Source organism: Orbicella franksi, chromosome 2 (genome assembly GCF_964199315.1).
Source record: "Orbicella franksi chromosome 2, jaOrbFran1.1, whole genome shotgun sequence".
In the NCBI taxonomy this organism is placed as follows: domain Eukaryota; kingdom Metazoa; phylum Cnidaria; class Anthozoa; order Scleractinia; family Merulinidae; genus Orbicella; species Orbicella franksi.
This window is the reverse complement of record NC_138146.1, coordinates 987,109-1,129,497: the sequence shown is the minus strand read 5'-3', so window position 1 is coordinate 1,129,497 and position 142,389 is coordinate 987,109. Positions and strand designations below refer to the sequence as shown.

Here is a 142,389-nt window from a genome sequence, read left to right as displayed (position 1 = left end):
GAACGGGAAGGTGGAGTCTGGGACGTGATACCATGAACTTCGTCCTGTGTTGAATAAACCAAGAGCTTATTAATGTTAGCACAAAGGTCCAAAGGATCGTCTTGGTTCTGATTGGACAATATCTGATGCATCCGTAACTCTTCGGGAACCTTCAGGAAGCGTTCCGACGATTTGCGGAAACCGACGATTGTTTCCGAGTGGCTCGATAACCTTCGGTTTCGTTCGAAATCTCAACTCTGGTTATTGAGAATCTTACCTTTCTAAAAGCTGCATGGCAAATGGTGGAATAACCAAAACAGGTAACGGAAGAAGGATTCGTGTCAGAGTTGTTTCAAACACGGCCTGTGAGTAAAAATGCACAAAGAAAGGTTTACAATTTGAACGTCACCACTTTATTCATGAAATAAACCACTTCTAACGTTTAGCTTTCCTGCTTTGTATGTACGCCACTCTTCCGACTAATTCTACGAAATTTTGTGAAATTCCAATAATTTACACCGGGATATGAGCTCTAGCTCCACCCGAGGGGAAAAAAAATTGGCCCCCAAATTACAAACTATTAAATGACTGTTGAACTGGTTCGGCACTACACATCGTAATGCTTTAAAAGAGTTGTAATTTTTGTTTTACTATGCACCTTAAATTTTCCATACACAAAAAAGTCTTCCAAAACCCAAATAAAGCCTAAACATTTCTGAAAGACAAAACGAGAAGTTTCTCTTAAATAGAAAGCGCCTAATAAATCCTGTATTCACCAAACTTGTTCGATCAATATGGCTGGATATTGGCCTCGTTCATTTTGTGTGTGTGTTTATGGAACTCGACTCCGTCTTTGTCCATAGACACACCATAAAAGATCTTGGCCAATATCTAGCCATATTGACCTCACGCCCATATATATGTACCTTTCGAGCTGCTATTTTTGAAGTTCCCACAACATTTCCCTCTTTGTCTTTCACTTCAATTCCCGTAAATAGCTCGTGGTTCCTCATCAGGACCACGTTACAGATGTTCGCAGTTGCTGGAAGACGAGAAGAAAATTTTGTTTCTTGAAGTCTGTTTGTTAATTGGCTTATGTTTGATAAAAAACGGACTGCAACGTGCATGATTTTTGCATGGCGTGACTTTTCCGCTTTTCAGCGATTTTACTTTTCATAAACGCGGGAAATAGAGCGGTTTTCTAGCCAATCACGGCGCGCACAGACAGTGCAACGAATCAATCAGAATTCAAAGCAGACAGCAACATCAAGCGCGCAGCAGGAAGGCGCGCGAAAACCATGTCGCCATGCTTTGATTTTTTCTTAACTGATATCTGATTGATTTCATAAAAGCATGTTATTTTACTTTCCTCTAATTACACATGTATTCAGCACAAGAATGCTTGCCCAGTTAGCGAATTAAGGCAGAGGTAATGTTGGAAAACTAAAGGCTGGTGTTAATTTTACCTGTAGCAGGATAGGCCACTAATCGTTGAAGTAAGGCTTTGATTGAAGAATTGGAAATCTTTGCTCTTTTAACCAGTGTAGTCAATCCTAGCTTTAGGAAAAGAACATTCAAAAGTAAATGCCAATACGGGGCTGATTGGATATCAGTCTTGTGTAAGAGGAGGAAAAGTGTAACATTTTTTTTTCTTATCATTTTGACCCATACCATGTGTTTTGGACTCAACTAAATTCCGACCTTCGGGAAAGTGCGAGAAAGGTTTTGGGAAAAACTTGAACCGTAACAGCGAATTTTTCCCGTTTCCTCTTGGACTGGAAGGTTGTCTATATATTTTCAGCTAAGATAGAAAACGACTGAAAGCAAATTGGCCTCATCAAGGTAATCAAGCGAGTCAAATGACAAGTCATTTTACAAAATACGTCATTCTAAGCAAAAAAACTTTTTTCAATGTAAATTCTGACAACTACATACTGCAAATCAAGATAATCTCTTAGTTGATGTTTTTCTTCATTCTCGTTACCTCTTTGCTTGACAATGTATCGACATGGTAAGGAAAAAGTTAATGTTGAACCAACTTGTGAATAAGAGAGCTAATTATCAGAGCTTACAGCAATTGTGACCGCACTTGTAACAGCCCCAAAGTAGCTCAACACGAATCTGCTGGTTGGTGTTGGCTGAAGATGAAACAAAGATGAATATGAATCAAAAGGTCACAAAACACTCCAATCTTATCTGGGCGGAGAAGAGAAAGGGAAAAACACTACATTTAACTTGTGAGTTCTTCAGGTGGCTGGCAACAGTTTCCAGCACTTTTCGAACATTTAAGGTGGCTCTGAGCTCCCTCCATAGAAAAATTGCATCTTTCCATGCTTATCACAATTCGCTGACAAAAAGTGGGGGTCACGGAGCGTATAAGCACTTAAGGCTAAAATTAAGGGAGTTTTCAACAGGTTGTACTGTTATGATTGGGCATTTACGTGATGCCAATATTGTAGCTGCATCACTTGATAAACAGTGCCAGTATTGATTTGTCAATTAAACTACAGCTGTTGGAAAAGTGACGGAAACTGTTGTCAGCCACCTTAAACGTAACGCCCGTTAAGTTTCGTGAAGGTATATAAAACAAATCGTATTTTCTTCTCAACAACTGATTAATTTGCGTCAATGTAAAATTTATAAGATATTAAAAATATTCTAACCTTGCTTGCATTTCTATTGGAGTAGTTCACTGCGGCATTGTGACTTTGGTTCATCCACTGTAACATCGAAAGTAGAAAGTTTGCTAGCTCCAGGAGGTCTTAAGCTTGCTAACTCCAAGAGTTTTTTGGCGGGAAAATATGATAATATATCATCTTCCAAAGATTTCTCTTACTGCATATGTAGATTCCGGTACATCATTACCTTTGCTGTTTGTTCTATTTTCAACTTTGATCGGGTTCATTAATTTTTTTAGAAAGAAAACAAAAGACATGCATCAGGTTACAGATTAAACGACAAATTAAGGCCATTTTATTAATCTACGAATTAAGACAAAATCTTCAAAGTTAACCTTTCCCATGCAAAGCCTTATTACAGTCATTTAACATACGGACTGTTCACGACGTGTGTTGGGGCTGCCAAAACAAACATACCTGCCAAAATATTACAGTCCTCAAAGATGGTGCTGGTAACAGCATTCCTACAACCTGAAAAAAATATACCCCAAAACAAAGTCAGTTGAAAACATTTCTGAAAGAAAATAAATGGTTCTCTTATATATTAATAGCGTCGCGCGCAATTGACGTCACGTAAATATAAGGCCGGGTGTGACTCAGATATTAAACAAACCATTCCACGCGCTACTTCTTTGAGAACGACGTTTGGAACAACGGCGCTCGTGAGCAATTCAGCGTAATTCAGCGTAATATTCATCGATTAATTTCACAAGTCTATAGCCTCTTTGGGTCAAACTTTTGGAGAAAACCACATGTACCTTGGAATAAAATACAGTTTGAAGGAGGGCAGAAGGAGGCTGTTTGTGAATGCGTTCTGTGGCACTGGAAAAAAATGTCAGTGTACCCGACATTCAAGTGAGTCAGTCACACGACAGCCAGAAAGCTAGGAAAGATATACCATGAAAGAATACCATAAATCCAATCCGATTCTTCGTTTTGTCGTTAAGAAACTGGCTTGCTCTGTACTACACATTGCTGCACCGGATATAAGGGGTGGTGAATGGTTCTTCAAAAACCATCGGCCTCACCACCGTGCAATTCTTGTCTGAGTCATCTGGGGTCCATTGGTGATGCAATCTATTTCTACCAATAATTATTGTGCACGACACTATTAAATCTAAACTAATCCGTGTCCACTTCTGAAAAATTTCTCATTGCTACATATGAAACTAACTTATTCATGATAAAACGGGGGACTGTAAAAGCTGTAAGAATTTCCCTTATCGCCATCCTTAAGGTGATTCCCTAGTAAAAGAACCCGCCATAGTTTTCCGATGAAACTTGGTATGCTGTTGTTACAGGACAAGGAGATATTAAAAACGTAGTAAAAAGAGGGGGTCACCGTGCTTGTTTTCACGCCACAATGCTGACAAATACCGTCATTTAGGTGACTTTTGGTAATCTCCGTACCCAACAAATAAGCTCGATTATTTTTCAATGCAGCGTGTCATAACACACAGACTTTCACTTTCTTTGACTGTTTATTCATCTACGTCCCAGAAAAATGTCTTCAAATACCCTGCATTTTTTTATCCTTTAAAGGAAACATGATATGGACATGCGCTGTTGGGCCCGTTATGTCTCCCTCTGTAGTATTTATTTCATTTGCCAAAAAAGTAGCCATAGATTTCTGCTAAATTTTTTCTCCGTTATTGAGGATATTGTTCTCATTGAAATTGTGAAATAAAATGTGGGGGTCACCGTGCTCGTTTAAGAGAAAAGGGGCATTTATTTCGCTATCGAGCTTAGTTTGAGGGAAATTTCTTACGTTTTATACGCGCACTAGCTAATGGGCGAAATTTGTGCGCAGTAGGGATGCGCAGTGCAATGCTAAAGGATCACCTTAAAGTAAAATTTATATTGTTACCAACAACTTAACTAAAGGATGTAAACATTAAAACTTGCCGTTACTGTTCCAAAAGGTACATATCCTGCAGAGACAGAGATGAGAAAATTGCTTGTCATAATTTTTTTACTATAAAAATGTATGAATGATAAAGTAACAATGTTAAATTGATCAATTTTTTTGAAAAAAAAACAAAACAAACAAACCTGACATTCTAAATGGCATCAAGACTTTCTTTCCAGTATCTGGATGTATAATGGCCTGGAAATAGAACAGGAAGTAACACACAGTGAGGCACTCAGGACCTTTTCCTGCACCTATTTTTTTTATTAACATCATACCAATGGATCTAAAATATTAATCTCAAAGAGGCCACCAGATCAACTTCTGTCACCTCCAAGGAAAATGCAATCTTGATTCAAAAAAAAGGACACAGTAGTTTGTGTACAGTACCCCACTTGTCACAACATCTGTTCCTGTATCTTTGGCCACAAGAAAACTCCATTAAAAAAGACAGTCAAGAAATTATTTAAATTTTCTAATGGCTAAAGGCTGAATAAGAGTCACCTCCTTTACTTTTCTTGCCTCCCACAGCTTCATGTTATATATTCAGAAGAAAACAAAACAAAACATTAATAAAATTGTACTTGTTATGATCACTTAAAAAAAATAACAGACTACAGATTAAAGCAAAATATACAAAAAAGAAAAGAATGCCTGTTTGTCCATCTTCTGCACGATATCTTTTCACCGACTCAGGGAAGTACAACAGGTTGTAATGTATGGATAACGAACAGAATCAAAATTGTGAAGCAATGATCAATGAAAGTACTGATTATCTACCGAATAGAAGTTTTAAAATGAGATTATGAGAAGGTAGCTCCTCTTTCCAACTCCTCCTCTGGGGATGACACGAAGAAGGCTAACATTTTGTTTCCTGGCCTTACTAGACTTACTAGATTATAGCCTGAGAGTGTCTCTCTCAGACATTTGTTTGTTGTTTAGATGCAATTGTTAATTAAAACACCTTATGTACTCTGCATGGATCTTTGCACTTAGGTCTTAACACCAACAATTCTGCACACAGACCTTGCTTTCCAATTGGATGATGAACAAATCAAATTCATGAACAGGTTGTGTAGGACGAGACTTTATTTACCCTCTGGTCTGTAGTTCCTTGTGGTAATGTGCCATTTTCAAATTGCTGTAATAGCTTTATGGATTCTTGAAACTTTTTCTGCAATTAAAATAAAATTAAAAGAAACATCTTGCAGACAATATGCTTAGAGCTCAAACCGACAGTTTTCAGGTCAAATGATCATGTATGAGGCAAATATGAATTAAAAGGGAGAAAATGAGTAAAAAGATAATTGCTTTCATCCAAAGTTTGGAGTGCTGATAAGGAGACTCACAATGATAAAAAGTTATATGGCTACCTATCTCGAGGGTAGGGAATATGATGCTCTGAGAATATTTGACATAGTAAACTGCCAAGAGAGTGGGAAATTTGACCAAGAAATTGCCCCAGTGCGATATGGGTGCTTTTAGATTTAACTAATGTAATTATGTCTTGGAAGCATAAAAAAAAAACAGGTACTACCTGATCAAACATACAACCCTGGGGGAGGTACTTTCGGAATTTCTTTTTTTTTTTTTCTTTTTTTTTTGTTATTTTTATTTTTATTGGAAGAAATCTCTGGGTGGGGATGTGCCGCTGAGACCCTGGAACCCTTAGCCTATACCAGAGCTAGTTTAGCTGAATTTTGCCAACCTATACTAGAGTAAACTCCCCAAATCCCCCCATCTATCGACACTGTTGAGGCTGATTTGCGTAAATTTAAACTTGCCGATTTGACTTTTTTATATTTTTGAGTGGCAATTCCTGGTTTCCTTACTCTAGATAAAATCTTCATCCAACTGGTCAGTTTTGTGAAAAATGATACCCTATTCTAGACCCAAGCGCTCTGATTTATATACCCTATCCTAGAGTAAACTGCTTGAAAACCGTACCCTTCACAGCAGCACATACCTATATAGCCCATATATGGCAGTGTCCCCCCGGGTATATAACCTTATATTTGCTTCAATGTGAAGGTTTGAACTATACCTGGGGAGTGTAGTTAATCCCTTATATGGGCTATATAGGTATGCGGTAGCGGATCTAGAGGAGGGGCCCGGGGGGCCCAGGTTCCCCCTTATTTTGGGTAAAAAAAAAGAAGAAATCACAGAAGAAAGAGCAAGCAAAACAAAACCGGGCACCCCTCTTAGCTCAAGGACTGGATCTGCCACTGGTATGTGCAGTCCTAAAGGGTACGGTTTTTCAGCCGTTTTGGTCATAAATAGGGGATTGATTTTGGCCATAATTTTTTGTTCATAAATAAGATATGGCTTTTGCATCCTAGTCTTGAATTGGGTAAGCTTTTTAGAAGAAGCTGCTTTTTCATCATTATCGATAAGACCATCAACAAAATCCCTTCATAAATTATGTTTAGAGCAACTGTGCCAGCCGCAATGTTCATAAATAAGGTATCAAACTTTTGGACAGGTCATAAATAGGGCAGGGAAAATGGCCGATTTTGGTCATAAATAGGGTAAGGGTTTTGGAAAGCGGGGAGCGGGCAACACACCCCCACCCAATTTTTCTGGGAGAACCACGCCCCCCCTCCGCCCCCTCCACCCCCGGGGGAACTATACTTTCGACAAACCAGAAATAATGAGATCGGCTTACCTCTCCAACAAACAAAGTTCTAGGGTCTGTCACATCAAGGCAACGTTTATATCTACCAAGATATGTTGTCTTAGAGAAGAAGGGACAAAAACGATAAGCTAAAGTTCTAAAATTCAAACTGAGAAACAAAGCAAAGTATCTGCAAAGTATGATCTACAAAGATTGCGCAATGGCATCGATATCTTTAACGCTTTAGAAAACCTTTCTCGAAATAATTACCTAGCGTAGAAAAAGACGATGGTTACCTGATCAAATCGCGATTCACTGAGTGAAAACTTCGGATAGCCAAGAGATGGAACGGTGTCCGCCATTTTGAGAGTCAGCTGGCTAAAAGCTCGCAGGCTCGTTCTGTTTACTTATGCGTGGTAAAATGTCGGACTTCTGGACTTGAAAACCCGGACTATCAGATTCTTTTGGGTTTACTCAATTTTGCAAGTTTCTTTTGGACTAGAAAAATCCCAGTGACACATTTAGGGTGTACAAGTAAAGAACCAAAAAAGACAGCGAAAAATGGCCTTTATAGAAGGCCCAAATACCCTGTCTTTCTAATATTTTGTCAGGGTTCATTTTAAAAACGCTAGTTTCGCTCCCTTCAATAAAAATGTTCGCTTGTATGTGTTTATTTACATCAGACTTGGTTTGAAGCTTTGAGTGTGTTTTTAGTGGGAGAAGAAATAATGGCGAACTTTATTTCTGTCTTGACACAACCTGTCGAATAAATGAAGTTCCTCTGTATACATTGATTTGCGACGTGCAGTCTTGTTTCAGAGTTCTTCTGGTCCGTGAAAAGTGGTAACAAATACTAGAAGTTTTCAGTATAAACTCTTGTGAATATCCTCTCCCGCAGTTGTCCCTCTTTCGCTCAGTCCTTCAAGCGTAACCGTAAATAAACCTCAAGAAAAAAAGTGTATTTTTCTGGTGGTTTTCTTTCGCGTCTCGCACGACGGGGAAATAAAAAATGCACAAATCGTAGTATAACTCAACGTAACTTTCGCCTAAAAACTTTTGTTAGTAGTAAGGTTTTTATTTTCTTCAACATTATTCATACTTAAGTTCGCTCACTGTATTTTTTTCCGTAAAAAAAATGTGTTTTAAAATTTATTTCAAATGTTACGAACGACTAGCTCATAGTCTCGTGCTAGTCTGAATTCCTGGTCTTTCCTCTGTCTGTAAGTGCCGAGAAGACAGCTTAGCATTCGAGCTAACAAGCGACGATCTTTTAAATTAAACTAGGGCACAATTTGCGCAGTTGCTGGATCACGAGGTTTCAGTCGGCCATTCCTGTTGCCGCACCCCACCCGGCCTCAGTAGGGTGTGGCGTACTAAATTCAAGCCGCTGCCGGCGCCGGGGACTTGTTGGCCAGAGGAAATGTTGGCCAGTCTGCTTTCGTGTCCGTACGCACGACCTCTCTGAAAAAAAAGTGGAGTGAGGCATACATTTGGAAAGCACGTGCCTGGCCTTAAGAAAAAAGATTTGGGTGAGATAAAGACCTACCGGCGAGACGTGTGATAATTGAGCAATTTTCTGGGCATAACAGCATTAACTGCCCAGTCTAAATTATTTAACACGTACTTAGAACCGTTCTGCCATTTCCGCTTGTCCTAATCAACGTTTTCAGACAGTAATTTGCCCACTTTTCGCGTTGATGTACAATGTTTAAAAACACAACTTCGTGACCCATATTAAATTGAAGTCAAAAATGTTTTTGCAGTCAAATTAAAATGATCCCATTTAAAGAAGCTTTTTTTCTCAGTAGCTTCGAGGACATCATTTTTCATTGAAGTCACAAGTACCTTTTTGATATTGTACTTGCAACTCCAGGAAACTGTCAATCTGAAGATCTTTGACAGTATTTTGGCAATGTACGAAGCCGACCAAGGTCAGTGAAATACCTACACGAATTCGAATAAAATATATATTGTTGCCGCAGAACATTGTGTCGTGTAGTGTTTGACAGTTTCCGTGTAAAAAGAAAACAAATCGTTCTTCCTAGAAAATCGTTTCTTAGATTAATATCACATAACTGAAGTTAGATAACATAACTGAAAGGAAACCGACTTCGCTATATCGTATAAATAAAAGGGAGGTCTAGGTTAAGATTAGAAATCAGCAAAGAAATTGAGAGAGTTGTCATCTTTTTTTCGACTTGAGTGGTCTGATGACTGTGTGGGAAGCGTGCCATCGTGATTCGTTGACTCTGAACAACTTATCAGGCTAAGTGTAATATTTTTCGAATCAAATCAATGGTTATGAAGAACAAGTAGGCCCTGCTCACACAACGCGTGCAGTCAAACAGTTTAAAATTAGCGCTGAAACTGCAAAGTTCAAACTTCACATACACGTAAAACCAATTTCCAACACAAACATTTCGAAATTCACAATCTCCACTGATTTTTACTGGATTTGACATTGGCCTAGAGTTCAATAGCTATTGTTTACTGTAATCGAGTAATTCGCACGTTCTATGCTTCACGTGAGTCGAATTTTAGACCATATCAAAACCTGTCACAGCCGAAATATCAGTGAGGTTATATAATCTGTCTGCGCTTCGATAACAAAAACCTGAAACCTTTCTAATGCGCCTCTGCGTTAGAATATTCAGTAAACCCCTTATCCAAAAGTTATAAGGTATCGTTAAGAACCAAACGCTAAAGACCTTGAAGTCCATTGAAACGGTGTATTTTTTCCCCTTGGTTGAGTGGTCCACGGCCCTGTATAATGAATATCAGTGTTATGATAATTTCCACACCTCAAAATGTAGAACAGACGGATAAATATTTCCACCTCCTAAAAGGTCCTAAAAGGTGAGTAAAATGCTCGGTGGAGGCATTTGGAGACCAGGGTCCTCCACTCTTTAAGGGAAAAGCCTCGTGACCAGTGAAGTAATGTCTCTCCTTCAGCAGAGTTTTGTAGTTTGATTTTCACTGCCTATGAACAGACTTCTTCCCTCCATGCTTTGCTTCGATGTCTTAATTACTGACTGATTTTACGCATATCTTGATCTCTCACAACTGATGAGGAAGGCCGATCACGAGTATTCTGTTGTGGGCTCACATCTACGTTTAAATTGATTCAAATCACAAAGAAGTGTAATGCGCTCGAGAGAACTAACGTCCTAGTGCAGAAAATAAAACCATTGGCTACAACAACTGTGTTTTAGAGATAGTACGAGGCTGACGAAGCACCCTAGGATATATCTCCCCAGATATTTGTGGTCCGACCTCAACATGGTTCCGTATAACTACCCAACTATGCATTGCTCGCCAAACTAATCTGTATCCTGATATACCGGCGCGGATGGGAGAATTTTACGATCCTTTAGGTGGTAGCAAACGAGGAAATCTCTGAACTGATATATTACCGAGAAACAGGGAAAACAGTTCGACTCATTTGGATTCTGACCCTCTGGGAGAAGTCTATCCTTAATTTGTATGTACCCTTATTTCCCGCATTTCTCTTACGTGGCACATCGCTACCGGCGTTGGAAGCGCTTGGCTAGTGTGGTCGAAAGGGGCAGTGCTTTTCGGGGTATTAAATACTGTACATTTAATACAAATGGTAATGACACCACAAGGCTTTCATTGTGTGAACGAATTGCTAATTAAAAATTTCCGGTGTTGAGTTGGCAGAGTCAATCCGCATTTCCGTTAATGAAACTCACGATTACAGGGTTAGAGAATGAAACAAAATCATACCCTTTCCATGAATATCGCACGATTTATATATTCTGCAATGAATATAGCGTGCCGCTAATTTTATCAGTGTTCGTTGATTGGCATTCGGCTGAAAACAAAATAATTGCAAAAAGTCGGTGCATGATTTTAAAGGAACCTTAATTGTCTCTGCGTGCACGCAACATTATACAACTGACAACCGCTAGTTTTCTGTGTTGTGCTTTGACTAGGATAGAAAAAGATTTAGCAGAGATTAGGACGAAAACTGCAGTTGTTTCCATATGCAAATTAGAAAGAAAGTAAGCGCTCCGCACCCTGGATTTTTTCACGTTGATCTCTGAAAGTAGATGATATTGATTCCGCAGTCATGTTTGTAAACAGTAATTTAAAAGAACCATTAATTTTGGTTCTTAGCACAATATGCTGATCTTTTAAGAGAGAACAGAACCGGGAAAGTAAAAGCCCTACACCAATATAGACTAGAGGGAAATTTTTGTATAAATGTTAATTTATACATATTGCGATGCGAGAGGTAAATTTCCCTTCTTTATAGTTCGCTTCGTTTGGTCTGTACATCTTTGTAGATGTATCACTTTACAGCTGTAACCTGATGAAATCCACGAACACTTTTATTTACTCTAGCAGATCTCGAAATTTGTCCAGTCCTGCTAGACACTTTCTGCTGAGTTGTCAATATTTCAATCAAGGATTTTAAATTTAGCCACTTTCAAAACAGTTTGCCAAAGCACTGAAACGAGGTCAAAACGTCAGAAGTGGAAATAAACACGGCACAGCTTATACAAAGAAGTAAATGAGCCCTTTCAGTACGTACAAGCTCGAAACGATAAGTTCTGTTCACGGACTTTTACAATCTTAAATGTTTTAGCTGAAGACGGCTGAACATTAGGTTTGCTTTTATCCCCAATTTGGAAACACATTGAGCGGACATCGAAAATGGCCTCTCAAACTGCCATATGTTTGATCTGTTCAATGTAACATCAGAAGTATTCATAACAATGTTCCTTATGAGGGATTTCTCACTGTCTCCAGAAAACTACGTCGACTGCTTTGTAACATTCTAATTTTTTAAGATATACGCCCGATGAGTGGCGTATTTTTGCATGATCGGAGTGACGGGTAAAGAAAAAGGTATTTGTCGCGAGAGGGGAACAGACAGAAAGAAACGACAACTTGGTGACCAAAAAGGATCAGAAAACAAAATCAGGAAATATATTTGAAAACGAAATCCAACCCTTTTGCAGTCGCCCCGGGAGACCAACCTCTAGAAATGCTACCACATGAATTTTTAAATGCAGCCTCCCTGGATAACAGGCCAAGGTGAATTAAATGCCCAATGTAAAAGGTCAATAAAATGTTCCAATCACGCCTCACATTTCTACATAAATATATGGCATACATTTTAACTAAAAAAAGGCATTGCGTGAAAAGATCGAACTTGTCACACACTGGTGAGTTCTTTTCAATAAACACCTAGACAGGTCATAGGCTTAAATAGCTCAACCAATACAAAGACAAAAATAGCGGAAAACAATAGCTCCTTGAAATATCCCGCTGATTGTGAATGGCCATGCTAGACTACCTAAACAAGAACTCCGTCTATCGGACAAAAAACATTTTGAACGCGCAAAAACATACGCTCAAGCAAGGTCTTTACGCCGAAGCATTACAACCAGCCGCTTTCGAAACACGTACAGACCTCTAACATTGACAGGCTAGTCAAAACTATTGTTGTCGACTGACAAGAATATGATATTACTGAAGTTGTCACAACTTAAGTGCAAGCGTTGACAGCAAGTGACATGGTCGACGCGTAGTTTCATTGCAAGGGGTTTTCTCCGAGTCGCCATGACGACATGTGCTGCAATTAAAGCATTGCATTGATGCTTTTAGATTTTTCGCAAGTCCGGCACGAAAGCATTCACTTAAGCTAACTGAGAGATGCTTAGTTCCTTAATGCAAAGGCTTTTTTCTAATAACTTCCTGATATAATTTTGTTGTTATTTCTGATTATTGCGTTATGAGAGGGATGTCTTATCCATTACATTTCCGATGTACAAAATTCGTAATATAAAACACAAACAGACCTCACATTAGGAATATATATATAATTACATCAAACAAAACGTAAAGTCTGTTTATTTGGCAGGATTGCTTTATGAATTTTCACTTCAAATGAACATCAAAAAGAAAAAAAAAACAACATTTACAACGTTTATAGAGGAAGAAAGGCTGTTTTTACTAAGCAACAGTTCAAATATTGATTTCAAATAGCGTCGGATCTTTTGACAATCTTGCAAAGAAATTCGTTTATAACCGTTTTACCGGTAAATCGCGCCAAAAGAGATTTTGTGGCTATCCCAAGGGAGCGATAAATGAAAATTAAAACTGGCACTGTGCGTGCCACCTTCGCCTATGGAAATGTTCTTCTGTCCATCACTGCTTTTATTTGCGTAATTGAGCTCTCGAAAGATCTCACGTTCATCAGACTGAGTGGGCGAAGATTTGGGCAAGTTCCTGCCTGTCCAAACAAGCCCCGGATAAACGTAAATTCGAAAGACGTGTTCTTATTGTCTAGTCTCTGCCATTCCCCTCGGAATTGATGTCACCGTTGGATTTCAGAGGCACAACGGCCTTTCACCGCTTTGACACATTTATAAAATATTCCTTCTGTCCAAAACATAATATAGCGCGAATGGCCGTTTTAATGCGTTTGTGCCGTCAAAAACTTAACATGTTGTACAAAAGGACGATCAATTAAGTATTTTCTTTGCTAAATAAAACTTTTGTACACCTTTGCGAAAAAGCCGTCGACTACTATGTTAGCTTTCGAGTTGCCAAAGCTCTTCCCACGTGGAACACCAAAGCAACCATGTGAATTTACACGTTATGTTTCGTCTCATTTGATTGGTTCTCTGCGTTCCTTCCAGTCCCTCGTGATTTTTTCTATTGTCTTTTAACCAATCAAAATGTTCAGATTGGCGTGTGATTTCCATGACGTTTGGGCGCGTGACACATATCTTGTTTTCGTTTTGATAATATTTACCATCCGCGTACAGCACATGCAGATAAAAATTTGTCTCGTGAATTTCGTTTTTGGCTCGCGAAATATTCACTTAGAGAAAAGCCATGAATATCGAACAGCTTCTAGAAGCTGCTAAAATCATCGAAGAAAGGGATGAAGGTAAGTTTTGCTTGTTTCCCTGCGAAAAATCCGTAGCACATGTCGTTCTCACGCCCCGCTAATATCCTCTTTCCGCCCCAAACTACAGCGAAGAAGCAGAGTCAGGCGTCTGTCAAACGCGATAGAAAGCCAACGAAACGTTCACCGAGCTACAGGTAAGCGATTCATGTTGTTTTTGCTGTACGTTTCACGTTAAAAGTGCTATTTTACTGCCTTCTGCCACGTTGCATGCGTTGTGGTGAAAGTTTGTGCTCGAGATTATGGCGCCCAGTGTTTTGTTCTATGTACCTTGTGTACACAGCAGATGTGAAGTACTTTAACGGCCTTTTCAATCTTTGGGAGCATCATGAGTTCGCTGGAAGGCGTGTTGGCGTGTGAACACCAACGTGAAATGGACAAGAACTGTCAGTTGCCGGTCCATAACGCGCCTGAAATTGATTTGCTGAAATAAGCATCTTCGTTCCCTTTGCGCGGACCTTCGTTATGCTCCCCGGGTATTCCCCGAGACCTGACGGCGTGGGCTATATTTATAAAGTTCGTTTCGGTACAGAACCTCTATGTTGACAATGTTTCGTACCTGTAAAGCCTTCCTCAATGTCCGTCAAGTGTGGCTTTGGATTTTCGTGAGGAATACCACTCGCGGCTTTGCTTTCTGTGCTTTGAAGCTTCATGTATGTTTTATAAACACAAGAGTCGCCCTCACAGAATTCTGTGCCCTTGTCCAGTTTATATGTAGTCAAGGCATATATGTCGCGTATTCTAGTGATATCCTGGTAGGTTGTGCTATATAAGGCATTTTTTAGATAGGTCGCTGACTAACGACAAGCTTTTTTTGTTTCTGTTTATGCACCTTTTTACTTTCTATACATCCTACTGTCAACTCTACCAGCCGTACGACACATAACCAGTTGGAGAAAAACCGGTAAGTACACAAGACCAACCACTTAACCTAGAATAAGCTTTAACCAGCAAGTAGTTTAATTCGCAAGGCAAAAAGATTTTCAATGCGAAGTATTAATTTTTTTTTTAGTTGTGTTGTTCGGTTGGAGGTTTCCGTTCAACAAATGTTCCTCTATTTTGCCACGTGGCCCACCAAAACAACAGAATGCACGTGCGAAACGCATACCAAGTTAAATACGTACGCACGCGTCAAACGTTTTGGTTTTTCACGAAAAGAAAATGCGATCTTGCATTCGTCTTGTGAAAACATAAAAATTAAACTTGGATCTCATATACATATACATAGCTGGGTAATTGTTTTGGTTTTACTGCAGATGTCTCGCCTTGATTTAGGCGCCAAAAATTTCGCCACTGGTTTTCCGTGAATGGTTATGGTAAAAGCAATTATTTTTCCTGGTACCTGTCCCAAAAATTTTCCGCTTCTTTCGTCAGCTAAACATGACAAGGTAGAAAAACGCAATTTGTCTATTTCTGGAGTTGAGATTGGTGCGGAAATAGAATATTTACTTCTCCGCTTGGAGTAATCCTTTTCAAACTGTGGAAAGCGTGCTAGTCTATTTTTCCTGTATTATAAATCACGCCATCTCAGAGATGGCGGAAAAATTTTGCCAGTTTCGTCTATAGACAAGCTTTCGTGGGCGGATTGAGTTTCAAAACACCAGGAAACCATTGTTTTTACCCGACTAGCAGGTTTCATTAGGTTGATGATAAAATATTATGGTTTTAAATGCATTTCCATCGTTGTGTTTCCTTCGTTTTAGGCGAGCTCATCTTAGGGATTGTTTGGAACTACTTAAAGAATTGGTTCCTTCACCGCCAGAGCATCAGAAAGCGACTACTCTAGCGTTGCTTCAGAGCGCCCAACAATATATTCAGGTAAACATTACGCTTCTTTTTTTCTTATTCTTCATAACGACTGGAACACTCGCCCTACAAATTCAAGAAATTGCAACTTTAGATATATTTGGATACCTTAAGGGCCCAGAAATTGCAACAATGGTTTCTAAAAGTGATCCCTAAACAAGCCATTTGGGGAAGCTATATGGCTTTGCCAAATGCAAATCTGTAGTGTTTTTAGCACATGAATCAAAAAGTGTTGAAGCAGATGTTTTAGTTTTTTTCTTTTGAAAGGGGAAAGCTACAAAGCTATTATGGTTGACAAAAATAAATTTGAGGTTGTTTCCTTTGTTACAAGTTTCTCACGAGCTTTTTCCATTTTGTTTAAATGTTAAGGGATTTTTGGCATCAAGAAGTGTAAATTTTTGTTGACTTGTGTTTATGAGATGGGCATATTTTATGTGAGCTTTATGGGACAATTTTTTATGCAAATGATAATTGAATATTTCCCTTTGAATTCTCTGTTAATTTCCATGGCAAATAATTAAAAAAAAAGCTTTGAAACAGGGGAAAATGTATATTAGTTTGTTTGCGATCCCATAACTAGAAGTCTTAGATTATTTTCACGGAATACAGATTGAAATTAATTTTTTTATTTGAAACATTTTGAATCATTAATTCAGCTTTCACAAAAATGTTAATAATTACTTTAACATGTCATGTTCTCTTTTGATTAGTTACTTGTAGCAAGCTTGTGTATGTATTTATGAAAACTAGTAAAGTTCCTCTAGTTAGAGTAGGCCGTGCATCTCATTATATACAACAATGTTGCATGGTGGTTGTTAGGTTGTATAATATTGACCTCGAAGTAAATAAAGTCCATTGTTAACTAAGGGAATCATCTGGCAGAATGTGCACAGAGTCCAGGTTTAATTCATTTGTTAGCAAATGCTGTCAAATCTTGTGTCTTATCCTTGCATAAGAAATTGTTTTAATAACAAACATGCCACTTTGGTTGCAAGTTTAAATTATTTGAGTTAATATTGTGTTAGTTTCCTTCCGAGAGGTCTAGATGTTTGATGCACAATTTTTTAAGGGTGGGATCTCATCATGAAGGTGTGAAATCCTGCTGGTTATATTGATAGCTTCACTGTTTGCATCTTGAGGTTTGAGGTTGCTAATTTGTGAAAAATTACAGCTGCAAAGCTCTCTGAATTGTAATTAATCTTGGTATTGAAATGCTGATGAGGCCAGCTGAAAACTACAGGATGTGTGAAGAAAACACTTTTTTTTAAAAGCATGCATCCTTTGAAACAAAGCAAACTAGTGAACAGTGAAGAACAATGTATTAGTGTATTTCCTTTCAAATGGTGATTCAAACTTCTGATTTATAGAAATGTCCATAGAAATGTTTGTTAAATACGCCAGTGGTCACTGTTGTTGGTTGACAGAAAATAATTTGCATAACGCTAAGTACATAAAGCTCTTTGATGATGTCAAACATGGTTTCTTTCAGTGGAGTTCTGTGAAACGTTCTGTTTGCTTTGTTTTGCATGTGATCAAACAATCTTGTCATTCTGTAGTTAGTATGACTTTGACTAATCATGAAATCCCATGTGGGTTTTTCATGAATCTGACAGCTTGGGGAAAACTCATTTCCCTGCCAAATTTTTATAAATTTCCTATCACGGTGGTTTGCTATTAGTGGGAAATCCTGTAATTTGTTCTTTAATGATGTTACTAAAATGACTGTTGTTTGTCAACGAAGGGGATAAATACTAAATTAAAACAACTTAAGATCTTGCAAGCACCAAAGTTCAACACTGCTCTCTTTTTCTGGATTTTAAACTTGCAGTCAGCTTTTGGGTGATCTTTCAGGCAATTATTTTGATTAACAAAAAGGAAATGTGAGGTTTCAAATTCATTAGAATTTTGTTTTATTTTAATGAGAATGTCCTGTAGCTGATGAAAGACATTATCTTTTCATACAATATACTGAAATTATGGAGTTTAAAAGTGGACTTTAATCCTTGTTTAAGGATACTTTTTATTCAAAACAAGTTCCACTCGAGACAAAATCTTCTTTGTGTGTCTGCACTTTAAGCAGCTTTCAAAATGCCCACTCATTTCAAAAAGAAACTACATACCTGGAATGCGTTTACAAGTGTGTGTAAAATTGCATTCAATATTGAACAATAGCTTTTGACTTGCACTTTGTACTCAAAGACCTCATGTGACAGATTTTATTTTAGTGTGCCAGTTCTGCTCTTGAGAGTTAGGAGTAAACAGAGCTAGATAAACTGAACATGTTGAAGCCACTTAGGATCTTTACATTCTTAATTCAAGTGTTGTTTTGAACAGGGCAAAGGTCAAAAACAGCCACCATATCAAAACCTTCCTGTGTTATATTAGATTAAGTGTGAAAGTCATTTGTTTTAACTTAAGGAAGACGTTTGTTTACCCCCTCCCTTTTAAAGCCCCCTCCCTATTTTCTGTTACAAACAAACATCAAATAACAGACTGCATTAGAAGAGTGTGGTTTTAGCGTATGATTTTGGGAAATATTTATATGCAATATTTCCAAGCGTTGGGGTGGAGAGGGGGGTTGGGGGAAGAATTTACTGAAAAGAAATAATCGTTAGGTTTCACGGTCAGCAAAATAAAATATTGAGGCGCCCCCCCTCCACGCCAAAAAAAGTCGTTATAATTGGGGACTTGGCCTTCAGTAAATATGTAATAAATAAATTTTATATAAATTAATAAACATATTAAATAAATATTAAACAAATGCAGGTATATATCGTTTTCACTGTCACACATCAAAAAAATAAATCGAAAACTATTCAGTGGGTAAAGACAAGAAATTTTGATCTTACTGGAAATGAATGAAGAAGACACGTCTCCAAGTTTTAGGTCTGTATGTTTTCCCAAACCGCAGATATCTGTTGAAATGTTTCGCAGAAATTTACAGAGCTCGGTATGGAAACGCCATGTTGGTGTACATCTGTGGTGCACAATATGGTGGCCGGAAAATAGTGTAAACATCTGGAACTTACTTACTCTCTAGGCGACTGATTATCTGCACTGAACAAACAAGCATTTACATAAGCACTTTTCCTAATGCTCTAACTTCTAGAAAAGCTAAAAATCATGAGATAGGTATATTTTTTTCGACAAATGCGATCGTACTGCACCAATGTGTCACGCTCTGCCATAACTCTTAAATTCAAAATACGTTGTTTTCCAAACAAAGCACACTGTTGAGCTGTGAAGTTGTAAACTGATATAAATTTACCCCCTCTTATGCCTGATTTTAGGAAATGATGACATCACGTGAAAACAATCTATACATATATAAATACATTTTAAAAATAATTATTAAAAGATGGAGAAATATTAATTAGTGCACATGCAGTATGACGCATGCCAAGCAAGAGATCTGTATATCAAATGGGCATTAATTTAATAAAGGTGATTTAAATAAAATAAAACATTAGAAATTTACAGTTTTAAGTTACAAAATACGGTATATATGTATAATACTTGTCCAAATTGTGTGAATCACTAAATATTATTTTTTGTTAGTGATACTTATTTTGTATCTGCTGTGCACATTTTGGAATTTCAAGGTGAAAAATTTGCTGTTGCCACAAAGGAAAGTTTTAATTAGTTTGACTACTGTTTGAAAACAGGTCAGGCAAAGTTTAAGTGACCAGAAGTAACTGGAGGTGTGAAATCATGTTTTTGATATTTTTTCTTAATTAAAAATATTGTTTTTACGTGGAGTGGTAATAAATACCATGTTCTCTGTTAAGATATACAGTACCCTTTCACTCTCTGAAGCTAAAAGTGTAATATTAATTTGAAAAAACAATAATTTTCTCGTCCTTAATAACTTTATTGGCACAGCATGTAATTATTTAATATTAATTAATTTCTGAGAACTTGCATTGGCAACTCTCATTTGCACAATATCCCGTAGCAGATGATTTCTTTATGTTATGTGTGGTGAATCTTCAAAATGTTGGTTGTGGTCTTCGTGAGTATGTTTCTAGTAAACCTTTTACTGGTTGGTGATTGATTTTTCTAGATACTCTGCAATGAAATATTGTGTTTTGGGTGTCCTTTCTGAAACATGCAGCTATAATCTGACCACAAAGCTCTGAGAACCAGCAGCTTTTGGCATCTTGTTAGAAAGAGAAAATACATATCGTGAAACCAATCAACAAAACGTGATTAACATTTTTAATATTGGGAATGTTGATAAAACAAATCCAGAAGCTTTTGTTATGCCAGGACCAAATCCATCTCTGATATATTCTTTAATAACGAGCAGCCAATTGGAGTGAAATTTGAATTGTTTACTGTTGAAGAGTCTAGTCCATCCAGAAGGCCTATTGTGATCTAATTTCTTCAAGCAAGACCTCTTTTTACGCTGTTATTTTTTGTAACTAAATGTATGTTGATAAACTTGGTGAAACTGGTAAGACTTCTGTACCATTTTTCCAACACCAAATTTGAGAACAAGGTAACAAGAATAAAACTTAACTGCCATCTTTCTATTTATTTGCACCATGCTGTGATTTGTAATAAAATTTATTGCAGTGGGTTTTTTTTTTCTAAGTGATGAAGCTCTTGAGTTGAATTCAGTTTTTATTTTTGTATTTTTGTCTTTGAATGAAAACAACAAATTTTTAGTATCTTTTCTGAGACCAAAAGGTCTGTGTTCTTTGATACGACCTAGCAAATTACATGTATGGATCACAAATTGACTTTTTTTCCGTTGAAAATAAAAATAAAGAGGAACTTGGAAAGTCATTTCCTCGAGATTTGGGTTTTTATTATTAGGTAATTGTATTGCTGACAAAAAACAATTAATGGGTGTTAGAATGACTTCAAAATCCAGGGGACATATGCTCAACCCAGTGATGGGGAGAATTTAAGCATTGCATGTCACATCTGTTATTAATAATTTTTCTTTTATTTTGAAGTTTACAGTTAGTGCTTTTGAAAGTGATCTTGATATAAGCCTAGAGTTACATGTATGCAGTGGAAGGAAGCCTCCAAAACTCTTTTTTTTTTTGTGTTTGAAGGAGTTATTCTGTTTTCAGGACTACATACTTGTCTAGTGTATTTATTTTCAAAATCAAGCACATATTATTTGTACTTGCGAACAGCATATGTATTTTCTCATTTCAATTCTTGCAATAGGTCTACCTTTCCTGCATTCCACTTCAGTGCGTGCAAGCAATAGTATCATAGCAAGGTTGGGGTGGACATTTTCACAAATTTGCTTTATTTTTGTCCACCCCAAACCCGAGACCACTGTTTTTTGGAATGCAGGAAAGGTCTATTCTCCAGCAGACCCTTTAAGGTTATCTAGCTTAGTCTTGGACTATATACTGCTATGAAGATTACCACAAACTACAGTAATGTTGTAATTTTACAATCCAATTCTTTCTAGAATTATTATTTTAGAGTGTATGAGGAACAGTGAAAAAGAAAGATGTAATTTGAAATGTTTGTGTGCTTTCCTTAGGTGTTGAAAGTTTCAGAAAAAGAAGCTCTAGACACAAAGAAAAGACTTAATCAGGAGAGGTATGCCCTTCAGAGAAGACTTGCCCTTCTTCAAGGTCGCAGTGACAAGACTATGATTGGCATAAAGAGGCCACGTCACTCAGAAGGCGAGTCCTCAACTAGCAGTGAGGAAATTGACGTAGAAAACGATGAAGAAACTGGTTATGCCAGTAGTGAGTCAGACGATCGCTTTAGCACTGGTAGCTCTGCTGGCAGTGATGGGGGGTTAACAGCAAACTCGAGGAGAGTTAAATAATTTTATAATTCTGTGCATGAATTCAGTGATTGCATTGTTTCATGTCAACTTATCTGTTATGTTAACTGGTGCCAGATCCCCTAAATCTACTATTAAGCGGTTTTGCAGTCTTGTTGGGAAATTTGGTTTGGGGGGGGGGGGGGGGGTGCACAAATAAATTATGTACTAGTTTTGGTCAGATCATCAAATATTACAGATGGAATGCTTATGGGTGATGTTGTGACTTCTTGCTTTCTGTGCAAGACATAACATAATCTGAGCATTTTATGATCCAGTCCTACTGGTACAATAAGTGAATTATTGCACTTGTATAGATTAATTATCTTACCTTTCCTGAGTCTGTTATATCATTGAACAAAACAGTTTCCTAGGTACTAAATAAAGTAACCTATGGAGAAGTCATCCCATTACATTTTGGCAGAAAACATTTTCCTGTGTACAAACATTTCCTCTGGAGATTTCATTTTCAATATTTGTATCAAAGACTTTCGTCTACATCAACTGGTAACGTGCTCAGATGTCCTGAGGGAATTCGCTTATACTAATGTATCAACTTTAGCTGATTATGTCTGTTCACCAAACCATCTCATTTCTAAAGATGGGATGTCAAACATTTAAGCAGAGAATAATTTATGGTTTAGCAGTTGTAAATAGGGAAATTATAAATTACAATAGATCTCATCCATCCATGCAGAGAAAAATATAAATATGGCACTGTCGAATGATTTTAAAAATCAAATGTAATGTGCGGTTCCAGAAAATATCCATACTTCCCCACAGAAGGGATTGTAATTTCCTGGAGGTGGGGGGCTCTCTGAGACCAAAAAATTTAAAGAAATGTATGAAACTTAACTTAAATTTCCAGAGGGGTGGGGAGGAGTTAGAAAAAATCCCTTCCGTTGGGGGAGGTATGGATATTTTCTGGAACTACACAATGTGTACACAATGTGCACAGATATGTCAAATCCATGTAGCAGTAATGAGTAACATTTTATGGCTTAGCATGAAATTGGTGGATGCTTTAAGCTCTAGCTAGCCAGCAAGTTGTTCTGCAATTTTCATCGTACAAATCCCATTAATGGGACAGTATCAACGAGTCCTTTCTTCAGTGTCTATGTGAAGTCAAAATTATCGTTACCATACCAGCTCAGTAGTCTTATAAAGTTGGGTTAAAATTCTTTCTTTTCCTTTATGCAGTGCAATGACAAACTGATTGTTTAAAATCAGTTAAGCAGCAAATCCTAGGATGGTAAAAACTTGATCAATGTCTAGAAACTCAAATATGATATCTAGAACTGATACTAAAAAAATGGGCCAATCAGTTTTTGGTGTTCTTCAGAGAGCTAAAACAACATTTTAGTGTTTTTCAGACTTTTTCATTACCACAAATTCAAGAAATGTTTTGCGTGCTTTGTGAAACACTCAATGCCAATTCACTAGAAGATTTTTGGAATACACATCCTTGTTGTCTTAGCAAATACTTTCTGTCGTAAAACCTTTCTTGAAACTTGTGAATAATCTTTGGCCTTCAGACACAGCTGACACTTAAAAAAAATCCTAACCTTTCCTGTAGATAAATTGTAAATTCTAACAATCCAATGTAAATTCTTCCGGTTCATCACCAAATATTACATACTTAATTATTATCACTATTTATGATGTGGGATCTTAGAGGAGTTAACTGGCACGTCCACTATGCCTGGATCTCTTATCCAATCACTTCTCCTCTGTGTAATTATAAGCTTGGATGGTGGTTCTTGTATTTTTAATGTGATCTGTAAATAATGTGTATTTTTGAACAAACAAAAAAGTGTAACTAAAATGACATTTTTATAAATTATTATTAATGCCAGAGTTTCAAGGAATAGTAAAACATGTTTTGAACATCTTCATCTTTGACTTTTTGTCTCTGAGGTTGGGGTTTGTGAGTAAGAAAGGGGGGGGGGGGGGTAAAAGAGTTAAATCCCACTAGCCTTTGGTTGCAAATAGGCCATTTCCGAGTTTCCTTTTGCCACTGTGGTAAAATGAGTCTGTGCAAAACCATTCATACAAGAATGTGTTCCCCTTATGGGTTCATTTTCATGCACGACCTGATCATATGAAATGTTTTGCATGAGGACTCGTTTTGAAACAGAGTCATGAGGAAACTCAGAAATCCAATCAAGGAGCAGATAAAAAAAAATGCGGAAAGAAGGGCAAACAAAAAAACAAAATTGGTGAGAGTGCAACCTAATACAATACAACAACACTAACATCTTGCAAAACCACTCAGAGGATGGCTGGTTACTATTTAGTGCTCTAAAATTTTGAATAAGAACCATAATGAACTCCAGGCTCAAATAAACTTCAAAAATCTAGTAAATGCTTGATTCCCAAAGCTGTGTTTAAAACAAAATGCCTGGCCAGGGGTGGTTAATAGAGGGAAATACGGAATTTTGATTTGCTCGATGGAATCTACCCAAGATTATGGAAATTGGATGTCATTTTTTCTTTACCATGCAAACATGAAACTAATCTTGTACCCAGATCTCACTCTGTTTGATGCTTGGGCATGGAAGATCTGGGTTATAGATTTATGTGAAACTTCACCCCAATATTGGGTCAGTAACTGCAGGGAGGTTGGTAACTGGGACTAGTCAGGTTGTGACAAACCAAAACAGGTACTATCTTTTTCATTTCTATTTGTAAAGTTCAAAAGAAGTGTCCACCTTGTCAACCTGTTTTGATGTCACAGCCTAACTAGTCCCAGGCCCCCATGGTTTCTGACCTATTTTATGTTAAAAGGAGAAGGTCCCTCCAAAAAACATACTTTTTTGTCAATGCTAATAAAAACCTTTCATTAAGTTTAGCCACTCACTGAAGTTTCAGCCTCTAAAGTGCAGGTTTTCCTTATGAAATGCATCTCCGAAGAAGCCCAAAATTCGAACATCGTTGCTGCCATTTTGAACAGTATTCAGAAGCCAGGTCATGGTTTTGTGACATCATTTTGTCCAAGAGATTTTGTCCAAATAGCTTCCAAGAGCCTTAAACTACCACTCTGGGTTATGGCTGCTCTTGAGCCATATTATTTTGAGCCAAACTCCAAAATGATATCATTGAAGATAATGAAGTGAATAAAAGTAGATTTTGCCGACCTGGTGAAGGATGCCAAGTCAGTTGCAGGTTTTTCTCCTTCCTGCCAATTTCGAGTCGGACGGAATGACGTCACATAAACACAGCCTGGCTGCCAAGACAGTTTCAAAATAGTGGCCTCCAAAGTCGCTTTTTTTGAGACAAATTCATTCAGGATAGCGAGCACTTCAGAGGCTGAAACTTCGGTGAGTAGAATAGCTGAATGTTTACTTGCTATAGGCAAAGACAAAAAAAGTAAGCTTTTTTGGTGTGACTTTCTCTATTAACGATATCCAATTTTTTGATCTCATTAAGATTCCATCAAGCAAATAAAAACAAGTTGTGTGTACACTTCAAAAAATTCCAAGAAAAATATGGAGGCTGTGCCCCAGCCACACCTCCTTCCTAAATTCAAGGAAAAGACAAGGAGGGTGTGGTACACAAGAGTTTCTTTTATCTCGCTCCAACTAACTCTTGACCATACTGCTCTTTCCATTTCTGTTCCCTGAGAAAATATATAGATTTAGAGAAGCCTAAAAGGGGAACTCCTGGTCATGCCGGGCTGTTCAAAGCCTGATAAAGCTAACCCAGGATAAGTGAGAATTTCGATTTCAGTTTTTTTCAATTTGATGGTGAGATTTTCTGTTTATATTGTTTGGCCTTGTGAGTTTCAATAATCTTGAACTACACAAAGCAGAAGCAGTAAAAAACATTTTTATAAATGAAAAATTTATACTTTGGTTAACTTTTAATCCTGGGTTGGCATTAACTGGCTCAGTTCAGAACCACCCCGCTCTGATTACAGTAAGTTAGCCTGGTTTGAGCCCACGATCCAATCGAAAAAGCCAGTACTTGATCGGCTGTTAACTTCAAGGAAACATGTGACCTCATTGAGCTCAAAACTTGAGCCGACAATATGCTCACTAGATACTGGTCAGCGGATACCTCGTTTTGACAGGTGTCAATAATTGACATAAAATGGATGTCCAATATTGAAGGTGTACGCTGTAAACCACAGTGGCACGTCCTATTAGCTGGACTATGGCCACCATGCTGTGCGACATCGCCGTCGTCGTCATGCATACACACCCACAAGCAATACCGCTAACCATTTTTCCATAAGAAAAACAATTCACAGGTTTCCACATGTATGAGTATGGAGCTCAACGTGGTGGAAGGCTCCCCTATAATTACTATTTGTAGCTGAGAGAAAAAAAAACAGCTGTAGGCGGTGTAACTTTGGTGGTAACCCACCTTTCAGTGGCTTGAAGAAACAGACAACCAAAACTGCAAAAACTAGTTTCAACATTAATGAACTTTATTTGTGAACAAGTGAAACATTCGTTCTCTTTTGAGTAACTGAAAATTGCAGGTGAAATAAATTATACTAAATGCCACTTAAATACAATCTTCCAAAAATAAAGATGCATACATCAGGCATTCTGTTGTGCCAGGACATGTATTTTAAAGACCCTAACTGTCATTATTATCATGGCAACACAAATCCAATTTACAATGTTAATAGTAGTCTTGGACTAAAAATATAGTTGTGTATTTCATGGAAGAGTCACTGCTTCACAGTTTACATGATATCACCCAAAACTGTAGGTTTTTCACCATTAGGCACAATTTTGAAACTGACTGGAGGAAACTTAAATTACGGTAAATTGAAAAGAGATTAACTTTCCTGTCAACAAGGTCATTTGTATTAAGACAAATACTATTGAGTATTTAATTTAATTAGAGGGCATGGATTTGATCTGCATCTGTATTATTACAAAAAAATGTTATTAACAATAACAATTATTTATATTTTGATATAATAATGTATGTATGACCTCAAAGAGAAAGGAATTGAAAGTTTACACAGCCTCAAGATATTGTTCTCTCATTTGACTGAAGTAGCTCTCGGAAGTTCAACACAACATTTTTGTATGTCTAGCAGAATTAGAATCTCTCTGGGTAAACGTTCAGTTAAACATGTCAGAGGGTCATACAGGGGTATTCTTGTGATGCGTGATTAGCTGATTTTATTTTCTGTGAAATATGAATTTAGGAAATTATTCTTCGTGACTCGTAACCTGAAGGTTTTGTGTGACCTGTGAAGAACCAGAATTATTAATGGATATTCGTGATTTTAACGTTCTATTCTATGTGATTTTAAGGTGCAAGTCCTCTGAATGGTTAGAGTCATCTATCGAGAGTGGTTTAGGTGTGCCATTCGCTATTTTGCTTTCTTCAAACACTGTTTCTAGTGTAAGTACAGGTCATTAAAAGGAGTATCTTACTTGCTTATTTTCGTGATTCTGGAAAACGAAATTTTTATATCCATGATCCGTGATCCTCTATTTTTTCCATTGTGAACTGTGCCAGAGACCCCCCCTGTACAACCCTCATGTCACACATGTTATTGTCAATACATATTATTATAAAAGTTCAGTCCATCACACAATTTTTGCTGGGTCCCAAATATGTTTTGTTAAATACTTCATCATACCAAATGTCTGTATCCTCTTTCGACCTGAAAAACAAAACAAAACATACCCAATTGATAATTACTGACAAAGTCACCTTAAGGTTAGTTGTCCAAGATTTTCATTCAAAACCAGCCAGTTGTCACAGGAGATTCATATCTAGTCCAAGAGCTAGTTGATATGCTTTTTAGAAGTTCTCAAAGTTCTATAAGGTAAATATTGAATAGTATACCCATTTTCAAGCTCTTGGATCAGCCTGAAGGGAATTCCTGTCACTCCTCCACCCACCACGAGTCTACAAACTTTCTACGATTAAGTTTACCCTATTTGCAAACAACCAACCATGAAGGGACATCTCCCAAAGACTGGCACTTGACTGTGGTTTCTGTGGTGTAAAGTGACCATGACAAGGGATGTCATTCCCCCCCACCCCCCCCCCCCCCCGGGGGGGGGAACTCCCATATGAAAAGGTTGGGGAAGCTGGTGGGAAAATATGAGAATTTAACGCCTAAAGGGGACCAATCTGCACTTGGCATGAGTTTTACTATAAATTAATAAATAAATTACAGCTTTCCTAAAAACATAACACAAGGACTTTGATTGGGCTTGGACATGGGACGGATTTAGCAAGCTGACATTGTGTCCTCACCAAAGATCTTTTGAAGTTGTTCATCACATATCATAAATCGTTTATTTTTGGGATCCTGAAAAGAAAAATATTATTATTACTATCATTTGTGAAACCAGCAAGAGAGTGAAACAATAAGTAGCAACTTTTAACACTGGACTATCAAACTACAGTGTAGGTATAAGTTATATGTAATCAATTAATTATTTTAATTAAATAAGCAATAAATTAATCATTAAATAAAACAATAATTTGTAATTATTATTAATATAATTAGTAAGGAGCTTTGATGATCAAATCAACCTACAGGTAAAACTTTCAAAATGTTCAATATTTCATAACCTTGTAAAATAACCTACGCTAAACTAAGCCATTTCCTGGTTGCATTTATCTTGGTGTCAAAATGAGCCTCTGTGTGAAGCTAATCAAGACATAAACTAGTGAGACAATCTCAGATAGTGCTAAGTGTAATTTACAGCTCTGATAGAGTAGTCACATAGGTCCTCACCCATGCCATTCTCTCCCTTGGTAGTCAACTAATATGAGCGGAATGTGAGTGGACAAAAACTTGATAAGACATAATCTTAGCAGAGTGTACATTTCACATTTGTGTTTTCTTTCAAGGCCCAAAAATAGCTTACAATTACCATTAGTCAAGATTGTTTTAAAGTCATCACAGCAAATGTGACAATTGTACTTTTCATGCCAATGTTTGTAGCTTGATACTTTTGTTTTCCTTGCCAATGTGTGCAACAAGGTACCTTTGTTTCTACTAAAGTATAATAAAGATGTGTATTTTTTCACTCACTGCTGGAGATAAATGGAAAATAAAAGTGAAATATCTGCTCAAAAGTTGAAGAGGAACAATTTTGTTTTAATCAAAATGCAAATTTTCATTTAACTGATAAACAAGAACTAATCTTATTATCAAATAGTCATGTAGAGTCATGGAGGAGTGCCTTCTTATTCTGTTGCCAGCTTTTGGTGTTAACAATAAAACCACGTCAAACTAATACACAATGCTGTCAAGTAACACAACTGAGGAGCGTTTCCACAAGAAGTATTGAAGGCAGAGATCTTTACTTGACTGAAATTATATCCCACAGGCACCTCATGGACTGATGAAATTAATTGGCAGTTTCAGTAAGTGCCGTGGAGTCTGCGGCAATAATAACTGAACTCAAGAGCGGAGTTTATAACACTAGCAATGCTAGAACACATGCATTTTACATGTTATGTTAATTCTACCACAATGAAAAGCACTGAAAATTCATAACATATCATTCTTGTCCCCAGAGGCTGCGCTCCTTTTGGTCAGCACCAAGAATCACGACCTCTGGGATCAACCTCTGGGAAGTCCGCGATTCACAGACTTCCTGTCACTCTGTGCCTGCTCAGAGTCAAGGTTGACAAATCTTATTGGCTGAGACTACAAAACAATTACTCTGTGCATGCTCAGAAAATTGGACCTTCTCAGAGGTCATGATTCTTGGTGCTGACCAAAAGGAGTGTGGCCTCTGGGGATGAGAATGTTAAGATATAGTCGACTTTGACGCTAACTAATCTGCGCAGGTGTTTGGAGCAAATTTCTTTTGTTCTTAAGAGAATAGCACCACAAGGATAGCATGAGATTTGCAACACCATATATATATATTTTTGTCGAGTTATCAAAGAAAGCAACTTAAGTATGTCACATTTTGCGTAATGCACACAGGTTCCTATAGTCACCCCACCCAGCCCCCTTCCGGCAAAGCTAATTGATTAATTGAAATTACTTAATTAAACAAACATTTCAGTTTACACCTTATTGTGTTATTGTGTTAGTGCCTTGGCAAACAGCAGCCCCCTAAACAATCCCAATAGTGCAGTCTGCACTAAAACATGTTTCATATGCACCTTAATTTTCATGCAAATCAAATGCATATTCAAGACAAAAAATTTGCAAAATGATTTGTTTTGAAAAAGAGGCCAAACCCAACTTGTGAATGGCCTACTCATATTTAGCAGAAAGCTAGAGCTATGCATACTGTACATGTTATAATTATGTCTAAATATTTAGAAACTGATCTGTTGGCAGAAGAACCTGTTTTATATATCAAGCTGGCACTAGCCACTACCTCTAGTTTTCTTTCTCTGATTACTTGCCACATCTTTTTCACCACATCACTTCTGGCCATCTGTTGTGGTAGAAAGAGAATAAGTTTATGGCTTGCATGTTAACCCATTGACACCTGGAGCTTTTTGGCCTGGACATGTATTTTTTTAGACATTTTCTGGATGGATATGAGCTAAATAAGCTCCAATCTACTCAAAAAGGCATTTGCAACATGAAAGCATGCCTCTCTTTCCACTAGCATCGCGTTCTATGATATTTTTGCTTGGGCATGCACACAAATAAAAATTTTACGTCTTAAGGCTTTTTAAGATATGTCTCAAGATTTTTTTGGTTGCCTTTCCTTTTCCTCCTTTTGTTCTCTTTTTGTGGCAATTGTTTACCTTCTACTGGGCTTGCTTTCAGTTCAAGAATTCCCGACAGAGCATTATCAATACAGGAAATTCTTACCATGGAGTGGCCAAGCATAGTTGGGGGAAATTTTGCTCTGAGTTTTTCACACAAATTTCCAAGCCTTTTTGAGGATGTTAGAAGTGGAACAAAGGCCAACGTCTGTCATGGCCTGTTACAGCTGCCACAGACGTCAATTGGTTAAACAGGGTACGTACTTATCGATGACGATGGAATTCCAAACATTTTGCTGGGGTTTTTCCAGGGTGCAAAATAGTATTAGACTTCCGTAGCCCAGAAATAGGAAATTTTTTGATTTAATAATAACATTCTAGTTGTCCAGGACCTTGGAGGCAAATTTTAAAATTTCAGGTTGAATTTTTCCAGGTGTTCCAGAGTAGCAAAACCCATTGTAAACAGATCTGCATCTAGTTACTTGTATGTTTGATTGCTATTAAATTAAATTTGAATTGTTATCAGTCAAAATGTCCAACTTGTACTTACTTTTTCTTCACCTACAACCTCAGCAAGGGCTGGCGACAAAACCATTAGCTTTCCATACCCTAGGCATGTAAACAAGCACAAAAACACTCAGCATAAAACTTAATTTCTTTTACTTCTAAATTGTGTATAATTTGAAACCTGCTAACAACTTAAGAGTTACTTAAAAACAATTTCAAATTGACTCATTTTGCTTTTGCGGTATGCCAGAAATTTGAAGCCGTTCCGCATGAATAGAAATCGTTTCCAAACAAGTCAGACAGTAGACTGTAGAGACACAGTAGAGATAATACTAAATATCTCACTAACCTCATCTTCTTGGTCCATACTGTAAGTTACAGATCCTTGTTTTTCCCCTTTGATTCATGGCCCACACGCTTCGTGCCTGGGCCATAAATCAATGGGGAATAAACTTGTTCCATAACTTACAATGTGGTCCTCAAACTTGGTTAGTAAGAGGTATTATAATTGAGGCCAGCATTAACATTAGCATTAACAGTCTCACTGCAACAAAAAGCAGTGATCCAGTTTACAATAAATATTTACAAGTATCTTTCAAAGTCAGGCCAAATTCCTTTCACATGTCTGCTTACAGGAGTTTAAAAACAAAGGAGGAGCCCTCCAAATGTCTGTGGCCGATTATGAGAATGTCCGCTTATGGGAATGGGTAAATACAGACTTTTTATGGGAGTTCTAACGGGATTTTGTGAAGGCAGTCTTTAGGTAGAGCTGTCTGCTTATGAGAGTGTCCGTTATAAGAGTTTCCAATGTAATATGGGAGAAAGAGAGTCTCACACTCAATGGAGAACTTTGGCCTTCTGGCCCAAAAACAGTGACAATTTGCAGTTTGCTCTACCATAGATGTACGTTTTTTTGTTGTTCACAACACAGTTAACCTGGTAAAGTCAAATCCACACTTAGGTTTGCACTTTTCATATTCCCCTGTAAGTAAAGAGCCAGATCTCGAAGTGTTGAGCTCACTAATGTCAAATCTTACCGCTTAAACCAGCCACATTGGTGAACCTAATAAAATGTCAATGTAAGTTAGTACCTTTCTTCTCTCCACTCTTCTCTTTGGGTTTCTTTGTTTTTGCTGGCTTTTTCCTTTCCTTTCCAAAAAAAGTTCAACTTTATCTAGTAAGTATTTCCTCACTCTATAATGACAGCTGAAAGTCTACAGTCATGAGTCTGGCAAAAGGAGTTGGAATCCTGTTTTAACCAGCTCCAAGCATCACATAATTCTATTTTAAGTTGCTTACATAGTGTCACGCTTTGATTAATTGATGAATCACGTAACTCATATGTGTTTTGGTTGCTTTTCACGTGCTACACATTAGATTTTTCCCCTCATCACATGCCATGCATAAACCCTTCACCACCTTCTCTCATTAACAGCTGACATTATAGTCGCCTACACACAATGACAACAAGGTAATTCTGTTTACAACTACTGTAAGTCAAGGAAATAAATATCTGATCATCTCAAATGATTGCCAACAAGTTTGGTTACTTTGGTTATGTCTGGAACAATGAAAAACACAATTCAAACAAGTCGACTAGTTTGACTACAATGTCAACATGTAATTCTTTGAAATGAAACCAATGTTCAACAAAACATCAACCCACCACTGGCTTTCTTGCTGTTTGTCTTCTTGCTCTAAGACCTTTCTCATTCTCATGAAGTTTGCGAGCTAATTCAGCATCACTGCCATCATGGGTATCCTTCAGAAGAAAAGATTTATTAATTAATTGTTTCAAAAGAGTGTTTTGGACATGACCTCACAGTGGCCATGTTAGTGTACCAAACCAATCCTGTGGGAGTTAAACTCTTTTCTTATGTAACTACATTCTTTTGTTCCAATAATTTGCATGGCTGCTGGCCTTGTGAGTGCAAATGAACCATTCCATGAGAATTTCCAGTCAATATCTAATTGGTCCTATTGATATATGTATTAAACAAGTGAGTATGATGCTTCTGAATTAGCTGAAGAACTGCGACTTCTGACATTTCTGGCAACTATTGCAAGCTAATTTCAACCAGCTACATGTAGGAAACAGGAAGCCACAGACTGTCTTGAGAGTGCTTATCAAAATACTCACATCATCTGAGTCAGAATGAGCATTACTTGATTCCTAAAATGAAAAAAAATCCACATTTTGAAGATTGAATTTTGCTCTTTTTTCATGAAAAAATGAAGGTTACAAAATAAATAAATTGAAAAAAGCAAACCCGAAGAATACACTTATCATCTACATGTACCTTTTTTGACTCTGGTTTCAGTTTTTTAGGTGAGGGCTCATCATCCTAAAACAAGACAAAAGATGTTTCAGAAACAGGGTGCAAGGTAACAGTTGAGAATTCATATGGTGTGCCACATACACCACTACATTTTATACACAAGGTCAAAAATGATGTAATTTATAAGACTGCTTATAGTCCCTATTTTGTGATGAGTCCATTAGAACTATTTAACAAGCATCTCCTAATTTCCATCCTCAAAACACTCGCTCAAATGATTTTCATTCAGTTGATGAGAGACAAGTTTGTAGCTTTCCCTTAAACTAAATCTAACAGTGATTGTCTTAAATCATTCTGTAATAGAAGTAACCTCTGATGATTTCTCATGTTCTTCGTCGCTCTCCTCTTTTTCAACTCCATTCATTTCACTGGTTCCATTTTCCTGCTCTTTCTCCTCCCCTGAGGATTTCTCTTGGTTTTCAATCATTTCCATCAACATTCTATCAATCTCTTTTTTCCTAAAAAAAAAAAAATAATAATGGATTTAATATAAATTTTTGAAGTTTGCATGTACATTGAAAACCATGCATATGTTTCGGTTTGTTTGTTTTTAAGTGCTCTAGAAACATGCAAATGTTTTCTATTCCTTAAATAATTGTATGAAACGTCTATAAAGAAAAGTAGTAAATAGCTATGTGAAATCTTACGGAGCCTTTTCAAACGTATCTCTCACATTAGCACAAATGATTTATTTTGGCTTTTATGACACCTTACAGGGAACAAGATGACTGAAACAAGGATCCATTTCAAGAAGTAATCTCTCTATAAGGGGTTCAGAAGGGAGGGATTTGAAAAAAAGACAAGCCACTCTTCACAGCAATAATTTAAGAAGCACTGTGTGTTAAACTATGATAGGTTTGATTATGAAAAAGCTCATCATGATTTATAATTCTTGTAACTCCATACGTATAATATGCAAAGAGTTCATTGACCAATTATTAGGAATTAAGTTTTTTTTTTTAGCCTGGCTGCCCAGAGCAAACAAATATTTTTGCCCAAAAGTATTTGAATTATGATTGGAATTGATCAGTTTATCAGAAGATTTCCAAAAAAGTTCCTAAGTTTGGAAATCAGGGCCAGTCCTGATTATTCTCTGTTATGACCTGTGAAATAGTGCATACAGATATATTCAGGGCACAGAGTTCAATAAGGTGAAGAAAAATGTTGGTGATCGCCAAAGAAAAGCGTTTCTTTCATGTACAGCAAGGAATTTGCTACTGTTCAAAGTAGTAAATTATTTTCTCGTTACTTTGTGTGATGTTTTTCAGTTGAGAAAAGGGGATACTGGGCTAAAAAAAGGAATTGAATAGAATTTTGTCAGTTCTACAATCCTCGTTCAGGATTTTTAGTCTTGTAAATTGAAAATTAACTCTATGAAGGAAAGCAAGCTCAATCATTATCATAGGCTGGGTAATTTCCCTCAGTAAATCACAGCCTTTTATTCCTAAACGCTTCCAAAACAGCTGTTTTTGTGTTTACCTTTGTAACTCGTGTTTCTCACAGGAAGATGTTTTGCAACAGAAGAAAATAATAGGCTCATTTAAATTGGTGGACGGCAAAAAATTATTTTCTAACTCTATATCAAACCGCCTCTGTCAACTCAACGTTAGCTTTGTCGAGTTGTACTGGTCAAGTTAAAACGAACCATTATTCCACTTTTTCTCTTTATCACAAGCTTCGCCTTAAAAACATAACCGGGCAAATTAAACCTGCAACTATCAGCTCGTTTACACGTACCTCCCGAGAAAGTTTACACCAAATTTATCTTCCAGTTGATTTCGGACAATTCTGGACGTCAGCTGAGTAAGTTCACCTTCTTTCAAAATGACTGCAAAAGAGGAAACGAATAAGCAGTTTTTGCCAATGTTCCCTTCTAAAGTAGCTAGAATGTAAGCTTTTTAACAGTCCCGAAATGTCAGTTTACCTGCCATTGCAGATTGAATCTCAGCGTCCGATGGTTCAGCCGCCATTGCATGTGTTTGTTGTTGTGCCATGTGTATTGAGCCTGCATGTAGTCAATGATTAGTCAGCGGACACTTCCCATTCGGAAGAAACTATTCGCGCCATGTATGCCCTATTCTAGTGTACAGTCAACTCTTGGTCGCCTACAAAAAATGTAAAAAATCAACAAAACAAGCCCAATGCTGGATTGACTGATCAATTACATAAAGATATTACCTTATCAGCTAAAATTAGGTAAATAGAAACTAAGTTGTTTGATTTTCTTTTCACATGCAGCCATTTTCGGGAAAAGTACTGTGACTTATCTCACTTCTGAGGAAAGATTTTCTAACGATCATATGTGATCATGTTGGATGGTCGCCCCGGGGAGGGGAGGTACTCCCTTACATGGGCTATATAGGTTTGTGCGGCCCCAAAGGGTATGGTTTTTCAGCCGTTTTGGTCATAAATAGGGTATAGAAGTTAGCTGATTTTCGTCATAAATAGGGTATGGTTTTTGCACTCTAGCCTTCATATGGGTAAGTTTTTAAGAACAAGCCACTTTTTCATTATCGAAAAGAAAAACAACAAAAGCCGTTCACAAATTATGTTTATGGTAACTTAACATTGGTCTGAACTAGGGAACTAATTATAACGCAGGTCTGAAACAGGGTTTTGATTTAAGGGTCAGGTCATAAATAGGGTTTCGAATTTTTGGTCAAGTCATAGATAGGGTAGGGAATATCGCAGATTTTGGTCATAAATAGGGTAAGGGTTTTGGGAAGCGGGCCGCACACCCCCACCCAATTTTTCTGGGAGTACCCCCTCGGGCTTACCGGAAACGACAAAAAGAATATGTCAAACTTCTGGCCTAAAAACTGGTCGCGGTCGCTTGAGAAATTTGAGTAGTGGTCGCTTTAATACGAGAGAGCTCTTGGAACCGTATTTGACTGAGTAACAAAACGTTTATTTACAAAGTGGTCCCTTACGGGAGGTGCACGTGGTCGCTTAGGGGAAGTGGTCGCTATCAGAGAGTTGACTGTGCTTCTTTTATTGCAAGGTGAGGGGATTACTATTTGCTCAGCTGCTCCTGATCACGGTTTTGGTTTTCGCTAAAGGCATTTAATAATCTCTCTGCAAGTATGAAAGTGGTAACCCTGAACAGAGTGCGATAGTTTTTCTCTCTTGCTGCAAAGGCCCCAGCTCCAAACACACCATACAACCGGGGATTTCCGAGTTGTTCAATTTCAAAACGAGTCTTCGTGCCAAACCTTTCATATGAAAATGAGTTTGATTTGCATGAAAATGAACCTGTGCGTGGAACACATTTTTATATGAATGATTTCACACGAAGACTCATTTTGGCACAGAGACAAAAAAGTAGCTCTGAAAATTTGGTCCATTTTGGTCACGATTGATGGTTATCGACTGCGTGTGACTAACATCAGGCTGTGGGGCTGTATTTTTCTGTTCATAAGAGTTCTAACTTGTCTGTAAAGAACACTGACTCACAGTCCTGTTCAGTCACAAAACACTACATTTATAGTAACTTCATATAAGACTACACCGTCTGTAAGGGAGAACACTGGGTCATAGTCCTGGTCACACACGTTTTGTAACCTCCAGTAAGGGAACATGCATCAAAAGGGATCACTGAGTCAGTTTTGGCCACACCCAAGGACTCCTCTGTTAAGGGGGCACTGCTTGTTTGTCTTGTAAACCCAGACATCTTCCCATGATGAGAGACAACTGCATTCACAGACTAATCAGTCTAGCTTGTTCAATAATTGACTCACAAAACTACTCATCAAACAAATATACTGCAAAATATTTATTACTGCAGAGATTTTGCATGGAATTCTTTGTTACAGTCTGAATTATAAAAAACCTACGGCTGAATGCATATTTTTAAAATTAATATCCAGTTAAAGGATGGTAGCTGACAGTAATTATCTATGTTTTAACTAACTATTTTGATTCAGTGATTACTTGATGATAAATTACTGTAGCCTATTGTATATTTTTTTTCAAACAAACTCGTCTACATTAAGTGAAACCTGAATGTGGCTTGCTAGTTGACTGCATACAATTTTTTAAACATTTTTTTCAGTTTTTCTTATACAACTAACATTTTGATCTCTGTATAACAAAACTAAGTTTATTCTAATATAACAATAGTGATCGTGGCTTGTGTTTTTAACAGGTCTGTAGACCACACACCTGCTGATTGGTCAACAGCTATTTGACTATTTCCAACAGAAACTGATACACTTGATCTGTTGCAGTATTCACACAAAAGTCCAACTCAGAAAATGTTACATAAAATTTGTATCTTGACTGATCACACAAGCACATTAAACTTTATGCATATTTTACAAGCAGCATTTACAAGTAGCATTATAAGTAAGCTAGAAGAGTGGTAGGCTCAATTTCTGCCTCCCTCAGGTCCAGTCCCTGAGCATCCTCCCTTTGGGGGAGAATGCTCAGGCATCTTTCCTGAGATGTGGCTGGTAATCGAGCCTAGAAGAGTGGCCCATGAATCAGTTTGGTTTTGTAGCTTTAATCAGGTTCATTTAATGACAAAGTTTGGCCACGTCTGTCACATTATGCCACATTGGAGTGACAGCTGATTCATGCAAAATTCTGATCTTCTCATGTGCCAATCTAATTCACCAATGACTTACTGAATTTTTTGTATGTAATGAGTTATGTAGTAAGGTTTCACCGTAGCCTTATCTTGTGTTGCTTTACTGTTGGACACTACATGTAGTTATAAGATTTTGCCATTTGCAGGTGAGTTTTGATAAAAACCAGACAAAAAAAAAATCAAATTTAGTTGCCTTCGGTTTGGCACATGAGAACAGCAATTTGTTGACATTTTTGGTGCATCAAACAGGTGTACAGTCAAACCAAGGTCTCATTAAGCCAATTTATAATTTCCATCTCTTCTAGCACACAATTAACAGGCCATTAGGACTCTTCCTTTAACATTCCAATCTACTACATCATCTATTAGTGTATCACTCAAATCTGATCAACTTTATCCATCACTTTACTCATCTTTATGTGCTACTACAACCATGAATGCTTAACAAAGAACTATATTGAAAACTTAAATCTTTCAAATGCTCCATCAGAAAATTAAGTTAGTCCAAAGGCTTAACTCAGTTGTTTACATCTCTTAATGCATCACAGAGTTGTAATACACCTTCCTCTGTTCTCTTGTTACCACTTGGTTCTACACAAAGAGTTTACAATTTACATCTTTTAATGCATCACGCAGCTGTAGTTTACCATGTTCAGTTATCCTGCCATTCTGCAGGTTCAACAAGGTGAGTTTACAATTTACATCTTTTAATGCATCACACAGGTGTAATACACCTTGGTCAGTTATACTGTTATCTGAGGGTGCAACTCGGCAAGTTTACAATTTGCGTCTTTCAATGCAGCACACAGGTGTAATACACCTTGGTCAGTTATACTGTTACCTAAAAGGTCCAACTCGGCAAGTTTACAATTTGCGTCTTTCAATGCAGCACACAGGTGTAATACACCTTGATCAGTTATACTGTTATCTGCAAGGTCCAACTTGGCAAGTTTACAATTTGTGTCTTTCAATGCAGCACACAGGTGTAATACATCTTGGTCAGTTATACTGTTACCTGAAAGGTCCAACTTGGCAAGTTTACAATTTGCGTCTTTCAATGCAGCACACAGGTGTAATACACTTTGGTCAGTTATACTGTTACCTGAAAGGTCCAACTTGGCAAGTTTACAATTTGTGTCTTTCAATGCAGCACACAGGTGTAATACATCTTCGTCAGTTATACTGTTACGTGAAAGGTCCAACTTGGCAAGTTTACAATTTGTGTCTTTCAATGCAGCACACAGGTGTAATACATCTTGGTCAGTTATACTGTTACCTGAAAGGTCCAACTCGGCAAGTTTACAATTTGCGTCTTTCAATGCAGCACACAGGTGTAATACACCTTGGTCAGTTATACTGTTATCTGAAAGGTCCAACTTGGCAAGTTTACAATTTGTGTCTTTCAATGCAGCACACAGGTGTAATACATCTTGGTCAGTTATACTGTTACCTGAAAGGTCCAACTCGGCAAGTTTACAATTTGCGTCTTTCAATGCAGCACACAGGTGTAATACACCTTGGTCAGTTATACTGTTATCTGAAAGGTCCAACTTGGCAAGTTTACAATTTGTGTCTTTCAATGCAGCACACAGGTGTAATACACCTTGGTCAGTTATACTGTTACCTGAAAGGTCCAACTTGGCAAGTTTACAATTTGCGTCTTTCAATGCATCACACAGGTGTAATACACCTTGGTCAGTTATAAAGTTATAGCTGAGGCTCAACTGAGTGAGGTCACGCAGGTGCTTTATGAAAAATGTAATTGCTATGCAGTCAACAGGAGTTACTTGGCAGTGAGACAAATCTATTCTGTTGTTAAACTTACTGTCCTTCTGCAGTTCAGAAGCTGCCCTCTCTACCACAGCTTCATCTTTGTACTCATGCAAACACTTCATCATGAGAACAGCCTGTCTTGTTTCCCAGTTTACTGTCAAAGAGTTATGTAGAAGACTGACAAAACTGTTTACAGCTTCACTTCCTTGGCCACAAAGCAAACCTGCCACAAACTGAATAACCATGTGCCATTTTGGATCTGAAACATTCAAGGCAATGAAATGACTGAGGTCATTGGGGTTCATCTTTGTGATTTCTCTGGCAGCAAGCAACTCTTGGAAAGTCAGGTGAATGAAGCAGAAATGGGATCTAAATTGTAACCAGGTAATTTCACTGTCTGGCATACGGTTAAGCAAGCCACAGTTTTCCATTCCATGCACTTCTGTTGAATCAAACACCAGTCGCCTTTCTTCTATTCCTGTTTTGGCCAATGATCCTACTTGGGTTAATGTTTCTTCTATGGAATCTGAAAATGTTGCATTTCCCATCAGGTACTCCTTTGTCAGTAGTTTACCCTTAAATTCTGGGTGATGCTTGAAGATGAACAATCTCAGTGCTCCTTCATAAACCTCTGTTGTAGTTGTTGGTAAAGCTGTATCTCCTGAATCCTGGTCTTCGAGTGTGATCAGCTTTTCCAAAAAGGAACAAACAATGAAACTGTTTACTGGAATGTAGCACAAAGACAACAATTCTAAATTGCTGCTGCTATGTTCCCATATTCTTCTCACTGTCACTGCGTTGTATGTACAAAATTTGTGAACATATTCTTCAACTTTTTCTGGTGTAAATCCCATGATCTCAACTCTCCTGTCAAACTTAAGTCTTTCAAGACTCTGCACTACATTGGGTCTACAAGTTGTCAGAACTGTGGCTCCAGGAAGCTGGTTTCCTTTTACCAATTTCACATACAGTGCAGAGAATGGCATTGCCTCTGTTGCACTATTACAACCTTGTGCCTGCTCCTCCTTCGAACAGTCTTCATGGTGTTTAAATTCATCCAAACCATCAAATACAAGAAGAACTCTCTCTGGGTTGTCTAACATATACTGGAACACCTCATTGTCAATGTCTTCTTCTGGACATAGACGATTCAGTAGTTGTTTAAGAGAAATCTTCTCTGTTGTCTCATTGAACCATCTAAACTGAAACAAGAACAAGTGTTCAAAGTTTTTGTTGCCAGTGCTGTCACGAAATAGACCCCACTCGCTCCAGTCACGCGATAGTTTCGAACATAGTATAGACTTTCCGATTCCCGGACGACCAACTACGAGGATTTTCCGAGGATCTTGGGTATCTTCGTTGGGAAGAAATAACTCTTCAAGATTCTTTATGGGTAGTGCTCCTCGCTGGGGCTTCAAATAGATGTCAAATATTTCGTGTCTTTTTGACAAGTCTTCAAACTCATGTTCCGCCCTTCCAGTATAAATGACAAGATCAACGAAAACGTCGTCCAAAATAAGTCTGTTGTCTCTGTTGTTTTCGGGCTGCGCAATCAAAGGTTCTAGAAATTCCGTTTCTTTGCGAACTCGTCTTTTCATTCGCAATGTGTGCTCACGCAGCGTGACTGGAATTCTATCCCTGTTGAAAAAATACTTTTGGCAAAATTCGGAGTCGAAGGTGAACTGTTCACTTCGTTTTGCTTGCACGAAAAGATAACACAATTCTGCAAACACGAGGACAGAAAGTAAAATGTTCACTATCCAAATTCCTCTCGCCCAGGTAGCGTTGTCAGATCCAACAGAATTATAACAGTTTTTGGTGGCTGTGGCATCATGTTTAGTCGTATTCAGTACTGTGGAATTGACTGTAGGCTTTACGGTCGGTGAAACGCAGATAAACTCTGTAGGAAAGCCCTTTGAATAAAGCGCGCAGTTCTGCAACACTGTAAACAAGATCCCTAACATGCATCGGACAAGCAGATGAAGACAGTAGGAATAAAACACTCGACGAGTTGTCACTGTTGGTCGAGGGCGAGGGTTTTCTGGATTTGCTTTCAGTGCGGTTTCTAGCTCATCAACTCGCGATTTAACAAAGCACCAGGAGTAAGCGATGCACACAGCCAAAAGAGGAACGAAACATAAAAGGACAAATCCATAGAGTGGAAAAGGAGAGTTATACTGCTCGTCATATTTCCTCAAACAGTCGTCACGAGATTCGGGAGAAGAAGGACAGCGAAATGTTCGACGTTCGCTGGTTCTCAGATGTCCCGTGTATCCAGCAAATGTCACTAAAGCTGGAAGATAGGACAGAGCTACAATGTAGCCAAAAGGACTGAAATACTTTGAAAGTAGATAGTCTTTTGCACATTCCATGGTCTTCCATGCTTCGCAGCCAGCAACAAATCGAAACGAGACGGGCGTTGTCTGGTGCTACGCAGACGCTGAGAGAGCGTCTATTATATCTGCAGTAACAGTACAGACAGAGATTAATTCCCGAGCGGGGGTGAGAGGGGAAATCTTCTGATCGTGGGCACGCGTCTGAGTAGTTGTCTATCTCCCAGGCTCCTCGCGGCTTCGCCGCTCATTAAGGCTTTGCTTAAAACCGCCAAGCTACGCAGGCTAAATCTACGAGATGCTCTTCATCCAAGAAGAAAACCCTAAAATGAACACTCAATCTGACTCAATTAAAGGAAAACTATTTAGTACTTAATTAACACTCTCTACATTCTACATTGTACAGTTTTTTAACCACATGCAACCAGACTTTCACAGGCATTCTTGGTATATAAAGAACTCATATGAATCTGACTTTCAGAATTTGAAAATGATGAACGACTCATCGAAACGTCATTCGATATTATTATTATTGCTGATTTTTTTATTTTTAACGTATGTATGTACCCAAACCCCCTCGCCCTAGGCAGGATTACCTCATGTGACAGAACAAGGCTCTGTTTTAGCTCAGTTGTTTCTTCAACGAACAGAGACCCGAGAGTGGGCGTAACTCATTAATCGAAATTCTTTCCTTTATCAGCTCTTTTCAGTAACATCGAAACGATTACGACAGAAATTTTATAGCTTTCCATGGGGTATGGATATGGAAAAAGAAATAAATACACCTTGGTTTTATCGTTAAGCCTTGTATTTTGGTTGGCAAGCTGCGTTTGTTCAGTTTATTTACGTTTTGTATGAGGTCTCTGCCTTCATAAACCCCCACTGGTGGTTGATTTTTAGACTACGGTGGATTTGAAGTTAAATTAAGCCTTTGAACAATAAACAAAGGTATACAAAAAAGAAATGCTTTGCAGCTGCCAGTTACTGAAAACATTAATTTTTTTTCAGAGTGTTTCAGAAAATCTGGATTCACGTACAACTGACTGTTTGAATGAAGCCAGACACTATGGTAACAAACAATAGACTATGCGTTAAAAATATGCGACTATGCGTTAAAAATATACTAAAAAAATAAATATACATGAAATATATATATAGAAAAATAGTTTTGGCCACGGCCCTGAGCCACAAAAACCTGCATAAAACAGGCAACTCTTATACCAAACAGTTTGCCTGATATCAACCCGTTAAAAACTATTTGGTTACGGTGCTTAATTTGCTTTTGTTAAAAAATAAATCAGTTATCGACTATGTACAGTCGGGAGCTATACATAGTTAGAGGGAAATAAAGTCTAAAGGGATTGTTTCAGTTCAATGATTTGACTTTTCCACCAGACGTATCCAGTAGCTGGAAATGTAGTGATAAGAGCTGTGGCCGTTTAACAATTGTAGATAAATTTTGGATGAATTAAGTGTAGGTAATCATACGGTTTCGAGTTCAATTTGGAATTAATTTGCACGAGTGAGTTTTTCAAAAAGCTGAAATTGCACGAGCCGCTTCGGCTTCGTCATCATTTTATGTGATATCATTGGTTTAGAAAATTTCCTATTTTCTTTCAGCCAATCACAATCTAGAATTGCGATGTGTAATTTGCACTGGTGTTACACTTGAACTGCAACGCTCTCAGCCAATCAGAATCGAGTAATTTTTTCATGTAGTATTATTATTGACATAACACTCTCATACCAGCAAATTATTATTTCGCTCGCCAATTTTCAAAATGATAAGAAAGTCTCAAAGAAGTTTACATGCTTTGAATTTGTTCTCTCAATTCCTGTTAGCAAAGCAGAATTATATCTACTGTTTCGAAATCTCTCGAATTGTAGGTACACCTAAAACAACACTGGATATATCACTTATGATTTATTTATTTATTATTTCTCAGTTTTAGTTTATTTATTTCACAAATGGTTGGAATTCATGTAGATGCGCCCCATTAAGGTACTCATTTACTCAACTACTAGTATTTTACCCCCAAGATCTATTAAAACAAATAAACGCCAATTCTTGATAACGGTGGCAAATTTCCAATTCGTTTTATAAAACGTACTTCTTCATAATTGAACTTAGTTTGTTTATAGAACTTAAAAATAAAATGACCTTCCCGAGACTTGGTACAGCTAAGGGCGGGGTAAATAACGGAAGTTGACCAACTGAGTGAATACTTTCAGTCTTCAGATATTTGATAAGGTACAATAATAAACAAACACAACAGTTTAAAAGTAAGCGGATAGCGTATCTTTTCTGAAAGCGTTGATCTTGTTCGATATCTCAAGATATTAACGTTATTATGACATAGTTGTTCCAGCAGTTATCTTCAGGTAGATATGCTTATTTTTTCTCCAATGGATTCAGTCCACGCCCGGAGTTCCTCCATTTCACGCATTTTCAAATACAAATTGACAAATAACCTCGTCGGTTGGTTGTTTCTGAAATATATCCAATCAATTTAATTCAATGACTTTTTTCCCGAATCTCCCCTCTAACGGCGCAATTTGTAATGCTATAAACAGTTTCAGTGCAGAATGCGTGAAGATCTCGCGTGATTAAACACAGACGTGTCTCGCAACGCGCGCGAGTCGTGCAAAACTTCACACTCTATGAAATTTCCAAAAAAGGAGTTGTACTGATGCTCGTTTCGAAAATGCCTCTGCCACTCAAATCTGCGTAATGTCTTAAGGATTTCGTTCTCTCAATTTTGACCACGCAAAAAGGAAACAAATTTAAGTTGACTCAGCTGAGACAAAATGGTCAACCGTATTTCATTTGCTGTGAGGAAATGTGTGGAATGAGAGACATGCCAGGAGGTTTTGACTGGTTTTCTTGTCACCACACGCACGTGCTGGGATGTCAGTCAAGTGCTCTTGAATGGCTTACAAAATAACCTGAACTTTCAAGCGTTTGCACGAAGTTTGCTTGATCTTAAAGTCCTTCATTAAATTTCTTATCATTGAAGTTGTGTGGGATATTCGCTGACAAACTATTAATATAACGACTTTGAAATATGGCAGCGATCTACAATTTAATACAATCAGTATTTGGTAGCATGGGAAAAATATTGGATTATATCACACCCGTGTAAAAAATACATTCCTAAGTGAGGTCTGCAAATGCGGATATCCCACACTGAAACATTCTGCGCTAAAAACAGGCAGCTACCTAACTACATTGTGTTTTACAAGGAATGTGTCGTTTTTAAGTGGCCTAGCAGTAAACTCTAATTCTTTCTATCAATTTGTGTCAATTACTGCTTTAAACGTCTTAACACCCCCAGCTTACAAGGCGAAAGTATACGTGACAAAGATTCTGAAACTCTTAACCTAAGACAAAAGCATGTTATACTATAGCTCTGCTGAACGCTGGTTGTGTTCAAGAATTAAAGGTCAAGATTTTCAGGCTGTTTAGTATTAGCGATAGCTCTCGTGTTGCCTTCTTGGTCACGAAAATTTGCTCCCATAATTGCTCTCCTCACTCAGGTGTATAAATGGATATCGCTGATTTGTTAGTGAAGCTGACAGATATTGGGGATTATTACTCATTGCCCTGCATATCTTACAAATTATTTCTGGAAAGTACAATTATACGCCAAAAACAATTTTCTATAGCGCGACTTTTCTGACCTCCAAAACCGTAACTGCGTCATTTTGACTGTAGTTGAACGAAGGAAGGCTTTCAGCTATGTCGCCCTAATCATTTCCTAAAACGGTTTTTAAAACGTTTATTATCGCCTCAAGCGTTTCCTTTGCCTTACAGCAATACTTCATCGACAGCAAGGGGTACGTGTCTTGTTGAAGATAGAAACCTTATGTCTTGCTTAAGCAACGAAACATCTTGATTCACTGAGCGACTGAAGTGCGTTCTGAACATTTCTTCTAAGTTCTTGCCAGCTACATAGGTTAATTCAATAGAAGTCGACATTTAAAAATATCACTTGGTAATTCCCGGTTCCTTTTTTTTGGTGCCGGCAAAACAGTAGCTAAATGCATATAAAATTCGTTATCAGCGCTGCAAACTTGCACACTGTCAAGCCATTTGACCTATAAATGCCTTCAGCTATTTTAAAGTGTGGGAAAATTCTAAACTGGAACATATTATTTCCAGCCAAAGACTGAAACTATTCGTATGATTTCGAGTTTGAACTGGTCTTGAATGACCTAACCCTTTACTGACCAAATTTGGTACTCACTCAGAGCTTATGAGCGAAAAGGGCGATGATTTCGTTAAATAGATGTTCTTGTAAAATACCCCGTAAACAAACACTGATTAAACGTGAGTAGGCGTTGCAACGTTTTCTCGCTATCTGAGAGTTTCCTTCAAACGACGGACCAATAGGAAAGGAGATAAAGCGATTCACATGATCGACTGTTGAAAAGCTTTTTGCCTGCCAAGAAGCCGCCAAAAACTGTTTTGATGCCCTTTTGCAAAAGAGAGACCTTCTTTTGCGAAACATTTCAAAATTTTATTGGGAGCTGATGTTCTTTTAAGTTCTAATAAGTTCTTAGCACCGAAAGATGTAACTCTTTCTAATTAAGTTTCGCTGACTTTGACTGATCACGAACAGATATCACAAGAGATTTCAGCCAGAAGCCCTCACTCATACCCATCTGTCATGTCGGAAATTGTCTCCTTCCAGATTACCTAGTTTGGATCTTAGAGATAAGACCGTAATGTTATACGTTGCCAAAGGACTTCAGGATTAAAAACTTATCGTGTTTTCCATGCGGGTAACTTCTCTTGTCTCCAAAAAAATTCTTGAGGCAAATATTTAGGTGTGTCTTCAGCGAACGCAGATTAACTTCGATGGCAACGGGTGACCGAATTATGCGTTTTTTCTCCCATTTTTTGCGTCGTAGAAAAACAGATTCCATGCGAACAAACTGGAATGCGTGAGAACACACGTAGCAAATAGAAATTGCTTGCAAGAATATATCCATATTACATGGCAACATTCCCTAGATAACTTGATCGCTATCGGTTAGAAGTTCACTTAGGGCAAATCAGCGTTGTAGATAAAAACAGCGAAATCTAAAATATTCATCGTGTGTTTACAATAAGCATGAAAACCCTTCTCCAAATTGGTTCATAGGTAGTTAGAAAATTTGGTCCGAACAGCTTGAAATATTTCTATTCCGAGGTTTTTTTCGGTTGTTCTAACAAGGTTTTATAAACACAATAGTTTTAAGTGCAGCTGAATGTTATCTGGCACGGACAGTAAAGAAGCCGCGAGTCATTTGAGATAAAGTAAACAAATATGTTTCGATTTATGAGATGTTACCCTTAGATGTTACAAACACCCATAGAAGTCTCATAGCTGAGAAATTGGAGGCAATGCTTTGTCGTTAATGATTCAGGAAAGAGTCAATCTTTTCCACCACCTTTTAATTTGGCAAAACTGGCAACGCCCAACGATTTTGCCTAGCGTAGAATCAGCTACTTTGGTGTTTAATAAAGAGATACAACGAGGCCATAATTTTCTATAAACTATTTATTTGAAGAGTAAACATTATTGTTATAAATAACATGGATGTTGCGTCAAGCGGTATAATGCGATCACGCAATACCATTATTGTTATGTACATCTCGAGTGAAAAAGCACTAGTGCTTCATACAGCCATTGAGGCTCACTAGAAAATACTTAACTATGTACAAGTTAGACCTTAAGCACGGATTTATCAAGCTAAATACGGCCATTTAGTGTAAGAGTCTGATGGAATGATCTTAGTAATCAAACGATTATTCTGCAGTTGCCTTTAGTGCCGTGAGATACGGAGGCGTATTGCATGATGTAATTAGTTATCATTAGCGCGTATTATCCGGGAAGTCCATGCGGAAAAAAGCTGTTTTTATAGTCCCTATCGCATCAGTGTAGCGTGTTAATCTGCTCGCCTTAAAAAGTCGTTAATAATACCAAATACCTTGACATCTCCTGAAAACATTACTTAAGTATTTGCTCATTATAAAAGTTGTTACAGATGTTCTAAAAGTCGGCTAATCGGACTAAATGAAGTTTTCTTCCAGCCTTTAATAAACTCTTATGTGCGCACTACTAGAAAAATAGATAAACCGATTGATGAAGTATTGTGCCGCAATAAGCGAACAATTTGACATCAATGCGGTGAAAAGCAAGTGCTTACACAGCATAATTTCGTCACCGCCAGTCTTTAACTAGCGCGAATGGAAAAGAAATTACCGCGGTACAGTTCAGTTCGGCATTAACTAATTTTACCTCTAGCCTTCAGCGCATCTCTGCTTATCTCATAAAGTGCTCTAAAGTACAAATTGATTCTAATTATGTTTTCTAGAGGTATTATCGTAATCGGCGTGGAATAGCACACCAGTTTCGGGTCCAAAATGGCGCGTCGTTAACTGCCATTTTCGTACATGGTGTTCGCCTTTTCTTTTTTTGCTTTTCCCCAACTTTTCTAATTCCTCGTCTCGCTTAAATTTTATTCTTCGGTTTTGAAACCAAACTTTTACCTGCGCCTCGGACAAGTCCAATTCCTTGGCGATTTTCTGTCTTTCTTCTCCAACAATATAGTGATTTCCAAGAAATCGTTTTTCCAGTCGCTTGAGCTGTTCCGCTGAAAATGTAGTGCGCGCCCGTTTCTTTTTGGGTGGGTACATGCCCGGATCATCGATTTCTCCGAAGTCTGCTCCATAAGGGTAATAATCACCTTTGGAAAAATAAAACACAAGTAAATAAATAAAAGGTTAAGTTCCCTGACGTTAAAAAAGGGGCAACTTTCTCCAGTCAGGCACGCTCTGATGGCAGAAAAAAAAAGTACTTGAAACGCGTTGACCTTTTATCAGCCTTGACTGAAGATTTTTTTCAGCTCAGTTTGCGCGCGGTCACTGGTTCGCAAAAGGGTTGCATGGTTTATGCCCCATTATTTTTATGGTACTTTACGTTTAAGTGCTGAGTTATCTCAAGCCAGGAAACAAGTTGTTTACTTTCTTTTTCCGGTCAGGAATTGTTAAACGTTTCTGTTAATAGTTGAGGTTTCTGAGGGCGGATTCCAGCGACTTCTGCTCTTGAAGTTCAACCGCTCGAGAGATTGTAGAACTACTAATTCTTTGTATGACTGAACTGGCTATTTTATCGACGAAGCACAGATATTTGAGGGTCACAAAGTTTTCTTGTTGTTAAAATTGAGAATTTACAGACGACTTTCAATTCCACACTCGGTTGGTAAACACGTCAAATATGTGTTGGGTTTTGTAAACTTGCTCAAATCATTACCGGTAAGTGAGCCCTATACATGGCAAAAAGGGAGATATGCGCTGGCATTTAGAAATACAGACGAAAGATTTCTTGTGAGATAACTTGATGAAACAAACAAGAAGACAAGGCTCAATTTCCGATGTCGACCCTTTGGGACAAGACAATTCGCTTCTGTTAAAGACCTTCTTAGCTATGATAATGTTTTTGGAGCGCTACGAAGATGACTTCATTTTATTTCTATTCACGATAATTGCTCAATTCTAGCGCGTGATATTTTGATGAAGCAATCAATCAGGTCTGTTAACAATTTGTTATACCCGCCGAGAAGAATCCATCTCGCCGCTATCGGTGTTTTACATAATTTTCTAACGATTTCTTTGACGCTAGTTTACAATTGCGCTATCTCTCTGTCGTCCACCACTGACTAATATACCCATCAATGGCCAGTTTTATTGGAGGTTAAACGGATGCGTTCGCTATTTTATGATCATGACGAGATAGAGCTGAATTGAATATGTGCGAGTGTTAACTTGGTTATTTGTTCACCCCGCGCGCCATGTATGTTTCGCGCGTGCCATTTCCAACGCTAATTTACACCAGTGTTGTTTAACTTGGGTAGTCCTAGCGTAAGGCAAAAGTAAACAAACATACTGCTAGACCTATGCAAATACGCTAAGAAGTTTTAACAACACATAAATAAAACCACGACAACTATTAAGGAGCATTTCGAGTTCAAATGAATTGATAAGTTTTTGAAGAGCGTCAAATGAGTACAACATGTCTGTTTGAGCCGCGCTTACGATCAACTGAAAACAGATTTGCTCAACGCGTGTAGGCAGGATTTCAAGTACCAAATTATTTTTACCTGGGTGAGGATGGCCAAGATACGGCAAATTCTGCCTCTGGTGCCACGAAGACATCCATGGCAGAGGCAAGCCTTGGTTGTTTGGCATATCGGGCATGTAGCTGGGGAAATTCATCTCGTTGGAATACAAGACCTCTTGGAGAACCCGCGCAGATGGGACAACAGAGCTCGGTCCAGAGGCATGTGGTTGACACATCGTAAACGGCGGTGGCCTAGACGAGTTTGTGTTAATCCCGTAACTCGGCTCTTCAAAGCAAGGGGGGACTAAAGCTGGAATACTCATCCCATGGCTTGCCTGCAGCATGTTTGGAACAGTTCCCTGGTCAAGGACGCGATCGTGCCAAGAAAAACCCGCAGTTCTGTTTTCTCGCAAGTGCTCCGTGATCAGTTCCCAATTCTCTTGATGTGCCGATAATTTCTGCCTTTTAGCTCCTTATCTCGACAATCGTAAGGTCTGGAGTGCGTTTAAGACCGAGGGGGTTTTTACAGAAAGGGCAGACACGTTATTGGACAGTTCATTTCCTCAGATTCTGCAATGTGTCAACATGATGTCTTGATGAAGGAGGCATAAAGTTGCTTCTCAAGATGTGTAGTTCCGCAGCTTGAAAATTTAATTAGCAGATCGCATTTCGTCTCGCTTGGCGTGGCAAAACCTGAAGACCTACATAATCGCAGTTAAGAGATAAGATAAGAGAGGCTCCTTTGTTTTCATTTCCACTGACACTGTTTGGATAGGGAGGCGATTTACAGAGATGTTAGACAAACGTTTATTTAGCGTAAAGGTGGATAGAGGGCTTGTATTCTTGTCGTCTTCGCCCGAGTGTGTCTTTACCTTCGTTTTCTGAAGCGTGCGAGATTATTTAGCACTTTCGAGGGTTCCATGGCTTACTAACTACTGCTAAACGACTGTCACACGAGCGGACAGACCACCAACCTGGAGTTTCGCATATTGGCATGCGATCTCGGTCAAGCGGATTCCGCGAAAACTATAAAGCAGACATCGGATTGTGTTCTCCGCAAAATTAGCGCTGCCGCGTTCTTGGAGGAATTTTCTCGTGCTCTGTAGGGTCAACAAGCCGTTTAGAGGCTATTCAGCTAAGAAATCTGCTCAAAGCTACGTTGGTTTTCGGTTGCGTCGCGATTCGTGATGCTCCGGTAACTAGCGGCAGAGTTGTTTATCCAATCCTTTTAGAGACTCCATCAAGTCGATGGTTATCAAACTCGGCAAAGCATCTTTCAACGTTCCCCGTGTTTCACTTTACCAAAATCTATTTAAACCGCAACGTATTGTGTTGGGCGAGGGGGAATTTTTGTCGAGCCATTTTCGAGAGTTTTAAGCCGTTGGTGATAAATTGACCTGCGCCAAAACGGAAGCCGCAGAGTTTTTTAGGAATTTTTTTTTGCTATTTTAAACCTAGTGGCTTGTTCATAGGAAATTGGGTTTTTTGATCTATTGTCTGCTGGATTAATGCTGAAAAGTTGTGTCTGAAGGATAAAAAGTGCTCTAAGACACTTTTCGTTTTCGTCGCGAGGACGTTTGGAGGCGTTCATGTCTCCCCAGTTTTTTTATAGAACAAACTACCGAAAATAAAAGCGTTTAGCTTTTATTGCTTAAAAGGCTCTTTCCTGAGGTTTGCAGTTTTCAAGAGTTGCAGTAAAATTACATGGTATTTTGATATATTTTTTAAATCGTTGCGTGAGCTGTCGTAAAATAATTCTTTCACGCTTAAGTCTCAAGACGTTGCATGTACTCAGGTAAGTGCACAGACAAAATCAAATATTTCTTTCAGATTTAACGTTGATATGGGCAGACGTTAAAATAAAAGTGAAGAATGATGATCGCAGTAAATTTTCCAATTTAAGCAACTGGGAAAAAAAATTGGGCATTGCATTTGAAATTTTGTATTTGCTTTACGCGTTAGCTGTTACCTCGTACCTCTTTAAAAGAAGTTTTCATGCCAAAGACATTTTTTGTTCCTCTGAAAACAGCATGCTTCCAGTTTGTAAACATATCATGAAAGTTAGAGGTGACCAGAAGGGGGGGGGGGGGTGGGGGGTACTCCCCAAAGTTTTTGGTGGGGCTGTGCGACTCGAACCTTGAAACCTATACCCGTATTCCAGACCAATATCTGTGAACTGATTTCCATACCCTATTTCAAACCTGAGTGAAAACTCCATAATCCATGCATTTCAGACGTCTAAAATTAGCCACAGCTCTAACATATGACCACAGCTCACTAGAATTGGTTGTCATTAACGGTAACATTTGATAAGGGCTACACATTTCGCAATGTTGATGTGGAAAAAAATAGTTCCTTGTGAAAAATACCCAATGCCATTCCAGAGTGAAAGACACCCTATTTCAGACCGAAATGGTCCCAATCTATATCCTTTTTCTACCAAAATCGGTCAAAAGCCATACCATTTGGGGCCGCACATACCTATATGACCCATAATTAGGGAGCACCCCCCCCCCCCGAGAGGCGACATTCCGCTAAAGAAAACTTAAGTTTCTCATCGCATTTTAACCCGAATATCTGATACGATTAGAGACCTTTCTTTACAACAGCTATCAGTTTCTGCTAAACAATCTGATCAAGTTTATCCAGGTTTATCTGTGGAGAGCTTACTTGATCGATTTGGCGGCACACTTCTTCAGTTATTGCAAACATACGGTTTTTTGTCGACATCATTCCGGCTTTCAAACGCTGTTGTGGCCTCTTAGAATTAACCACGATAACTGATATTTAAAAACTTCAATGCACTACATATGTGTTTTGTGCCTGACTTAATTTTAATTGCCCGTGGTTGTGTCGCGATTTACCGACTGCTTCTGTAGGCATAAGTTATCACTGACTAATAAAAGTGGTTAGTTCTCGCAATGCAGCCGAGAGAGCTTAAACGCATACTTTTGAAGCATCATTTTTTTGCAGTTTGTTTATAATATGGACCTCCGGAGTTGATAATTCCCAGTTTTAAAACTCATTCCCTTTCTTGAACAATTAAATTTAAAACAGAGGGGGTTGAGATTGCCGTTTGCAGCAAGCTGGCAAATTTAGTAAAGGAATCGATCAATCATTTGATCATAAGAGAGTGCAGTAATTATAATGAAGTCTACCTACAGTAAAACGGTCGCAAACTAAAATGAATGGAATTTGTCTTCTGTTTCATATAGAAAATGGGAAACTGGCCTACAAAGATTGTAACTGCTTAGAACATATTACCTCCATAAATTTGTGGCAACTCGGCAACCTGATGTATTAAAACTTTGATAAAAATTTAACATAAAGATAATCTGTAACTGTACAGGTCCGCATAATTTGCATTAAAACTCATTTACCAATTGGCTTTGAGTTCCTTTGAAAAATTACAGAGATTGACTATAGCGTGTCTAAAGAGTAATATAATATTTCTTTAATCCTGTGGTTTCCGGCTGGTTTCGTGTAACCTCTTTCTCATTTCAGTTCTGAGGTAGAGTCACACGTGTGTATTGGGTAAAGCGTCAAATTGGGTGAAGTTGGGAACATTTCATTGTTACAATTCTTTAGTTTAGTGTCCAATAAAATTAATTTCCGATCAGCATACGCTAACCGTGAGGGAAATTTTGAAGCAGTAATGTCAACGACAATGACGCCGAGAAGTACAAAAGAACAAAAACAAACAAATTGTTGTTTTCAGTCAGTCCTGGCGAATGTCGCCACCTAAATGGATTTAATTATTATCTACCAGCTTTCAGAAACAGGCTGCAACTGTACTGTAAAATGAAAGCGGTCAATAAAAAAAATATTTTAAAAAAAGTACAAAGTTAACGCAATAGAACTTCTACCGTACAAAACACTGTTTATTGTCGTTCTCGTTGCGTTTCTCGTGGTGGCGTACTTGAGCTCCCTAACATCATTTGCACTGTCAAGTGCCTCTTCGCGGGATGCGGGATCTTGACGTCTTTTGTCCCGTGCGCATGGATGCCGCGCGCGTAAGGGCGCGTGTTCCACTCGTCTGCTCACTCACACTCGCGAATTCGTTGGTCACTAAACATTCCACAAGAAAAAGTAGACTTTCTCTTATTGGCCGTCTCCCTCCTGTATTGGTCATTTTACATATTCTTCCTGGGAAATAGTGATGGTTTCTTCACAGTTTGTCTAATTTCTATTGCCCGTCAGTACACCCGAGGCTCAAATTATCGCTGGTGTGGATTTTGTTTTTGATTAAACCAAAACAAACAAACAAACAAACAAAGAAACAAACAGACAAACAAACAAGCAAAAAATAACGATGACTGCCACGCAAGCGAACTGAGAGTCACACGCCGCTTTTGTGATTTTGAATTAAAACACACTTAATTACGTACAAAGAAAAGATAGACTTGTGCTGAAGTAACTCTAGACAAGAAACAGTGCGACCGCCTTCACCTCAAATTATTATTTTTCAAACCGCGTACCGGTATTGTATAAGTGTTGTAGGTAAACTCCCCGAAACTGAGGAAAAATACTTACTGTCAAAAAATCTGCGGTAACACTATTTTTTTGCTGCCGCCAAGCCTTATCGAACCAGTTAAGGGATTTTTTATGCTTCTTTTTATGAACCGTCTGTTTCGTTATCCTGCAATTCCTTTCCAGTTTCAATTTTTCTTCGAGTCCAGGTTTTTTACTCGGTTATTCTGGGCGAGGAAGACAAAGCACAAGATAATTTTCTCGTCCCAGTTCACCTTCATCTCGAGGACAAAAGACTTGAAGGACTCACGGAAATGTCTGCAAAAGTTCTCCTCGTGCTAAGCCTGTATTTTTTCAGCTGTCATGCTAAAGAATCTCTACCTGAGTATTGTGGAAAGGATTCCTATAGCTATACTCCGCTTAGAAAAGGCCCCAAAGGACAAGCATATACACTTAAACAAGTTCATGTCATCATAAGGTAGATTTTTTTTCACGATTTTTGGAATACGGAGGAAATAGTTATGCTTGGGCTTATTTCTTTGATCAACTTTGTAACTGTGTGGATTTGAACTTATCTCGCTAAACTTAAAAGCAGTAAATTTGTGGAGAGAATCGTGATTAAACGCTCTTAAACGTGCTTAGAAGTATGTTTAGAAATGTCTGATATTTCGTGACTCTCTTGGTAAAATATTGCAAACTTGCAATTTTTCTTAGTTGTCATTGTAGCTCTAATTAAACATGTTGCGGGTCATTTTATCACAATTATAACCTACGTAATTTAGGTCGTGGCTTTTTCTCTCGCACAAGGATTCAATCAAGTTTCTTAATAGACGTGACAGGGGTGTGTTAGGAACCCTTTGGGGGACAAAAGCTGACAACTGTTTTAATTAAACAGACCATGCATCTCAAGTGATCTATGACCCTTTCATATACAAAAGTACTGGTTTTCCTAGTTTTTGTGTTGGTTTAAGTTTTTCAACCCTCTGTGAGTGCGGGTTGAACTTGGATAGATTTGTGTCATTGCTTTCAGTTTCTCTTGATCTACTTCAGGGTGCAAACAACCAATTTCATGCAAGGCATTCACTCGCACCAGGCTATCAGAAATGATTTCCTTTGCATGTCTACCACCACATTCTCTAAAATAACATTAAAAGCAAAGTATAATGATCTGTTAGGAGAGTTAATCTGAAATAAGAGTGTCTTTTGTTACAGACATGGTGACAGGACAAGAGCTGGTGCGACCCCTTGTTGGCCTAATGACACAGCTGTATGGGATTGTTTGTTGACATCAGCTTCTCTACCGGTTGTGAAACATGACACCCATGATATCACAGTGGACAGGATATACAGAGATGGTATAATGTTTTGTTCTAGAACATATCCATACCCCTCTGACAAAAGATTTTTAGTTTGACCCCCCCCCCCCCCCTGGCCTGGAAATTCTGGCCTAGTTCATACTTTCCTTTAGGATTTTGTCTTTTGAACCTACCTTCCCCTTGGAATTATCCATTAAACTTCCTTGGGGAGGGAGGGGGGTATGGATATTTTCTGGAACTGTACAATTTATATAATTTTCACTTACATTGTTTTTTTGTAGGTGCAAGTTTAAAAGGAAATCATTAATCCTTGTTTACACATTGGCTTATTTGCAGTGTACATGCCAGGCCGTAATGACATAAACGGTGATTGTGGCTTGGGTCATCTTACATTTAAGGGCTATAAACAGCAGTTACTAAATGGACAGAATTTGCGCACAGTATATGTTGAGACAGGGTTCCTTTCTCCCAACTATTCCAGTCATGAAGTCTTCTTTCGAACAGATGGTGAGTAATTTTACTCATGGTGCTGTTGAAATTCCTTAATTTGTCGTGTAGTGAATGTTTATTCAATCTCAATTGTTGAGGTATAGTGTTGCTGGGTTTCAGTCTTCTGAAACAGTCTTGGGAATATCTCTGAAAGGGTTCCAAGTTAGACTCTGCATTGACAGAGAGACTGAAATGGTAACAGCAAAATATGTCAACTAGTTTTGAAGGAAATCCCCCAAAAACATTTCATTTTGGCTCTAAAATTAATCTGTTTGTTTAGTTTTTTGAGCAGTTATGTTCTGGCATGTTTAAGATAACAGTCTATTACAGTGGAATCCTGTTAATGCGGTCACCAACGGGCTGCAAAAATCTGGCCATTTTAAAGGGGTGGCTGTGTTAAAGGGGTTCTGTTAATAAGAAAATGACTGACTGAGCCTTTTTTTCAGGCCAGAATAAAGTGGCCGTAATAACAAGGTGGCCATACTAACAGAGTGTTCCTAGGGCGGGGTTCCATTGTACTGAATTTCTGACGTGGATTCAGAAGTAGGATATACATGTATTCTTGACTAGATGTTGTGAAGGAAACAAATATATATATGGATTTTTTTTTTTAACCAAGAGCAGTTCATTATTGTGTGTAATCATAATAAAAAACTGCTTTCTGTAAAAAAAGTATCTATGTATGTCAATTTTGTCCCTGATCCTCTCCACCCACACCAGGGGTCCTGTGCAGGCAATTGAGTGTTAAAAAACAATTTTTCTACAATTGGAATGTTTCTAGATACTATTTCTCTATGGTACTGTACATGCACGCATGTTGTCACTGGGCTCAGGACTGAACTTTCTGTGATCAAGCTGTGGCTAGGATGATTGTGAAAATTGTGTTTTTGGTTTACTTTTTTACATTCCCTTTCTCCACCTAGGTGTATATAAATGGTTACTGGTGAAGTCAATGCTGCTGGGGGGGAGGGGGGCTAACCCTACATTAGACTAAGCATTCCATCCAGGGGAGAGTAGGGATGTTGCTAGTTGCATTATGCTCTGTAAACAGGAGAAAATTGATAATTCCTTGCTTGGCAGACCACTTGGCTTAATCACTGACTAACCATCTATCTTACTTGCTATACTTTTATACTGATTGTTTATGTTGTTTCTTTCCTGTTTCTCTACAATTCAAAGATATGTCAAGGACAAGACAGGTCAGTTGTATTTCAAAGCTTTGCTGCTGTACATAAAAGTGATGAACTGTTTCTTCAATAACATTTAACCTCCATGAAGGTTATTTCATCCAAGAGACAAACCTGAAGCCAATTGATGGTTTTCTAAGCTTCAGTAATTTGTATGTGGTTGAAACCCAATCGTTCAATATTTTTATGTGACCAATCAATATTAATCAGAAATTTTGTTCTTCAGAATTTTGTTAAAAATGTGCCGGTTGGCTTTTGGCAAAGCATCTAAAATTTGAAGCTTCCGAAATATTTAAAATTTTAAAGTAGGTTTCCCTTATGAGGCGAACTCTAGTGGAGACACTACTTGAGATATGTAACATTTGGCTTGATAGCATTTGTGTTATTTTCTCCACGGTATATCTCTAAAACATTACTGGTGCAGTAAAAAACTCTCTTTTTCCACAAATGTTTTCTCAGTCTAATTTGTGTTTTCTAGGCATAAAATTGCTTTAGCTATGTGTTATCACAGTGTCTGAAATTTGTCCCAAAATTATGAGATACTGTGAGAAGTGTATGAAATTAAACCTCCGAAATTTTAACGTCCGAAATTTTTTGCAAATAATTTATCTGATGACGATTTAAATGACAACAATGATGCCAACAGCAGTAGTAACTGAGCAACTGAACATGCAGGAAACGGTTTTGTTGATTTACGTTCTTTCTGATCAATTGGTTTTTTGTCATTTCAGTCTGCTCAAGCTCTAGCATTAGGGCTGTTTCCACTATCCTCCCCATCCTCAGGCAAGTCACAAGTGGTTGATATTAATGTCATGGACAAAGATTATGATGACATTGAGCCAAATCCACGGTAAGTTTTGTTGACATAATTCATGACAGTTTTACACAACAAATAACTGATTGTAGTTTAAGTATCTATGTATGGACTGTGTGATTTCTTTTGATATGCTAGTCTCAGAGCAACGGATGATTCCCAGGGAAGGACTCCTATAGTATATGAAAAGGTTGGGGATGCTCGACAGAAAATTTGAGTTAAACCCCTAAAAGAGACCAACCTGGCGTAGCTTGAGCTTTATTTGACCCTTAAAAGATACCACTTAATTTAACAGAATAGGCTAGATTACCAGCTGCTGTTCAAGAGAGCAGCCTGCGCTCGTAGACCAGACTTGAGAGATCGGCAGAAATCGAGTTTAAAAGTGGAAATAAGAGCATTTTTGTCATTATTTCTTTGGGTGTACCCTCTAAACGATACTTTGACAGCTAAACATAGTGGCATTTTGTCATGGACACCCTAAGTGAGGCCAGAATCCTTGATTTGTAGCCCTAAGCAAGACAAGAAGCATTTCCAACATGTTCACATGGAATCCTCCCTGGGTATGATTTTATTGCGCAAAAGTATGGACTAAAACTAATGTTCTTCTTTGCAGTCTTTGTCCCAAACTGGAACAGTACGAGAGAGAATTCATAGAAAGCGACATGTGGCAGAAGCATTATAACGAGATAACAAAACCTCTGTTGAATGAAGTTCAACAAGCACTTGGGTTGGAATACAATTTGAGTGAGTCCCCTTTAATTATCTGTTTGTTATTTAGCATATAGTAGTATAATTCACTGCTACACCTATCATTAAAATTTCTTCTAGTTGATGGTTTTGTATTTTATTATTACCTGTCTGTTTGATCATGCATTGGTCCTGGGGGGGGGGGGGGGGGGGGGAGGGAGGACTCCCATACAAAAGGTCGGGGATGCTTGTCATACTTTTTAGGGGTTAAAAAAGTGGTCCTCAGCAGCAGCTTTCACGGTACCTTTTAGGGTATTGAGCGGAAAAGATATGAGATATTTGACAATCAACTGATTTATCGCTATTGAAAATTATGAAAGTGTCAGTTTATACAAGGTGTTTTTAGAATTGGTGCCTCTTAGGGGTGAAAAAGAATTTCAAGCAACACCCACAAAACAGGATCTTGATACCTCTGACAAGATCTTTTCAAAATTTCCAATGAGTACCCTGTCCTTTTTATGTGGGCGTTCTTCCCTGGTATCGGTACTGTATGGAGAATTTAGATCTTGGTTATTCAGGCAATTGTTTGTTTTTTCTTCCCCTCAGCATCAGAAGGCTTGGTTCACATTGCAGATTGTCTGTTCACTCACATGTGTCACAGCTTTCCTATTCCATCAACGATTTCTCAAGACCTCCTGACCCGTATCGTTCAGGAGGTGCTAGTCAGGTGGTATGGTACGTTCAGCTATCCTACAATCCAGGAATCAGCTAAAGTGGGCATTGGCTTCCTGATTGGTGAGATTTGGCAGGTAAGGTGCCGGCTGGAGGACCACTTTGTACCAGACTGTTCCCAGTCGTTGTTTCATCACAGTTGTGCGAGAGTGGGAGTGAAGCGAGTACAGGAGAGCTAGTGTGGAGTGGAGGAATATTTCTCTTTACCAGGGGTTTTATAAACGTTTTCGGCAGGAGGGCAGCTGGTTTTCACCAGCAGGCAAAACTTTCGGAACTGAACTTCTTTATAAGAAAATATTTCCTCTAGATGGTCAAACCAGGTGGACAAAATCCCCACAGCCAGTCAATTTGTCCGGTGACTGGCCTTCAATGAACTTCTGCTTTATCCACCCCACCCCCTTAGGTTTGCACTTGTTGAATTCCCGTTGGTTTATTTTGCTTGCAATCTTACTGAGCTAAAGGAACTTGTAGGTGGAAAATCATGAATTAAAACAAAGCCAAAATTTGTTTTAAGGACGGTGCCTACTTTTGTGACTGCGCACACGTTCTGCGCATCACGCAAGGCAGGTTTAAGCGCCACGCGCGCGTTGGGGTTGACAATGACGCAATCAACTACGCCGCCAAGTACACGACTAAAATGAAAGCAAAATTTTCCCACTGTGATCAAATCAAGTTTAATGAACCTGTACTTAAACCAGGAACATCAGAATAGCAGCATATCGCTAACCACTAACTGTTAACGTCTTCCAGCTGAAAAACTAGCTGTTATCTGTCGAAAATTATACTGAAATCCAACTGTAAACATGTACCTACAGATGGCGTAGTGCGCGCGCAAAACAAGTGCGAGATACGCAAATATTTTACTTACTGGAGAGGTGACAGGAAAATATGTAACGGGCATCGTAAAAGTTTTCAAAAAAGATCAATAACTTTAAAGAACGCGTGGTTACCCCTACATTTTATGTTATGAAATGGAAGTGGCAAGCCTATTAAACACGTGATTAGTTTCTGGTTGCGAGCAAAAGGTATTTAGACTGTATTTTAGCTGAGCCAGAGGAAGGCTGTCAGAGACCCTAAAAGCGCCCTTGCAACGATTTTGTTATTAAAAACATACCAAAAATGGTTTTTATGTTACCATTTACCATGTAGTTTTAAGATCTTTACAAATGTGTTTGCTTTTCTGTCTGTAAAGGCGAATTCTAAGGAAATCTGTGAAGAAATATCCTTTCCTTCTTTTTTTTTTTCAGAAAAATGCTGATGTCAGCATTTTTGTTGAGATTTAAGCCTAATTATCTCGAAAAAGTGCATGGCTACCCCAATTTTTCTTCGGGAATTCCAGTAGCCCTTGCAAAGATCTACTTTTTCCGCGTGGTCCTAACCTGGCGCAAAAACCTTTGTATTTAGGAGACATTTTTTCTATTTTTGTGTATTTTTTTTAAGGATTAGATGAAAAGAATTCAGGGGTAGTTTTTGGCGTTAACTGTTTGCTGTTTGCTCTATCCGTCATGCTTTACCTCTCTATTGTTCTATTTTATTTTCTCAGGCCATGCAAGAAGCCATGATGGAAAGTAAAGCGAGAAAGTTTTACCTTTATTCCGGACACGATTACACAGGTATAGTTTTCCTTCAAATTGCGTTTTCTGGCGATTTTAATTATTATAACTGGGCTACTGAATTAACAACGCACAAAAACGACCCAATAACAGCAAACCAACGTGCTACATATAGCGTCGAGTAGCGGGGCTGCCAAGGGTCAGGAAATGATCAAGGAGAAAAATTCTTCAAGGTCAGGGAAAAGTCAGGGAGTTTTATTTCGAGTCAGGGAAAATTGAGTTTTTTGAAGAAAAGCCAGGGAAAATTGAAATAATTTAATACGGCTGATTTAAATACCATTGAAGACTGGAAGACACATTTGCGGTGGCCGGGGTCTGTGCGATGTTTTTCCTTAATGAAAAAGGAAAATTTGTTGAAAACTTATTAGTCTTAAAGAATGGGTGGAAAGGGCAGCTGTAAGGGAAGGCTTGAAGCCAATACTATATCTGACATTTTGTATTTATCTGGTCAGGGAAATTTTATTTTTATCAGGGAAAAGTCAGGGAAAAAACAAGGAATTTTGAAAAGCGGTGTCTGTGGCAACCACGCGTAATCATTCGACCTCCTCGCCTGATGAAGACGAGCAGTGTAGCAATCGAAACGTCGGCTTGCGATTAACTATTGATAGCGCCCGGGGGTGTTACTCCCGGGGGTGTTACTCCCGGGGGTGTTACTCCCGGAGGTGTTACTCCCATGTGAAAGGGTCGGGATGCTCGTCGTCTCGCCTAGGGGTATAAATCATGGATTTTGGTCTCACTTAGGGTTTTCAGGACGAAACGCCACTATTTTTATCCCTGACTCTATAACTTGAGGCAAGTGACTAAACGTGCTTTTATCTGGATAACCCCGGCGAACTATGACCACATCCTTTATCACCGGAGTCCTTTAAAACACACTGACTTGGCCTCACAATGCTGGAAATCCTCTTTCTGAGGACCTAGATTTTAAAAATGTTCCGAGGAAGGATTCCTCCGAAGCCCCCCTAAAGGGGATAACCTTCAGCGGTCCGTGTCTCGAACCCCTTACTGTAAAATCCTGTATCCTCCCTTGCAGCCAGCTCATTATGTTCTTCTTATTGTCTTCAGTCATGCCATTGCTTCAAGCGTTCAACGCCAGTGACTACAAGTGGAGCCCGTACGCCTCCATGGTTCAGCTGGAGTTGCTGGAAGTCAACAATGGTACCAACACTGATTACGCCGTCAGACTGCTGTACCACGGACAGGAGAGAATTATCCCGTACTGCCGCAGTTCCCCGTGCTCGCTGGCTCAGTTCAGCGACTACATCAAGGAAATTGTTTCATCGGACCCTAAAACAGATTGCGAGTTGACCAACCCGAAGATCATGAATGGGCCACACCCAGCACATACCAGGAGAGCTCGAATCTTGTTTTAAGTTGATCGGACACAAACCACGCCTCAAACACGTGGTGTTTCACCAATCACCTAGTTTTTTACGTCCACGGATTTGTAATTCAGTGTGTTAAAAAATTCTTACGGTTAGCAATGTACTTAATTTATCGGTAATATTGAAGGAATGTAAAATTATCACTGTTAAATGCCGATATAATTCGGATTCAGAGGTGCTACGCCTTTTACTGCTTTTGAACAAAAATCGTTTTGAGCAAATGGTTAAGTACTTCATTTCCCCGCTGACACAGCACAACAATTTCTGAATGAACTAATCACATTGGTCAGTTAGACATAAAGGAAATTTTGTCGGTATGTGATAAAGTAGAATTTTTGTAAAAGAACGTGTCCGTCAAACGAGTTACACTGCAACTGATTTTATAAAATAAAAGTAACGTGGCTGTTCTTTGTCAATCCCTTGTTAACCTTTAGTCGGGTTATGGCCCTTTCTCTGCCACGAACCACTGGGAGATAAACTGTATTGTGCGACCCGATTGAATCAGTCTTTTCATTAATTTTCCCTTCTTTAGGGTAATTTTATAAAGGCATAACCATGCACGTCCATTTTCGCAGGTACAATACCCCTAGTAGAACACCACTAGGATACTAATGTAAATGCAGCAATCTGATTGGCTGAGCTATCGTGCAGTATCAGCCATTAGTATGAATGAATGAATGCTTCACTTAACGTGGATATACGCTTAGCTCGAGAGCTAGTTTACAGGTATTCCACTTAATAACTAATGAAAACCTAACAACTAAACAACGCTAATATCACAATTCTTCAGGTAAAATCACAAATTAAGAGCCACTGCCTGTAAATATGGAGAATCCGACGACAGGTCGGAAAATTCGGATTTTCTTTTATTGCGTCTAAAAGACCCTTTTGGTGAAGTATTTTCAGAAATATACTTTCAAAGTTCCAGCGACTTCACATTTTTGTGAAATCTAGGAAAGCTTGAAATACCGCTCAATCAACCAAGAAGGCAGATGGAATTTATGCAAAATTGCACATTCTCGACAAGCCAGTACAGAAAGAAGGGAACTTGCCTGGATTTCATATTCGCACAGTTTGTAATTTACACTTTGATCATTTCTTTGAGGTAAAAGTCATGAAGTAAATATGTTTTGTCTACAGTTCTTGGCCGTTTGAAAAATACAACTATCGCAGTTCAATTTACATGTAAAATTTCAACTGATTTTAGAGGGTCATAACTCTCCTAGTATACAAATCTCTCAACAAATAAAAGGTTCTAAAGGAAGAGCTATGCTATAGGTATACCATATCTAAATGGCTAGTTTGGCCCGTGAAAATTAAGCGCGCTAGACGAAAAACTATAAAGGGTATTTTGACCAATTGCGCCTTTTTTGGACGAGCGAGCAAGAACTTCGATTTCGCAGTCATCTTTATGAACATAAAAGAAGAGTAAAGCAACTGAATCAAATTGGCGAGGGATGATGCTATTTTTTCATACCACGTAATAAGGCGACTGGAATATTCTAGTGATAAACTGTAAGGAGTTTTGGTTTTCTGGTTCACAAAGACCTTAAACAATAAAAGTGATAAGTACTTGTGACAAAATAGTTGGTGGTTGCAAAAAATGATGTCAATCAGTGTAAATTCTTCCCCCTTCTTTGCTACGAAACTGTCCTCCTAAGAAAGCGTCTCCGAGATAGAAAAACTTCCGGAATGTTAACGTAGAAGCCAAGAGTAACAGGAGTTCTTGTGATTTGATTCTGGTTGAGCTCTCTCTGTTAAAACGTTTCATGTGGACTTATTGCATTCTGCGAAACCAAAGGAAATGAGTTTCAGTGAGAAACTCACAATTTCTTCTAGTTTGCCTAGAACTGGTAGCATGGAATTGAAGGTAAATTTGAAATGTAACAAGTCTAGAAACAAGAAAACCTACCGCGCAAGAATTTTCTCCTTGAAGGTCTTCCCTTAAGTGCTCTTCCGAGATAGTCCAAAACTTCTCAACAGCTTAGCTCCCTGTGGAGAACTGAATGCTCTCTGTCGCTTTGCCTTGATTTAAGTAGGCCTAATAATTAAATTTTTAAATACGAAATTGACAGCTGTAAATTTGAAAATTCAAATTATTAAAGCTCAAGTTGCAACTGTTCCAACACCTGCCGGCGCTTCTACTTTTAGATAATGAAAAATAGTACATGCCGAGCTACATTCGTCTGGGATAGGCTTCTTAATGTTGACTTAACGAAAAATTTTCATCGAGCAGGAAAAACTGAAAATTTGTTCTTATGCCAGAAACTTTAAGAAACTTCAGATCATCCAGAGTTAATGTCAAGCCCAGTGATGCATGCGCCCAAGGATTTTTAATTATGATCTCCGCCCTCTCATACAACAGCACTTATATTTTTCACTTTTAACTGTCATTTATCCCACATTTTTCCAACATTCAAGTAACAACAACAACAACAACAACAACAACAATTTATTGGTATTCCCATATAGATGGTGTTACCTAAATGCAGAATCGCTCAATAAAAATTAAAAAAAAAAAAAAAAAAAAACGGAACAAATTACAACAGCAACCAGAAAGAAAAATAAAAATAGTTAGTTACAAGATTCTTCATTTTAAGTTCTAGGGTTACAAAGTTCTCTTATTTGTAGTGCTTCATATGTAAAGTAACCTAGCTTTTTACAAATAAAAGTATCAGCATTGTTAAATAGAAATATTGTTTTCTCTGTGTTAAGTATGTAGTAGCCGTTAAAACGAACATTTTGGGTGTCAGTTTACGAGTAATCAAAATCATATTTCTAAGACCTTTAACGCAATACCAATAGATTGGTATTTGAAGTTTTCGGCCGACATAAAACTGAAAAAGAAATGATATCAGCCGCATATGTTTTCTTGTAGAAGTTTTTCAAGTTTTGCTATATCTCTTTATACACATATTGTGGATAGTCTGTACAGGGACGAAGCCAGAGAAAAATTTGACTGAGGCAATGTCCAGGATTATATTCTCTTCCTAGGTATTTTGAGTGTTAATTTATTTGCTAGCACATGTAGTGTTTTACTTTCCCCCTTGATAAAAATGTCAGAGACAAGAGCCTCGGCTACAGCCCTGCTGTAATATTCTCTGTATTCTCAGAGGGATACTTCCGTCGGGCTTGTGAAGGCGATGCGATGGCAATAAACTGCGGCTCTAAGGTTATCGACATTCTGAGCGCATCGTATGGACGCACTCAATAGAACCTGTGTGGACACAGCGGGAGCACGTCTTGCCATGCTGGAACCTCCATGAGGGTGGCCAGGTTTGAGTGCCAAGGCCTTCAAAATTGTATTCTGCACACTACAAACTCATTATTTGGAGATCCGTGTCTCGGCACCGTTAAATATCTGGAGGTGAGTCGAACGAGACTGATAAATTCCTCCGTAAAGCACTAGAATTTCTCGAACAGAAAATGTTGTGAAGGATCGAGCTCAGTAATTTTATTTTGTGCTATTTTGGCCAAGTTTAAAATTGCCCTTAAATTGAAGGAAACTTGAACATACAAGTTCACTAAGATAGGAAAACACCAAGGAGATACTAATAAACCATAAAGGAACAAGGACGGTTAAGGATGGAGAAGATTGACATGAATGACAAACGACGATCTTGAAAAATTTAGGCTAAACTTTTCAAGATGCGCTGACGTGATGTCGCTTCTTAAAAGCGACAAACAGCGAACGGAAAAAATTGCCTCTGATTTTGATTTCTTTTGATCTAATCTTAAATCAATCCAACACAATAACAGAAACAATCTCCTAGCTATTTTCATTTTGTTTCCTATCCTCACCTTCCTTTTTTTCAATTCGTAAGGTGGATTTTCAAACTTCCTTACTCGTCGCAAAGCCGTCAAACTTTGTCAGTTCTTGGCCGTTTTTAGCGCATTGCTTTCGATGTATTTTCCGATGTAGGACGCATAAACGCGAGCACAAACACTGAAGTGTGCTTCATCGCCCTCTAATAGGTAACGTACTAGTGTGTGGACTCATCCAAGCCAGAATACCTGCTTCAGATTTGCGAGGACCACTCACAAGCAATCCATTGTTACGGCGGGAGGAACATCACCATCATTGAGGCGAACTATGGTCGTTTGACTGGTGGACATATCTGTCCTGGCAGAATAAGGACTACATACTGCGGAGCTGCTGGATCGCTCGATAAAGTAAGAAGTTCATGCCAAGGAAAGACATACTGTGCTTTGGAGGCGACAAACACCATTTTTGGAAATCCTCGTCGCCAGACAGAGAAGTATCTGGAGGTAAGAACAATCCAGCTCAATATTTATTTCAGATTGTATATTTGTCTTCTTATATTCCTTCCTACTTAAACGTTTTCCTACTTTTGATTTTTTTTATAATGTTAATTGAGAGAATTTGCCATTTTTCGTGCTCTGAGACACCATCCCGCTACTCGGTTGAAAAACCGAAGCCAAACCACCTCTAGCTAGTTGGGGGTGTCGGTGCAAGACACCCTCCATTCCCCCCTGCTTTTGACAGCTGGCCGCCAGCAAGCCACCAGCAGATAGGCCAGTCATTGCGCCATGTGCCCAGCTAAGCCTTGACGGAGCCCCCCCCCTCCCCCCCTGGGTTTAAGGTCGCTGGCTTAGTTTGTCTAGTCCCTGACGGACAAGCGATTGTTCGACAAACGCCTCGTTTTCCCGATGAGCTCATCCATGGCACTTTCAAAAACACGTGTGTCAAATGCTCGAATGCACCAACCCCGGGACTGACAACGTGAGCAAATGCCCCGCGGTTGCCTGTGGGCGGGGGAGATTGGCACTGCTGGAATTGACTGATGCATTAATCGGGCAAGGCCAAGAAACGGAACTTAAGAAAACGTATTTGGCACAGCAGCTAGCTCAGATAAAAAGCGGCGCCCTAAAACTAAACTTATTCGTTAATGCTCTGGTTATCCCAGCTTGAATTTTGGCTCCTGAAGTGGGCGAGAAATGTGCGTGGTGGTGAAAGTCATATTACGCGATCGATGAATTTCTGACAAGCAACACGATATTGGAATAACGTAAATTTACGCTTGGTCAAGCACAAGATTGCAGGAGTGCCGAATTGCAGTAAATATGTTTACATTCAACTAACTAGATATCGACAAGTCTTGTGTGTTAAGCCGGAAATTTAATACAGCACCGTTTGATTAACGTATTAAGCTTGCTGAACCTTGAAGAAAAGGTCATGGGAAGAAAGTACGAAATACACTAATTACTAAATAGAAGCGTAATTTCTTACAGTTTGAGCTTGCTTTATTTGATTGTTTGTTTTCCTTTTTTTGTTTTTTGTTCTTTGTTTGTTTTTTTATACCCTTTTCAAAGACTAGAAATTCACTCATCGCCAGTAGCAGATAAGCACCCTTAATTTTGTTATGGTGGATGCGTAGTGGCGTAATAATAATAATTATTATTATTAATTAGTGCCTCTGAGTCGGCAGACTTTCGTTCAGTCGGAAGATTGGAGGGTCGGCTGTTGGGAGCTGGCTGGTCTTCTCTTTACTGTGTTATTGTTATTTTCTTCGGACAAGAAACTTTACTTCAAATTGGCTCTATTCACTCTGGCTTATAAATGGGTGCCGGCGACATAACGCTGTGGGTAGCCCTGAAGATGTTCTAACAGGCCATTCAGTTGCGGATGAGGGAGCGGGGGGTTAAAGATACTCCAAGTTACCTCATCAGTGATAGCTACAGACTGGGTTAAGCGTTAAACTCCGGCCTTGTAAGCCACCTAGGCTCGTAGTGCAACTTTGCCTTATGTTTTTTTTGCTGGCAAGGAAAGGGAAATTGTTGGGATTGTATGAGTCCAGATTCAATTAATCATGTTATGTTTAGTCTCCGTCACCGTCAGAACTCCATATCTACGAAATCATACGAAATTGTAAAAAGAGAGCAAAACAGAAACAAAAAACACAGATAAAAAGGAAAAGGAAAAGGAAAGAAAATATTGGAAAGGTTACACCTGACTTGAAAATGATATGAATATAGTGCCTGACTCAGCTCATAAAAGACGGTCAGCTTATGTACATACGAATTCGATTTTATATATGGCTTAATGTTTTCATAACGTCTGCATGTAGATCAGTTCACGCAAAGCTCTCCAAAGAAAATATACCGGACGTTACAGCGTTATACCAGGATTCTGTATAAGGAATCTAACGTGTACTGGTGATAAACAGTCCTTTGCAAATAGCGGCTTCTGATTACGACAGTTTCTGTTTTGGTGTATGTAGGCTCACTGCACTATCCAGAGAGAGTCCTCTCTGGGTGTCACTTGACATTGGTTCATGCAGCCAATTTAGTTACTTCACAATAAAATTACACTGATTTTCTTTTAACATTCAGTTGTTCTCCCTGACTATTGAATGACGTGGCAGAATAATCCGGCTCTATTATTTTGTAAGGTATCCCTCCCCGGTAGGCGATTCCTCATATTCGCATGCATTCCCCTCTCCTGAACCAGCTCAAATTTTACCAGCCTCACCCCCAACTCTCCTATCATACTCAGTGTGACAACTTACCAGCTCCGTTCGTTATACAAAGTTTGAGTAATTCTGAATAAAAAGCGTTAGATTGCTTATATTTATTCACAGCATACAAGGCTTTGTGGTATATGTTCACTGGATAAAAAAATATCCACTGCTTCGATAACCGTGACCTGATGATAGAAAGTAAACGAAAACAGACATCGTTAATTTTCCTTTTTACGTCATGTCTAATGAATGAAAGCTTGTTGTCCGCAATGAGGAAAGAAAATCAACAGGTCCGAACATGCAATCTTACCAAGGTCATGAGCGCCAATTTATTGCCTTTGTACTCTGCATATTTTAGGTTCGTGCTTGAGCGCTGTTGTGAGTTCAGCACGATTTTTCCAAAGGCCCAACGGAATGAAGTGGCCTTTTTTCCCTCGTGATAATTCCCTTAACAAATTTTTAATGCCCAAAGAAAATGCAAGATAATGAATATCTTTCTACACGGAACTTTTCTAAACGGACGAACGTAGAGGTCAACTTATGTCAGGTATCACATTTGCGAGGTTTAACTTTCAAAACGGTTTTGTATGCGTATGCTTATTTTTCAATCACGTAAATGCACCGCGTGTGAGCGATTATTGCGAGGCGATAAAAACCTAATTGAGCAAATTCTGCTCTCCTGGTCATACGTCCTATCAGTTGACACATGATATAAATAAATCTGCCTTATATAAACCGCTCCTGGGTTGAATGGTTTAAACTCGGTTGACAGTGTTCCCTGAACAGTTGTCTTACCCTCGCAATGAACGACAGTGAAGCTGCAGAAGTGAGTCCCAAGCGCGCCTCCAAATCTTCGCCTTGGCGATTCTGCGATTTTCTCCCTTCGATTAGGCCATCGTATGTATCGTTAATCTTAATTTTCGTCTGCGGATATCTGTGGCTGAAATATGAAGCTACAAACGACCGTCTGCTCGAACTGGACCATCAGTTGATGGAATTCCGCATGGAATTGAAAGATGAAAGAAAGTCAGCATCCCCTTCAGGTAAGAAGTCGTGATAGCTCTACTTTCCCGTGCAACATTTTTAGTGCCGTATGTCTCGGAGCAAAAAAATTAGTTCATCTAAATGTATCTCAGAGGCATAACAAGAGCGTTCGTGTTGGTCACTGAAATAGATCGCTGCTTTGTCGTATACACCAGAGTGGAAGTTTCATTGCTCAGCTCAAAAGTTACCGTAGAGGAAGAGAGGTTTTTCTTTGCAGTCTGGAACTAATTGTTACCCGGCGTGAGCATATGTGATCTATTCACTACCCAATGCCTGTGTTTCATGCGTGAAATGTTAAATTTGTTGCTTTAACTTGTTTGTTTTGTTTTTATTTTATTTTTTTACTTTTAAGTATTGTTACGGGATCGTGAGAGCTAATCGAATAAATAAATCAACAGAAAGAATATGAATCAACAGAAAGGAACTGTCAAGGTTTTGTTCAAGCTGTGGCTGAGTTGCATTTGTCAGCGACCCATATTTTAAGATGAATGTGTCACACACTTTACCTAATGATGATTTGCCTTTAGCCAGTTTTTGTGTGGGTCAGATATACACTTTTGCGTTACATTCATACATTTTGGGCTGGATGCCTCGGTATTTTCCTTAATGTTTGTGTCCGTCTTAAAATTACACAGTCGCGTAGCATTTCAAAAGGCTAATTTTTTTTATCGACCATTATCACTAATTTGAAACTCCCCATGAACTGTGACAAAAGTCATCAGTACAAATCATGCATTATTTTCAGATTTCAACGACGAAAAAAATTTAAGCAAAATACCATCTGAACATTTTTTGTCATTTTAAAGGGTTACGTACTAGGTGGAACTAAATAATAAAGAGCAGGAGGTGTGTTTTTTGTTGGAATTGTCATAATTTATGCAAAAGGGAGCTAATGCTAATTTTTATGATGTTCGCTAATGATAATATGATTTCTAACAGTGGAAAGTATAGGCTTTCTCTTTTGTTTGCAAAGGCAGTTTTTTTGTCTTATTCTGATGTCAGTTAACTTCATTTAATTTCGCTACGAATATTTAAGTGTATAATACACTTAAATACGTCGACAAAATAGCATTATTATGCCGGTATTATGCTCGATACTTCAGCTATAGCTTAACGTTCGCATTTTTCCGGTTTTCAAGCCACTAGGCGAGTGCATGCGGGTGAAATTCTATTTTTATGTGTAACTTGATTTGACGGGTTGGGGTGGGGGTCGGGAATTAGGGTGGAGTTTTTGGAGGGGCGGAGATGCGCCGTAATGTTTAAAATATTTCACAACCAAACTGACAGAGCGAGAGGGGAGATGTTTACCAACTTTTCTGATCATTTTACTTAACAAATAAAGAAGCCTAAGCCGTGTATTACTGCGGCTCGTGTTTTCTACATTTCCCTCGTGTTCTCAAATGCCCGTCGTGTTTTATCACGAAAGATCCACCAGTCGATCATCAGCTCCATCACATATTCCGCTGATATAACTAGAAATAAAGATAAGCTTGCTATCCTGGCATACACCTGAAGTCCGCCAACGAAACTCTATAGTTGTTCGCATGAATTGCGGAGAGCACCAGCATTGATGAATTCAGTTAGGTCATAAGGAATGTACATTTAGAGTAATCTTAGCATTGATTTTAAAACATAGTTATGTTTTACCCCGGCCATGGGTATGTTGTTATTTCAATGTATCAGATTACAATACCCGCACTCGTTAACTGTGCGATAATCAACACACACGGAGTGATATGGAAAAAAAAATTGGCTAGGGGCAAATGGCCCAAAACCGATTAAATGAATAATTAATTTTTTTTAAATCAAATTAATCCGTAGCCCAGTAAAAGTGAGGGCAGAAACACGCCAGGGTAATTATTGAACAAGTATCAAGAGCAGGAGGAAAGGGGATAAAATGGTCATACGGCGAGAGTAACTCAACGAATGACCGTGTGATACTGGTATCACGTGTTCTTCACGTTTTTTTGATTACATAACTCTATATGAAAACTGCTTGCAACTATATTCTTTCAACACTTAAGAAAACACGGAGAGAAAACAAAAATTCTTTTTTCTATCAACTATTTACTCTTTCAGCTTGAATTTGTCATTTTGCAGTAAACTATTACCTTAAGTAGGATTAATTTAAGTTTCTTATTCATTTGCCAATAACAGCCAGACCAAGAAATCGCAGACAAGCCTTGGACCGTGACGTACCAGACATTCCAGATCTGAACTTTAACTTGGAAGATGTGTTTGAGGAAATTGAAAAGTACTTTAAGCAACTGCAACTCATTCCTATGGAGTACTGCAACTCAACTGGGAAGATCTGCCCTGTGGGACCCCCCGGATCTCCTGGACCAACTGGTGCACAGGGACCACTGGGAAGGACCGGACCAAGAGGAGAGAAGGGTAGTCAAGGTTTCATGGGACCTCCAGGAATATCTGGTCTGGACGGGATTCCGGGACATAAGGGAGAAAAGGGAGACACTGGTGCCCCAGGACCAGCAGGCACGCCGACACAACCACATGGAGTCGGAGCACCGTTGATGCCCCCGCAGGCGACAATTTTACCGGTGGAACAGCATAAAGATGATAAAGGGTCTACTTTTGTGGTTATTTATTGCAAGGTTCGTGGAAATCCTTCTCCGATCGTGGAATGGCGACACAACGACAAGAAGCTTGTTCCAGGTGGCAAGCATCAGATGACCGATGACGGGGCGCTTATCATTAAATATCCATGGCGCACTGACGCTGGGGAGTACAAATGTGTTGCAACCAATATTTTCGGGTCATTTATTGTCTCTGGTAAGTTGAATTGAAATTTTCGTGACACATGATTGCGCGACAATTAAACCACTGAATAGCACAGAAAATTCAACGGGTTCAATGTTTGGCGACTTCCTTACTCAAACGTGAGTTCCACCTTAGAATTGAATGTTTCCATGAAAATGAATATTGGTTGCAAAGGACTGTAAGCGAAAATGCTGCTGGTATACGCAGGAGCTAGTGACAGCTGTAATCGGCCAGAAAGGTACGAAAACAGAATCAAGGACAATTGGAAAAGTTGACGTGACAACGACATGATAGAGTCCAAACTTAAAAAGCAAGAAGAAAGAAAAAAAGGGGGGCAAACAAACAAACAAACAAACAATTTTTTCGCGCTTTCTTTTCGCAACTGTTTAATTTGCCGACTTGTTTATTTATTCATCCTTTTCTGGTATATTACGAACTTACAATATGACCAGCTCCCAGTTGGCTTGATAGCTCAGTTGGTAGAGCACTGCACCGGTATCGCAGAGGTCATGGTTTCGAATCCCGTTCAAGCCTGATTCTTTTCAAGCTTTCTCTTCGCAACAACGTATATGGAAATTGAGGATATAGAAAACTATCCTAACACAGAGAGGATGGCCAATACCATGAAAATGTATTCTATGAAAGGCTAAGGCCCTGGCCAAACGGACTCGTCGTAGTAGACGCAAGTTGAAAACTTGGGTCTTCACGCGACTCCGTTTGGCCAGGCCTTGCGTCCATTTGCGTTGACTTGCGATGACTTGCGCTCACTTTGGTTCAGATCAAATTTGAACGCAAGTCGACGCAAGTTTCTCACCGTTTGGCCGCCCAACCAAAGTCAACGCAAGTTTAGTGACGTCCATTTATTGTTTTATAGCAACCTATCAGCTGATGAAATTCATGATACGTGGTCTTATAACGTTTTTTTTTTGGGTTGCGCGCACTTGCGAGGAAACTTGCGAGTCCGTTTGGCCACCCAACGCAAGTCTCTATGCAAGTTCAACTTACGGCTACTTGCGAGTTCGTTTGGCCAGGGCTTAAAGGTAGTGGCAATAATGATGATAATAATAATGATATGATGACGATTACGATGATGATGATAATAATGATTACTTTCATTGATATAGAATCTCTGAAGGGCCTCTAATCAAGGTTATAAAACAATGAGAACGTGGAATTTTTTTCTTTCCAGAATCATTGTCTGCTCCGCAAGCGAAAGTATCGCCAACGCGACAGACTGTGGATGAACGAAACGATGCAATTTTTAATTGCACGGTTACTGGGAATCCACCTCCAAAAGTCAAATGGATAAGGCCAAAGGGCTATTTTGACTCTAACATTCAACCAGGAGTGCAGTACGTGATCAAAGACAACAGAACGCTCATTATTAGAAAAGTGGACCACCGTGCTCCAACCGATGCTGGAAGGTACACTTGTAGGGCTTACAATGCTATTGGATGGTCTTCTCCGGCATCTGCCTATTTAACTGTCCAAAGTAAGAGCTGTTTTTTTGTTGCATTCTGTAACTCTGCTATAGTGTAGCGGAACAAAACATACAAGTGTACGTAAATATGATACATAAATGAACACGCATTACGTTTCTGTGCAAGCAAACAAGATCTTTTATTACATCTGAAAGGGAAGGGAAGAGGGTAGCAAGTTGGAAGATGGAAGAGAGAGAGAGAGAGAGAGAGAGGCGGGGGGCGGGGGGATATGTAGTGCTGAAAAAATGACGGGGCAAAATAGTGAAATACAGTATTTGGTTTTAACATTTTGCATGGTTATTTTTCAGAAACCTCTTGTGACTGTAACCGGATCCCATCAAGAAACGGGTGGCTTTCACAAAAGCCATATCTAGGTCCAAACGGAGCCAACACGGATGCTGTTGACTTCACGACTAGTGGTGAGGTCACTCTGCTGGGTTACCGCATGTGGGGTGTGGGCCACCCAAGATATATCGAGTCTGCTAATGTGCAGGCCTTTATTCGTTTGTATAATAATAGCAACTTGATCGCAGAGAGGAACGGGAAGTTCACTCATTATATGAATATACGTGATGATGGCCTTACTTTTGAGGTGCTTTTCTCTCAAGGAATCACTCTTTACCCCGGGATTAGATACACCGCCACGTCTAAAATGATTACAGATCCTGGCCAGTATTGCGCGTATCAAATTGATGGCATGGCAAGTGCATTTTGTTCTGGCGTCAAAATTACCTTTATGTCTTCCTCGAGAACCAGCGATGGTTCCCCGTGGGACCTCACTATGGGCCAAATTGCAGCTTTTATTCTCAAGTCCCCGCAGTGTTAAGACCAGTTAGCCACGCTTTTTAGGCTTAAAGTCTTGTTTTGTTGATTGTTGCGATTAGCGCGCTTGATTAAGCAGTAAGACGCACCATAAGCAAGAATGCGATCCCTGGTCTCCAGGGGCTAGATTCACGAAGCCATTTTTAGCTAAGACTTATTTTAAGTGCTGTTACTCAATAATGGGCTACTGTTATAGTGTTGTTCAGAAATAATACATAGGATGAATCTTTCTTGCGCAGGGTTCGTGAATCTGGCACCAGGTTCCTTGCAAAATTCAAAATGGTGACTGGCCAAGACTGTGGTTTGCGGAGTAAAATAGCTCGATTCTTGGGTGGAGAACTTAATATGACGTAACATGCTACACGATGTCCGGAATAGGATAGGTCGTTGTTGTTGTTATTATTGTTATCATTATGCTGGTAAAAAATCAAGGTAAACATGATTCTCCCCGATTGTAGCGTTCAAAACGGTCTTGGCCACCCCAAATTGAATTTCGCGCGGAGAGCAGGGAGAAGGTTAAAGATGGGGTGTTCAAATCTCAGATATCAGCCATTTCTGTCCATTTCTCTGTTATTGAATGAAATTATAGCATTTTTAATTCATCTGCTCATTTCATTCTAGGCTTTGGTAGATTGTGCTAGCATAATTTTTAGCATAATTTAGAAAAACGAGCATAATTTAAAGCTTTTATTTCAGTTTAGCACTGCTAGCATAATCCGAGCTTTTATGCCTTGAAAACAAAAAAAAAAAACCCATCATAGTTCTAGAATAATTCAGTTTGTACTTTACTTCTGTATTGTTATTGGAAAATATCGAGGTCTGGAAGACTCTAGCTAGGTCACCCCGTACATATCTGAGAGGCTGAGACTCTCCTCAGGCCACCACGCTTATGGCTCGGCGGCTCGGCCCCTCAGGCCTTAGATCAAAGATGGCGTCGTCCTCGAGTACATCCACTGATTCCACTCCCAGCACTTTCAGCACTCCCAGTGCCGTACCGAGAGCTTCAATCTCTAGAGAACGTGTTCCTAAAAGTAATACTGGAAAGTACAAGGAAAGAGGTAACTCAGATCCAAACAGCTGAAGACTGTAAGACTGGAAGGTGGACTGTCTGAATGTTCATTAAAGTCAAAATTGATAGAGTTAAGCTACTGGCGATCTTTATTTTCCTTAAAATCCAAGTAGCATAACTTCGGTGACAGAGAGCATAATTTTCAGAAAGTAGCATGATTTTGGCATAATTTCTAAAAAATATGAGCACTGCTAAAAGCATAATAAGCTTTTTTTTCGAGCACAATCTACCAAAGCCTATTTCATTCTGAGCTGCCAGTCAAAGAAACATGGCATTTGTTACCTGACAGTAACAATGAAGACCAATTGTCAACTATCAGCAATACCCCATCAACTGCCTCTATACAAAGGTTTTAATCGTTGGTCTTTAGAAATTTATTTTTTCGATCAACCAGTAGCTAATTTCATTTTCAGCTTCCTGTCAAAGAAACATGGCATTTGTCACAGGATAGGTCGACGTTAGGCTAATTGTCAACCACCACTAACAACTCGTGAAAAATAGACATATGTTCCTGTGCACAGAAATTTTAAAAGACGTGAAGAATTTTTCCACATTAAAAGCGGTTTCTTCTAAAAGAAAATAGGCATTTTAGTTCCATTAGATTGAAGTGGCTCGAGATGGGTTTCAAGACCCGATAAAGGCTCATGGACCGCCGGCAATACCTGTCATAAAATACTTCTTAGGATCATGATATTGCAGATACATTTCCACTGAAAACTACTGAGTAGCCATCACAGATTCCTCGATATTCTCTAGAACATCTGCTACTATAACAACGGTGAGCCGTATCAGTTGGACCTCCAAAACCTCCACTCTTTACGTTATTTCAAACACGTGCTGGTTGTCACCAAGCTGCAACGTTTTTGGTGAAAAACACCTCTACAAGCGATTTTCCTGTAATTTCAAAGACCGACTTTTTCTCCATTTCATTGACGAGCGGCAGTGAAACACGGTGCAGCGCGGCCACTGTTAACTTTTTATCCCATCGTTCGTGTAGTCTTCGTGTCGTTTTCTAGTTCAGTTGGGAAGAATTAAAACCCAACCACGCGCGTCAAATACCTATTTCGAGCCACCTTAAAGAGTTGAAAATTTAAATGAAACCAAGAGAAGATGAAGTAAATGCTCTCATGATTGCATAATGTCGGCCCTAATTTCCAACGAGGGGCAGAACACTCACAAGCGACCTGGTTTAATTTAATTGTCTTTTTAATAGTCACAAGATAAGTAGAAGATATTACACGAGGTGCGAGGTCTATTGAAAAATAAATGATCAAATGTAGCTTGTAGAGTTTTCTTGGAATATATCATTAAACTTCTCATTGACGCTGGCTATTGCCTCTGTTACTCAATTATTGTCGTAAATTTTAATTCTCCGACCTTGCTAAATGTGACATGTTTGTTTGTGAAACTAGTTGTCCTACATTAAGGCAAGATCCAAGTTACTGATATTTCCTGATGCAAGGAATGACATTCTATTTAAGTTTATAATATAAAGCAGAGAGATTGTATGAAAACATTCTAGTCATATCATATCAAACAGACAAACATAAAACAAAACACGACTTGAATGTCTCATTTCCACCTAATATTTGAAATTAGCAGCCTTTTGAAAGCCAATATCTTCTTCAAAATTTCACCCTAAAAAACAAAACCCTCACCAATTGCTAAAATTCACAAGTTCTCTAAGTGTTTGGAGTCAACCTGCATCTAATACGAGGCCCTCCCGATACGCACAGTTTTATGTGGATGATGTGGAAAAATGAACACTGGGTGTGTCTGCAAAGCCCCTTTACGTTAGCGTCCATTTAGCTTTGTTTTTGGCTCTGAGCGCCGTTGATCTTCCGTAGGACCCTTTACATTTGCAATCATAGGATCTGCTATGGACATGCCTCTTAAAAGGGGAAATTTCCAATCCCATGGATTCAGGTATTCTTCACATGCAAGGGCTTGCCTTTTAATAGAGCCCCAAGGAATAAAACTCACTGGTAACGAGGTCGCTTCGAGGCCTCGAAGGAGGTCGAGGTGGGGACCTGGTAACGAGACTCTTTTTTTGTACTCGCACCTCCCGGGTGCGTCTTCAACTGAGCTTTGCGCCACTGGATGTGACGTAAATTGCTCTCTACAAGGAGATGATCGATTCACCTATGGTCTACATTTGACCTTTCATAAATTATAATTAAAGTTAATGCCATTTAAATGTCGTTGTCGAAAGTTGATCCGCCAAAATGGCCCTGGCAACCTACTGTTTCCAAAAACTATTGTTCTGTAAGTGTACATACGTTGCGCATTTCACTCGGTATAATTCAGCTCCGTCTTTGACAGTCAGTACAGTTAAGTCAAGTGAATGTGTCGAGTGGTGCAATCTCGAAAACACTGCCAAACTCAAAATGGTTAACTAAGGTAAGTTGCACAAATTTTAGCATTCCTAAAATTTCAACGGAAAGCTTGAAATTTCAGCAAGCTCTGCTGATCGCAATGATTGATCCTTTCAAAACAAATTGCTTTCTTTTCTGCGTTTTTCAGTGTGTAAATTCGAGTCTCACGCATATTTCAAAAACAACTGACGTAAACGAGGTTTGTTAGTGGAATGCAAATGCTATGCTGTTGTCTATTGTTTAGCCTGCGTAGCAGTCTTTTCCGTTTCCTCTAAGCGGGAGAAACCGTGAGCCAAGTGGAAGTCGCCCGAACGCATGGGGCGAGAGCAAAAAGTTAGGAACCTCCCTCCTGCCACTAATTTTTTTGTTACCTCTGTTCGCGCGACTCCCGCTTGCCTGAAAGGAAACGGAAAAGACTACTACGCAGGCTATCTGTTGTTACTTGTAAAACAGTGTTCAGTGTTGTAACCAAACAAAACTGGGAATTGTTTTCAGACGCGCGCTGTGACGGAAGAACCAGGCAATCAAACAAAGATGTACAATACCATTTTCATTCGTGACATTTGTGCACTGCTTTAATAGCGTATTTTATTCCGCAATTTATCGTAGACTTTTTACCAGAAGGAAAATGTAGCCCATTTCACTAGTCGTTGAAGTTTTCCTCCATTAACTGCACATATATCTTGACATAAACTTTGTCAATCAAACAATCTGTTTGATGGCCACTCATCTTGGATGTAATTAATTACTGGACGTACTGAATTTCACTCCCTGGATTGATGAAGCGAAATTCTGGTCAGACATTTTGGGAAATATTTCTTCTGATAAAGGTTTTGTGTCCAACACTCAAGACAGTTAGAATTTCACCCCAAACACTTTCCATCAGGGACCTTGTTATTTTGTTTTTACGCAGTTTTACCTGAGAGTGTTGATTGTGTCGGAGACCTTTTATATCAACTTCAATGTTTTTGAAAAATTTCTTGTCACATGCCCGCCCGGCCGACGCTGAACGACGCTTTCTCGCGGAAAAAAAATTCTCCCTTGTTTCATTTGATGGTGTGCTGTCGAATGAATCACGGCGACTGTTTGAAAGAGTATCGAGAAGCAAATGTAAAAATTCAAACTTTTGGGAATGGAACAAAAGTCCCAGAAGAACATTCGGCGTTATTTCTGGCTGCGTTCCAGTCTTCCTATACCGCCATGTCACGGGTTTCCCAGAAATTAACGTTTTGTACCTATTTCACAACCTTCTTTCCCCTATCCCTTTAGCGATAGAATCACGTTGATTTTTCTCTTGGGGTATGCAGCTAAATCTTGTTAACCTCACACACTCAAAGAGGTCCTTTATAAGTACAGATTTAAGACACAATTTGTGCATTTATTGATCTATGCGATTACTACTGTTTACGAGGTCCTACATAGTCATTAATCTCCAATAAATCCGGGCCCTTTTACACGACAGCAGGTATTTTCAGATGGTAGGAAAACTTCATTGTTAGGGATAAAAGGAATGAGTTTTATTCTATCGGAACTTTAAATTTAGCTAATTTGTAACACTGCGTTTTTCAGTGGTCGCAGGCGTGTTTAGATATTTGAAATTTTAAAACACAAATGGTTTCACCATCTTTGTACAGTAGTACCTGATATTGACTTATGTCCATTTCATTTGTTCATTAGTGTCTGTTTGTAAAGTATTGCCCGCATGGAACAGAGCCATGACTTCAATTAAATGACACAATTGAGGACAAGCAAATGAGGTACATTTCCCCCTTGCCACTTAAGAATTTAGATTTTTAAAATCGTAGCCAGCTATCTTCATACTGTTTTTAATATGTCATTCGGTGCGTTTTCGCTTCAAAGCAAGTTGTCGGCACATTTATGGAAACATTATTACGCATCGAGTTGACAGGCTTTCTTGGTTAATAAAACCCCAGATTTGACTTGATTTTCGCGCGAATTATTTGATAACGGCCGGTTTCGAGGGGATAGGGGATGGGTGGTCAATTTCTCATTTTATTCCGTCCAATTAGACATCGTGAAATCTTTGTCCATACTTCAGAATTCTTTGTAAGCAATCTGCCTCTTGTTTCGTAACTGAGAAGTTTTATAACAACGTTCTGTAAAATTCAATGACTTGTCTTCCTTTATTCTTTTTGTACTTTTGTACTATATCAACCCAGCACACTAAGATTTCGCTAAAAGAAAACAAGTACCAGCATAGAGTGTATAGGCTAACACCCTCGCGTTTCAATCTGACGTAACCAGCGTTGTAGGTGTAAACATGGAATGGGCCCCTCCTTCCACCCCCGTCTCCCAGCCCCCTCCTTTGACCCCCGTTTTCCCTCCCCGTCTCCCCACCCTCTCAGTTCCATTTCCGATCTTCCTCCCGTCTTCCCCGTTTTACGCCTGGTTCGACTGCCCTGGCTAACCTAACGAGCCTCATCATGAACACTGTGTTTCTTCTGTTCAGATTCCTTCCGCAGCTTGTATGCGTGCAAGAATGAAACGTACATTAAATCTGCGGTAAGCTGTCATCTTGAGAATAAGATGGAATTTCATGTAATCTAGGCAGTCATTTACAAAAACCTTGTCAACCATTCCTTAAGTAAACGCTCGCGTGTTCTTTTACTTCCGATTTGTCTCTTCTTCCGTCTGAACAATGCCCGTTTTGACGCTAGGTTATACCCTTCGCACTGAAATGGCTTTTGCAATGCGATTTGCAGCTAGACCTGAATTTGTTTGCAGCGCGGTGGAGAGCGAACCGCGCTTTAACTCTGCTCCTTGACGATTTTTTTTCAGGTCCGGCTTTTTTTTTGTTCAAAAAACATGTATCGTGCGAGAAGGACGGCGAAAAAATCTCTTACATTTTATCGGTCTCTCGGTCTGTCGTGAGCATTAGCGCTAATCCATGTAATCTCCTCCTCTTTTACCAGAATGACGCCTTTGCAATTTACGGTTTCAAAACAACCCTTGGCATGTTTGCCCTTGATTTTTTTCATCGTTAAGTCGTTTGTTTGCTTACTACACTGTTTCAAAACGTTCGTATTACAGTCTAATGAAACTCTAGTAACGTTGACTTAGCGTCGTCTTATCTCTCACGCCAGAGAGGAATCTCATGTGCAATTAGCCCTGATTAGTCTTTTTGGCGCACGAACCTCTCTGATTAAAAAATAATGTCGTTCCGCCATCTGTCTGTTCAAATGAAAACTCTTTGTGTTCTTTCGTTGTTCACTATTGTAAGGCTTGGTTCGTTAATTGCTCAAACGTTCAAGAAAAAAGAAACACAAACAAAGCTGTCAAGAGTTTTGTAAGGTACTTTCGAGTTTGTCAATAAAATGGCTTGGTAATTACTTGCCCAAGAAAGCTACAGTAGACCGGAAAATCAATTTTACACATCAAGGCTGGGTGTTTATTAAAAACGAGGCGGTGTCACGACCTCGAATATTTAATCACGCGATTTCACCAAAGACTATGCAGTTTTGCTTTATTTTTTACAATCACGGGGCACTGAGGCAGCCCAAAACTGTGCACTCAAGTTCTAAATAGCGTTGGTACCCCTGGGATTTTGTTCGTTGCTAGGTTGCATTTAGGCGTTACCTAGCAACAGAGGACACAATTACAAGTACATACTTCCCCAAGGGGAAATGTGAATCATTTGATTCACTTGTGGTATGAACGCAGTCAGGTAAAACGTGCCAGTTGATCTGTATTCCACTCAAGCACCGTGTCCTGTTTCATTAGCATTGACAGAAACGTGGAAAACTCGCGTAGTGGCTCTTCTTTCTTTCGCCTGAAACTAGCAGCTGTAGTCTTGAAATAATGGGCTTCGTAAGTTCCAATCATAGTTTCAAGGTGATTTGGTAGACTGAGTCGAATCCAGCTTCCGATACACTGAGAAAAAAATGTCAACAGAAAGTCAAAGACCAAGAACTTATGTGTCCATCTCAGTGCATTCAAAGTAAGTTGATTGTTTTCCTCCAAATATATATATCGTATTAGATGTTTTGGTGTGTAGTATCGCTGTGTATTTTACGAGTTGTACGGGCTCGTCAAAATACAAACAACGAGTAAAAATATAAAGCGATAGTACACACTAAAACGTCTAAAAAGAGATTTATTATCCTACTGCTGTAGTCAATAAATTTATCAATGGAAAGAGGGAGAGTGTGACAGTTTTGCATGCGCGCCCCGACCTGTCCGGCAAACAGGTTTTCTACTGTACAAATAAAATAAATAACTATAAATTTGGACGGTATTCGCTGCAGTTGGATAATAAAACGTTGATATTGTCGAATTCACGGTGCTCTTTCAGCGTTGCAATTTACGATCCCGTCTGATTGAAATGTATGTATGAGTATCGTATCTTTTTCAGTTGACTGAATTTTCAGACATCGTTAAGTGATTATGTTCACCTAACACAACCCTGCTTCAGATTATTGCTTTGATAATTGCTTGCCAGATTTTGCGACGAACTGAAATTGTCAACAGTATTCTTCGCAGAAGTCATGATCTGTCGGCTGTGTTGTGCGTTCTCGCAAGTCATTCACAACAGATGTGATTTACATGTACCCGTTATTGTTTCAAAACAAAAGCTGTACTTCTTTGATTGTTTCTATCCACAAAGATCGACTCTCAGAACAGATGTCATCGATATTCCCTCATAAGTGCACATATCGCTTATCGATCGCAGTTTTTCCTATATTCAAGATCTCACGAGTTTTTACTGATGCGAGCATAGCCAGAGAGCGCAGACCTTCTTTTGCCCATGATAAGAGAAACCCCTTGCGTTCTGAGGTTAATGCTACAGCCTTTGTTGACAAAGCGTGTTTGTTTCTACAACCTTACTTGAGATTTCACGCGCGGGTTATATGTGATCTGTAGAGGTGAAATAACAGCTTGAAATAACATTTTAGCCACGCTTCGTATCAATAGTTCCATCAAACTTTTTCGTAGCCCAATGATGCACTGTGACACCGCAGAGACTTCATTGGAAATCGTTTGAAAGTTCAACTTTTTCTGAGATTGCTGTTTTAACTGACACAGAAAATCGACGAATCTGTTACAACGAATTTTCTTAACAAATTCCGAAATATGTTAGTATAGTGTACCCTTTTCTCGGAAACGAGTATGAAAGGAAGCTACGGAAATAGGAAACAAATGTTTTTCGTTCTTGATATAACGGCCGCTTATCAGTGCCGGAAGCAAAGACTTCCCTTTGAAAAATGCTTCGTTCATCCGCTTTACAATTTGTGCCGGCTTCAAACATGTGGTCATTCACAAAGGACTGGGAACTGGAGAGGAAAACACGAAATATCTCGAAGCACTACAACCGAACCGTTAAAGATTTCCAACTTAAATTTCCGGAATTTTTGTCGGTCTTTTTCAGTAATCTGAGCAAGATATCCTCCTAATCACTGTTGTCAGCTCATTTTGAACTTTTGGCAGAGGTCATTTCGGATAATCCCTATAAAATTCGTTGTAAAGAGCTCTTTCAAAATCCTTTCATGTTGGAAAATTCCGGCATTTATTCAAACATGAAGAGAAGTCAGGAGGCTTAAATGTCAAATACTTATTAAGTTGCATCGACAAAATTGCGAAGTCTGTCTTGTGCAGGAGCTAGTAAAAAGAAAATTGTTTTTCAAAGAGGATTGGACAAAGATCATGCGTGTTATGACAACTAACTTGTACAGTGACTTCTCTTGTGCTAAGAGAGAAATAAAGAGATCCAATAAGAAAATATAGTGACACAACATCGTGATCTTTAATACCAAATCAAAATAATAAACCAGTCACGACGTTTCTACGTTAATCCCCACCAAAAACCCCCAGACACAAACATTGAAGTCCCGATAATGGTATTGAAAGTGTTAATCCGATTGCAAGTCCCGGTTGTGTACGCAGTTTAGCTAAGATGTTTTGTAAAATGATTTATATGTATAAATGGAGAAGAAAACAGGGGCCTTTGCCATGCGAATAGTTTGCCATCAAAGGTAAGCAGATTTAGCAGCCTGTGAGCGAAGTTTTACTACCAGCAAAACGGATCAGTTAGAATTCTACAACATAACTGTATTCTTGCCACGGAGATACCAAAATTTCATTCTTGCAGGATCTGTTCCACAGGATTATAAGTTTTCCAAGAATTCGGCGACTTTTTTCCATTTCTCAACCTCGAAGGTAGTAATGTGGTATTACCAATCAAATAATTGCAGTGGACTTTTATCTCTTTGCAAGTTGATAACTTTGTTTTTTAGAGGAATCGAGTTTGTCATGTTTCAGTAGCGGCGTTGGGTACCAGGTCTTACCAGACTCTCCACATGCCTCCGATTTGAGCAGTGTTGAGAACAAACGTCTTACGGTATAAAAAGAAACCCTTGTTTTGCAAAATACTTCATTACAATAATTTCAATAAACGCTTAATGAAACAAGCGTTTTAAATTCATTGTGTGTTCTGCTATAAGCTAACGAATTATTTTAGCTAACATGATCGACAGCCATTCTCTCTTTACAATGAGCAGACAGATAAATGAGTTCTGAAGGAGATATTGTCTTGATAAACTTCCAATTTCTCAGACCTGATAGTAGAAGAAACCTAAGGTAATCAGTGGCGACAGGAGCCCAGGGTAAGGAAAATTTATATTTCGAGCGAGATCTAGTTGCACCTCAGTGTTACTTCTCCGATGGTTATATTAATCCATTCCCTCTAAAATTGGAAAAAAAGAGAGATCTTTCGTGCTTTTAATGTGGCTCAATACACATCCGGCTTTACTCTGTCGGCAGACTGTATGCAATTATGCAACTGTATTCGCATTAAACTTCATAAGAACCTTTGACCGTATTTTATCTTGGCCATTGTGGTAGTTGTCAACAAGATATTTCGAGGAGGAAAGATTATTGGTTAGCTAACATTAGGAAGGTAATTCGCAGCTGAAAACCCATATGAGCCGTCGCAAGCAAATCCGGACAGATTAATTCGTTAGCTTTTCTGTCAACTTCCGAAAATTAAAATTTACACGGTGGTGAAAACATTGAGACAGGCAATTTTGAGGAAGCCAACAGAAACCTTCAGATTTCCAGAATTGGGTTACTCGATTTCACCAATCACGGCTTTGAGTTTTTCTTGTTTAGGTGTATTTTGCTCTAAACAAAAAGCGAAAGAGAGAAAAAGAACTTAGGTGAAAAGTTGTTGGCCCCGGCTATGTCAAAAATAGCAAGTTAATCGACAAGAACGCCTTTTGACGTCACCGTGTAAGCCAAATTGCAGTTCTATTTCTGACTGAGAAACAATATACAGTGGATGGTATATATTACTCGATAAAACCTGTTTAAAATAATACGATATGGCGTATATTGGGCAGCAACGTTAAAACTGGGCCTGAAATAGCATGGCTACAGCCTGATACTGGGGTAGATATGCCTAAACGCTGTTATGAAATTAAAAAAGTTGTCGCACGAAAATAAAACGCGAGACTTCGGTCTTTCTTGTTAAAATTACGCCATATAACTCATCAGGCCGTGCTCTTTTAGCGATGAATCCTTTTGGGAACTATGATATTGGTGCTTTTATGAGCGCTGTGTCAAGCCAAGCGGCAAGACAATCACGGGTCAATCATGGTACACGTATAGTGATTGTAATTGTTTGTAATAATTCCTAATTTGCATGCCTCGGTGAAATTTCTTTGTTTGACCCCGTTGCGTGGATCCCAAACACTTATTGCTGAATAAATACAAGTGATGTATATTTAGTATTAAAGACAACAGGGTTTCTTTTGGCTCATCGCGAAAACTAAGAACGCAGCGAGCTGCTCTGAGGAAGCTGGCCTTCATATGATTGGAGTTTGAAGTTATCTGGAAAGCTCGGAATGAGGCAGTTTGTTCACCATGATTCGTGAAATCTTCAAAGGTAAATCCTTGAAATAATTTGAGATTATTGAACTGCAAAATGATTATCCAAGCAAGCGAGTGTTGCTTCAGTCTTTGAGCTAAAATCATAACAATTCCTCGCGGATTTAAGCAGTTCTCAGACTGAGGAAAATTCTTTCTCTTTGCTTTCTGCTTTGAAGTGGTCCAAGAATGTTTGTTCTTCTGGGAATATCAACAAATAATACTAAACACATAGCTAGACATTACGGTAAATTATTTACTAACAATGCGAGGACGTAGATATAGTATTGTGTTGATTTCGTTGTTGATATTTCTACACATTAAAGTTGGACTATCAGTTAGAATGTGGGGAAAAGTCAGCTATGAAACCTTGCTGGGAGATATCAGCCAGCTTTACTAGGTATGGAGAATATTACTGCATGCAAAATTGCATTCACTCAGAACAAAAAGCACTAAACTTTCATTAGAGCACCAAATACATGCTAAGACGACAATATTCAAACATTCGTCTCCGATTGTGAGATGAGTGTGTTAGTGTGTTTGTCGGAAAATTGATGGAAATGAAATGATCGCTCTCTTTACTTTTTTTTTAAGAATTTCTTTTCCTTAACGTGTTTTTCTTAAAACCTATTTAACCCTGAAAAGCAGCATCGCTAACGTTCTAGAAAGCAGACATATGCAAATTTCTTCTTTCTCAAACTTTTCCTGACTTATCGTTTGATATAGGTGGCTATCTTTAAGACTTAAACTGAGCTTAAAACGATAGCTACAATGTTTGGAATCTATTATTTCGGTAGATCTGTTAAATTACACTAGTTTCTGTTCTTCAGTGTATATTTTAGAAAATATATAGTAGATAGAAATGTACGCTCGACGAAGAGGCTACAGAGCATTTCCTGTGCCAATCGATTTACTCCATTCCAGTGTTCGCTCATTTATTTTACACATTCTCGGGAGCCAGTTAGTTTTTACGTGTAGGAGAAAGGCTAATACCTTCAAAACGAAGGCCTTAAAGATCGTAGTGGTATATGGAATATCCCCTAAACTGACAATACAGGTGAAGTAACTAACTGGTATATATCACATAGAAGTGAATATTTTTATTATTGACACTACAAGGAAGTGTAATTGTGGTTTCGATTGAGTTAACACCCTGCGGCGGACAAATTGAGAAAGAATAACTTGGATGTTATCACATTTCATTGTGAAAATAACGTTGAAATAAGGTCAAAGTTCGGGGTACTTCGTGAAAAGCTTGCAATATCGGCGGTGATTAATATTTGCAGGAAATGTGTCCGAACATGCCATGGGTTATGCAATTCTTTCCTGGGATAAACGAGAGAATTGGCCCTTAGTGATCGGCTGCTGTATTCTCATAACCTGTACACGTAGCTTTGTGCTGTTCACATTCTGGGAAGAAAGTGGATGTAGATCACAATTTAATTGACGTCATTCTTCAGGACATAGATCGAGTCAGTTTTCGCGGTATGTCGAGTGCAAATTTACCTTCAACAGGAAAAACACTGTTACTGAATAAAACAAGCAAACAAACAAATTAATACCAAACTGTTGCTCGACATTTTATTTTATTAAGTTAATCTTGCACGAGCTTCGAGCTTGAAGCTCGCGTCAGAGTGTTTGAAATTATTGACGTGCTTTCATGCCACGCCGTTACTTTTGGAAGAATTCGGATCGGTTGCTTTTGGACAAGACACAAGACAAGCGCTGTTTTTTTTTAATATCTCCCAGGTTTTGTTACTTTTTTTTCGGCTCTACTGAAAACTAAATCATTGCAAGCAGAGGTAATAACATAAGCTAAAATGGAAAAAGATGTATGAGTGAGGATGGAGAGGGCCGAATAAGACCAGACCAAAAACTTGGTCATCCCAACTGTTTCGCCCGACATTTTCTTATTATCCTCAGTCGTCCGAAGGTTGTTATAGCTAAGCCATCTCAAATGTAATAAGTCTTTTAACAAGTCTCAGTAAGATTCTTTTCCATCCAATAGCTGATTATCGTACAATTGTCTCTCGTTTAGTTGCCAAAACTACCAGGTGAAGGAAACGTGGGAAGCCTGGATGTCGTTTCAGAGGCACCGTCCCGTGGTCGTGCCGGGCACTGCCACTAGAAGCTGGCTCAACTCCAGACCCGCTGGACGTAAGTAAACATTCTTTTTCCCTAATAACCAAAGTTGCCATGAAGCTCCCCTCAATATGAAACTACGTGTGTCTTTTAATAACATTTGGCATTAAACAACCTTTTGGCTAAAAGGAATGAAGTTTAGTTTAGCTTAGTTAAGTTTAATTTAGTTTATTTCAAGCTTGTTCCCAGGGTTTTTTTTATGTTTGCCTCTCCTTCCAGCCTAGGAACAAGGTTAACGTGAGTCCAGTTTAGTTTGGTTAGTTTAGTTTCGTAGTACAGGCATTTCCAGCGCCCGCTCATTAATAGCTATCAGCATTTAGAACTCATTACCCTATTCTGTAGAAGGAATATGTGTGAATTAAATGAATGGCTCTCTGAGGCTGGTACTTACAAGTATCTCGCTTCCCCGAACCAGAGACTGGACTGGCCTCTTGAAACTAAAGAAACAAAGGCCTGACTTAACGCCTGCGCGCTTCAGTTTTCCCCACTCGAGAGAGTGTGAGACTGGACCCGAAGAATTCCATACTGGTGACGTAACTCTATAGAGATCCATGCCTCTGATTGGTTGATTTGAATTTCTGCGCGCAAATAAAAGACAACCAGAGAGGCTACACGTATAACTGTATAGCTCTGCCATCGATAGACAATTTTTTTTATCTTGAATCTCAGACACCAGTCTCAATGGGGCTAAATTGAGCAGGCGAAGTGAGAGTCTATTTTACCAGAATACTGTTATTTTGTTGTGGTATTGACTATTATTAAACGAGGAGCGTACAGCCCCTGTTTATCGTTAGTTCCTTTTAAGGAAAAGGGGGACGCTTCTCGTGTCCGGGGGGACATGCAAAAAGGACTGGGGTGCTCGTCGTGCCTTTTAGGGATCGACAAAGCGGTTTTGGTAACTCTATGGTGTTGAACGTCAAAAGGTCCAAAGCAGGAGCGTTTGCAGTACCTTTTGGAGTATTGAGCTGAAAAAAAAAATATGACAGGAGATATTGTGTTGTTTTAGAGTTGGTACCTCTTAAGGGTGAAAAAACCTTCAAGCCACGCCCACAAAACAGGATCTTGGTACCTCTTGGGGATTCTTTTAAAAAATTTTCGACGAATACGCCTGTCCTTTTTAACTGGGAGTCCTCCCCCGGGTTCTCGTGGTCTCTACCTTTCATAGCCATGCAACTAAGTAAAATTTCTACTTTACAGTTTCCACTTTAGAAATGGGTATTAATAACAGACGAGCGGTGTCCACCTCGGAATCCATTCGTCTTAAAAATCTTCCACCGATCAAAGACCAGACTCGTCCAGGAAACAGAAAGGTGGGGATTAGAACCGACGTAAGCGAAAAAGAACAGCCATCTTGGGCCAAGAGCTGGGCCGGAGTTCGTGCACAACAAACAAATGTCCACTCAAAAGGTTGTACAACCAAAGGACGAAGTCCCTTGACAAACACTGGCTTGACGTCTGCCCACAAGAAAACTGAAGTTGTCGCAATGAATGAAAAAGAAGCGATGTTGTTTAAGCGGCTCAAAGGAATCTATGCCAATTCTACCGATAGAACTATGAGAGCTCAAAGATTAAAAAACAGTATTGACTCACTGCAAACTAAGACTCTGCACTCTGAAATAGACTGCAGCTTGAGAGAGTATAAAAGAAGACAAGAAGAGGACACAAGGAACAGATCAGAACTTAAACGGTTAAGAGACAGGTTTTCTAAAGACAAAGAACGGCGTCACAGAAGATCTTACGTGAGTATTAATGCATTAGAATGTCCCAGAGTGTCACGCCACGCGTATGGTCTGCCCGAGGATGGACAAGAAGACACGCAATCTGGAGTCACGCATCACGCTAAACAAAAGTTACGAGTCATTTGGAGAAATGCCATGAAAAGAGCTACGTTGGTAGACAAAATGATAAATGTTGGGACAAAAAATAAAATTAAGTTACCAGAAATAAAAGTACGGCGACAAAGTGTGAGCCATAAAGACTCGAGGACTCCAAGTGCTGAGGAAAATAGACAAGGTAATACGCCTTCCTTGGTTTCTTTTAAACTGCTTCATGTGTTATGACTCTTATCGTGAGTGTTTTTTTTTCTTCTAGGACCTCGACGAGACTCGATAGAAACAGTAAACCAACTTCAATTGGTACTTGGAGAAATAGATGTTATGTCCACAGGTGAGAAAAACTGAAATGCTTTTGTTTTCTTCTTTCGGGAAACCATTTAACACTCTAAGAATCAGTAACTGTCATTTACGAACACGGCGAGCATGTGCACATGTATACCGATGCATGGTATTTCTTCTATGAAATACGCCCTTAATTTCATGACTATCAAACCACTACCTCCCAGTTTAAAAGTACATTCTGAATTTGAGCTTATGATAATGTTAATGACTATCATCTATCATGTTGCTTAGCAACAACAGTTATTCAGTAAATTCCTTATTCATTACTCATATTGTCATTCGGTTCCATTCTCTGTAATTCAATTCAGTCATATTTCTTTCCTTTTTAGTTGTCTCAGACTCGGATGAAGATCTTGAAGACATCGAACAGGACTTGGATCTGTAGAGCTTGCTAGATGAAGAAATTTGATTTAGTAATAGTTAACAGGATATGTACGTATTTGTTACTTATCCTTTTATTCGGTACGATTTTACAACTAGCTACTAATTTATACTATTTTGGAACTTCCAACATTTTTTAAACAATAAAGTAAACACTGTAATGTCTTTAATGTTCACCACTAAATTTTCTTTCGCGCGCCAGTTCATAAATCATATTAAATTATTTTAACTTCCTTAGATGAAAGCCGTGAAAGCCAAATGTAAAATTTGAAAAAGAAAACAGACAAAAACCCACTTAATGCAAATCAATAAATCTTTTAATTTTTTCCATCAGCCCGCTTGTTTACAGAAAAATTTTCATGGACGAGTAATATCCATCCGGGTATTTTCCTCATACGGGAAGTGTAGTGTCTCTCCGCGCCGATGAGCACTGTCGCGTCACGCGATCAGTTTAAGCCAGTGAGAATCGGACAACGTTTAGTGGTGAACTATAAAGTACCAGATATGGTGCCCGAAACCGCGACAAGGTCTATAATATAACAATTTATGACCACAAGGATAAATGTATTACATCAAATTTATTTTATATCGAATTTTTAAGTTTCTTTTGTCTACTTTCAGTCATACATTAACATAGAACTCGTAGATTTGTGGCTTGAAACTTCTCATGATATCAAGTAAGATTATACAGTAAAGTATTTATTTAATTTTAATCAAACAAATAATTTATAAAAAAAGTATTTTTTATTTTTTGAAAATAATAAAGAAACATTTGTTTATATGAGCTAGCGACGTCCCTTTTTGGCATCTGTCCTTTCCAGTTGTCAGTTGAGATGAATTTAACGTTTTATGGACAACAATGTATATATTTTTCTCTTCGTTAATCTTTTTTGTCTAATACAGAACCTAAAATGGACGAGAAATGTTTTAGGCCCGGATAAAACGACGAACTTCAAATAAGACGAACTAAATTGCATCCAAACGGGTAAAGCTGGACCGATGGGTCAAACGTCGAACTTAATTCAAATTTAGATCGATCTAAATTCAGTCGGACGAACTCAGTTGAATCAAACGTCGAACTTATCATGAACCTAAAAGACCCTAGTCAACTTCCGCCATTTTCGATGCCATCAACATTATTGATGTTGCATGGTGAAGCGAAATCTTATTGTCTTATTTCTAAGCTGTGTTCCTGAAAGTATGTTTCACACTGATTTCCTTCGTTTCGACTTTCTCCTAATAAAATATAATAATCAAAGTCTCACATGTAGACAGAAACAAAGGTGTGGCTGGTGAGTTCTGTCAAGAGAAGATTTTGAATTGGATAAAACGTGAGCGCAAGCGCAAACGGCGGCTTTAAAAAACAGGCGTGAATCTTTCTGAGATCACTCGTAACGAAATAAAACTTGAACTCGGTGAAATGACAGCCTTAGTTTTCTTGAAACTCCCCCCTCACCCCTCTTGACGAACAATGTACGTTGTGCCGCACTGCTATAGTTGTCCACTGTTAAATATATAGGCGCGGGCTATTTTGTTTGCATTTCCATTGCTGGAATCTTGCCTCACCGTGTCCGTATCCATCGTTTCAGGGTTTGACCGCGACCTCATATTTCGCACGGCTAAGTCATTCAATTGTGAATGATTTTGTGAGGTGAATCAAAGACAATTTTGAACATGAAAGCGCTAAAATGACTCTTCGAAGATAAAGTTTTTGACAGTTTACGAACTAAAAATCTCTCTTCCATTGCAAAGTGAGTCGGCATTACATTTTCCAAAGAAAGGCAGAAGTTATTACAAACATGAAAAGACGAGCCTCTGAACACACAAAAACCAAAGGTAAGGCGAAGTGTGCTACGTACGGAGGGGTTTTAGTAACTTGAGACCCGAAGTCTCAAGTCATGTCACAGAAGGAGGAATGGGGGAGAGGTTTAAGTGCTTTTCGACAGCTTCGTAGTAATCTCAAAACCATGTTGTAATAAAAGTCAATTATAGTACCGGGGGAAACTACACCAGAAATTTATAAACGAGCGGTATTTTAACTAATTCAACCTGCGACGGTGAATCGGGCTTAAAAATGGAAGAACGAGCAATCTGAATAATCTTATACAACAAAACTATTATCAAGGTTTTGAAAATTACATTATGAAGTAAATATTTCATAGATCCATTAAGCTAAAAGGCGCTTATACTTAACTTTGCTTGTTAAGTCACTGATGTGATGAACATAAAATGGCAAAATGAGTACGAGCTTCACGTATCCGCATTAAAGCAGGTGAAACTCCGGCGTACAGAGTGAAAATAACTTTCCACTGAAAAAGTTAAAAGGAAAACAATTTACTTGGCTTGAACCTGATAATAAATTTCAACATTTCGGGGCGATGTTTTCTTCGAGCAAATGTAAATAGCCGGGCTACTAAGGCCATGAATGAATAATGTAAAACTGTCTGGAGAGATGTTTCAATTGTTGGCAAGAACTTTTTTTAGACTTGAGAATTTTACTCAGTACATACGCTCTCGTACTTAGTCATTGAATGTTGCTGTTTAGCTGCTCGGCTTTAGTTGGCGCAGTTGAACTATAGAGGCTCACCTACATACAAAAGGGCGCTTTTTAAGAAACTCTGCAAGTTAGTCTGGATCGATTTGCTAGTTATCGAATTAAAACGCTTCAAGGCAAAGAGAGGGAGTAAAAAGCTCAGAATATATTCTGAAGAAAAAGAAGTTAGGCTTATCTTTGTCGTGATTGCCTTCCCCTTCGCCCTGTGAGAGGGTGGCGTCTTAGACCATCAGCTGTCTTTTTCCATTAACGTGGCCCTCGAACAGGTTAATTACTTAAACGCAGAAATGTTTGGAACCCAGGACCCCCGCAATTCAAATCCGCCCTCGTCACCGAGTCTTGCATCATGCACGTGATTTCTAACCAAGGCCTCATAAATAATCACATCATGGAAAAATGTCATATTTTTGAAATTCAAAAAAAAAAAAGTCGATAAGAGAATATAGAGTTTTGCGTGGACTTTTATTATTTTAATTCACGTTTTTCAAATATATTTTTAAGAAGCGAAAGCCCTAGTTTGCCTCCTCATGAAAGAAAAAAAAGTCCAGTTTGTAATGAGATCTATATTGCGATAGTCTGTTCCTTCTTTATTCCATTTTTCCTTGAACTTTTCCTTCCTCGCTGATTATGAAAATGGAATAGAATTTCCCGTGGGAGTTAATTTGCTATCATAGTGACTCCGAACAATCGAACGTTCAATAAAACCAAATGTTGTTGATTGTCGAGTGTCTTTGTTTGCTATTATTAGAACAATGCCTGCACCACTTTCTCGCAGACAACCCTGTAATTTTGCCATTTACACAAAAGCCGGATGCACGATGACTTCGCTGAAAATGTTGAGCTTGGTGAAGTGGGTATCTTTCTGTTTACTGTTTCAACTTGAGTTTTCTGATTGTGCAAACAGATAGAATAATCACAGATAAATTTCAACAGTGAGATATCGCTTACGGTTTTCACACAGGGTAAGGAGTTCTGTGAGAAGGTCGCTCATAAATCACTTAAACCAATTGAGCGAAACATTTTCACGCTGTTAAACACAATGCCGGACTTCCGAACAAAGGCTAGCATTCAAACTTAACACCACCACGACACAAAGACGTTTTAAAATCGTTGATGGTTTCACGTGTTTGGAGTGTAATACAACAGTGATACCTGTATTGCAACTGGGTGTGAAGTTTCGATCCACGAGACAAGAAGCTCTTGACGCTGGAAAACAATACGATTACAAGCGAAACAGCACGATATCTTACGAGAAAAGAAGCGTCACGCCAAACAAGCCTTTAGAGAAAAGTGTGAGAGAATTATATGGCTAAGTTTCTCAGCCAAACCTCTTCGTTGTTTTATTTTCGTGTTTTCTGTTTTACACCATTTTCTTTGTTATTTTAGTGAAAACAAGTGTAGTTTTATTTTCCGTGTGGTCTAAAAAATGTGTCATCTTTACAGTTAAGTTTATGTTTTTAAATAAAGGTTACGTTTGGATAGTTTTATTGTTCGTTGTATTGGTGTTATATTTAACTATTCGTAAAAAGGAAATTGAGAGCTGGTTATTTTCCTTTCAAAGGCTCGCTTTTAATGAATTTGAATAACAAATTTATAGCCTGGTAGATAACTTTGTTATGAACAAAGATTTAGGTTGATTTAGGTTCTAGACTGGTTGGAGAGTATGGAAATCTGAAATAATTGTGACCCATAAAAATTGCATAAAACGATAAAACGACGGCGCGACGTTAGCTCAAAACAACGCTAGAAAGCCGCGCCAAATGTAATAATTTTAGAACTTTTAACAGTGATATAATTTAACAACTTTTTAATGGATAACATTTTAGCCTGTTATTTTTAGCTGGACAACTTTGCATGCCAGAATCACTGCAATGTTTCAAATGAGTCTGAAAGAACGCAACACTTGGAGTTACTAGAAAAAACGAAAATTAAAATAAACTAAGTAAATAAACGAAAAACCGGCCCTCCAGTTGTCCAACTTTGACAGCTTCAAACACTAACAGACTTTTCAGTGTTTTCATGTCCTTGGAATTGAAGAAATGTAATTTTCCGCCAGTGTTAAAAATTCATCATTTATTGAATGATTCGACTAACACATCTCGACTTCGATTTGCTGGTTCTTATAAAAGGGAAAAAAAAGTTATCAAAAAAATGATGGAAGAGTGTTACAACAAAAAAGCAGGCATTTTTTAGCGTGGAGTTAACTGACAGCAATAGCGAAAGTGACCGAATTATCACACTTCATTTTCAACCACAACAGAAAAGAAACGTCCATACTTTTACACGAATCAGAACTTTTAATTCGAAGGTAAAAACAACGCAAGGGATGAATATATACCTCAATATTACTAGTATGCGATTTAATAAAAATTAAATTAAACACTGAATATAGCGAAGAGAAAATGTTAATATTTAGGAACAAGTTTGTTCAATGCGAACTTCCATGTACCTGATTGTTTCTATTTATTTCATGGTTTTAAGGTCATGTTTAATTCTGGTCACGTGACAAATCGTGGAAAGCGGTGGGGGGGGGGGGGGGGAAGGAAAGGGTTGTGGAAAGAATAGCAGAAACAAATTTCGATATCAGTTATTCCTCGCTCTTCTTCATCTGGAGACAATTTTACCCCGAAGCTGGAGGCCTGTCACTGACAGAAAAATTATCTTCTCCATTTTACCCCTTGTTCTCAACATTCCTCCTGCATCGAAGATATGTTGTACCGCCAAATCAAATTACTACTACTACCACTACTACTGCTACTTTCTCCTAGTAGTCCCAGACAGTTAAACTCGATCGAAAAAGGAATTCTCCTTTCGAGGCGACATAAAGGTCTTTAATTGTTAGTTTTGAGAGTCTGAATGTTCATCTCGTAAATCTGGCCTAGATGTGTTGATTAGTCTGTTCTCATCACCTGTTTCCTTGATAATGTATCTATTTTAAGGAGAACTTATACATCAAGAACACTTTGGCATCGAGTGTCGAGTTCGTTTGCCTTGAAGAAATATTAACTAAGGCGCTGGGCTTTTCCGAAACGGAATCTTTGAACATATAAAGTGCCGGCAAGAACGCTGATTTGATCTTTCAGTAAAATTAATTGGTGCACGTTCTGGCTTATTGTCTGTGTTCACTTAACCACAGCTGTGGAGGTCCAATATTCAATTTATATTTTGACCACTTCCTGATATTTTAGTCGGCTAGGGACGGCGGTTTTCATTAGTTTTGTACATAAACCTCAGGCCGCTTGAACAGTTGAAACTTTAAACGTGGCACTTGGCAAAGGTGCTTCTTTCACGACAACCAGATTGGTTCGTCAAAAATGTAATTCCCTTTAATTCTGCTTTAAGAAACTTTAAACATCGTTTGCCGATGATGGTGAAGGTAAATGGTCCTGTTTGGAAGATGTTTGCATTTTGTATAAACAAGCTTATGAAAAATGTACAGGGGTGTGTTTGAAAAACAGAGAGGGACAGATGGTCGATTCCCATGGCGAGAAAATAGAGATCTACAAAACCTTAAGACGCGTATAGGTGCATTTAACTCGATTACAATATATCATAAATCTTTTATTCAAAATCGTTCAACCTTTTACTGCTTAACGAAACACAGATAATGTCACCGGATTCTCGACAAAGAGAAAATAAAAATCTAAAGTTATGACGTGATGTCATGATTGATTAGTAATAATTCTACATCACCTGTGTGAACAAAAAAATATGAAGTTCACAATTAAAATATCGATTCTTATTTCGTGTAAAAGTAGAATTTTAATGGACGTCCTGTGAAACCTGACGAAAAAAAAATTCACAACGTTGCGACGACTTACGTTTGCTCCTCGACCCTGCATTCTTCTTTATGAATTGATTTTAAGATTATAATAACTTTCAATGTAGCATTTTTTCACCCGGGCAATACATCCCAATACCCCCTGGATCTATTTTGGTTTCGTTCCATTATGAAAAAATCAATCCTATCTTTTGACTCACGATAGTAGGTCATCTCACATAATTTACCCAAACTTTAACAGCATAATCTCACCGTAAAACTCACTGTTATGACCTAATTCGTATTCCATTTGGGGCGCGACAAAATAACCCGTATTGCACGCGCATTAGATCAGTATAGACCGACCGTGTAATAAGCCTGTTGTTCCATCGAAATTACCGCAACTTTACGCAAAAGCATCGTTTATCCCACGGCCTTAAGTAGAGTTTTTTCTCACTGTCCAAGTGTGTAAAAGAAAATAATCATGGGATACATAAACATCAAAATATCACTTTGGATTTCCTTTTAGAGGGCTGGAAATGTTTTAAATCTCATTAAATTTTGAACGGCGTAAAAGGCGAAATGTGTGAAGAAATTTAAGGATTTTATTAAAACGCAGTCTGAAAAATAACAAGTGCTAACTAGTGAATACACTTTACCATTTTTACTAGCATAGAGTAAGTTGTTGTTGTATGTTTTAAAGAGAAAAATGCTTTTTTTTTTTTTTCTCGAAACGCTTCTTGGCCTGCCAAAAAATAAGTTAAAAGCTTTTTCGAGAACATCTTCCGACTCCTTGAAAAAATTGGGTTGTGATAGTGTTCGAAAAGAATACAAGAAAAAAATGCTCGATGTTTTTAGCTGGGCGAAAATAAGACAGGAATATTTCTCTAACACTTGCATTTTATGAAGAGAAAGTATCAAAGAGCTACCGGATATTTCTTAATTGAAATTTACTTAGCTTAAATAAATGAACTGTGAAGGCCGAATGCCTTTCTTTATAAACCCCGGGCCATCTTTGTCCAAACAAACAAAGCTTGTCTTTTGTAGAGCACTAATAGATTAAGACCACGAAGTTAGCAAAACGAGATCTCTTAACATATCGGTATGACATTTCGAGCTGGAGTTTTCAGAGTTCCAATTTGAACGCGCGACAATGGCGTATTTTCTCGTTAATGCCCCAAAGTTCTGTGCTTAAGTGAAATTCATTATTTAGTGGATTTCCAAACAGATTCGACGGGAGCTTATTAAAATGTAATGAAGCTATTTTCGATTTACCATATGGTGGTTTTCATTGAAAATAACATCGCTCTGCGCTTGAAAGCGAACGAAACAATGAGTAAACGAGGTGCTGATCACATACAACTTTTTTGACAAATCATTATTTGTACTTTCATTCTCAACCTCGTTCTTGGATTTGTAATAATCATCTGACACCTTTATTGCCTTTATACACACAGCAAATCCCGGACGCGTAACCTTAACTGGAAGTTAATTTGATTCTCCCTTGATTAACTTGTTCCATACTTCACTTTATGAAGTGGAGAATTTGCACGAAACAGCGTCGGACACATCCGGTCCTGCAATGTGGCGTTTATATTTAATTTCATTCAAAGAAGCATTTTCGCCCACTTTGAAATTTTCATCAGCTGTTTCCAGCTATCATTGGCTTAATAGAGCAAAGACGTCAATAAAAAGCGAATTCGTAAATTAGCCGATCATATCGGCTGCTGATCCTTATGAGCTGTTTGCTTTGGCGCAAATTGGCCACTGTTTATTATTCTTTGCTGGAAACTTCACTTCAACGCTCATTTTCAAATTTCACAGTTTTCATTACAATGAGGCATCCGGCAGCTTGTAAATTTTCGCTGCTTATGCTTTTAATTAGTTCCAAGTCATTAATTGAAAATGGGAACAATGTATTGTAATAATAATTAAATTGTAAGCTATATAATTGGATTGCTTCTAAGGAGAAGTCACTCTTCTTTGCATCTGAACTCGGGTGGAGCGCACCTCGCACAGCTAAAGAAAACGTTAAATCTTAATTTCAAAGATGCACGCTTACGAAGGTTCGCAATCTTCGTTTCTTAACTCCATGTACAGACCCAACTCGGCCCTTCAGCCTTCAACCCAGCAAACGTATTCAGGGTACAAATCTCAAACAGATTACCCGATGGCTGTACGCTTCGACTCGCATCCACTGCATAGTCTGTCCGCCTACAATTCAGGTTCCTTCTCATTCTACCCCTGTGCATCAAGTCATCGATATGTGCACGACCTGAACTGCAGCTACACCGCCGGGTCTCTACATAGCGGTAAGATACTCTCCTAACTACATGGAAACTTCTTTTCTCTAGCACTTAATCTGAATTCCTTAGGTAAGCCAGTCACCACAATCTATAAATTTGAAGTGTCCCGCCACCCACTGTCTCGGACAGCGTTGTTCGCAAAATAACTAACAAAAAAGCTGTATTTTCTACACAAGAATTATCCTCAAAGTGATTATCTCACAATTTTCAGAGCACAACATTTTTCGAAAATGGTTGAAGACTCTCGTGAGATTAATTATGAGCCATATACAGGGATCATGATGGAGATAAGAACACATTTTCCTGCAGAGTTGTAATTTGTTTAACTTTGGTAATGATAATTTTCCATCACTTTCTCTCGATGAAAAACACCAATTTACTCTTCGTAAGCACCCGTGTGGCCGCGTGAAATCTGAAGACGCGAGCGCCTTCGGTCTAAAATCGTTTCTTGGAAAAACTATTTTTTTGTACTATTTCTTGTGGGGAATCTAAACTATTTTATTTTTCGCAGGGTTTGTAGCCTGCCGCAGGCCAAAGAGGATCAGAACAGCTTTTACTCCGACACAACTTCTTCACTTGGAAAACGCGTTTGATAAGAACCATTACATCGTCGGAACAGAGCGCAAACAACTAGCCTCGTTCTTAAATCTCTCCGAGACACAAATAAAGGTCTGGTTTCAGAATCGAAGGACCAAGTGGAAGCGACAGCAAGCGGAGGAAAAAGCTTCATCGCAAGCAAAAAGCTCTGGAATAAGCGTCAGCGAATGCCACGGGTTAAGCAGTGGACAGATTCAGAAAGAAGAAAACGACCATTTGGTGTGATCTTATGTTAAATGTGTTCGCTGCACAATGCTTCTTTAAATTACAATTATAACAGAAGATCTAAGCCAAAGGTAATACCCACTTTTGTATGCAACATCTTCGATTTGACACTAGTTAAGTGCTCAAGTTTTGCCGAACACAATCGCTTGTTTCTGGAACAATCGATGCTCCGCCTTAAAAATCAAAGAACAATATCAAAATCTCCCAGGGTTGTGTGAAGGAACAGCTCTCTTTTAAGAAACTAAATCTACTCTTGTATGTACCGGAACGGAGGAATTGACAGTGCCAGGGTCAAAATTTATTCCTTATTCCCCTGTACAGTTTTCGATACATTCTAAGTTCTTCGATTTCGGTGAAACATTAGGACAAAAATTGATGATTTTTTATTGTTCTCATCACATTTTTGCTTGACACTGTATGGATATTCTAAGGAGAAATAAGATGTTTATCACTCTTTAGAATTAACGAAGACAAGGTTAAACATATATATATATATTTTTCGGTTTCTTCCTGTTGAGTTGAATGGTGTTGTGAGAATATAACTAAAGGTTTTTGGCCAACATTGCACTAACGATGCGAACAATACACTTTCTGTATACGGGCGGCAATGTATCATTTCCTTCAAAATTACAACTTTATATATAGATAAGAATCCAGAATAGAGGAAGCACTTTGAGATAACAGCTTAAGCTAACTTTAAACGAATTATGATAAGGTGTACAAATGCAAAAAAAGATCTGTAAAAACTGAAATTATATATAATGGTGCGCGATTGTCTGAAGTTGTATTGTACAAATAATAGATTTTCAAAGTATCCACTGTAATGTATACTGGTATTTGCTTGCCAGCTTCGAGGGTTGTAAATTTACAAAGCTTTGCTGGAAAAAATGAAGAAATAAAGATTTTGCAAACGTATGAATTGATGTGTGAATAAATTGATCCGGGTCCCAGATCAAAATGAGGGAGCGAGTTCGCTGATAAAAGTTCTCCACTATAGAACAAGTTTTTGTTATGTTTCGCAATTTATTGCTCTAAAAATGCTTTTACTTCGAAGTCGCACTAAGTTTTTTAAGGATCAGTTAAAAGCAGGCAAAGTTGCATACATAAAGATGGTTCCAGTAGAGCACATATGATTTCTTGGATGTTCCAATCTGTAATTATGTACATTAAAACACAATATCGTAAATGTTTTAGACTTAAGCTTTTACCACTTGTTTTGAAAATTTGCGCGAGGGCCAAACAAGGCGACCTCTTTCGTGGTGGCCGATTTTTAATCTAAAAAATAGCTTTGAAAGCCACTGAAATGGCATATCTTTTTTCTATCGCCGATCGAAAATAAATAACGAAAGATTTTACCTATAATCTGTGCAAGCATGTTTACAACTTGTGTTTTTGTATGGTGTAAAGAAAGAGTCAACTAAAATAAATCTCTTAAGAAATTAAGGCAGCGCAAGTAATCGTATGAAATTTCTATCGAGCTGTAATTTTTCGACTAATTTTGCATGATCTAGCCTTTAAAAGCCATTTACAGCCTGTGCCTCCACGCAATGGGAATAAAATCGGCTTAATGCACAGGTTAATAAAAAATTTATATCCGTTAGAAATGAATTTAGCGCCGGGCATTCAGTGACATAACTTTATTAGCAGCAACTTTTGGTTTATTTTGATTCACAGGATATTTAGGTTTCTCTTTTCGAGTTTTTGGCCTAATCGCCGACAGAAAATTGTCGAGGACCATTAACTAACGCGTGGGATAAAAAAGAAAATTGAACTGCTGTTAAAGCCATTAGAAAAACACTGTTAAATTTATTCATTTTGAATGTTACCGTGATCAATTCCAAATTATCATTAGCGCGACGAAACGTGACAAACACTGAAACTTCGCAGCCTTTTACTTTTTAATCCTAGATCTGAGGTCTTTGCTAGATTTTATGATTTTAACTTTTCAAGGCAAAAATTACCTAAACAAGGTGATCGCTGAAAAAAAAAAATTATTGTAGTTAATTAAATTAAGTCTTAGGAAACATACACGCCCTCCATAAAATAGGGAATTTGAAGGTGCTGAAATAACAAAGGAAGAAGTGCAAATGAATACAAAAAGCTAACTTGGATGAACTGTACTTTCGTGTGTTGGGTGAAGGCTACATGTGTGTAATTATAGATTAAAAAATTGAGCGGATTTGAGCCTAGCTAATTCCTTGTTATGGTAGTGTGCCTCGTATAATGAACTTATAATAAGAGATTTAAAGGTGAAATTATGCAGAAAGTTAAAGTATCACGTCGTAATATAGAATGAGAAGTTATGCGTCTACTGAAAATCTTCCTTAATTTATTTTTATGTTTTGGTGTGTTAATTTCATGTGCCATTTAACAATGAGGTGGCAAAATCGGTGTGTATGGAGAAAATCCATGAAAAATATTCTCGATTACTGATGACACATTGCTGTAAACTGCTAATTGCAAACATTTGAACAGTACAGAAATGATACAATTGCTTTGATTCAGTCTGCGGTACAAAATAACATAAGGGAAGATAAATTCTAAGTTGTGATACTGATGAATACGTTGTAAAAAATCTTCGACGAGACAGTATATGAGGTTGTCATACTTCCCTACAAGAGCTCACTGATTTAACACAAAGGGAGTTTTATTATATTTGAAGAGGCCAAACGTCACAAATTGGAACTGGATTGAAAACAAACCTTGTTAGAACGCGAAACCAGGCAACAGTTCGGTCCAAATTTTCACACGAGATAATTCTTGGGTAATAACCTCGTTGCTGGCAGGGGGTGCAAGAGGAGTTTAAGAGATTAAAAACGGGTATAAAGGATTTTTAGAAAGTCGTTAAGCCGTCTAATCTGGCTGTTAACTTTCATCTTTCGACAGAGTACATGGGCAAATGACATGAATTTTGTAAAGTACTAATAAAAACGAAACTGTAGTATTGGAGGCTTGAAGTTCGCAGTTTAGAAGAAAGCCAAACAATCACTCAATTCTTCGCGGCAAATCGATCACTTTCACAATGACAAGCTTTTGTTTGTCGCCATGGTAACTCCGTCATTGACACAATGCTTTGCGGCCTTGTTCACACACTCAAGTTTGTTTCCTCAAAGCGTGGCTTTTAAAGAGCAACTTTAATTGGTAATATTCTGTTCAAAATGATAAATTTAATGAGTTCCAAAAAAGCCGCTTCGAAGTGAAATTTCCAGTTGCATAAGTAATCACAAGGCGTGTATTTCCATCGTTGTAGGAGCTAGTACAGAGTGCAAAGTAGATTTGTCTGTTCTTAGCAACTAATCACTATTTCATCAAGGCGAATTGGAGACTTGTTAAACCAAACGTGCCATAATTACCCCTGTCAATATCTCCTTTCCTCCTTCTTAACACGTTTGAATACCTGACTCATTTGGTGTGTGTAAAATTTCTTCTTTTTTGAAAGCCTTCATCAGCTGCGGGGGTGTAGTGAATATTGGGCGCGCTTTGTCTTAAATCAACTTTACTGAAGCCCGCGTTTTAATTCTGATTGTTGCTTTAATGCGCTGGGTAGTTTCCGCTTAAGCATAAGAGGATTTCCCACGAGAAAAATAGCCAAACTGTTGGCAATTACCAAGACTGGTCCGTAATCTAATAGAGCTTACAATTGTCTGTGCTCATGTTGTTTTGCGCAGAGTTGCACGGAGTAACAATGCTTTCGCGAACCATCTTTTACCGCAGAATTGACGAAATGATCCGAGTTCTAAGGCCGGGCATTGTTAAACTGGAATTAAAAACATCGATTGTATCAAGATGTAGTTACCGTAGGCGTTTATAACAAACATAAGGCTAGAAAAATACATTACAACATCTGGCAACTTAACTAAACTGATGATCCGGTACGATACGAATTTTAAGACAAAATTGCTATATCTGCGTGTGTATTAACTAACATTCCACGCACAAAGAAGACGGAAACCTGAATATTATGCCTAAATTTGAGCCTAACGAGAACCAAAATGTAAATCATAGGCAACATTAGATTAAAAAAAAAAAGATTATTCATCATCATTTTAGTTCAAAATGGTATTTATTATTTTCCGATTGAAATATGATAACGAACTATGTATTATTATTTAAACTATGGAGTTTCGCCTAGACGCACTGAAAAAAAATAATCCGTCGTTCGGCAGGCTAACTTTCACTTTAAATCCATAGAGTATTTTACACGCAAAATTCAAACTAAAGTAAATTAAAGTTGCGTCTAGAATTTTTAATCGAGACGTGAAATCTTTAAAGTCATTGAAGGTGCAATATAGGTGACTGTAAATATCAAGATACATTAACGGAGAGGTTACGATTGCCTCGGGCCATAACTACGGTGTCAGGTGCCAGCAACTTTAAGAAACATTGAACAATTTCGTCCGAACATATTACCCCTAAAGTAAAGTCAACTTTAATACGGCAAAACAATGAAATAAACCAACTGCTAAAAATACTACAAACGACTTTTTAATTGAATTTATATCATTTTGTCAACTTGATAAACATTAAGAGTGAAGGCGAGATGAAGTTATACGAAAAACAAAACATAAAAAGAAACAGTGCTTATAAGAAACTACAGGTCTCGATTGCGTTATTAACATCCAATATTCATGATAAAAGAAGCTAGAAGATTCGATACTCATTGTCACTCACTCAACTTTGAGGACAATCCAGTATCAGGATTCTTGGCTACGCTTGAGTGACATTAATTAAAGAATAATTTTGTCGTCTTTGTCGTAAATGGAGGTTTAAGCTGTGATCAAAGACAGTCGACAGAACCTCCCGGCCCACCAGAAGTTAAAAGTGCCAACTCATTGTCCGGCTAAATTCAAATTTAATTTGCGCCATGCATTGCACGAAGGAGTAAATTGTTCCCTGTTGTAAAAGGTCAACTGAGGTATTAGCGTGCAAATTTGAGGATTAACGAGGGAACTAATATCTGGTTTGCTCTCGCAGCTGATGTAGAGCAATATATTCTGTTCCATGAAAAGCGTGCTAGGCATGCAGCGGTCAAGGACACAGAAAAAGAGTCCATTTCTATCAGCCCAGAAGCGTGCCACAAAACCAATTGACGCGTCTGTAATGTTAAAGCGATTATGCAGAAAACAAGTGACAATTAAAGTTTCCACGTGTTTATCTAAGTGAGGCCCATGGGCCCATTGTTCCTTACTCAACGACCAAATCAGCGCTTTGTTGAATTTTCTTTTGTCAAAGAGAAAGACAAACTCACATTATTGAAGAAAATGGTCGGCCATTGTGTTAGTGACTCAATCATGTGTTGCCACAATGGACTACCTCCTGGGCCTGTGTTCCTCTTTAGCTCTGGTTCTTCACTCGTTGAGACTGGGAATTTGTCATCTGCGGTTTAAGAAACAAATTACACTCAACAAGAGGATGCTTACAGTTTTAACGAAGAGAAGAATGGTTCGAAATCTTTTCACGTGTTGTTATTGGCTTGCCCTGTCTAATTAGCGACGTTAAAGGCTTCAAAATGTTTGTATTTCATCTACTTTCTTAAGACAGTTTGGCGAGTACTGTGAAACAAGACCGAGAAAGACGAAGTGAGCTGTTTACCAGAGTTGCCAACTTTAAATTTAATACTGAGCAAAACCGAACATTTTTCTGCTTTCTTTAACAAATGCAAAACGTTTAGCGGCAAATGATTATAGGGCAAAACGGGTAAAACGTTTTCCAATTAAACCAAAATGAAAAGGGTTCATTCATCAAATTTACTTTCAACCGTTATCTGACACATGATATGAAAACCTTTCCGTAGATTGATCCATACAGCTTTGTATTATCCAACTCCACTCTTGAGTAGAGCTGAAATGATTGTGAAACGAGTACAAATATCCCTCCCGCCAAACTTGTACTGTGGGCAGGAAGTTAAACAAGTCCTTTCTAGTTCACGGTATTATGTACCTTGGCCACAAGAAACTCTGTCTTGAATTAGCTAGGTAATAATTTAAGGCATTGTCTGCACAGCGCTGAACTGAATCAATCACTGAACTGCAAGTTTACAAACTGCGGTTGTTGGATGGATTTCTTATTTGCAGCACATTTACTGAAGTACTCAACTTGAAAGTTGAGAACCCCCTCTCCCTCCTCCAGCGGACCTTTGATGCGGTGCTCAATGTGAAGATACGAGGAAAACAGAAATAGAAGCGCCCGCGCTCATTTTGTTTGAAGAATTAGGTCCTACTTCATGCAGTGATACTGAAGACTGACCAGATAGATTTGTCCAGCGTAATTAGATATTTTTTACCTAACAATAATAGGTATTTTAAAACGCACATTAATGCAGCGCCGGGCAAGTTTCATCTCGCCGTCACAACATGTCAGATGATTAACGACCTCATTAAGTCATTTATCGAGTTAGGTCGATTTGAAACCTTGAGTTAACTCATAGGTAATTGCTTTTCCCCTGTTACCTCTACTTAGCGAAACTGTCAGAATAATTTGTATTTTACAAATGAAAACACACGATTCTGTCCATGCTCCATATGTTTTTTAAAGCTCCGTTCATCAACCCAAAATGATCCACTGCGCGTGCTCCAAGTCGCTGGCGTTATATCCACGCGAGAGGGCATGGGTACCACAATACAGCCCCCATCAAAATACGGCGATAATTTAAATTCCTGGCATTTGTTTTTGTTTTGTAGAGGGTAGGGTCGTTACACAACAGCTAAGATTATTACGTTGAAAACAGTTTCTGCAGTGATTCCTGGTAACAGTGCCTCCTTTCCTTTTACTCCTTTTCTTCCCTTTTTTGCTGCAGTGATTGACCTTTTACTGGGATTGCTTTCAGTACAAAAAATTCTGAGAAAGCATCATCGAGACCAGCAACTTTTGTTTCTAGTGCAAAAGCACTAGACAATGTAAAAGTGATAATAAAAGATAGGTAACTACTTCATGTACGGCAAAATATGACGTCTTGCTCTAATAGTTTCAACGAATTCTCCTTTCGTGACAAGTTACATGAAGAAGAAGACCCCAAATAAGAATGCGTAACCAAATCGATATGTCGCCGTTACTCGTCAGTCTACTCGAGCGGTCACCCGAACAGTCAAAGCAAATATTTGGACCAATCCTCTTGGCGTCACAAAATCTTCGTATTACGACAATTAGCATCATTTGAAATTGTCTGAGCAGTGTGGTTTTGAAGTGTTCGAGAAGAAAGGGTTAAATATTTTTGCTTTAGGCGGTTTGTTAGCGTCACTAAATCCGAGATAAGCGTCACTACGAAAATTACCGTCCCTTCAAGACACATTGGTTTTCTGTCGAAGTATTGACGAAGAGAGAGGTCAAGACATATTTTGCTTTCACGCTGTTTCACAGAAGGAGTCGGGAAGAGAGTATTGTGGTGAGTAAACCAGTGCTTTCTATCTTTTATTAACCTTTATTATGTTTCTCTTAAGAAATACTTTTTCACTAAGCCACGGCTTTCGGATTACTCGTCAACGTGGAGGACTGTAATACTTTAAAAGATACTTTCCTGTTTTAGATCGATCTCGGGCCCCATCGAGGACAAACTGGATGTCCATATTTACTCTCCAAGCCTTAAGCTGGACAAGTAACATTACAATTATTGATCCTTAATTCATATGGTTGTCGCGTCAAAAAGGTGGCTGGAGAGTTTAATGCATGCTGATTTCATAGCCAATTATAGTTACTTTCAGTAACTTTTAACTTCAGTAGCAGTTCCTCAAATGTTAAATACATTCACCTTCTTTCAAATCATTTAATTTAGTTTTCCCGGTTTCTTTGTGTTGTTTTATGTTGTGTCGAGGTGTATTATTCTCCAAGGGATAAAGTATTTCAGTTGACTTATAGGTGGTTGTGGGTAATTAAATCGACATTCATCGTTTGATTTCTTTTTACAGGTATGAGAGTGCCTGTAAATCTGCCTGTTAACCAGCTTTTACAGTTCCGGGCATTAACCGGCAATTGACAACAATTACTGCTATCAATAAAGTCTTCGAAAATCGCATCATCATCATTTTATTAGGAAATAAAAGTACTGGTGTATTTTTTAGCCAGATAAGCATGCGAATGTGAGATGAACCTCATTGCTGGTATTCCACTCTATAGAACCAGTCAGAAATGTTTCCTAATGCTAGTGCTTTGCCACTTTTTCTGACATACCTGTTTCCATATGTATAATATATGTTAGTTCATTTTGGGACATATTCATGCTATGTTACCCAGGAAAAATTAGTGGGGCGAGGGAAAATATCGACGAAATAAAAAAGAAACGAAGTATGAAAACACCTGATACTCCACTCTGCATGAAAAAACTATCCTGACATACCTGTTTCCATTTGTATATATGTTAGTTCATTTTGAGACATATTCGTGTTATGGCACCAAGGAAAAAAATAGTGGGAACGAGGGAAAATAACGACAAAATAAAAAAGCAACAAAATATAAAAGTGGCAGAAAGAAACACCTGATACTCAACTTTGCATAAACAATTATCAATGACCTTGAGTTGTTATTGATAAAACCATTTCTTACGCCTGCATGGGGCAACAACACTACAACACTAAGCTTTTCAACCCAATAATAGAAATGAATAATAACAAAATACAAACCTATGTTTAGAACCCACAATTAAATTAATCACAAGAAATTTCTCAGGGCATAACAACATCTGCATGTAAACTATCAATTCCTAGTATCAGTCCCACACTAGACACATGTTCGCATTGCGGACCTACTTTTTTTTACCATTGAGTAGCCAAATGTAGTCGCAGGAAATTTTACTCCAAGTTTTTCACTCAAATTTCTGAGCATTTTCGTGCATGATATTTCAGGCTCCATTGAGCCGATCACTCTAATCTGGGTATCATTGCAAAGATCTTTTACTCTTGCAGAACTTGAGTATAGATTATGCCACTTTTGGTCAGTGGTGATGATGCCAGAAGTGGAACAAAGGCCAACGCTCGTCACGACCGGTTACGGCCGGCACAGGCGTCAATGGGTTAATGCGAATTATAACAAAGTTCCCATACAACGCGCACTCTGATTGGCTGAAACAGCCTGCTTTATCAGAGAAGGGATGCACGGGTTGATAATTACGGTAAGCTGGCTTTCAAATTTTTGTTTGGAATTTTGACAAATTTGAGCCAAATTAAACATCCCCTGTGACTCAGACAAACTTAATGGAAAAGAGCTATTTGTCCGCAGTAAATATGGCTAGATAGGAGCAGGAAGTAGGGAGCGGTAGAGCTTTCTCTACGCATGTCAGAAACCGTTATTGAACTTAAAGGCATGCACACAGATTAACTGTAACCAGAAAATCCTGGTCAGAGCGTAGGGCGTAGGGACCCCGCTGACCGAAAACGCGTGGATCTTAGGAACATGATTGATAGGAACTGACCTATTTCGCGTGACATAGTATGGGAGTTGCACGCTTTAGGTGATGGACTCGTGGATCTCCGGAATATTTCAAAATCCCCAGCAACAGAACATACTGGAACTGAAGTAGGTCAAAGGAAAAGATCAAAACACAAGTACAATTATGTTTTGTACATTTTTAACATTATTTATCGCACTAGTTTAGAAATAGCTCTAACAGGACAGCAAACGTGTTAATGATTGATCTTCACTGTATAACGTTAATTCACCTACCATACTGTTAACCTTTTATATCTTATATTATTAGCCCTCATGTATAATGACATTAGACAAGCAGATTTCATCACCAAAGTCTCTAAGAATATGCAAGTTGTAAATTTTATCATGGAAAAATTCCCAAAGGAGCAAAGATGTGAAAACAGCACGAAGGTGCCAGAGGTTTGAGAAAATTTCGCATAAACGAGGCTTGGTGACGAAATTTGAGCATGTGACTAAATCATACATCAGACCTATTCTGGTTAATCTTGTCGTCATTTGTCATCAGTAGCTAGTTTCGTTTTTGTATCGATATTGTAACTTTGTTTATATAACCTACAATCACAACAGACTTATAATTACTAGCAGGTAACTTCTACACACTATCTTATATGCAATCCAGAGTTCAAGTTGCCTGTTTTACCAGTTTCCTACAGCACCCAAGCAGTATTCATGATGCCATACTAACCCGGGGCTCAATACACAACAAAAGGAGCTGACATTAACCTACTTGAAGGCTCTGATCGAAAATACATTGTCGGTACGCATATTGTTTGAACGTCTAGCTGTGCAATATATAATTATTCTCGGGTATAAGGCCAATTAGATGAGAACGTAATATTCTGTGAAAAGGCTGGAGCGGGGGAAGCTTATACCGGAGGTCGGGGCCTGTGTTTCAAACCGGAATGTCTCTACGTTAACATTCATAGTGGGAGGGGTTTTCCGGGTTTTTTTCTTCCTCATTTGAGACATTTTTTGTACTCCACTGTGTGAGCTTGAATTACATTCGTGACTGATTTTATACCATTTTGATATCAGGCGAGTCTGGACAAGTCATGGATCGTATTTTGCGGGACGAGCCAAGATACTCATTACGAGTTCAAATAAGCTGCCGAGGTGTGCCAAAGAGGTACAACTGAGTATTCAGCCAAATTTGGTGAAAAATAATAATATCCTAATCAGGACAGTGACTTGACATCGCAGGAAAACGTTATGACGTAGACAAGGGTTCTGATTGGCTAACTGTGGTTTTGGGGTAATTTCTAAGTAGGTTGTTTCATTTGTCTATACTGCACTTGTATAACATACTTTCCCTTATTGATTAATATGATTGGCAGTTAAAAATATTCTCTAGTTATGCGTGAATAGGCCCTTTGCAGCTGGGGTCACGTGACCAGATTTTTCCTATAAAATTTCTATATTATGGGCTTTAACTTAAAGAATGCCAGAAATGGAAAGAGCGCATCGAAAATACCAAAATGGCCAAGTTTGAGGCCCGTGGAATTAAAGAGTAAGTTTATATGACTGTTTGAATTTTCAGAAAATTTAGAGGATTTGTATGGAAAATGTTGCTGGAGAGCAAGGCCTTGCTCTCCAACAACTTTTTCCATACAAATCTTCTTATTCTTTTAAAACTTTGGAGCGTCATAAAATCTCCTTCTTTAATGATGGCGGCCTCAAACTTGGCCATTTTGATATTTTCGATGCGCTCTTTCCATTTCTGGCATTCTTTAAGTTGTAGCCCATAATTTTATGAAAAATAGGTCACGTGATGGCTTAGCTGCAAAGGGCCTATTATGTTATCTGAAGTCACTTAGGTGGTAGTAAACAATGCCTCATATAATAGGTCCAATTTGTTTCACTTTGTAATTTTTAAACTCTCATGAGCGCTGCCAAAATGTAATGTAACGTCAGAATTGACCCAGTTGAGTTGAGTGGCTTGATGCTCTTAGGCTAATTGCATCAGTTTCATTCTGAATTGATGATAATGCCATGTCTACTAGCGATGGTCTCATCAAAGGTGTCAAATGAAAGCTCATAAGAACAAGAAATAGCTTACTAATTTTTCACGTCAATTCAATTCTCCCACAATCTTGATCTCCTTTGTCAAACAAGTACTTGACACTTTTCTCTTATCAATCTTCCACTGTATCTCATTTTGTAACCAAGTGTCTCGTTCTACTAAGAGTGGCCTTGATTGTACATCATTAACTCATTTGCATTTCTGTATTTCAGTTGCAAATGCATACAAGTCAAATACTACAGTCATTTTCAATGCCAGTGACAGGGCGGACCCTCATGTGAATCTTTGGTGTCGCGGAGATGTTTGATGAAAAATGTCCGATTTCAGCTTTCATAAACTCGTTTGTATTCTGCTCCGGATGAAAGATGATAACAAAGAGTTTTGGAGCGAAAATACACAAGAGCAGTCCATAAGCGGTGACCAGGGCTGTGGCGCATGCCACTATGGTGGTGTAAAACCCCTCTAAGGACGAATCCACTGGGTAAAATGACACCCAGGAGATGAGCAAAACATACATCGCCAGCCCGATGTATCTTGCTTCGTTGAAATTCTCGGGCAGTCGTCTTGCTTTGAAGGCGTAGATAGCTGATAATAAGGAGAGGAATATGAAGTATGAGAACATGACTGTTCTAAGAATTTTTCCCACAGTGGTTGTAAATGGCAAGCAGGTGTGGAACAGATGCGTCTGTGGGCGAATCTCGTGGTGCACGCAGGGAGGATCCAGCGCGAGCCATAATGCCGAGAGGATGACTTCAACAATGTTCAGCAGAAGGACAACTAGAAATTGACGCCTTCGGTCCACGACGTATCTCTTGAACCAGTTGGGGATGATATCAGTTTGAAATGCTCGGACCAGACGGTTTGTCTTTAGAAACAGGATCGACACGCACGCCGTGTTAATGAAATACCTCCAGGGATACACAATGCAGCATAGAATTGTCGTGGGCTGGATCAAGTGGAGCAAAGTCAACACGAAACACAACGCGATTGTAAACAACAAGAGGAAGCTCAGTTCGCGATTGGAAGCCTTGACTATCGGAGTGTTTTGATTCTTGAAGAAAATAGCGAAAGTCACGCTTGTCCCAAATAAGCCGACTGCTGTTAGTACTATATATACCACAGCAGTAGTGTCTGTCCATTGAATGTTGATGACTGGTAGAGGCAGGCATGCAGTGCCATCTTTGTTAGACATATGCTGCTCAGGGCATTGAGAGCAGTTTGGCGAGCTGTACTGCGTGCTAATGCTACCGACTGGACATTTGATGCACTCCCAACAGCAAGACACAGTTACAGTCTGCTTAGTTCCGGGTGGACAGCTGTAGCTGCAGGTTGACACTGGGCATTCAGTGTCCAGTGAGCGATCGCTCCATTTGATCAGTTCACTGTCGATTGTAAGTTTATGGGTTGTCCCTCCGGTCCAAGTTCCCACCTTGACAGTTGCATAGTGTTGGCCCTGTCTTTGAAAGTTCACAATGTCGTAAGATGAACTGAGTGGATCGCCATGTTTGGTAAATTGTATCTTCCCTGTGACTCCATGAAATCTGACATTTCTGAGGTACAGCAGTGTGTCCTCGGGTTTGGTGATGGAATTTATGTCTGGACATTTTCCATCCTCTAACAGACCTTTAGGCTCTTTACATTTAATCATGGAATCGATTGCGTTCGCGAGAGCGAATGTAGCATCGGTTAGATAAGGAATGAAAGCATTATGTATTTTGGAAAAGGCGCGTTCGTCTACTTTTGCCCCGCCATTGCACGCGTCTCGTGATCTAGGATGCCATGAGCAATTAAGGTGTTCCTCCCAGAACTCTTCCCACCAAGGATTAGCGCTTGCTCTGGTGTCCTTGACTGTGATTCCTTTGAGATGTTCCTCAAATGGCTTGTCAATGAATAGATGTGGCCTTATTCCTAACGCTCCCTTGAGAATTGCAGAATTTTCTTCCAGAACTTCAGGACTTATAACGGCAATGGCTTCACTGATGAGGAATGTACGTCCTTTCAAACCTTGTGCAGTTGCTTCTCTTAGAAATCGTTTGGCGGGTTCGTAGTTGCTCCAGAGAACAATCACTTTAATATTTTCGGCCGCTTTTAGCTTTGTCACGATCGTTTTTATTTTTCCTTTGTAGCCGGAGCGCGTGAAATACTCCGAAAACGCGATGCAAAACGTTTTGCGGTCGTACGCTTCACGCTCCAGCGCTCGTAAACCGTAACGACCGTACGAATGATCGATGGCCACGGCTGCAATGTAGGTCCATCGATAGTGCTCTATAATGTCCACCATGGCCTTCGCCTGCTCCCCATCTGGTGGTATCGTGCGGAAGAATGCATTAAAGTATGGTGAACTTAGTTCCTCGCTGGTAGCGAACGGGCTTATTGTTGGAATACCAGCCACTTGTAGCAGACTGGATACCAGAGTACTGCTGCTTGAGTCTTCCGTGCCAATCACTGCAGAGATGGGCGCTGTTAAATTCCGAACGAGTAATATAAAGTCCCGTTTCGACGTGCCACCATCTTTTTGCCTTTCAAAGAGCTCGTTAAGGTAATTGCTCTTCACTAAATCGTTGGCCGTTTTCATGGCCAGGACAGGTGTATCACAATAGTCTCTAATGTCAAATCCCAGTGTGACGTTTGGAAGCAGGTTGGGGTTGTTGTTAATTCGCTCGATAGCAAAAGTTATGGCTTCGATATAGCCCAGTCCAAAAGCGTAGAACTCACCACAGTTATCCTCCGAGTTCTTTACATGAAGTGGAAGTATAACACCCAGCGTCACATTTCCTGGTTTATAGAATCGTTTTGGGTTACTTGAAATTGATTCAAAGTGAAGGGATGACGACAACAGCAATAGATAAATTCGGAACATTTCTTTGTGCTTGCAGAGACCGCCTAAGTCACCAGGTACATCTAACTTCGGGCAGTGGAATTATTTCACCATATTAATCCTATACGAGAAATTAAAACATATAAACAGAATAGCAAACTAAGAGAACTTCCCTATTGAAATTTATTTGGTTTTCGTGGCGTAAAATACTTGTCTGTTAGGGAGCATTATGATTTGTCACTTCGGTGGTATCATTTATAAACTTTGCCAGAAAGACAACCGCAATAAATCAGATATCTTTTAAAAAAATGATGAATATACCTACCAGCGGGATTCTGCTCTACTTGCACAGTAAACCGAGTTCTAAGACGTACATTTTTTGCGGCATATTACAAAAGACTTCCTTTGAACGTTCCGTTGTCTTGAATTTCTGTTGAATGGATTAAGAGAAAATGACGATAACCTCAACTGGAAACAAATTTGGTGTGATATAAATTCAGTTTGCTGTCATGCAGGTGTTTAAGGTACTTGTATAAACAAAAGCCAAGCTGAAAAACAACTGTCACCGCTCATTAGCTAAAATTGAACGAAATGTTGACAGTGTTTCTTGAAGTTATTCTCAGGCAAAGATGAGCTTGATCTCTCACGCGGTGAAAGCTTTGCGATAGTACAGAAATGAGTAAAAGTTTAATTATAACCAACATGGGACACCTCAATAGATAGAGATCTCTTTTAAGATTGTTGCCTACATGCAGATGACACCTATAGGGAAAAATTACATTTTTAATTTTAAGACAAGTGGGAAGGTACACAAAACCTAGAGAACAATCGTCCTTTTAAGATTATTTTCTTGTTTAGTGTCTCCATGTTATATCCCGTGTCCTAAATGAGAGTACCTGGTGACTTTCTTCGTCATTTTATGTATTAAAAGCTCATCCTACCACCTTTAGGTTCGTAGAGGACAAAAATTAAACTCCGCGGGTGTTTTGTTATGTAAATGCATTCTTTGTTAGTCTACGAATTCTAAAGTGTTTACTTTATCTCAATTTTCCAAGATTCTAAGAGTACAACTGAAAAACCTTCAATTCCATTTCTGACACAATTTCAACCAAATGGCATGGCAAAGTGACCGGCCACATAATATCTTATGCTAAATTTATCAGAGATATAGAATAGTAGAGAGGTTCTGAAGGGTTTTCTTAAAAACCTCTTCAGTCCTATTCTCTTTAACCTAAGTAAAAATTTTAAAGGGAAAACATCATGTATCTAGAACATGCAAATAAGAACTAGCTGAGAAGCCAATATACTCTTTGCTTAGTCCACTCTGATTAAAAAAAAGACCGTTGAAAAGGATTTAGAATTCCGCTTGGAGATTTCGTCTTGATGGACGTGAATTAAGTGAGGAAACTCAAAATGCCGAGTTTGAAATGGGAAATGTTGAATAGATCGCATTTCAAAAAGATTTCGTCAAGCACCTTTCGAGAGAAAGTATTGCTTTACCTTTTTTGAGGGCCAAACAAAAACAAATCATAAAGGACGGGTTAAAGGATTTCTAAACATATAAAAGCTGCATTATTTCTTGGCGTAAGAATCTCATTGCGTAAACTGACAAGCTAGAATCGAGTTATTACCTTTTAGTAAGTCTTCCTCTTCCAGTTTTGTGGATCTCTGAACAATTTATTGATGTTTATAATTTTATTTTAGCAAATCCCAGCTTCTCTTTGATAAATTTCTTTCTCTATTGGTGTCTTGCGACGGTTAATTCTCTCACGCATCGTCGATCGCGAGTACCGAGAGGAGGATCAAACTGAGTAAGAATGAACTAGATCGTTCGAAAGGTAGCGAAAACAATTTCAAGTCAAGATGACATGCTTCTCAAACTCATTAATAATTCATCAAGTTTAAGCAAAGATTTACATCGATCATAGCATACATTTTAAAGATTTTAATTCTCCATCTCCTACTTTGTTTTAGTCTTGATTTCGAGGATTTATCAAACACTTAGGACCACACACGTGTTTGATCAAATTTCCAAGCATCTCAAAGTTCATCAAAAGCACTCCGCTGCGCATCATATCTTCAATTCTCTTCTCGGTGTTTGGATGTGTGGTAAAATACGGTCTCTCGTGTTTAATATATAAGTTAAGAATTTTTAATCACTAAAAACAGAGTGGAATGTCTTTTCAACAGGTGTTGAATATAACATATTGCATATTTTATATAACATATAATAATAAATTTTGATACCGTAGAATTCCGAAAGTAACGGCCCCCGTTACTTTCGGATTTAGCAGGCAAAAGGGGTTGCTACTTTCGGGGGCCGTTACTTTCGGAATTCTACGGTAGCCTGCAGTCCATGATATGTGATCAGACACTTATGGACATAATGAAGACGTTTTCTATATTCCATTTCTCTTTACATCACGTGGAGCATCCGTGGTTAAAATGTTGACATATTCAAACAAGGAAGTGTAAGACATTGAAACATTCCTCCCGTTGTTTATCAATTGTGAATAAATTAATCTCCTTAATGAAATCTTCTTAATGAAAGTTTTCTCCACGAATTATTGAATGGGGTCGATATCTTGTTTCAATGACTGCACAGTATGTTGCCCAGCATCCGACAACTTCAGTTTCAATTTCCTTTATCCTATATTACTGTATTACGAGGTATCACTTTTATTCTTTAATACAGTGTATGATGCCGAAAAAGTGACATCTTTACCCTCGGGGCCGTCGTACAATTTCATTTTCTGCAAAGTTCCTAAGTTAGTTACTCGTAAAGTGAGCCCAGTCTTCGACCACGACAATATTAATGAGGCATCAGCGTACCTTTTCGCCAATTGATGTATTTAGCTCCTTTTCACTTGAAAAGGAATTTCGTCCCCGGTTCGGAAAAAAAAAACTGCTAGTTAGGAAACTGTGCGAAATGCTACCCATCGGAAACTGGACAACATGATGCTGAGAACGGAACAAACAATGAGGTTATCCAGCCTGGGTAACAAGCGTTCCCGTCATAACTACTTCACGACAGGAAAAGAAGGTAAATTCCGTGCTTGAGAATAATCATGCTCGTGGTGAGAATATTCTTTAGCGCCCCGCGATATTTTTGATATTGAAAATTTAAAACTTAAACCGTTTTGCTGAGACATTGAATAAAGCAAATATTGCCTTTGCAATCATTCTCAGTAAAATTTATCAAACTGATACAGTTTTCAGGTTTGCATGCACTATTCAACGGGAACAACGTAACAATTCGGTGGTAGAAAACACAGTTCTTCGATACCAAGGTAGAAACACTCATTTGTTGCTCTTCCTAGGAATAAACTTACGTTAGTTTAATCGATGATATTTTCACGACGAAAACAATCCATCTGGCTTAATATTACTATAATTTTCTCTTGAAACTCTGCTATATATTTGCAATGGAAATAAAACAAGCGTTGCTGTTAAGAGCTTTGGATTGGCATTTTTTAAGAGAACCGCAAATGCATTTACAGAAAGAGTCGATTTTTTGCTGAGATCGAACATGAAAAAATCTTATTTTATCGTTATTACTTAAGTGAACAAAGGTTGTCCTAAATGAAAGAGTTTTTCTTTGGTATTCATATATTGCTTGGAAGTGGCACAACCTGGTAACATCAGGGCGCCTGAATCTTCGAATTGTCTTCCTCTACTCATTTTCAGGAAACAAAGATAAGAAATATTTTGAGGGTTTTTTGAGATTTTAAGAAATTGTTTCGTGATATTTAGCATTTTTTTTGGAGAATTTTCGGAAAGATATTTAACCGATTTTACGTGATACTTATGAAAAGGCCTAAGTTAGAGTCATTAGCCGTGTCCGCCAGAGTAGCAGGTAGAGAATGCTATTGCACAAATCACCAATCAGTTTGACTCAAATTTGATTCGAATGTTAATTACAATGAGTTAAAAGTTTGAACATTGCAGTAGGCCACAATGTTTCAATCCTTTCTGGCGACTGGGTCTCGAAACATTTCGATTAGTTCGCTGTGTGTTACTGACAAACGCAATAAATATACAGCAATAAACGGATTATCCCGAGAAAATCTTTAAAACGCTATTGATTTCTACTGAGTATATTGTATGCTAAACCCGACAAAAAGCGTGTTGAACATCACTGTTCGTTTGAGAACATCAGGTATTTATGATAAGTTGGTATAGTGAGAAAAGTGCTACAGAGCGTGTCTAAAAGAATAAGACGAGATGACCTAGCCTGGGCCGGTCGGAGAAACGAATTTTTACTTCGTTGAACTAGACTTTTCCTAGCAGCATTTACTCTTGTTGTAATGAAATTTGACAGTGATAACAATGGATTGACAGGCCTGCACAACTCCTATCCACGTGTAATAGCCGCTTTGAGAGTTTTGCTCGAACTAGTATATCTTTGAGGATCTGCCCCTTTTGTATTGTACGATAGGGTGATCTTTGAATATTTCGCTAAGCAATAATCCTGTTTTTAGGAGGACATTTCACCAGAGTAGAGCCGTCAGAGGTCATAAGTCTGCGTGGTTTCCGCTGTTATCGGCGTGTAATTTGTTGAGTTTGACACCTCTGTTTTTGGCCACGTGCTATTTTTTTTTTTTTTTTTTTGGCTCATTTGATTGCAAGATATGTTTTAAGCTCTCTAAATATTAGCTCTGGAGGGACAAAGTTTGAAATATTCCGTGAGCATGTTGGTTACTTGCATTTTGTATTATTACGCCGGGCCCGGCTGTTTGATTGACTGTTGCAAGTTATGCTGCTTGTTATCACGGGTGTCATATTTATCTTTGTCTGGCTTCGCCAGAGATAGCTGTCGCTTTCCTTGTTGAAAGCTATGAGTCTGTCTTAAAGAGACGTTCTTATGCTTCTTGCATCAATTTCATCGAGCTTTTTGTCCTTCCAGTTTGTTCGTTCTGGAACTGCAAAAGTAGGTGTTCACGCGCAAGTCTGTGGACCGTTTTGCGTGTTGCTTATGATGTTGTGTGGTTTTGTTCAGGCAAAAGCTCTGAATTTAGGAGTTCTTCCTATGATTGTTCATCCAGCTCCACGTTGTGGTTGTCATTGCTTTTAGTTGCGATGTTGTCAGGTTTTCTGGAGACTGTTAATAGTCCCTCTTTTGTTAGGAGGCTCGTAGCCTTGTAGATCAGGCAAGACCGCGGTTTCGATCCTTCTGGATCTCATCAGTTGCCGATAACATGGAGTGGTAGAGACCAATGCTCGGTAACACTCCGCACCTGGCATATTTTTTTGGTATTATATACTCGTTCGGCGGATCGAGAATTCTTGATTGTGATTGGTAGTTTTTGTGTGGCCAAATGGCCTGGAAAAAGTGCAAACAGAACAACACTCCCAAAATACGAAAGACCTGACGTGCTGTCTATTATCCCAAAATCTTTCTTCCCATTTCTCAGATGAAATGTTAAAATGCGTGCCCCGTCGTCCGTCGTCGAATAGAATGTTGGTTTGGACGTTCCTATGAGCTTTCGATAATCTGCATGGTCTAAACAAGGTCAAAAAATAGGCATCGGTAGGATTTTATTGGGTACTTTTCGGAAATATCAGCACTTGAAGGATAAAGCCTATGAGAAAACAAGGCAGAACCGGGCAGGTGATACGGCTCAAATCACCGATTTCGCACAAACTTGGCACAAATGTTACGTTTGGTGAGTGAATGATTATGGCAAATGTAGGTCAAAATATTTTATTGCCTCCAAGTTGGGGGTACTCGCCGCAAAAATAGCCATTTGACTCCTATTTATGCATATTTAACTAGCTGTCATTTGTCTAGTATTTCTACAACAAGAAAGGCCATGTGAAAATGACATGTACTGGATCACGTTCTACAAGTAGATCAGACTCAAAGCGCAAAGCTCAAGGCCTTTCTTATACTACTTTTACTAATTCACTCACCAAACCCTACTTTTGTGCCAAGTTTGAGCAAACTCGATGATTTGAGCTGTATCATCACCAACTGCCTGGTTCTCTCATGGACACATTCTTAAGTTTGTCAAAACTAGCACTTATAATTTTAATGTATATCTTTGAATATTCAATCAGTACAAAGCGAAACCGGGTTAAAGTGAGCATAGACAGCAGATAATAGGGCTTCATCACTAATTAAGTTTACTTCCGTGTTATTTTTGCAGTGTAACTATTTACTAGTTATGCCGTTCTACTGGTTGGTTTGTTATTGATGTTGTCGCGGTGCTGAGGCTGTTTTGTTGCTTTTTATAGCAGGTATAGTTTATCTCCTTAGACGGTCAACTAGGAAGGATCGCAGATGATGTCCAACTTCTCTGTCAATAAACAGTCTGCTCTCCTTAACGCCACAGAAGTAACAAGTCAAGTCTACGTCTTCACACCATCAGGCTTCGCCACTAAACTCGCTCTTGTCTTAGTTTTTGCGTCTGTAGGGGCAATAGGATTTGTAGGCAACATTCTAATGTATTGCTTTATATCGTTAAAGAAAAACGGCGTGTCGCATATCCAGTCCACGCCATTTGTACGAAATTTCAACTTTTACATTAAGAGCTTAGCTCTTTCAGATATACTTACTAATATAATTGCACTTCCTTTAGTTTGTATTCAGATTATGGTCGATGTGTTTCAGTATGGCTGGGAATGTAAAATTGTTCGATTTCTCGGCATACTGTTCCCTTCTATAACAATGAATAATTTAATGGTAATAAGCGTGGAGAGGTATTTAGCCACTCGTGCCGCGCCCCGCACCTTCAGAGTCTCTACTGTTCGCAAGCTAGTTTTTACTGCATGGTTTGCAGGTTTTGTTGTGGTTTTAGGACCAACTGCAACGTTCAATGGAATAAGATACGATCTTAACAATACACATTTTACAATAATTTGTAAATATGATAACAGATATTTAACTTTCAGAATAATAACCGTATGTTATGCCTCAGTACAGCATCTTATACCTGGTATTATTTTAAGTTATATTAATATCTCCGTTGCGAAGACCTTATGGTCAAGACAAAAAAGAAGTATAGATATTCAGAAGAACAACGCCATCAGGGCTAACTTAAAAGCTACTAAACTCCGTGGGACGTATCTTCTTATCGCTATGACGTTTGCTTTCATCATTCCATATTCCGCGTTACTTTATTATGCAACCTATGTAATGTTAGCTAAGCCTTCTCTTGATTTTAAAACAGATTTCATAACAAGGTGTCTTAGCGGTGGGCTGCTTTATTCAAACGGCGCCCTTAATTTTATCATATACGTGGTACAGATGAAGGATTTCCGCATCTTCTTAAAGAAGCCATTTTGTGGTAAAGGTGATACTATGAATCCTAACCCACCCGGGGATAGGATTCAACTGAGAGCGTTTGTTATCCTAAACAATCCTTGACTATATAAGAGCTATAAGACCACTTGGAAACTTCCATAGCAAAGTGAAGAGGATTACTCTTACAATGTACCAGAACATCTCGTGTTAACCTTTAAAAGATTACAATATCCTAACAAAACACAAAGTGATACTTTCAAAGATTTTAAAAACAATAGAAATAATTGCTTGTGATCATTTTTCAACTTGAGTGAATGAATTTTTTCATCTGGTAGTCCCCCCTTTGGGACGCGCCAGCTCCTCGTCTCTTAATTGTAAAGTACCATAATATTCTAGTGGTCGCTAACACCAAACAAAACATAATCTCCCCAAATGTCACACGTGATCGAATGTATTACGACGTACATGGCTAACACAGGAAAATAAACTGGCGCAGATTTTAAAAAAATATTTGTACAAGAATTTGCCTTGAATTTGATACCATAAGCAAACAAAACAAAACAAACATACAGATAATGTTCGCGCTCCAAGTTATGTCATTTGCGAGCCGTCCAAAATGCCTCCTGCTGCAAGGCTTTTATTTTATGAAAAAGAACACGTTTTGCGTGACCAAAAAAAAAAAGAGAAAAAAAGGAATTTCATATGAAAGGGAAAGCCAATGAGATCGTGAAACACGGATGAATACGAGCACGCGTTAGACTGCTGCCATCTAAAAAATGAAACAAATTTAAGGAACCATTGAACTCAGAAGACGCAAATAAAATTGTGAATGAGCAATGTTGAATTGTAGAAATTGAATATTGGAGTGTAAACATAAGAGATAATTTAAAGCAACATATGGCAAACTAAGGTTTGAATTTTGGTGGGGATATAAGCTAGCCTACAAATTTGATAAAGTTTATATGACATGCAGCAATTCCCACTCTCCAGTGCAGCAAAGAAAACTGAAACAGTTAGTAAATCCCACAGAACTGTAGTGTTGGGGATTAAATTTCTACAGCACTAGCCATTCGGGTGAGTGACCCTCAAAATGAATTCGCTCAGTGTAATTTTCACTCACCCAGAACATAGTTGGTAGAGGGGACTCTAGAAAGGACTCTACCAACTATGCCTAGAAAGATCCCTCCCCTCCCCCCCAAAAAAGAATTTACCCAATGATTCACAAACCATACGTTTTTTTAGTATCTGGGACGCCCAGTGTGCTAATTCGATTCGTGTCGAGCTTTGTTGTTCTATTTATGTGATCGCGGACCAATTTTACTCTTTTATCCTCGTTTTCATCATAAACGTTTGACAATCTTTGAAAATATTTTCACATTTCCGTAGTTTTGACTGAAAATGGTTAAACGAACAGCTGGCACTGCTGAATTCGCATTTATCCCAGGAATCGAGACACTGGAGTAAACAAGTTGTCGGCACGATCTTAAGATATCATGCACTAATTATTGTCAGTTCAACTTCAGACCAACAGTATCACTTCATACACATGTACTGTGTTGTAAGTTATCACTGCGAGGAAGTCGCATTTCATTTTGTCTATTATATGAAACACTAAGTTGTGTATTATTCCCAAATTATTTGGGCATCGCGAAAGATATTTAAGCTTGAATAATTTCTCAAAAATGATCGTACTCGGCAAACGGGTGAATGATCCAAGATTTATACTCGCCCGATGCTTTTAACACTCGCATAGGTGAGCGGCCGAGAGCTAACTTCCAACGCTGGACTGCATATCGCGCAGGGTGGAAGTAGATGAATCCTACAGCAACCTAAGCTTGCATAGATGCAGTGCAATAATATCTGTGCATATGCAGATGACAGATTGAAGCTGTTTGTAAACGTACTTACGCTATCTGATCCGTTAAGCTGGATATATCTTTGATGTAAGGCGGGCACAGTATTGGCTGAGCTTGGTTTGCAGGGTATTGTTAAGACTTCACAAAGAAATGTTGGTTTGTTGGTCCGGGGCGGACGAGCGACTTCAGCGTAGCTGAAACTGAGAGGCTTGTTCTCTCGTCGAGCGCTTGAAGCAAAAGAGGCCTCTGCCAGCGCTTCCCTTGTTTAAATACGAGTGAATTAAAAGTCCTGGATTACCGGAAAACCCCTCGGCCGGGAACTGGGATTAGTCTGAGGGAATCAAGCAGCATAAATTTATTTATCGAGGTGATAAATTTTCTATATACAGTGGGCAAGAAAAAGAACATTCACCATTTATTTAGGATTATATGATTGAACTTTTCTTGTATCATTAATACAGGCAACTTACTTTACTGAGTCCAGGTGATCTGTTTCATGCGACTCTGTTGGACTCTGTCCATAAAATGAGTGTTTCCATTTTATTCTGATTTATTTATTCTATATTGCTCCTGATTCTAGTAACGTCGGCTGAGGCAGTTTCAGACGTATATTTATAGCCTCGATACAGAGTCTCTAAAATTCTCACATCGCTCAATACGGGTTTTGTTTTTATTCTGAGCGGGAACTATTTTCTGGTATATCGACCTTATCTTCTGTAGCTTGCACTACTGATATTAAAATACAGCGCTTATTAATTTTACCAAGTTTACCTAAACGGTCACTTTTTTCTTTTTGATTTGAGAATAAAAACCATGTAATTAATACTCACTTTTCGGAAACTAGTTCTCCTACGAACCTGGAATTATGGCAGTTCCTGGCTCTTTGAGCAAAGTCTTTACAAATCAGCCTTTGAACTTGCAGAATGTGATAACTGGAGAAGAACAAAATATTCGTTCGAAAACGAGCCTTTTTCATTTATAATAAACTGTTCCTCACGCCTATCGTTGGGCTTTATGTAAAAACAAACATTTTGCTAGTTTTTCGTTTTTATTTACATTACCTTCATTGTTTTAATTGTCTCGTAGATGACGTTTATGTCAGAGATCAGCTGCATAAGCAATTTTAATGCCATTAACATCAAGAAGGATATCGCTCTGGTTTCCTTCATTCAGTGTAAATACTTGTCGAGAAAAATTTCATTTTGCCCTTGTCTGTAAAAAAAATAATAAAAACGTTTCGTTTGCAACCTTTCTCAGTCCTTCGGTTTTCGTTTTTAAACGTTTTAAATTTAATTAGAAGTGACAGAAAAATAGAAACGCTCTAGTTTTTATTTGATAAAATTAAAGGAGTTTTAGTTAATTTGGTGCAAGATTTAAAACCGAACAAGTTAGGCGGGAGGGAAGATTTTTAACACAAAAATTAGCGACATAAATAAACGACATTTCGATATCTTGGGATGTCATTGTCAAGTAAATGTGTAGGTTAGTTCTTGCACTATAAATAGATCTACAGTTATGCCCATAAAGTGGCAAAATACGTTAAGTGACAAGAAAACTATTTACAATGCAAGAACTAACCTACATATTTGCTTCACAATGACACCCGAGGATGTCGAAACGTCCTTTAATTATTAAGATTTAAAACCGTTTGGTTGAAATGGCATTAGCTCGTTGAGAACTTAGTTCATGAAACCCAGATTTTCACGATTACAAAATGTAATTACATTTCTTTTATCCTACGAGTAACAATTCCCATACCAGAGGAAAAAGGTTTGTGAGTACATTTTCATGACTGCTTTTTTTGTTTTTACCTTCATTCAGGTGTTCCTCATTAAACGTTTCCTTTCTCGTCTCCACCTTCTCGCGTAAAAGTTAGTCGATCGATTTAGTCCGTTAAAAAATAAAAACGATAAAAAATATATCTTCACCGAGATGGCTATTTCCGGAGTCACTATCAAGTTGTTCAGAGACGTTTTTATGGGGCTTGATTAGGATGTCAGAGTCACTTGAAGATATATATATATATGGAGGGTTTGAAGCTTGGGAACAACCCAAAAATAAATTAAAAAAAACAAAACAAAAGAGAAAATGGCTTGGTTGGCAAATGACGCAACAAACGGAGCATAAAGGGAGGTGAACCTCCTCCTGTAAATGAGGTTAAACTACGCCTTAAACGCGGCAAGGAACGCAAAATCTTGGAAAATGAGAAATCTTTTCGTGCACGTCTCAAGGACCCCGAGACCAAAAACGCAAGTGTGGCTCATCGTTAAACGCGCAAGGTTGCGCGAGCAAAAAAAAATGAGATGGGCGAGAATCTCCAACCCTCGCACTGTCCTTTTCGAGAAATTTTCAAGTTTTTCACGCGTAGAGATCTAAAGAAGGACCAAAACTGGCATTTTTCAAAAAGCTTTAAGCGCATTAGAGGATTCTTTGAAAGAGAAAAACAGCCAAAAATTTAAAAAGAAGCGAGTGAAAGAACTTCCTCCCGTAAATCAGATTAAACGACGCCTTAAACGCCGTTAGGACTGCAAAATCTCAGAAAAAAGGAAATCTGTCGCAACCATCACAAGGACCCCAAGATCGAAAACGCTAGTGTGGCACATTGCTAAACGCGCGAGGAATGCGCGAGAAAAAAAATGACATGGGCAAGAATCTTTAACCCACGCACTGTCCAACTTGATAGAATTCTACGCATTGAACAAACGTGTGGAGATTTCACGGAGGGCCAAATTGGCATCTCTCAAAAACTAATAAACATACTTTAGAATTCCGTAACCCAAAACGCGACTGTGGCTTATTGCTAAAAGTCCAAAGATACACAAGAAGAAGAAAAAATGACAAGGGCAAAAATGAGACATCTTTTCGTGCACGTCTCAAGGAACCCGAGACCAAAAGCGCAAGTGTGGCAGATCGTTAAACGCGCACGTGCGAGAAAAAAGAAAAATAACATGAGCGCGAATTTCCAACCTAAGCCCTGTCCAATGCGTTAAAATTCCACCTGTGAAACACGCGTGTGGAGATTTAACGGTGGGCCAAAACTGTCATCTTTCAAAAATCCATTAAACATAGTTTAGGACTGCGGGACCGAAAACGCGACTGTATAAAATGCCTACAGGTGCAAAGATGCGCGAAAAGAGGGAAATATGACATAACTGAGAACATTTAAAAAACGCACTGTAGACAATAAAATCTCCACGCTTGTAATTAACGGGTCGAGATTCGAAGGAGGGCCAGAATTGGCATATTTCAATAAAGCTTTAAGCCCAGTAGCAGGATCCTGGGAAGAGAAAATTTAAAAAAAAGGGGCGAGAAAAAGAAATTCCGGCTGTAAATAAGAAAATGGGAAATCCTTTTGTACACGTCTTCAGGATTCCGAAGCCGCGAAGCATGCGAGGCCGCGAAGGAGAGAATGCCACGCGTGAAACACAGGTATAGAGATTTGACGGAGGGCCAAAACTGGCATATGTCAAAGCCATTTCAAAGACCGAAAACGGAAGTGTAGCACATTACTGAACGAAAAAGCGCCAAAAGAAAAAAAAATGCAATGGCTAGAATCTCCAACACACGGACTGTGCAATTCGTTAGAATTCTACTAGTGTAACACACGAGTGGTGATTTGACCAAGGACCATCACTGGCATCTTTCAAATATCCATTAGACATAGTTTAGGATTACTAGACCGAAATGGCGAGTGTGGCACATCGTAAAACCCACGAAGACGCACGAAAATAAAGAAAAATTACTTGTAGTAGAATCTTTAATCAACGTACTGTTTTATTTGATAGAATGCTACCCGAGGAAAGGAAGTGTAAAGATTTGAATAAGGGCCAAAAGTGGCACCTTTGAAAAACCCAATAAGCATTGTTTAGGATTCCAAAGGCGTAAACTCGAGTGTGGCTTATCGCTAAACCCGCGAAGACGCACGAAAAGAAAGAATAACGATTCGTAGGAAAATCTCCAATCAACGCACTGTCTAATTCGAAAGGATTCCAACCACAAAACGGACGTTTAAAAATTTGAATGAGGCCCATAACTACCATGTTTAAAAGTCCTATTAAGAATAGTTTAGGATTCCGAGACCGAAACCGCGACTGCGACACATTACTAAGCGCGCAAAGACGGGCAAGAAGAAAAGAATGACGAGGGCAAGAATCTCCACATAACGCAATGTCGAATTTATTAGAATTCTACGGGTAAAACACAGTTTTGGAATCAAAACTAGTATCTTTCAAAGGCTCATTAAGCGTAGATTGGGATACTTAAACCTCCAATGTCGCCATTAAGGTACATCGCTAAACACGTAAAAGTGCGTAAAAAGAAATAAAAATGACATTGGCGAGACTCTCCAACACAAAGACTTTCCAAGTCGATAAAATACCACGCGTGAAAGAAGGATGTGGAGATTTGATAGCGGGCCAAAACTGACATCTTTTTTTACCCATTAACCACAGCTTAGGATGGCAAGATCCAAAACGCAAGTGTGGCACATCCTTAAAGACGCGAAGACGCACCAAGAGAAAGAAAAATGTAACTGACTAGACTCTCTAACCCGCTTACTGACCAATTTGCTAGAATTCTACCTAATTCCTACCAGTAAGTATAGTTTAGAATTCCAAGACCGAAAACGCGAGTGTGGCATATCGGTAAGCGCTCGAAAAAGCGCCAAAAGAAAGAAAAATATCATTGGCTAGAATCTCTAACCCGCTTACTGACCGATTCGTTAGAACTCTACTTAGAAAACACATGTGTAGTTATATGAGCTAGGGCCAAAAATGGCATCTTTCCAAACCCAGTAAGCATAGTTTAGGATTCAAAGATCGAAAACGCAAGTGTGGCACATCGGTAAGCGCTCGAAAAAGCGCCAAAAGAAAGAAAAAGGTCATTTGCTAGAATCTCTAACCCGCTTACTGACCAATTCGTTAGAATTCTACTTACGAAACACATGTGTAGTAATTTGACCGAGGGCCAAACATGGCATCTTTAAAAACCCAGTAAGCATAGTTTAGGATTCCAAGACCGAAAACGCGAGTGTCGCACATCGGCAAGCGGGCAAAAAAGCGCGAGAGGAAAGAAAAATGTCATTGGCTAGAATCTCTAACGCGCCTACTGACCAATTCGTTAGAATTCTACTTAAAAAAACACATGTGTAGTAATTTGACCGAGGGCTAAAAATGGCATCTTTAAAAACCCAGTAAGCATAGTTTAGGATTCAAAGACCGAAAACGCGAGTGTGGCACATCGGTAAAAGCTCGAAAAAGCGCCAAAAGAAAGAAAAATGTCATTGGCTGGAATCTCTAACTCGTTTACTGACCAATTCGTTAGAATTCTAGTTAGGAAACACATGTGTAGTAATTTGACCGAGGGCCAAAAATGGCATCTTTCAAAACCCAGTAAGCATAGTTTAGGATTCCAAGACCGAAAATGCGAGTGTGGCACATCGGTAAGCGCTCGTAAAAGCGCCAAAGGAAAGATAAATGTCATTGGCTAGAATCTCTAACACACTTACTGACCAATTCGTTAGAATTCTAGTTAAGAAACACATGTGTAGTAATTTGACCGAGGGGAAAATCAAAGGAGACCTATGGCCAAACTCGTGGATTAGGTAATCTAGAAATGAAACATATTGGTGAACTTGCAATTACTAGTGTATTATTAAATGCTGTTAAAACAAGCCGGGTTTGTACCATGCAAGGTCGCACTTAACTCACAAAGTGTAGGCTCTTTTCGTTGGCTTTTTTTGGCACACATATCACAAAGATATACGTCCAGAATAGCTAGGGTGACAAAATTGCAGCAAAACATGGAGTGATAAAGACTAAGGGTTCTTGGGTCACAGAGGACACTCCTGCCCAACAAATCATAGTGTACTCTCCCCCCCTCCCCCCCTTCCCTCACACCAAGATCTTGATGTTGATCTGCCGGCTGGAAAAATTTGCATGTACTCAAGTCGTACGAGGTCACAAACGTTTTTCATTGCATTTCATTCAAGGTTGTATAGATAAGGTTTCTTATGAGACAGCACTTCTTTTCCAATATGGGAGCGCTTGTCTTTATATATATATTGAACTTAAAATACATCAAAATAAGTAGACTCTTTTGCAAGCATTTTCAGTGTTGATCCGACAAATCTGTCGACCATAAATATGTGTTCCAACAATAATAATAACAGCTTCATTGAAGTGTCAATGTATTTAGTATTGACTAATAATTGGGGACAAGCTCACAGGGGGTTTCTTTCCCTTTGTTATCTTTTCAATCAGGAAGCAAAAGTGTAAACAAAAGACAGGGTAAAAATCATTTAAGCTTATCAGAATCAAGTATTTGGGAGTTTCTTTCCAAGTTTTTGTGCATTTCACATCCCACTTAGAGTTCAGATCAATGTACTAAAATAAACAAGACAAGTATAGAGAACACAACTTTAATCTAAACAAAACTCGATGCCAGTCGAACATGGACAACTCAACATGAAAAACTTAAGAGTTTAAACTGCAAAGCGGTGAACGAAGGCCTTGCTTGATTGAACGTTGGATCTCACAGCAGATTCAATCAGCCAAACTTGAAAAGTAAAACGATAATACGTCACTACTGCAAGGTTGACACAACGTCGTAGAGTTAAAACGATATTTCGGCTGGCCTCAGCTTTAGATGTTACTAAATTATAAAAATGAAATTACAATATTATACAACGGTGCCGATGTTTGTCTTGTATTCAATAGCTGTTTCGTTCATTAAAAGTTGTTTCATTTCGCTCATATAAGCTCATTAAGGTCGAGGAATAAGACACATTCTCATCAAAGCTTACCACATTAGCTTTTCAGGTCACTTTCCAGCAAACAAATGCACATCTCCTGGTCATTTTGAACGCCTGAACGACTCAAACGCTCCTGAAATTCAGCCGTCAAGTTGGCCATAGTACTAATTCGAACATTCGAAGTCGACTCCATTTCAATTTAGCGAAACACCTAATATTAATGGTCGTGTAAAAGCTACAAAATCATCAATATTCGGGCTGGCACGATGCACGCATTGAGTAGTTGGCTCGCACTGACTGCACGGTTACTATTCCAACATGGCGTCGGACTCGGGCGCTCTCGTTCGGGCCGACTAATTACGAGCAGTGTCTACACCTGAGTGAGTGAGTGAGTGAGTGATACATTTGCATATCGGAGTCCCCGCAACAAACACGTTTCTACGCTTCGCGTATCCACGAGTTTAAAAAGGCATCTTTTAAAACCCAGTAAGCATAGTTTAGGATTGCAAAACCGAAAACGCGAGTGTGGCACATCGGTAAGCGGTCGAAAAAGCGCGAAAGGAAAGAAAAATGTCATTGGCTAGAATGTCTAACCCGCTTACTGACCAATTCGTTAGAATTCTACTTACGAAACACATGTGTAATAATTTGACCGAGGGCCTAAAATGGCATCTTTAAAAACCCAGTAAGCATAGTTTAGGATTCCAAGACCGAAAACGCGTGTGTGGCGCATCGATAAGCACTCGAAAAAGCGCCAAAAGAAAGAAAAATGTCATTGGCTAGAATCTCTAACACACTTATTGACCAATTCGGTAGAATTCTAGTTAGGAAACACACGTGTAGTAATTTGACCGAGGGCCAAAAATGGCATCTTTCAAAACCCAGTAAGCACAGTTTAGGATTCCAAGACCGAGAACGCAAGTGTGGCACATCGGTAAGCGCTCGAAAAAGCGCCAAAAGAAAGAAAAATTCCATTGGCTAGAATCTCTAACCCGCTTACTGACCAATTCCTTAGAATTCTAGTTAGCAAACTCATGTGTAGTAATTTGACCGAGGGCCAAAAATGGCATCTTTCAAAACCAAGTAAGCATAGTTTAGGATTCCTAGACCGAAAACGCGAGTGTAGGACATCGGTAAGCGCTCGAAAAAGCGCCAAAAGAAAGAAAAATGTCATTTGGTTAGAGTCTCTAAACCGCTTACTGACCAATTCGTTAGAATTCTACTTAGGAAACACATGTAAAGTTATATGAGCTAGGGGCAAAAATGGCATCTTTCAAAATCCAGTAAGCATGGTTTTGGAGTCCAAGACCGAAAAGACGAGTGTGGCACATCGGTAAGCGCTCGAAAAAGCGCCAAAAGAAAGAAAAATGTCATTGGCTAGAATCTCGAACCCGCTTACTGATCAATTCGTTAGAATTCTACTTAGGAAACACATGTGTAGTTATATGGTCGAGGGCCAAAAATGGCATCTTTCAAAACCCAGTAAGCATAGTTTAGGATTCGAAGACCGAAAACGCGAGTGTGGCACATCGGTAAACGCGCGAGGATGCGCGAGAAAAAGGAAAACTGATATGAGTGAGATTCAATTATTGAATTCGGCTTTCGTATGATGTGAAGAATTATCAGAAGATCACATCGATATGCACAATTTTTCACATCATACTTAGCTTTAGTTAACTAATTGTTAAATATACCTATTATTAGTATCGTTCTTTATGGCAAAATATTGATTTGTGCACTGGGTGCCTAGATATATACTGTATATAATATATCTAATTATTGAGTCGCAATTGTAATTATCGATTAATCTGGCTGTGCCTGTGCTGGTACTCGCCGCATCTTACGATATAATACCAGCCTTTGGTGCTTAAAGCACCACTCCACACTATCCTAAACAGAAGGTACTGCCATATTAATTAACTGCTAATTGCTCTACTTGTCTTTAGCTTACGATGGGGCATATCCCGTTGTGTATAACACACTATATATACGACAAAGTACCAGCTTCAGTACCTTTATAATAGCATTCGTATGGCACGTATTTTTTCCTGTTTCAAATACTGCGTCCTCGAAAACGGACTCTGCATCACCCTCATTTGAACGCGTGGCAACGATAATTTTCCATCCCTAAAAAGGCAAGATGCTTTATAGTTGAGTGGAAGAGCAGAAAGTGGTTTCAAAATCAATGCCTGTGAACTTTAAAAGCATGACCAACAGTACTGGTGTTTATGTTGAACGCCGCCCGGTTAACTCAATTGGTTAAGCGGCGGTCTGCCGAGCAGGAGGTCGTGGGTTCGCATCCCGGCCGAACCAACACTATTATGGTCTTAAAATAACTGAGAAGAATGTGCTAACTTTGTTGTGACATCTACAAATGGTTAGACATCCCAGTCTTCTAGGATAAGGACAAAAAACCGTAGGGCCCATCTCAAAGCTCTTTCACTGTTCTAAACCTTGCGCTAAATAGAAGAACCCACACTGCTGTTCGTAAAGAGTAGGGGGCGTAGACCCTGGTGGTGTGGCACAACTTTTCATGGGCTGGTTGGGTAATGATGGGGAGGATATCTATGGGGACGTTAGTCCTGTTTCATCCCGTCACCGTGTTGAGTCGCCGTGGCGAATTCAATAAAGAGGTAACGACCGCTGCTGAAAGAATAAACAAAACCACAACAATAATAATTGTTTATATATTAAAAGAAGTACGTTTTTCCCATTGGTCAATGTGTTAGAGCTTCTATGGACGAGAAATATCGCCGTGGCCTATGAGTCGCCCTTGCATATTATAGTTTAAGATATTAAAGACCGACTTTGTCTTTCGTTAAAGGAGTTGCTGCCTTGTTTCGTGTCAAAGGTAGTGCAAAGTTGGTGCAAAGTTGCCACTGTTTCGTGTCAAAGGTAGTGCAAAGTTGTTGTTGAATATGTCTTACAGCTGTCAAAGGTGTTATACGCCTAAATTGCAAAGCATTAGACTGCCACCCTTGACTTTCGGCCCGTGGGCTGGCTTGCGCTTTTTACTTGTACAGCAAATGCTCCAAAACACGCAAAATCCTTCCCATCTTAAGTACCCGAGAGTTCAAGTACCCGAGAGCTTGTATAGTGTAGTAGCTGTAAGTTTTGAATTAGGTACTTACCATATATAACAGGCGCCGGTTCTATGAGGCGAACCTGATAAAAAAAGCAATCATAATCATAATCATCATCATCATCATCATCATTTTTTAATAATATATAATATCCCTGTTACACCAGAAGAGTACTAAAAACGCAACCTTGTGATCGTTCTGCTCCTAAAATTTAGCTCCTTGCCTGTGCACTAATGACACGTATCATTACGTTTCCACATAGAAATCTTGCAAATCTTACAATTGACTGTATAAATATTTCATAATACGCTGAACTTGCTAATGAAATTTGAAACATTTGGAAGACTCCAGGGCTTCTACAAAACGTTTTATCTCAATAACACGACTAAAGCGGTGTTTTTCCCAGCGGATAAAACGTTTCTGCTGTATACAGATCGAAGTCCCTATTCATTCCGACTTGATCGTAACGCCACTGGTTTCTGGGCAATTTGTTCCGGGTATTTACAACTGGCAAAGGAGATCTGAGATAAACTGTTTGTCATTAAAGAATCAGCGCTCAATATCATCCATGCAGATTGACTTTTCCCACCATTTTAAAAGAAATGCTTTTGCAAAACGTTGCCTTTTCAGACAGGCTGATGCCCCTAGTGGCTGATGCACGTTGCTCTGGGTGGCCACTGTTTTCTTTTTCCTGGTAAAAGGTTTTCGAGGTCGTCAACTCTTCTCATTGGCCTATATGGGTCATCTTTTATCAGCCACTTGATCCAGGCGATGACAGATGGATGGTTAAGAGAAGAATGTGCGAGGGAGGGGAAGATGGGTAAGATGAAAAGCTTTGGAAAATAAATTATTTCTATAGGCAATCGCTTCTTACAATTTTCTTCTTATAATTTTCTCTCCGTTCCTCTTCTTATAATTTTCATATCAATTTCTCAAGTTTCGTGCCCGGCGAGAAACCAAGAAAGATTAGAAAGCAAAATTCGCCTGACGAGGAAGACATGACTCAGAACAAATTGATATATAAGCAGAAGAGCCGTGTTTGATGATTTCTTTTAGTTTTTAAACAGAAAATACGCATAACACAGGTCTCACAAGTAGATTGAACTAAAACCCTAAGAGTAGCCACGCGTATCGTACAAGTTGTTGACATATTACGTGCGCCATGGTCTGATTATTCCCACAAAATTTTAGACGTATAATTTTCGATGTCTTTAGCCCTAAAAGGCTTGTCGCCAGTGAAGATAATATAGTGATAAAAGAATCAGTTTGTTTAAAAATTGGTCTGTTCCCACCTTCACATTAAAAACTTTAAAGCAACCGTCATTTTCAGTCCGCGGCAGAAAGTTCCTCTGAATTATTCCTGCTTCTTAACAAGGCTACCGCATTTTGATTGGGGTTGCAAATCGTTAACGCATGCTCGAGACTGGCTGTATCTAAGGGTGTTTACACGGCCCTTTAAAACATCCCCACGAAATTTGATATTTTTTTTTCAGAAAATTGTTTTGAATAATAAATTAATTCAAGGCTAATGGCCAGTCGCAAAACCTTATCAATGTCCATATTTTTTTCTCAATTCGAGAGCAATGTCATTCCTAGTTAGTTTGCAAGCGATATTGCTAGCCATATATACCTTGTCTATTGTTACCCTGAACTGATATTTCAGGCTGACGACGATGCATATTATATATACTTACAAGCTGAGACACAAGTTATTCGCAGTGTCAATATGTTTTTATTACCACAGTGTTTAATGAGAGTCGCAAACTTTACAGACCAATTTTGGCATTCTAGACACTTTAGACGCCCCAGATGACTGTTAATATCTGTATTATTCTTCTTACTATTTGCGTTTGAAAGTGTCTCGTGTAAACACACGGCCAGAAAAAAAATCAATTTATTATGTCACTGACACATTTCATATTTATGCTTTAGGAGTACTTCCGTTTTGCGTATTTTGAATCAAAGATAATCAGGCAAACATTGACTGGGTTTGGTGATAGCAGAGCCCCGTTTCTTCCCCAAAATTGTCTGAAGGCAAGGTAAGTCTTGCTATCAGATGAATATACATTTTAAAGGAAAATTGTTATTTACGTTCAGTATATCCCTTAAGGTTTATACTTGTACCTATTGACCTCCCGCCTTGCGTCCAGCTGATAAGTGCACCTAGACTGCCGAGTTGTCCACAACGTAAAGCAATATTTTCCATTTATGTATTCGCGAATAATTAGCAACGCACTTATGTTGGAGCAATTTGAATCGTTTCTGCTGGCTTTAATCGACGATTTAGGGGGCAAAGTAACAAGGTATATTAGCTGAGTAAGGCAAGCAACATTTTACTTTCTATTTATATGATACCATTGAACCATGCACTCACCGTTTTGCGGTGGCAATTGTGCTGTAAATAATTTTATTTAATTTATCACATACAGGCGTCATGTCCTCGTCGGAAAAAGAACCCTTCAACAGTTTTGTCGAACACCGCCTAAGCAGATTTAAGAATTGGCAAAAGCGTATTTCGGGTTTTGAGGGGTCCTTGTCTTCTGTTAATTATTTATAGCAACTTGTAAGGAATCTTCCCTTCCAAAATGGTCGTTAGAAACAGAATTGTTTGCAACAAAACGGGATTTGAGCAGAGTCAGAGTTGAATCGTTGTTGTTTCTAGCTATGCTACAGTCTTTCTAAGTAACATATAGCTGTCACAATAATTTATAGTCCTTAGACATAGCCTTCAGGAAAATTGCCCAACTGATCTCGTGACTTAAGTAAAATACTTATTTCATACCAGTTTTAACACAAACAGGCTAATCATGCGGCGAAATGTTCATGTTCCCAATTTTCAAGTTCTTGTTCTATTATTTCGGAATAGTCCATTGTTTGGAACAGTTGCTTTTAAATTGTGTTTTATGGTCTATTTTTTTAATTTCGCGAAATCATTTAGCGAATTTTTTTTTTAGCCGGTTTTTTAAAGGTAAAAGTGGTGTTTATGTCAAAATCAAATGATGCATGAAAGTAAAGAAATTCTCATCAGTACGTTTATGAAAAAAGATTTTCGTTGACACACCATTGCCGACAAGAAATATACTTTCCGCTGCAATAAAGATGTTGTAAAATGATTATCTGTATCTGCAGAAAGCATTTACGATTTTAAACTAAATACATTATGAACGCAAATAAAGCTAAAACATTGACCACAAAGCTTCAGATAAATCGCAGTTTTTCTTAAAGCTCAAAATATTCGAATCCTTTTTTTCTCGGAATGATCGAATAACCGTCAGGGAACCGAATAGACCATTTCTGTCTCAGCACCAATTACGATATTTGGAGAAACACAATATGTTAAAAACACCGAGGATTTGCTTTTATTTTTAAACAAAGACAAAAGTCTTTTCCATATCCGCCGAGGATCATCTTACTTGGTAGGGTTTACTTAGTGTAATTGATGTTTTCGTGTGTGTTAATGCTACAGCAGAAAGCCGGCCGCAGGAAGCCGTTAAACGTATGTATACTTTCCGCATTGAGAAACACAGTAGCACTTTTCTCGAAAGCCATTTTGCTCTTGAACAATGGGCAAACAATTTGTAGAAAATACAAAATTATTTTCCATAAAAATATCATTTGTTCCCTTATTTTACCAAAACTAAAGCGAGATGCGATGTGGAGGTGGTCAGGGTACTCTGCAAGTGAAGCACATCCTTGCTGCAACCTTAAACCACGGATATCCGAAATCTTTAGAAGAAACACTTGAAAGCTTGGGTGATTTGAACACTGTTGCAGCCCAAAATAAAACACGTGTAAAATGGAATTGCATATACCCCTAGATCTGATCAATATTAAAACAAAACAGAGCAAAACCTTAGTAATTGATAGCATAGAAATATCATATCATGTTGAAAAATAACTTCAAAGATCTTGTTACACAAAATTAATCCAGACTGTTCGAAACAACCTTATTGTATTTCAACGTAAACAGGAACTAAAAGTGCTCAGCGTGATTCAAAAGGAAATTTATTTTGATGAAAAGCGAGAAATTTTTTGAGGATGACAACAAGCCATGCCTCCAATCGGATGATTATTTTAACAATTACGCTATCGGTTGATAGCCGGCATGGTGGGCAGACGGGAGTGCACCTTTGATAGAAATTCAATAGAAAACCGAGAAGTGGAAACCAGACTGATTAGCGATGTGTTAACTTGCGTGAATGATAAAATTCCAAAGTGATTGACACATTTTACTTGGAAAGATAACCATAAACACAAATGAAAGTGCTGCCTAATTGGTTTCATTGCAAGGTGCGCAAAATAGCGTGTCATACACGGACTGAAAAGTTACAACCACCTGGTACAGGATATGCAGCACCACATGAAAGAATGGTCACACACTAGGGTTTCATCCCCGGTTTCAAGATTAGAAACATCTTGTGGAACATAATAAACAGCGCCACATGGAAACACTACTTAGGCTTAACACAGACAACACTGCCGATATTTTAACTCTGCAATAGCGAAGTAAAACGGGCAAGTTTTAAGGCTGTTTTCCTTTGTGCGAGCTCGTTCGTCGTAAATGCTGTTTGATTGATTACACGTTACAAACTGAGTTATCAGTCGCACTGCGAACTTGTCGATGTATTGGTACAGCACTGAGAAAAAGTTGTTTTGGCGGAACTCGCCAAACGTTTGGCGAAAAAGTTGCGAACTTTAGCTTGAGGAGAACTTTCGACGAATGTTTGTCGATATTTCGCAAATCCAGTTTTGTTAAAATTTCGACGATATTTTACGAGGCTAGATGACGCTTAAACGAAAAAGTCGCTTACTGTAAGAGGAAAATCTTCTAGATTCTTTCCTGCGTAATCTTTAGTAGTAATAACGGTTTTTTGGAAGCATGTTGTCAGCTGTTTTGTAATGACGTATCACGTCGAAAGTCCGTGAATACAGTCACAACAATTTTGATGACTAAGTCGGCCAACATATATGTTGAGAAATTTTAAATTGTACCCCTTTCTTTGGGGTCTGACTATGAAAAATTTTAAAGGAAAACATCCGAGGCTTTGAAACCTTTTAAAGAATCAGGTGAAAGGAAGTTCTGGTGAAAATAGCGTTCTTCAAGTTGGTTACATTGTCTGCCCAATATTTTATCAATAGAACGAGTTGATTGAAGGTGTCAAAAAGTTTCCACGCGACTAAAAACAACTTCAGCAAGAATCAAAATTGGGCAAAAAAATTCATTTTGACGCAAAAAATCTAAAAGCCCAGCAAGGTAGGTTTTAGTGTATTTTTTGCGTTGTCAAATCAGGTTTTTTTTTAAAACACCTTTTCTTACACTTTGGACTACTTTGAAACGTTACCGAAAAGGAAGTCAGCCACTCCATGGTCATTTTATATGTGACTAAAGAAATCTTACTTTCGAATGTCATTCTTGGAGGTGATATTAGACCGCCAGAACATTTAAAACAAAACAAAAAAAAACAAAAAAAAAAAAAAAAAAGAAAGAAAAAACAAAACAAAACCAAAAAAAAACTGATTTCATTCTTAACTTAAAACGTTAGAATGCTTTAGCGGCCATTGGTAGTAGACAATAAATTTCAGCAGGACACAGCGAAGAAATGTAAGCACACATCTTGAAATGTGGCTTTGCTTTGTCACATAGCTGAGGGAATTTTAAGGATACGCGAATATAGTAATTAAACCAACACATACAGTTTAGCCTGCAGGGCATAGACATGTATGGTTGTAATCTATATTTATTTTATTTATCGTGGCCAACCTGTTTGAATTCTTTATTACGTGAATATTAAATTGGTAGAAATTATAAACGAACGAATGTCATTTCCCAAGTTTGCCGGCAGCTGTCTAGCTGGCTCAATAGTCGCGTAGTCTCAATCAATATTCTTGTTGTGCCCTTGAAAGGGAATTTTGTGTAGAGGTTTAACTAGGCTATTGTCCCTTTATCAGAAAGAAAATTATGTAGTATAGTACTATACAATATCTTTTAAAACTCGCAAAGTTTTAAGCGCAAGTTTGAAGCGCTTTTGTTTGTACGAACTCGTCCTCCGGCTGTCGGATCAATTACCAGTCATCCTGGGTTGTCAGTCATAATACGAGCTTGCCGATGGTCGGTTCCTTGGTCATGTAAATGATATTTGCAAACATGCTTTAGGGAAAACACCTCAGATACATTAAAATTTGAACACAGGAAGTCGGTAACAACAGAACATTTGGTGATAGCTCAAAGACCGAAGGAAGGCTTTTTTCCAATACTCCGGTGAGTTTGGTCCAGCTTGAGGTTTATGTTTATAACCATATTGGCACCTTGTACAGGGTATCTGACGCACTTGCAACATATTCTGTTTGGATGTGCAATTAATCCTGTTGGATCGACAGGTTTATTTTATCAAAAAATACCACTGCACGTCAATGTACAGAAAACTATCTTGCTTCACATGTCATTTCAGGATTTAACTTACAAATTTTTTTTTGCACAGAGTGTGGGTGTTATATCATTGAGCTAAGCAGGCAGTTCCGTTCCAGTTACTCCGTAGATGGAATTTATTCCATTGTCGTAGAATTTGATACGGTAAGCTTAGTCTTGTGTTTCCAGTTCATTGGGAATGCCATGGAACATCATAGAAAAACTTCTTTTGAAGTTGACATATTAATTATAGCCGGGAGCTTAGGCAAACCATGACGGCAACGGCAACGAGAACGTCACCAAACTGAGAAGCGTCAATGAACGAGCAGGACAATGGGCCAAGCGTTAGAAATATTTGTACACTTCGTGACGTCCTCAGTTAAGCAACAACTGATATATTCGTATATTTTTTTGCAATTTATTCCCAGCAGTACTCATTTAAATATAGACGAGCAACTAGGGTTAAACATATTAAAACAATTAAAACGTTCTCTGGCTGAAAAATGTACGTTAAAATAAGCTTTCAGCCCAGCCTTTGACGAATGATCAAAAAGACGGGAATGAATGAATATATACAGCAAAAGGTGTGAAAAAAATACAAAAAAATTGCAAAATTAAAATGATGACAACAAAAGGGAATTTGGATATTGAAGAGGTACTAATTTAAAAGAATAGCATATTGTCTTGGCATTGGTTTAGAATTACTGTCTGCTTCATTAGTCCTGCCAGCCGAGAGTTTTTTCGCACACGATATCGCCTTTGTCAATTACTTTAGCGTTATCACAGTCGATGGTCGTTCAACCATGCATGGTGGGAAAAGTTGGAGCCTTTGCTGCAATGCTTGACATTTCTGACATGTTTTGTTTTCCCGCGTTTGAAGGCATCTGCTTGTTTCTCGAATCAGCTCCAAATACAGTCACTGCAGGGAATCCCATAGACAATGTTTGTTTGGAGATGGCAGGGTGGCTTGACTTTAGGCGAAGAAGGGAATTCTTGCTGTGAAGCTCTGTAACTTCTGGTAACAACTGGAATTCCATTGTTACGAAGTAATAATATTTAGTTTGAGCGGTTTTAGACCGATTGGCCTCCTAAACAAGTTTAGCTAATTGTGAATTTCGAAGGTAAACTACTGGGCCAATTTCAGTAGGCGTTGTCCATGGCTTAGCCGTCGTCATTACTCACTCCCACTAATATCCATGGCCGCCAGACACTCCTCACAAAACCGCTAAATATGAAAATATCGGGACCCCCCAACGACTTTTGCCATGTAATACCTAATCGGTATTCCCATTTTAATTTAGCGAATCTGAGTAAGTACCAATTCAAGTATGGTATGGAGTATATCAAGCTTGATCACGATTAGATTGTTGCATTCCCTTTATGTAGGCGGTGATGCCTTTTGGATAACATGCAATGTCAAATGATTGCGCTGTTGGCCGTGGCCATCTCACTGTCTTCGCGGATGACTGCCAGCTTTATTCCTGGTAATTTAAATTGATATAATTGTGATGGACAGTGAAAGTCTAGAATAGATTCGTTACATCGAATATTAGGTATCGATCTGTAGACGAGATGTCAGTGATGCATGAGGTTTAGATTGAAACTTAAATTAAAAATTGTAGTTCTCGAAATTTAAAAACGTCCGGTTAAGATAATTAAAATCAAATGCAGCCTACTGTGTTGCGTTTTAATAACATGGAAATATGAAATAGAGTAGCTAAATTTCAAGACAACTAGGAAAGCGGAAGTTTTGAGAGTCTTGTTTTTGCAATTGATAGCAGAAATGTTGAAAGTTTTGAAGTGATGATAATCTACATAACATTTTGCACCTCAACAATTTAGACGGTGCGAGCCGTACGAATGGGGCGTAAGCCAATTTTAATCAAACCCAGAGAGGCCTAGTTTAAAGTAAACTTTATTATAAAAGAAATTGACGGCTTGTTTATATAATATAAGAATGCGTAGCTTC

At 38.6% G+C, this 142,389-nt stretch overlaps 11 protein-coding genes and 1 pseudogene across 16 annotated transcripts in view; 7 read left to right on the top strand and 5 right to left on the bottom strand.

Moving 5' to 3' along the window:
• The window catches only part of LOC145474611 (sideroflexin-5-like), an 8,741-nt gene extending 1,012 nt beyond the window's left edge, over positions 1–7,729 (bottom strand). The window contains exons 1-13 of the mRNA XM_081455157.1: positions 7,477–7,729; positions 7,232–7,300; positions 5,663–5,740; positions 5,071–5,097; positions 4,710–4,764; positions 4,563–4,588; positions 3,075–3,128; positions 2,643–2,699; positions 2,052–2,117; positions 1,446–1,536; positions 906–1,021; positions 257–342; positions 1–44 (exon numbers count right to left, since the gene is read on the bottom strand). The exon at positions 1–44 is cut by the window's left edge and continues 74 nt beyond it. Of these exons, the coding sequence (XP_081311283.1) occupies positions 1–44; positions 257–342; positions 906–1,021; positions 1,446–1,536; positions 2,052–2,117; positions 2,643–2,699; positions 3,075–3,128; positions 4,563–4,588; positions 4,710–4,764; positions 5,071–5,097; positions 5,663–5,740; positions 7,232–7,300; positions 7,477–7,542 (835 nt within the window). The 5' untranslated portion in view covers positions 7,543–7,729. The remainder of the gene's footprint in view (positions 45–256; positions 343–905; positions 1,022–1,445; positions 1,537–2,051; positions 2,118–2,642; positions 2,700–3,074; positions 3,129–4,562; positions 4,589–4,709; positions 4,765–5,070; positions 5,098–5,662; positions 5,741–7,231; positions 7,301–7,476) is intronic.
• A 5,560-nt stretch (positions 7,730–13,289) lies between these two features.
• Positions 13,290–21,865, top strand: LOC145474595 (max dimerization protein 1-like). The gene is made up of 5 exons (XM_081455156.1): positions 13,290–14,108; positions 14,197–14,263; positions 14,998–15,030; positions 15,830–15,944; positions 21,445–21,865. The coding sequence occupies exons 1-5, from the start codon at positions 14,054–14,056 to the stop codon at positions 21,736–21,738; spliced, it is 564 nt and encodes a 187-aa protein (XP_081311282.1). The 5' UTR covers positions 13,290–14,053; the 3' UTR covers positions 21,739–21,865.
• A 1,821-nt stretch (positions 21,866–23,686) lies between these two features.
• LOC145474579 (uncharacterized) lies at positions 23,687–35,319 on the bottom strand. Its single transcript, XM_081455155.1, has 11 exons — positions 35,179–35,319; positions 34,992–35,082; positions 33,565–33,712; positions 33,216–33,260; positions 33,056–33,088; positions 32,582–32,677; positions 32,007–32,064; positions 30,959–31,017; positions 30,069–30,128; positions 27,973–28,027; positions 23,687–27,370 (listed from the first exon to the last, which is right to left on the bottom strand). Exons 1-11 carry the CDS (start codon positions 35,246–35,248, stop codon positions 27,294–27,296), a joined length of 792 nt encoding a protein of 263 aa, XP_081311281.1. The 5' UTR covers positions 35,249–35,319; the 3' UTR covers positions 23,687–27,293.
• A 39-nt stretch (positions 35,320–35,358) lies between these two features.
• On the bottom strand, positions 35,359–42,044 carry LOC145474562 (uncharacterized; annotated as a pseudogene).
• A 4,190-nt stretch (positions 42,045–46,234) lies between these two features.
• On the bottom strand, positions 46,235–51,665 carry LOC145474546 (uncharacterized). Its single transcript, XM_081455154.1, has 2 exons — positions 50,097–51,665; positions 46,235–48,683 (listed from the first exon to the last, which is right to left on the bottom strand). Exons 1-2 carry the CDS (start codon positions 50,398–50,400, stop codon positions 48,295–48,297), a joined length of 693 nt encoding a protein of 230 aa, XP_081311280.1. The 5' UTR covers positions 50,401–51,665; the 3' UTR covers positions 46,235–48,294.
• Positions 51,666–54,799: 3,134 nt separating this feature from the next.
• Positions 54,800–63,165, top strand: LOC145474531 (counting factor 60-like). Its single transcript, XM_081455150.1, has 9 exons — positions 54,800–55,004; positions 55,739–55,881; positions 56,179–56,349; positions 57,511–57,530; positions 58,250–58,368; positions 58,946–59,076; positions 59,626–59,828; positions 61,295–61,364; positions 62,430–63,165. The coding sequence occupies exons 1-9, from the start codon at positions 54,841–54,843 to the stop codon at positions 62,735–62,737; spliced, it is 1,329 nt and encodes a 442-aa protein (XP_081311276.1). The 5' UTR covers positions 54,800–54,840; the 3' UTR covers positions 62,738–63,165.
• A 6,761-nt stretch (positions 63,166–69,926) lies between these two features.
• LOC145474516 (uncharacterized) lies at positions 69,927–75,974 on the top strand. Its single transcript, XM_081455147.1, has 4 exons — positions 69,927–70,274; positions 72,433–73,065; positions 74,243–74,545; positions 74,843–75,974. The coding sequence occupies exons 1-4, from the start codon at positions 70,034–70,036 to the stop codon at positions 75,358–75,360; spliced, it is 1,695 nt and encodes a 564-aa protein (XP_081311273.1). The 5' UTR covers positions 69,927–70,033; the 3' UTR covers positions 75,361–75,974.
• Positions 75,975–80,406: 4,432 nt separating this feature from the next.
• Positions 80,407–92,159, top strand: LOC145474490 (uncharacterized). Of its 2 annotated transcripts, none has more exons than XM_081455146.1 (5): positions 80,407–80,557; positions 88,720–88,838; positions 90,021–90,836; positions 90,915–90,989; positions 91,330–92,159. In XM_081455146.1, exons 1-5 carry the CDS (start codon positions 80,553–80,555, stop codon positions 91,383–91,385), a joined length of 1,071 nt encoding a protein of 356 aa, XP_081311272.1. In that variant the 5' UTR covers positions 80,407–80,552; the 3' UTR covers positions 91,386–92,159. The 2 variants fall into 2 exon arrangements, with proteins under 2 accessions (XP_081311272.1, XP_081311271.1); XM_081455145.1 differs by lacking the exon at positions 80,407–80,557 and adding an exon at positions 81,794–82,758.
• A 7,514-nt stretch (positions 92,160–99,673) lies between these two features.
• LOC145467351 (homeobox protein EMX1-like) lies at positions 99,674–101,783 on the top strand. Its single transcript, XM_081450905.1, has 2 exons — positions 99,674–100,007; positions 100,513–101,783. Exons 1-2 carry the CDS (start codon positions 99,746–99,748, stop codon positions 100,821–100,823), a joined length of 573 nt encoding a protein of 190 aa, XP_081307031.1. The 5' UTR covers positions 99,674–99,745; the 3' UTR covers positions 100,824–101,783.
• Positions 101,784–110,628: 8,845 nt separating this feature from the next.
• On the bottom strand, positions 110,629–125,021 carry LOC145474465 (extracellular calcium-sensing receptor-like). Of its 2 annotated transcripts, none has more exons than XM_081455141.1 (3): positions 125,011–125,021; positions 124,233–124,511; positions 110,629–115,508 (listed from the first exon to the last, which is right to left on the bottom strand). In XM_081455141.1, the coding sequence occupies exon 3, from the start codon at positions 115,118–115,120 to the stop codon at positions 112,490–112,492; it is 2,631 nt and encodes an 876-aa protein (XP_081311267.1). In that variant the 5' UTR covers positions 115,121–115,508; positions 124,233–124,511; positions 125,011–125,021; the 3' UTR covers positions 110,629–112,489. The 2 variants fall into 2 exon arrangements, with proteins under 2 accessions (XP_081311267.1, XP_081311268.1); XM_081455142.1 differs by lacking the exon at positions 125,011–125,021 and having other exon boundaries at positions 110,629–115,199; positions 115,404–115,508; positions 124,233–124,659.
• LOC145480151 (adenosine receptor A3-like) lies at positions 121,365–122,447 on the top strand. Its single transcript, XM_081458606.1, has one exon. The coding sequence runs from the start codon at positions 121,365–121,367 to the stop codon at positions 122,445–122,447; it is 1,083 nt and encodes a 360-aa protein (XP_081314732.1).
• Positions 125,022–135,662: 10,641 nt separating the features above from the next.
• LOC145474419 (uncharacterized) overlaps positions 135,663–142,389 on the top strand; it is a 26,092-nt gene continuing 19,365 nt past the window's right edge. The window contains exons 1-3 of one of the 4 annotated variants that reach the window (XM_081455139.1): positions 135,663–136,053; positions 140,494–140,585; positions 141,807–141,904. In XM_081455139.1, coding sequence (XP_081311265.1) covers positions 141,829–141,904 — 76 coding nt within the window. In that variant the 5' untranslated portion in view covers positions 135,663–136,053; positions 140,494–140,585; positions 141,807–141,828. Of the gene's footprint in view, positions 136,054–140,493; positions 141,905–142,389 lie in introns of all 4 variants that reach the window. The other 3 variants (XM_081455137.1, XM_081455138.1, XM_081455140.1) reach the window with 3 other exon arrangements.

Coding starts and splice junctions, on each gene's coding strand:
- LOC145474595 (XM_081455156.1), top strand. CDS start 14,054: ATGAATATCGAACAGCTTCTAGAAGCTGCTAAAATCATCGAAGAAAGG. Junction 14,109..14,196: donor CATCGAAGAAAGGGATGAAG/GTAAGTTTTGCT, acceptor CCCAAACTACAG/CGAAGAAGCAGAGTCAGGCG. Junction 14,264..14,997: donor AAACGTTCACCGAGCTACAG/GTAAGCGATTCA, acceptor CAACTCTACCAG/CCGTACGACACATAACCAGT.
- LOC145474579 (XM_081455155.1), bottom strand. CDS start 35,248: ATGGCACAACAACAAACACATGCAATGGCGGCTGAACCATCGGACGCT. Junction 35,083..35,178: donor GATTCAATCTGCAATGGCAG/GTAAACTGACAT, acceptor CCTCTTTTGCAG/TCATTTTGAAAGAAGGTGAA. Junction 27,371..27,972: donor ACAACTTCAAAAGATCTTTG/GTGAGGACACAA, acceptor TTTGTTTTTCAG/GTCGAAAGAGGATACAGACA.
- LOC145474546 (XM_081455154.1), bottom strand. CDS start 50,400: ATGCTGCAGGCAAGCCATGGGATGAGTATTCCAGCTTTAGTCCCCCCT. Junction 48,684..50,096: donor TCTTGGCCATCCTCACCCAG/GTAAAAATAATT, acceptor ATTTTTCCAAAG/GTGATTATTACCCTTATGGA.
- LOC145474531 (XM_081455150.1), top strand. CDS start 54,841: ATGTCTGCAAAAGTTCTCCTCGTGCTAAGCCTGTATTTTTTCAGCTGT. Junction 55,005..55,738: donor CAAGTTCATGTCATCATAAG/GTAGATTTTTTT, acceptor CTTTTGTTACAG/ACATGGTGACAGGACAAGAG. Junction 61,365..62,429: donor TTCCGGACACGATTACACAG/GTATAGTTTTCC, acceptor TATTGTCTTCAG/TCATGCCATTGCTTCAAGCG.
- LOC145474516 (XM_081455147.1), top strand. CDS start 70,034: ATGAACGACAGTGAAGCTGCAGAAGTGAGTCCCAAGCGCGCCTCCAAA. Junction 70,275..72,432: donor AAAGTCAGCATCCCCTTCAG/GTAAGAAGTCGT, acceptor TGCCAATAACAG/CCAGACCAAGAAATCGCAGA. Junction 74,546..74,842: donor TGCCTATTTAACTGTCCAAA/GTAAGAGCTGTT, acceptor GTTATTTTTCAG/AAACCTCTTGTGACTGTAAC.
- LOC145474490 (XM_081455145.1), top strand. CDS start 82,703: ATGTCAACAGAAAGTCAAAGACCAAGAACTTATGTGTCCATCTCAGTG. Junction 88,839..90,020: donor CAACTCCAGACCCGCTGGAC/GTAAGTAAACAT, acceptor TCTACTTTACAG/TTTCCACTTTAGAAATGGGT. Junction 90,837..90,914: donor TGCTGAGGAAAATAGACAAG/GTAATACGCCTT, acceptor TTTTTCTTCTAG/GACCTCGACGAGACTCGATA.
- LOC145467351 (XM_081450905.1), top strand. CDS start 99,746: ATGCACGCTTACGAAGGTTCGCAATCTTCGTTTCTTAACTCCATGTAC. Junction 100,008..100,512: donor CGCCGGGTCTCTACATAGCG/GTAAGATACTCT, acceptor TATTTTTCGCAG/GGTTTGTAGCCTGCCGCAGG.
- LOC145474465 (XM_081455141.1), bottom strand. CDS start 115,120: ATGTTCCGAATTTATCTATTGCTGTTGTCGTCATCCCTTCACTTTGAA.
- LOC145480151 (XM_081458606.1), top strand. CDS start 121,365: ATGTCCAACTTCTCTGTCAATAAACAGTCTGCTCTCCTTAACGCCACA.